Below are 130127 nucleotides of genomic sequence, written 5' to 3' on the forward strand. Positions count from 1 at the left end.
CTCAACTTGTGTGTTTTCCGTTCAGCTTATCCCGCACTAAAATAATATCAATTGTGTCTTTGTCATTAGGAGTTGCAGCTCCGAGAATACAGGTTGTCTTTTCCTGCTAGCAGAAATTACATAAATGTCACTTTCATTATGTTGAAAATAGTCAAAATGTTACTAGGGAGTCTGAGATAATACCAGCATATTAGGTGTTTGTCACTTTACTGATAAAAGGAAATCCAGTGTACAGATCTGTAGAATTAGCAGAAACATGTGTCATAGTAATAGGTGATACACTACCCAGTGACGTACTTAGATGCAGTGCGTATCAACCAGTGCAGATAGCACAAAAAATTGTATGGACCTGCAATTTATCACTGTAATATGGTCACGTGGCTGAATTGCAGCAACAAAATACTGTACCAAAAAACAGCATCAAACTAGGATTTCACTTTGAGAAATAGACTGGGACAATTATTATGCAAACACAAACTGATCAGTATTGATTTAAGAGCAGAGGTCTGGCTCAGGCAATTTAGGAGAAAGTCACAATTTTACATATACAAAATAGTCCCTGCTCTGGTTGCTGAAAATTTTGGTGGATGTTAAGCTGTGTAGTTACGAAATGGTAGTTACCTGCCGTATTGCTATAACAAAAATGTAGACATTCATGTGTGCTGATAAAAGTTGAGTTAAACGTGAACTTTACCTTTTTAATGCATAATATAGTTTATAGCAAAGAGAGGGACAGACAGAGTTGGGAGTGTGTGTGTGTAAATATATATATATATATATATATATATATATGTGTGTGTGTGTTAAAAAAAAATAATATATATATATATATTTCTAAGTATATATGATAGAGGCCAGCAGCATTGTGATATACATTTAAATGATATATTTGACAACAGCTGTTACCATTTACATGCGCTAGTTTGCTTCCACCACTGCATTTGCTGCGGTCTGTTGCCCATGCGACCACCATCTAACTTTTGCTATTCAAGCATGTCCTCCCATGCAACGCGACTGAAGAAATGTACTGTAGATTCATAGGACAATACCATGTCTCTTCTATCCTTGTGTCACATTGTCCTAAAATTACCAATGTCTATTGCTATTTCAGTTCTTTATATATATTATACAAATCAAGGAAATGGTTTTATTTTATATGTATGTAATGCACATATTTCTTTGTCTGAATGTCATATAGTGGATATATAGGCTGCTACGTTGTTATAGATATGATAATATGTTATGATGCATACAGTTACATAGAGTAACATCAGGCACACTGCACGGAGTGATACTTATTATCATATATATATCTCATATTTTGCAGAGCGATAAATACATAAGTAGATGGATTGGAGCATATCTCTCTGTTTCCTTATGTACTTGTAACTGATAAAAATCGATCTTTCCGTTGCACAGTAAATACCTGTATCCATCTTCTTTCTGGTTTGTGTTGTGTTTAGATTAGCCACTGTTGTTTTATACTTCTGCAACTTTGCGTTAATTTATGCATGCATATCTATCCCAGTGTTTCAAATTTGTGTGTAGCATTATCGCTAAATGTATATTTACCTTAATATGTGCCCCAGAAGTTTGCTTGTTAATAAAGCATAATAATGCCAGGTATAGTTTTTGTCTCTTGGCATCCAGAGAAGATATTTTGATGAGAACAATGACACACAAAGGCTGTATACTGTATTTTATTCCACGCAGCATAACTCAAGGTTTGCACAAAGCCCAGCGGTTACCCCTCAATTAACCTTCTCTCTGTTAGGGGACAAGCCCCTCTGGCAGAGAAGGGGTTAACCCGTTAAGTGCTGGCCATCCCCTGCCGGGCATTAGGCAGAGCAGTGTGGCAGTGTGCAGGACTCTCTGTGTTTCTGTCCTTTGTGTGTGTACACGCCGGGGTGATGGGATAAGAAAAGAATTAGACCCCACACAATGGGATGCCTCCCGAAGCCCCTTGCAGAGTGTGCGTCTGTGTGTTAATGATTACTGCTCACCCTCATTGTGTCTGGAGGGACTGCACGCAGCGACTTGTGAAAATTAGTGTTAGGTCATTGTGTGTACACGCACTCACCACGCGCACAGACCCCTCCACAGGTTCCTTTACACGATGCCCGTCTCGGGGTGAAAGGCACATCTTATTTTTGGTCATTTTTATTTTACAAAGTCAATATGACTGGACTGGACATGGGGTGATGAATGAGATGAGACTTCTGTGTCCATCTCTTTCCTTTGCCTCTTTGCATTCAGTTTTACATTTTTTTGTTCTGACTTTTCGCCTTTTACAGGAACGCGTCAACATGCACATGTGTATATAAATATCTGTTCTCTCCAATTCTCTGTACGTGCATATTCGAAGCCATGCAGAATTTGTATCTCCTTCTAGTTATCGACCACAATACTATATATATAATATATAAGATCACGTGGGCGAATAAAATCATACATGCACAAGTATGGATGCTGAAATAAGATAGGTATAAACCTAGATCAGTAATATATACCTACAAAACACTTATAGATAAATGTTATGGAAGAGTGGCTACTAAAACAGAATAACAGTGGTACATAAAAAGTTAAAAAATGCAATATTCAAATGATATGGACATTATTTCACAATCCGAAACATTTAGAGGTACACTAAGGGGCTTGAATTATGCCAGAACGCAAATATGACCATATATATATATACTGATGTATTTAAAACCCAAGCGGTATATACCAGTAATTAACAGTAATTTGTAGCATATAATATAATGCAGACAGCATAGATGGTGCATTTTCATTTATCCCCCTACAGAACCTTATATTCACCCCTCATAACTGACAATTATTTCCTGCCAAACACTGAAATATGTGTCTGGAAATAATATGTACAATATAAACTGTATGTATGTGTGTGTGTTTGGAGATTGATAAAAGCACATATACAAAGACTTGTGTGTATAGTTACGGTTTCATCTGTAGAAGACATTTGTGTATATATATATATATATATATATATATATGTAAACATATAAGTGTGTATATATATATATATATAAACATTATGAATATGTATGTACAGAGGCTAATTGTGGCACATGTAAGGATGTACCTACATGTATTTTTAGATATAATACTTAAACACATACATATTGTGCCGCACCATTTCACGGCTCGGTTAGAAAGGGAGACTAGATAGAAGTGTCCATGTTATTAAAATCTTTTGACACAGAGGTCATCCCCCTCCCCCACTCCTGCTGTCCCTGATGCTTTATATATATCATAAAACCCCTATATATGTGGCTAAGCACAAAAGTAGATACATATATATATTATTTTCCTTACATTGGGCACCTGAGTGCACGTTACATACATTTATAAACCACGAGGGTTACATGGACAATCTATACATTATCTTATGTTCTTTTTTTAGGATCCTGTATTTTATCTATAAAACCATATCCGTTATTTTATTTATATTTACTGATTTTTTTTTCCCTATTCGCTTTCAGTGTCGTTCTCCGGGATACCTTTTTTCTCTTTCTCACTTTCTCACTAATATTCTCTTTTTATGTTTCTTATTGTCCATCTCTGTCACACGTCCATTCTCTAGGCTCTCTGGTTACCTTTATGTTTAACTCCTGTCCACTGTTATCAGAAATGTGTCTTTCTGGTTCACATGTATACCGTAATATCTGTTATCATTATAACCTGTTCTGATATGTAGATAATGTTATGCTAATACAATTATATATATATATATATGTTATCATTATAACCTGTTCTGATATGTAGACTTTGTTATGCTAACAATACAATGATAGATATATATATATATATATATATATATGTATATATAAATATATGTGTGTGTGTGTGTATATTTATATATAGATGGATTCATACATACTTTTTTTTTTTTTTTTACATTTTACCAAATTTAAAAGAGAACTGCTAGTTTCCATGTTATGGGTTAGGGACTTCTTGTTCAACATTTTACCATGATTTTCCAAAGGCGGCTTTTGTTCTCTATAGATTCAAGCAGGTTTCTTTTTATTATAATATAATATCTAACTGGGAAAAGGGATTTTAGGCATTGGAAATAAAACAGTTTTGGTATGAAATGTATAGAGAACACGACCCAAATATTGGATTTGGCACATATAATTTGTTTTTATTGCTTCCTTGAATTAATATTGTTATTTTCTGTGTATGTCTTTCTGCAGTTACATGAATGCAAGATGTTTTATGAGACTTTTCCTTTCAGCGGTGCAGGGCTAATAGTCTGCTCTCATCAGTACCATATTGCCCTGTCCAAGCCTTTTAAGTTTGGAAAATACAATGTATTCTTAGATTGTGGAAATTGGGCTGTGCTAAAAGCAGGAGTGTATTTCAAAGGCTAAAATTCCAAGGGAAAAAAAAGAAGATAAAACAGCAAAGAGAAGCGCAGAATAAAAAGTCGGGGAAGAGAGGAAAAAAAAAAGAGGGGGGGGGGTTTGGAATAGGATTGGGAGAGTGAAGGGAAGGTTTTATGGAGTTATGCTGGAAGGAGGCAGGTGCAGTTATAGAGGCAGGTAAATGACACTACAGAAAAAAACACCATTTATTGGAGATAATGGGAGACTGGTGGGAAAATAAAGGCTAGCAAATAATGACAGGAACAGAGGTGAAATAGGATGGGAAGAGAAATTACTATTATATAGGGAAGGAAGTCGAGATATGAAAAGAGGGGAATGCAAAAAAAAGAGAACTGTACGCTCTTATATAAATCTTTTCTAAGTATACACAGGGAAAGGAAGCAACAGCTGCAGAGAGAGTTTGTGATGAAGCAAAAGAGGGTAATATTTTGGAAAAGAGAGGTATAGCTGCAGACAGGTAAAGTAAAAAGGAGCGAAATAGGGATGGAGAAAGAGACAGAGGGTAAGAGAGAGGCAGAGAGCCGTGTCTGGGGGGAGGGGATGCAATATCGATCCATGCGGCTTCCATCATTTTGTGACACAGAATGTCAGATGTGCTGAGGTCCCTTTAACTCCTTCCCTTCCAGTCCCCCCCCACCCCCGCCCGCGCCCCCTCAATCACTCCGTACCAGCCGCTCAATGAAAGAATTGATTTTCTTTTTAGCAACTCAAATGTACTTTGTAATGAATTAACTCCCGTTCCTGCACGCTGGGGAGCGGAGCGAGGGAACGAGGCAGCGAGAGAGGAGAGCAAGGGAGAGCTAATGAGAGGGAAGCAGAGGGAAAAACAAGGGGGGCAAAAAAAAAAAATCAAGGGGATACGAGAGATGAAGGCAAAAGCCAGGGATTGGGAAATGGCAAGGAGAGGTGTAAAGGGATATAGCAAGGAATAGAACATGGGTTACTGGGGCGAAGACGTAAAATGTTACAGGTGTGTAAGTGTGCTAAACATAGAGCAGTGTTTCCCAAACTGGGTACCGTGGCACCCTGGGGTGCCTCAGAGCACTTGCAGGGGTGCCTCGGGTTGGTGGTCCAGTACTACATAAAATGAATTTTAGTCAGTGTGATAGGCAAAGCCAGTGCTAATGGCTGGCAATTCAAAATATATGTGAAAAAAAGCGGAACCCTGTCAACCACCACATAACTGAGCCTAAGGATGACATACAAGCACAATTTACTACATTTCATTTTTGCTTTAATTTCTCAATAAGAAACTTTTGGCCCAGGGGTGCCTTGGAAACAATGCTGATACTCTAGGGCACCGTGGTTCAAAAAAGTTTGGGAACCAGTGACAGAGGATAAGGAGGGGGAATCAGGAATGTGCTCTGCTGTGGAAATATATGGCATGGTGTCGTGAGAAAAGGGACCTACAAGACCAGGTAGTCATGAAAAGTTCAATGAGGAGAGAGAAAAGAAGGAGGCAAAGTTGCAGAGAGAGAGGGAGAGAATATAGAGTGATAGTGGGAGACTTGAGAGAAAGATAGAGAAAAACGGGGGGATGGGAGAGACAGAGAAATAAACTGAGGAAGATAGAAAGACAGAGTGAGAATGGGAGAGATAGAAGAAAGAGACAGAGAGCATGACAGAAATAGAGACAGAAGGATAGAGAAAAGAGAGAAAGCCATAGAAAGAGAGTGAAGGAGCCAGAGCCAGAGACAAAAAAAAAAGACCAAGGAAGAGAGGATGACAGGAGGGAGGGAGAAAGAGAGATAGAGTCCCAGGTAACTGCAGAAAGGACAGAGTGATATAACAGATAGACACAGTATATAAATGATAATATACAATGTATGACGTGTATTGACTGCAGGAAGGTCTACCACACTTTCTGGGCCCTTCTATCAGGGAGAAAGTCTAAATAAAAGTGAAATGTATTGTAGGTAATGGGGGCAGTAGCTGAGCTGGTGTAGGAACAGGGATTAATATACTTTATCTAGTCATATGCAAAAAGAGAGAGATGAGGGCAAGCAGGAGAAGGCAGGGTTAGAGGGTAAGGGGCAGTGTGAGCCAGGATGGGGCAGTGAGAGGGTATGGGGCAGTGTGAGCCAGGATGGGGCAGGGTGAGAGGGTAAGGGGCAGTGTGAGCCAGGATGGGGCAGGGTGAGAGGGTAAGGGGCAGTGTGAGTCAGGATGGGGCAGGGTGAGAGGGTAAGGGGCAGTGTGAGCCAGGATGGGGCAGGGTGAGAGGGTAAGGGGCAGTGTGAGCCAGGATGGGGCAGGGTGAGAGGGTAAGGGGCAGTGTGAGCCAGGATGGGGCAGGGTGAGAGGGTAAGGGGCAGTGTGAGCCAGGATGGGGCTGGGTGAGAGGGTAAGGGGCAGTGTGAGCCAGGATGGGGCAGGGTGAGAGGGTAAGGGGCAGTGTGAGCCAGGATGGGGCAGGGTGAGAGGGTAAGGGACAGTGTGAGCCAGGGTGGGGCAGGGTGAGAGGGTAAGGGGCAGTGTGAGCCAGGATGGGGCAGGGTGAGAGGGTAAGGAGCAGTGTGAGCCAGGATGGGGCAGGGTGAGAGGGTAAGGGGCAGTGTGAGCCAGGATGGGGCAGGTGCGAGTCAGGATGGGGCAGGGGGAGTCAGGATGGGGCAGTATAAGACAGGATGGGGGCGAGGTGAGACATCATGTGGGTTGGCATGGGACAAGGCGTGGGACAGCATGGGGCAATACGTAGCAGCGTGACACAGTGTGAGACAGCAGGGTACAATGTGAGACAGCAGGACCCAGTGTCAGGCAGCAAGACAGTGTAAGACCCCCAACGAGTGTCACCTGCCACCTTACACCATGTCCCTGTGTGCATGTAGGAGGGGGGTCACATTAACCCTTCCTTACTTTCTCCACTACATCCTTTGGCACTGAATGGGTGCCCAGTAGCTGGGGTAGGGGTGGGGGGGGGGGTGGGGAGGAGTCCCTCCATTTAGCCTGTGTTCTGTCCCTGCTCTCTCCTGGAAATCTCCATTATTCCAAGGGAAATAATTCCTTTTGTGTGCATGGAATGGACCTCAGGAAGGGGGGGGGGCTGTAAGGGGTGTGAGTGGGGGGGTGAAGAGTGGACAGGGTGGAGGGGGTCTAAAGGGGGAGTGAGAGGTGGTCAGAGTAGAGAGGGGGGGACCTGGGCATCAGAGGGGGGGGGGAGGTCTGTGAGGGACGAAGGGGTCGCTTATACAGCTGTCATCAGACAAGGCAGAGGGGAGGGAGAGAGAGGAGGAGATATGGTGAAGTGGAAGATGGAATAGCCGGGACTCGCAGGCAGTGTGTGTGCTGCTGTGCAGGGGGGGGACCCTTGGATGCGTGGGGGCCATATTGTAAAATTAAACCGGCTCCAGAGAGAGGGAGAAAGAGAGAGAGAGGAGCAAAAATCACCAACAACCCCCCCTCAAAAAAAAAAAAAACACCCCCAAAACCAAAAAGACTTTCCCCCCCGTTTATCCGGTGCCTGTTGGAGAAGAGAGCGGTGCCCTGCTACAGAGCATCCTCCCCGGGACTGATGCTCTGCCTGTGACCCCGGGGTATGAGAGCCGCCCGCCCGCCGCTGCTGCTGCTATGTTTGTTCCGCTCTCCGTCCCCTTCCTGTTTCAGCGAGCCGGCTCCGAGCACACATGGCCCTTTAAATCGCCGCCGCCGCTGTCCAGCCTGGCAGGTGCTGACGGTAAGCTGAGCCCGGGCCGCCGGCAGCAGGAGAGGCAGGCAGAGAGTGCCGGCTGCCAGAGCCCGCCGCTGCCTTTTATTCATGTTCGTATTGATCTCTGGCTGTCAGAGCCGCGGATGCAGCCTCTCCTGGTCGATAGACGGGGAGAGGGAGAGAGAAAGGGAGAGAGGGAGAGAGAGTGGGGTGTGAGGGCTGCAGGAGCCCCAAGCTCTCCCCTGCCCTGCTCTCCCCCTTCTGTCACCCCCCTGCCCCCCTATACGGACTGGGCACCAGGAGATGCCATTGGGGGGGCCCACTCTCTTTTTTTTTTTTTTTTTCTTTTTTTTGCTGATGACCCTTGTTAGCATAATTGGGCTGATTAGTGTAATTGGCAGAGACGTGGGTGGGGGCACAGGAGGGGCAGGGGGCTGGGTGTAATCATCTCACGTTAAGTAATGAGGAGAGAGGCTGATATGAGCCATTCTGTGCCGGTTACAGGGTCATCAGAGCCTTTCTCCCCCCTATGCTGCAGATACTTTGCTACATGAAACTTTATGTGCCATTTACTTCCTATGTATCTCAGCCTGTGTGCCATGTTCTGGGGGGCTGTGCCTGCGATTTGGTTGTCATTTATGTAACTCTAGCTGTTGGCATTGGTACATGTACTGTAGGATACCCACTATTGAAGTAATCTGTGCTTGCCATAAGTCATTGTGCATGCATTAAGGTATATGTTGCAGTAATATGACATGTATACAGGTAATACATTTTTGTTCCTCATGCTGAAATGTGACACCTACCTAAACTGGTACCTGGAAGCAGTGTATGTACCTTAACATATGAATAGGAGGGGGGAGCGCAAGTTATGTTTCTTTTTGTGCGTAAGCAGCTACTGGGTTGATTATTATTATTATTACTGTTATTATTATTACTAGAAATAAAATATTAATTAGTAGTGTCCTACAACATTGTAGAAATATTTAATTTGATCTGTACTATAATTGATATTACCAAACATGCACACAGTGAATTTTCTGTTTTATTGGGACCTACCTCATCTACCGAGTGATTCCTATCCTCATCTATCTATCTATCTATCTATCTATCTATCTATCTATCTATCTATCTGCTATTCACATGCTTTCCCTATCTTACATCCATTATTTTATTTGGCATTAATTTTGCCCATGATATGGCGATTCCTTTCTCCTCCATATTAGGCCTCAGGAAGTAGTTATATAGGTAGTAAGGTAGTATGTATATATTTGCATCTATCTATCTATCTATCTATCTATTGATACACACCTATAATTGTCTATATATTTTTAAGAAGCAGTCATTTCTGTTTGTGAAATGTTGGAGTTTGGGCTGGAGCCTGAGTGATTTTGAACGGTGACTTTGACCCTTTGCGGCAGGCTGTCCATCTACACACGAGCATCTTAAAATGGCTTTTTAATAGACTAATTACATTTGATTTTGCAGTGCTTGCTGAATCCGGCCTCCCCATGTAAAGGGGCTTTAGTGAAAAGGCTTGTAAAACCCCTTATACCCAGGTAAAATCTTGATCGCTCACCAGTAATGGGGTGAATAAAATATTTTTGTTGAAAAAAAAGCAAAACAAAGCAGACTTAGAGATCAAAGTTTCCTATTTCGTATCTTGTGTCTGACGACTCTAGTGGTATTGAGTAAGATGGCGGTGTGTGAGTTTACTGTACAGCGATTTAATGTCACTGACAGTAACATAACGTTAAGAAACTAAAAGGTGAGATGTATTAATAGAAAAAAGGTTTAGTTTTGGTATATGGAAATTATCATTTCACTTAGATTGTCAGCTCTTAGGCCTCTACTGCTTACTCCAGTATGTCTAAACTGTTTGGTAAATCTACTCAAATAAAAAAAAATATTAATTGAAGGACTTTTAATTGTGACTGTATATATTGATCACATTTACATATGAAAAATACTAATATCTAAACATCGTTATACAGTTCAGGAGGAAAAACATTGCAAGTCATCGCACAAATACTTAAAATTAAAAAAAATAAAATAAAATTGTGTAAGCCATGCTGTTGCAGTATAAACATACTATGGGATATTCGAAGGTTCAAAGCTGCCGACATAGACTTAACTGGAAAAACCCTTTTAACAACAATGGGGATTTTCAGTCGGAGCGCCATTTCTGAAGCCTTTGGCCATGAAATACAGTGTCTCTAAGACATAAAAAGTTTAGAAATATTTTGTTTCTATATGAAAATAGTTTTTTTTCGTATGAACTGTACTATGACCGTAGTTAACTTGTTTCTTTTTTTTTTTTTGTTCTTCAATTTTTTTCCCCTGCCTATGTTATATTGTATATAGCTTATAGACATTTTCTGAATATTTTATATGCATGCAATTCACTGGCCAGGACAAGCATTTGCCTTCCTTTTTAGGAGCAATTAGTAGTATATGATTATTTTAATATATGTCAAAGAAGAGTTTAATGGGATGAATGGGCTGTGTGTATCACCTATGTTAAAGTGTAGACAATATGAGTGAATTGAAGACAGGATTTTGGGCGGGAAGATAGTTAAATCGGAGGGCGCTATTGTCTTTAAAATGTAAACTTGGGCTGTTACCTCAGGTGAAATTACCAGGCAGGTGTTTTATCTTTGAACTATTTTGGGGGGACGGTTGAGGGGGGAAAGAAGGGCGATTGATCAAGGTAAAAAGAACTGTATGCTCATCGTCTTGTTAGGATTTTACCCCGCGCAGTCAGATAATGGCTTTATATAACATAGGATTGGTACCGCACAGCGGTCCTTGTTAATGTCGTTGAAGTGGGAGAAAGTGACAGAAATCTCTTGGGATGTTGTCAATTTTTGGGGGGGCCCACGGCAAGTGAAAAGACCGTATTCCTTAGTGGCCAAGTTCGCTGTGGTAGAAATTTCCACTCCGAGATGGCTGATCAATAAACACATATGCTCTTATGTGCATCTATGGCGGAAGCTGAGGGACCCAGTTGATTGGTACAGCAATGTCTCTGTCCTCATAATCATACCATGAGATGCAATGAAATGAACATTTCAACACCGTAGGTCGTGAATTGTTATTTTTGTCTGGAGATAAAGTAATTGATACATGACAACAAAATTCCTGCTCTCTCCGCAGTGTGACAATTATTGATTATTAATCCAATCAGTTGACTTACGGCTGCTTTAGTCAATCATATCAACTAACACATGGAACCCACAGTTTATTTTTCCATATTTATTACTTTACACACACACGTATATATATAGAGAGAGATAGATCATTTCATATTTATATATCCATTGCCAATATATAGAACAAAGTTGCAAGTTTGATGCAAGTAATTATATATTTAAATGTTCAGTATCAACAACATGCGGTTGTCGATTGGTAAATATATTCACATAGTTAATTAAGTGGCTTAAGTTATAAATTCTATTAAAGGCATATTAGCCAGGTGGATTGGTGATATTTTGCAGCAGACATTTTACATGGGTTGCATGCTGCACGTATTAGCCTGGTCTACGTCACAGGTGCATTGGTTATACTGGTTCTATTAGCTGTGCAGGGGGGGCCATCAGATTACTTACCTGTGGTCTGGACTGTAGTTATTCATGCGTCACTAAATACTAACCTTCTAATGGCCATACATTAACAAGGTATATTGTATGTTAACTAGGGATTTCATATTCCTATAAAAAGTGGTATTATATATATATTTACTGTGGGGTGATACAATTTTCATAATTCATGGATCTTGCAACTTTTTCTTTCCCCTGAATGATGGCTCAGCAGCGTAGTGTATGAATGAATACATGTGCCAAACAGTCATTATCTAATTAACAATATAGCATTGTAAATATCTATATTTATAGCACATGCATATGTTCTGTTTATTGTTGATCTGTTCATTAAAGAATACCTAGTTCCAAAGGTGCTTTGCACTAGAATTAAATAATCTACAATATATGTGCATTTAGTTCATACTAGATATACAGCATCTATATTAATAATGTTTTTACATCACTGAGCTGATCTTGATCTGTCTATCTATCTATCTATCTATCTATCTATCTATCTATCTATCTATCTATCTATCTATCTATCTATCTATATTCCACATATAGCTACCGTTTTGCTGTGGTTGCACTAGTAATCTCAGCGGCATTGTCGTGGTCATTTTGTAGATAAAAACTCCTGTTGGTATTTTTACAAAACTGAGCTGGACAGAATATATATATATATATATGTATATATATACTTTTTAAAAACAGCAGAATACAGGTTGTTATAATATGCATTGTAGGTTTAGTAAAAGACAAGTAAGGTTTCAGGCCTCCTGTTATGCACATCTAAGATCCAATTATTAATTATAATGTAGTAATACATTTTTCAAGTCAATACAATTGAAAACATTAAAGTCAGTTGCTCTCTTGCACATTAAGGAAATCACTGACAACACGAAGAGTGACTTATTTATGCATATATATATATATATATATATATATATATATAATAAATATATATACACACACTTTGCTTAGACTGTTTATGGGAGTGCCGGACATTATATATATATATATATATATATATATATATATGTGTTGTATCATAGGAAGAGGTAAGACATGCAGTGAAGTCTTCGACCATCACGTACATGCAAATTTGTTAAAACTTCATGGACTTACTGCACATATTTTTTTCCTGATATTGCAACGGGTTCTCTGAATGTACCACTGTATGTACACTTCTCACACTTAGTATGTAGGCATAACCTGCATCAATTACAAACTGCAAACCTGCATTAATGTGTGAAGGTGCTTTAAATGTGGATCAGCTGCGCTTCACCTGTGTAGGTTATGTGCATTGCCCATCAGCAGGGTTACATAGTCATTGGCATATGTTGTCTGTAATCCATTGCTCTCGTCATCCTAACCTGAAAGGGAAGAGGGCTCTACATTAGGACTTGAATGTTACTAGAAATATCGCCAATGTATGTAGGGGTGTCATAATTATTGTATAGTGGAACCCAGGAATTAGAATTTTTATCCACTGTTAGTATTTATTAGACTTTATACAACAACAGCATATTACGCAGTGCTGTACAGCGAATGTCCATTCACTCACATCTTCCCTGTCTCAGCCTACATTCCCTAACATACAAAAACACACACTGTGGTAAATTTCGTCAGAAGCAACTTACAACTAACAGCAGGTTTTTGGAGTGTGGGAGGACACCACGCAAGCACAATGAGAACATACAAACTACACACAGATAATACCCTGGTCTCACTGCTAGTGCTATGACTGTTGCGTCTCTAAATTATAAAAGGGCTATACAAATTATTTGTATTCTCTTTATGCTATTATTTACATATTATTCAATTAACCATCATTTCTGGTCACATAAGATGAGGGTGGGCTTAAATATTAGTGACTTACAAACCTCCGCAATGCAGGTGCACCTATAAACCTATAAACACATTGACAATGGTAGAATTTAATTGAAACAATACAGACACTAGGTATATAGTTTTTATGTAATAGATATGTAAAATATTTGATTATGAATGAATATATATATATATATATATATATATATATAAATATATTTACATCAAAATGTATATAATGGAACAACTATGCAATGTTGTACCACAGCCAAATAAAATTCATTTATTTAGGATGCAAAAATTTCCTTTTTGATACTTAAAAAAATATATTTTTCGATGATTTCCACAGCTCCAAGTTTATAGTTGGTTCTCTATTCTTTTTCATTTGGAATAATTTCCTACTTTATGTTTTATGATGAGTGCTGATTCATTTTGAAAAAATCAAAAAAAAAAAAAAAATCGAAATAACTTGAATTTTATAAAAGTGCCGTTTTGTCGTGGCAGTAACTTAGCCACACCCTTTTTTTTACTCATTATCATAAAAAGAGATAGAATTGTCATCCTAATGACAAGCTAAGGAATCATTCCCATTCCTCATCTTTTTATACGATTTCCCGCAGTGATTAATTGAACCATGCGTCAGTATGGAATTAGATATGTTTACGTAGGGAGAATGTTGATTTTATGTGTCAGACATGGATTATAATAGCAGGCTTTCTAAACATAGCATACATTATGTGACTTTTTCTAGGAAGATAAAGTTGGATGCGGATTGCCATATGTACATACAGAAAGCGGTGCATTTGATAAGTAAAATGCCCGATCTATACCATTTTTATTTTTTTTTTATTCTTTTTTTTTTTATAACACTACTATAATGATTAGCACACAGATTGATTTACAATGCTATAAAAGTCATTAGTTTGCCAGAACAAATTAATGGGACGTGTTTATAACTATACTAACCAAATATATTTCTCTATTTGTTCTAATTGTTTCACGCATCCATTTTTATTTGTTGTATTCAACCACAACGTCTGTCGGGATATAAATATTAAAACTCATGTCACAACTCCTGCCCCCTAATAAATAGAACTTTTGCTGATTTTTCCCAATATGGTGCTCATTCTACCCTAATTAAAGTATTGGATAAGACATGACCATGAGTCTATGTGTCACGTTGATTGATTTTATGTTTTCCTATTACATTGTGTACATAACTGCGTGCTTGCTTTATCTGCTGCGCTCGGTGTTGTTTAGATTAAGATCAGGAGATCTGTGCGCTGCTAAACGGCAAAGGTACCTGCAAAATCCGGTTATGCCTTCCTGGTTGCCCCGTATCCACTAGTTGACATTCACTAGAATCTCAAAGCTCTTTTTTTTGTGGGTGGGGGGGGGGCTTTTAACGCTATTAAAAGGGTTACTCCATACGTTGGTAACAACAAAGCTTTATTTGTAGAACTATGAACTGATGATAAGATGCTGCAGGGAAAAACAGTACAATACAATGCTTCATGGCTAATAGATTCAGGTAGGAAGGGGGCTATCCGGTGGCGGTATTCCGCCTCAATACTGTACAGAGGGGGGGAGGTGCAGCATGTAATGCATGCAGCATTACATGCTGCATGCATAATGCTGTCAGTTTTTTGTGTACATAGCACCAACGTTGAATATCAGTTAGGTAAACCGTGAGAATTGTGTATACTAACAGTATAACTTTATGCATTAAGTAGCCTACGGAGTTACCACCTGGCGGCTATTTTATTGGCTTAGCCAGTACAAGAAGCTTTTTTTTTGCGGCGTTTACCCTGCTAGTCAGATTACATACAAATATATACTGTATATGCGGTCTATATGATATATATTTTGATTTATGCATATTAGTAGCTAGACAAAGTACAACTTGAATACACATTTGCCATGGCAGTTGCAGGTTACTGGCACAGATGACGTTGTATAAACATTATTTAAAGTGTTGCTAATGCAAGCAAAGTGAGCGCAATAGCCGTCCCTTTTATCCGAGCGGAAATAAACATGCACCTGTAGCTATGAAATAGACTCCAGCTGGAGCTATAGGCATACGTTATTAGCCCATCATCTTCCACCTTTGGGTATCGCTTTATCTTCCCTTATGCGCGGCACAATCACTTACATTTACATTACATAAGCAATAAGTTATCCATTGGACTTATTTCAAATAAGTCTGCTACCCCCCGGTTGTAAAACATAACTATACAGATATCTCCTATTTCATGTATAAGTTATTCGCCTGTTTCTCTTCGGTTAATCTTCCTCTCGCTTCCCGTTTGGGTCCCACAAATCTCAGCCATCAGCCCTCTGCTCTTCTTTCAAAATCACCATCCCTTTCTGTAAACTAATAAACCTCTTTAATACAGCTTTTAAAGCCGCTTTCTGTACCACTATAAAATAGAACTGGTACAAAATCATGTGTAAATGTATTGAACTCCTGACAAAACGCATCACATTTTTCAAACGGATTGATTGGACAGCTCCCGACCTTTCTTTAATCACGTCCCAACATTAAGCCATTATGGAAATCAGTCAATATGTTAATAAAAAAAACTTAACGGATGAGGCTGCACCAGAACAACAGAAACCGCAGTGTTCTGTTTACGTTTACCAGGTAATATTCATGTAATTATTTATGACACTGCTTGACATAGTGGCAGAATTCTATCAGTCATCCGCCAGGGTTATCTATTAAGCCTAAAATCTTGGACAATGATGATTTAGCGAAATAGCTGAGATAGATTGTTGGTGAGATTTATTATATGTGATTTTGATGGGTTGCAACGAATGAAACCTAATGAATTAAGCAAACCTACATTGCTCTAATCTTACATAATGCATTTACACTGCTTGACAAACTCTTCAGTGTTTAACAAGCAGGATGCCAGGCTGCATGTTTTATTATGTCAGTATCTGTAAAATCACACGTGCTGTGGTTCCTGTACGTACGGCTGCTGACCCTATGTAAGTTGTATGTACTTCTGACCTCCTGCGTAATAGCTGGGCACAAGAACGTGACTGTTCTTTACTGTGTGAGATAGTGCTAAATTAGCTGCAAATACTGTACAGGGTCTGACCATATGTGTAATATCAAAATTTCTGTGAGAGTCGCCAACTTTACTCTGTTACAATAGTTTGAATCATCACTTGATTTGGGAACCTGGCACTTACACTCTGAACAGAAGTGAACATAGAGCGTGCAAGCAATTGTGAACCTGCGTGTCACTAGCCTAAGCATGCTATACACAATGTGTCAACGGTCCTGACGTTTTAGGGACAGACCCGATTTCTAACAGTCAAAACAATGTGCGACCTACTTTAAAAGGGTGCAGACTTTCCTACAATGGGTGTGGTTTAATTTTTTCGGTGCATGGCTTTGAGCAGGTCAGACAAAACACTGCTCCTTGTACTGCTTACACCACAACAGTCAGACTACTACACAGCTTTACCTACTGCTTACACCACAAGTCAGGCTACTGCACAGCTCTTTCTACTGCTTACACCACAACAGTCAGACCACTACACAGCTCTGTCTATGGCTTACACCACAACAGTCAGACTACTACGCAGCTCTGTCTACGGCTTACACCGCGACAGACAGACCACTACACAGCTCTGTCTATGGCTTACACCACAACAGTCAGACCACTACACAGCTCTGTCTATGGCTTACACCACAACAGTCAGACTACTACGCAGCTCTTTCTACTGCTTACACCACAACAGTCAGACCACTACACAGCTCTGTCTATGTTTACACCCTGTCTATGTTTACAACAGTCAGACTACTACGCAGCTCTGTCTACTGTTTACACCACAACAGTCAGACTACTACACAGCTCTGTCTACGGCCTACACCACAACAGTCAGACTATTACACAGCTCCTTCTACTGCTTACACTGCAACAGTCTGACTACAACACTGTTTTATCTACTGTTTACACCATAACAGTCAGACTACTACACAGCTTTACCTACTGCTTATGCCACAAGTCAGACTGCTATACAGTGTCTTCTACGGCTTACACCACAAAAGACTACTACATAGCTCATTTTACTGCTTACACCACAACAGTCAGACTACTATACAGCTCTTTCTGCTGCTTACACCACAACAGTCAGACTAATCTACAGCTTTACTTACTGCTTACACTACAACAGTCAGACTACACACTGCTCCTTCTGCTGCTTACACTACAACAGTCATACTAATACACTGCAACATTCAGACTAATACACAGCTCATTCAACTACTTACACTGCAACAGTCAGTTAATATACAGCTCTTCCTGCTCCTTACTGCAACAGTCAGACTAATGTACAGCTCCACCTACTGCTTACACTGCAACAGGCTAATATACAGCTTCACCTACTGCTTACACTACAACAGAATAATGCACAGCTCCTTCTACTGCTTATACTGCAACAGTTACCGTAGTTAATATACAGCTCTTCCTGCTCACAACAGTCAGTTAATGTAGCTTACACTGCAACAGTCATACTAAATTACACTCACCTACAGCTTACACTGCAACAGTCATACTAAATTACACTCACCTACAGCTTACACTGCAACAGTCATACTAAATAACACTCGTCTACAGCTTACACTGCAACAGTCATACTAAATTACACTCACCTACAGTTTACACTGCAAGTCATACTAAATTACACTCACCTACAGCTTACACTGCAACAGTCATACTAAATTACACTCACCTACAGTTTACACTGCAACAGTCATACTGAATTACACTCACCTACAGCTTACACCGCAACAGTCATACTAAATTACACTCACCTACAGTTTACACTGCAACATTCATACTAAATTACACTCCTCTACAGGGCAACAGTCATACTAAATCACACTCACCTACAGTTTACACTGCAACATTCATACTAAATTACACTCCTCTACAGGGCAACAGTCATACTAAATAACACTCGCCTACAGCTTACACTGCAACAGTCATACTAAATTACACTCACCTACAGCTTACACTGCAACAGTCATACTAAATTACACTCCTCTACAGGGCAACAGTCATACTAAATAACACTCGCCTACAGCTTACACTGCAACAGTCATACTAAATTACACTCACCTACAGCTTACACTGCAACAGTCATACTAAATTACACTCCTCTACAGGGCAACAGTCATACTAAATCACACTCACCTACAGTTTACACTGCAACATTCATACTAAATTACACTCCTCTACAGGGCAACAGTCATACTAAATTACACTCACCTACAGCTTACAGTTTGCAACAGTCATACTAAATTACACTCACCTACAGCTTACACTGCAACAGTCATACTAAATTACACTCACCTACAATTTACAGTCTGCGACAGACTAATGTAAAACTTCACCTGCTTTCACACTGCAACAGTTTACAGTACAGTACACAGCTGCACTAATTCCACAGACTCCAATGGTAAGATCATTACTCTTTCTAAGCACTATCTTGCTACAATTTGTCTTTTATACTACTCCCCTACGTCTTTGTACTGCTAACATAAGTATCCTACACTGTCCCGTTAATTATTTGCATGGCTGACATTCGTTGCTGTTTCTTGTAGTTCCAGGAAAGCCAGAGAGCCACTGGCTGCCTACCCGTACATTAAAATGTAGCATTTTAGGCAGAGCACCTTCACTATGAAGGTTAGGAGACCGCTGGTAGCAGAGCAGGGCCATGCATCCTTTGGCTGTGAAATACAGTTGCACGCAGTCCCACTTTCTGGCCTCTATTCATTCTCCTGTCAATTGAAGTATTTCTGTTTTGTTGCACATCAATGTTCTCTTCATGCATGAAAGTTCCTTTAAGTTTATACTGCACTCTGTTTAATGTATATTATTACTTTTGTAATCCTCAACTGTACATTGCACTGCCATAAAGATTATTAATAAATAGCAGTATTATCTTAGTCTCTGAGCTTCTTGGCCAGATTGTCCATTAAGCAAGTAACATTGCTGATTTTTATGTTTCAGGATAGTCCTACACAGCAGTCTTTAACAAATCCTTCACAGGCTGGAACATAAGAACAAGTAGCGTATACTAATGTACATTAATAAACACTAAAGCCATTGTGTTACTGCGGGCCTGAATCAGGGGTGAGTGCTAAGGCATGCGTGGCTGCGATTTATTTTGGATTTGCTGCTGCGTTAATATGCAAATGCTAGTCTCAGCCTTCCCCTTGTGTGACTGCGAGCGCCGGGTATTGGAGCCCTGAGACGCCCACTTTCAATGCCCGTGGACAGCGGAATTCTGCAGATGATCTCAAATGCTCCATCTTCGCGATGACCTTCACCACTTCTGATGCCCTATGGCTGGCGCAGTGTCTCCTTCTAAACTGTCTCTAATTATGGCTTCATTAGTGGCGGTTCTGCACTTGAGAACGCTGCCGCGTTCATTGACGCACCTATGACCCCCCCCATGAGACGCCCTTTTTTTGCGTTCACTTCAGGCCACCTCCCAGGAACGCCCATGGCCGTCACCGCCAGCTCTATTACAAGCGACATTGTTTGCAACAGCGGTCACTGCATACCAGTGACATGTGGCTGGGTAAATGGCTGGGGGGGAGCTGGCTAGTATCAGTTAGATTTACAGATACATATATGAACCCGAGGGTTCATGTGGGCATTATACAAAGGTGCAGCAGTATATAGTTCTGGAAATTTGGTGAGTTTTGATCAGGGATGCGCAGAAAAGGTAGAGAGGGGAGGCAGTGCCTCACCTACCATGCACTTATTACTCCAGAGTTTTGATTATAAAAATTATTATAATAATACAAAGAAGATATTTGTAATATATTCTTTACAGGCTTCTTATTTTTATAGTCAAAACTCTGGAGTATACCTAAGTATGACAGGAGAGGCTCTGCCTCACCTGACCGCACATCACTGCTGCGTACACTCAGAGGTACGCAGGGGCAGTAGAGGTTTCCAGGACTTTTTGTGTATCAAAAAAATGCACAACTGTGCAAACATCGACTCTGCATCTAAATCTGATTCAGGCCCTGTGATACGGCTAATAGTATTCATTCCCGAAATAATATATAAATGATTTATACCTACAGTAACTAAATACTGCCTGTTCTGTGTTTGAGATAAAAGAGGTGGGTGGAGCTCCTTTGTCTTGTGTGATTCGCTTTAAAATCTCCTTGGTAGCAGAGATGCTCTGTACAGAATACAGATTGGTTGGTTTACACACAGTGATTAGCCATGATGGAACCACAAGTTGTCTGGCATGCTTTGCTATATCATTTCAGCTTTTTGTCACAGATAAGCATCACTATTGTCAAAATTGATTGTTGGGGGTTAAACTTTGCTGTGTAGAAAAGCTGTGGTACTTATGGCTTTTTGGAGTTTAGTTCTTTAGTATGCTTGTCTTGCTGCTAGTGAGTTAATCTAATTCAGTCATCTTGTTTTTACACTTCAAGATTTGAGCAAATATGATTTAAGACAAGTTATTGCTCAAGCCTATACACCAATCAGCAGCTACTAAAATATAACAGACATTAATGTTCATATGTAGATAGCCACACTGGAAATAAATGTAAATTACCTGGGCCGCCATGAAAAGTTTTGTGCCCCCGCTATACTGCGGTATTTAGACTCTGCCCCCTCTTCATACAATTATGTCCCTTAACTGCCCCCTTCTACAATTTGAATTAGGTCCCAGAATGGCCCCCCTCCTCCCACAATTATAATTATGCCCCACAACTGTTCCTCCTCCTCCATTAATTATGTCAGATAGTTGCCCCATCCTCAAACAATTATGTCCCATAACTGTCCCCCCTACAGCATAAAGGATCCATTCAAAAATCAGACCTTAGATCTATGGGGGCGGCCATCTCCTCGGCTCCTGCTGCGCTGCCCTCTGCTCCACACTTCTCCCACTGTGCATTTGTAGTTTCCTTTCCTTTGATTGGTGGATAGCACCTGCTATCCACCAATCAATGTTTAGATACGCCCACGAAAGTAATTGGTGGATGGCCAGCATCATCCACCAATCAGCTGTCTAGCAGCCAAAACAGTGTACAGACAATGCACTGCTGTGATGTGACAGCCGGCGTGGCTAGGAAGGGCATCACGTCACTGGTGGCCGGGACCGGGGAGTCACTGTCTGGAAGAGAAAGCTGCGGCTGCCCGGCCGCTCTAATCTGATTGTGGCCAGGGAGTATACTCAGCAGACGAGCCACGGGGAACAGCTCCATGGGTTCCCCGATCGGCAGACCACGGGGAACAGCTCCACGGGCCACCCCTGCTCTAATGGGTATATTTACTAAAGTGAGAATTTTTAGTTGCTATGGGCAACATCTCCACTTCTAAAAACTCTCATTTTAGTAAATATACCCCAAAGGGTACCCACTGGTGTTGCATTAAATGATTGCTTGCCCTTGTGGGCAGGGGAGGTAGTGGGAGAGACTGCAATAACCACAGTGTGTGAATGGAGCAGTCATTGTTGGAAAAAACCTTGCTGCAAATAAAAAAAACCCTCTAAATATAGTAAATGCATGCATTTTGGCTCCAGTGGGTACAAGACCTTAATCCAATTGGTTTTAAAAATACCCGCTTCAACAATATATACAAAACAATGCCATTACAATGGACAGTCACATAGTAGCGGACCTAGAAAAGCACAGTGTAGGCGCTTACAGATGTGTCCTTTATACATTTTTGCTGCAGTCGTGCTAAAAGGCCCCTCTCTACTGGCCAGGTCCCGTGGGACTGACATACAGACTGTGCTGATTAATTTGATGTGCAACACTTGTATGTCTGTGTGCTTCTGAGTCCCTTATTCTGTATATGAAGTGCTACAATGTGTAGCAGCCGCAGCGGTTTTTCATTCCAAGTTTCCGTTGTGCTTCATATAGAGACTCAGGTGCACACAGATATACCAGTATCACGTATCACATTAATCAGCGCAGTTTGCTGGTGCGTCCTAGTCGCATCACATGGCAACTTAAGGTGCTTACACACTTGGCGATGTGCTCACGATCCGACAATGTGTCTGATTTCCCCTTGAACTCTCCCCAGCAGCTCCCCGGCAGTCGTGGGCACGATTTGGTGTTAAAAAATGTCCAATGTGACAAACGATCTGAGATTGTCAGATCTGCCCTACAGCACGGCAGATCTGAAGATGCGATGTACGACCTGCAGGGACGCGCATCGTGATCGTGAGTGGACACGATTTCGGCATATTTTACACGATTTGTCATCACGATGTGTCGGAATCGGGCAAATCGTGTAAAATATCGCTGTGTGTAGGCACCTTTAGACACATAAAGACACCCGGCGCTAACAGAGTAGCACGGGACCATGGCGGCTCAATCACGCCACATAAGTTGCACTGGGTGACATATTGAGGCTAGATGTATGAAGACACATCTGTATCTTTAGATGTGATAGTGAACAACCATTGTAAAAGCCAAGCAAACAAAATAAATAATCATCAATTTTTATACTAAAAAGGAAACACAAAAAAATGAAAATACAACAAAAGGCAAAAAATAGTCACAAAATAATTAAAGGATTTTTAATATCTTAAGATATGTAACTCTCCACGTTTTTCAACACTTTCATAACAACCAGAAATCCCCTTCACTAATTCTCTCCATTATTTTACTTAGGATCTGACTAAAATGACTTACTACTTTTTTCTGTCTATTTATAGTAGAAAAAACATATGCTCTATTACTGTATTGATATTTTAATCTCATGGGTTTGCACAAAGGCATCCTTTCAGATTAGACAATACACACTCTTTCAAAATATGATTCTTTACAGTAAGAGCATTGACAATGGAATGACAGAATCAAAAGCACTATATTGTTTAGGAGTGTTGTTTGGTTTTAGTTTTCCTATGTCAGTGCAAGCGCCGTGATGATTGTTAATTACCAAAAAAGGACGACATTGATGCATGTAAGAATTGATTTTATATATATATATATATATATATATATATATATATATATATATATATATATATATAATGAAGAATTTTGTTTCTTGGTTGAGACTAAATTGAAGAAGACTTCAGAATCAAGGTTGCTTGTTTTGGATCAGCACGGAGGTGTTGATAGAATATGATACTATACATACAACACAATACTACAGGAATGATCATTTAGAATTTTGTAATGGAAGATGCACTGCATAGGGCTCAATTTACTTTTGGGATTCCTCCTAGTGGAGTCTCTTCAGGGTCATTTAGGAACTAAAACCAATCCGGGGGCCCAGCGCATTTCTTTTGTGTGTCATTGTGCATTTCTGTCATTTGGTTAGTGACTGGAATGCACATAAAGTAAATATAAAGTCTGAAACATCACCTGAAAGTGATCCCAACTGTAGTAACAACTGAACAACCTTTGCTGTTATTTCCTTCTAAACCTCATTTGTGTCCTAAATAAGTCATCATAGTAAAAAAAAAAAAAAAAACAGGACATGTATTTATCTCATGTTTTTGATTTCCATTAGTTTATCTGTGTATCTGTACTGCTATGAAACACTGTCAATTGCTGCAAAGAGCATCTCAATCAGTTGCTGCAAAAAACAATATCATACATTCTGCAAAAATAATCTCAAAGAGTTGCTGTAGAAGTCATCCCAATTAGTTGCTGCAAATAGCATCCCAAACAGTTTCTGCAAAAGGCATCCTAGTGAGTTGCTGCAAAACACGCATCCCCGTGAGTTGCTACAAAAGGCTTCCAAGTAAAATGCTGCAAACAGCATCTCAAGGAGTTGCTGCAAAAAACAATATCAAAGAGTTTCTGCAAAAATAATCTCAATGAGTTGCTGTAGGAGTCATCCCAAATAGTTGCTGCAAATAACATCCAATGAGCTGCTGCAAAAGACATCCCAAACAGTTTCTGCAAAAGGCATCCTAGTGAGTTGTTGCAAAACACCCATCCCTGTTAGTTGCTGCAAAAGGCATCCAAATGAGTTGCTGCAAAAGGCATCCCAGTGAGTTGCTGCAAAAGGCATCCCAAAGAGTTGCTGCAAAAGGCATCCTAGTGAGTTGCTGCAAAAGGCACCCCAATGAGTTGCTGCAAAAGGCATCCCAAACAATAGCTGCAATAAGCATCCCAGTAAGTAGCTGCAAATTGTATCCCAGTAATTTGCTGCAATAGGCATCCCAGTGAGTTGCTGCAAAAAACATCAGAATGAGTTGTCAAGACAAGCATCAAATTGAGAGTAGCGGTTGATTAATTTTAGTTTGAACAACTGTGCTCCTATCTGTAGGTTTCATATTCTACAAAAATATGGACTGTGTTGTATTTTTGTAAATGATTTTCACTTTACTGAATAGGGATGTCTGTAGGTTCTCTCTTGGGCGTATATATAAGCACTGGTCGAATTGGGTGAACTGGAATTTGCCATTGACTTATTAAGGTGAATAATGTATTGGCATATGACCTTGGATATCCTTAAACCATGGCCTTTCATGAGCACTCATGAAGAAATGCTGGTTTGTGGCTCCGTCTGGTTATTGTTAGTCCACAGTAGTTTATCTTACTTACGGTATATTTTTTAGATCAATGGAAGATGGTCACATTAATTCCTGATTGATATGTGGATGGTTCCATTCGTCATGAGTGTTTTTGTTACCTTTTTTGTGTTACAGATTGTTGTACCTTATATTATAATTATTATTATTATTATCATTAATAATAATAATAATAATAATAATAATAATAAACCTGCCCATGGTGATCTTCTCTGATGTACTGTACAGACAAAAAAATCTAACTGGGAACTTGTTGACATGATACTAATCAGTTTCCTTGTTTGGTAGCTCTCTTATGACAGTGTTCATGTATTGAGTTGTTTTGGTATTGGTTGTAGATGTAGTTGGATTTGGTCCATGTTACTCAGGTTTTGCATTTAACATATGTTCCATGCATAGGCTATACACAATTATGCTACTAGAGAGTAGTCCTCACCTACACACAATTTGGTAGTATTTGTTCACTGAACCAATATTCATGTTTCCTACCAAACCACTTAACACAAGGTCCTTTTCCGACTAAGGGGCCTATTCATCATTACTAAAAATTTGCATGGAGTTCTCCCTAATTACCGATGGATTCATCATTCCTCCTCTCCATAAGTATCTATTCCGAAAAGCTGTCATTTTTGCGATGACAGCTTTTCAGAAAATAGATACTTTTCCCCTTCTACACTACCTTACCGCTGCTGTAATCAGTGCTGCGCATGCACCATTACGTTCACAAAAGCGGCACATGCGCAGCACTGATTATAGCTGCGGTAATTCTGTGTCCGTCCATCCGTCCGCCAACCCCCACCCTTCCCTCCCTCCCCTCCGCTCCCCTCTCCCAACTACCTGGCCGCCGGTCACAGGCTGCAGCCACGGACCCCGACCTCCCTTCTGAAGATTTTAATTTTTTTTTTATAAACTTTACTGTTTTTTTTTTAATTAAACTTTACTGTGTTCTGCCATGCGGCCGGCGGTAAATCATACCGGATCCGCCCCAATGTGATGTCGCACATTCCTGGTGGACTGACACCATGCATTCTTCGTCTGAAAACGTGTCTGCTTCGTAAACTGATGCTACAAACCGATTCACGAGATTGCACTGATTCATTTCATAGGTGACACTTGTATATCTGTGTGCGACTGAGTATACGAAGCGCTGCAATGCCGCGGCCGTGGCTCTTTTCCACGCCAAGACCCATAGTGCTTCGCACACAGATACACATAAGTGTCGCATATGAAATTATTAATCAGTGCAGTGTAGTGAAGCGGTTTGTTGCATCCATTTGTGCCTAAGATGCATTTTCTTTTAGGTGGAAAAGACGCTCGAAAGAGATGGAGTTGAGAAGTTGCCCCTAGCAACCAATCACCTACTAACTGTCATTTTATAGACCGTGCTGCATAATGTTAGCAATCTCTCTGGAAGGTTTGATACATCTCCCCCAGTGTCAGGAGAGCCTTGCTGGCAATACAGCACAATTAGTGAGGGGCTAATAATGATTCTTCTTATTTAGTTTAAGCAATCTGATAGCCCAAGTGATGCACAATGCATTACTTATGTTATGTCTGCAGGACTGTGGCACAGGTGAACTAAATTGAGGGTTTCCTGTATTCTGCTGAGTGTAGGGTTTATAATATATTTTGACTTGTCAGCCTCTTTATTCTTTAATCCATACCTAACTCATCTGTCCCCTTTACCTGTCACTATCCCAGTGTAAGTCTTCTGCTGGCTGCAGCTCTCTCCGTGGTGCTGTGTCTGTTGACATCTTTCCTCTTCCTCCTCCTCCATGGTCCCTCCTTTGTTATCAGTGGAGGGGGGGGGGGGTTCCTTTGACCTGTGACCCCTCCCGAGCTCTCCATGCTGTAAATGACATGTTGTGTCCCAGACTCGCAGCTTGTGTCCCTCTGCCAGACGCCGAGTGACGGACAGCTTCGCCCATCGCTCAAATTGCACAAGGGCGGTGAAGGGGGAGTGAGCAGAGCCCCAGGGGAGGAATGAGGCAAAGGTGGAGGGGAGAAGTCCCAATGGAGGTGACAGGGGAAGAGGTGAAGGGGACAGTTGTAAGTCCGGAATCTTATGAGAAGTCACTGCGTCTTTTCCCGAAGAAAATAGAAAAGTAATATAGCAGATAGAGATATGGATGAAAAGTTATGGTAATGATCAAATAGGACGAGGGCCAGTGAGATAAAGACAGAGGGACATCTAGGGTTAAAGGAGAGACAACCATATGATGAAAGAGATGGTGCACACATGTATTTCCGATATGTGCTACAGGATGGAAGGACAGACATAAACAGATGATCACAGAACACAGAAGCAGGTAGTACACAAATACAGGTTGCTGTATCTGGTTCAGTCTTGAGCCCTATCTACATATCTCCATCACGCCTCTTGCTGGGATGCTAATACTACTGAGGGATGCATTAGTGGGGCAGGCAGGCTCTAAACTAAGGACTCACACAGTGCTAATGGTTTGGTTAGGAACACGCTATAGGAAAGGCTTAACTGATCGGCAGCCCTCAAAGCTAGACAGATGCGTCCCTGGCCAGCATGTAGGTAACGGCCTATTGCAGCTGGGGTACAGTACTTTTCTCGGACATTTTAAAGTTATTTTTATATTCATCCAGCTGCTGGTGCAAGCCAATGGGTAGGATAATAGATGGATAGGTGGGATGGAGCCGCACAAACGCAAATGCTCTCTGCCTAGTAGAGAATGATTTCACTTCACCTGTGTATTAGTAATAGTTCTACTGATTCCCTCATTCTCCTACAGTGTCATCGTACAAAACATCCAGTGCATGTGTGGTGTGATCTAAAGGGAATGCATAGCAATATCTGTGCACATCTGGAGCTGTAACATATTATGAAGGCTGGAGCAGGTGCTTGTGGCCATCAGGAGCAATCAGGTAACACAAGCACCTGCAGGTGTTATAAAGGACACTAGCCTGTGCTGCAGCATATCTCACACGTTCCCCACGGGCGGGTTTAAGTGTTTACTATTGTAATGAAAAAAAGTCAGGCTATCAATATTTGACTATAGCTAGACTATACTGTATACACATACAAACACACACATGTAATATATTTTATGTATATATATAATATACAACAATAAAAAAAAATTGATACTCGGTTATATCAGAAAACAGGACTACAGATATTTGGATCCAACATTTCATTATATTTAATTCATACTACCATCAGGGAGCAATTGTTCCCTAATGAAAGTATGAATTAAATATATTGAAATGCTGGATCTAAGGACTTGTCGTCACATCTTCAGTTATGTCTGACTGCCACCATCCTCTCTATCTATCTATCTATCTATCTATCTATCTATCTATGTCTCAATGCTAAAGTAAAGTTCGGGATTAGCAGACATGGCGGGGAGCAAGCATTCCACTGGAGTCATTGGTGCCATATCTGATTACTAATTAAGCTTTCTCACTAATTAGAATGTTATCATATGATTCGCTGTAAGTTATAAGATGTCCTTTGTTTGGTGAAATGGGGCAGCCATTGTGTGTGAACCATTGGTGGATGAGTCATTGGAAGGCTTTCTAACTGATTACTCCAGAAGCCCATGGAATCCTGCGGAACGTGCTTTAACCATCTTCCAGCTTGGATGTCAGTTGCTACATTAGTGAACATTGCTTTTCAATAGGAAGTAATATATCTCATTGGAATAGAGTTTGTGTTGTTGAGGGCAGGGTCCTGTCGGAAGAGGAGTCTTTGGAAGCCTTCCTCAGTAATTACACTGAGTCTCTCTGGAAGTCACTGTCATCTATTGAGATTGTCTCATTGTTTGAAAAGTAATCTTCATTACTGAAAGTAATTGAATAGAGCAAGGATAAAGGTATGCAACAAGCAACTAACCAGCTGTTTTTAAACTACAACTCCCATCATGCTCTTGGAACTATACTGTTTTATTAGGGAAATCTTCATTGACATGACCTATTTCAGTTAAGTGCCTTAAGTCCTGTTGGAGAAATGCATTATATAAATACAATTATTTTTATTAATAATATTGTATATTTTTAAGTACCATACTTACCGACCTGGCAGAGGAGGGGGCGTGGCAGGTGGGGGAAGTGGGCAGTGCAGGTGGCGTGGCTGCACAATTGCATCATCGTGGCCCCATCCCCGGCTATATTGTGTCGGGAAGACAGGACTGCAAGATGTTGGAGGAGGTTCCGCGGGCGGTGGAGGAAGGTGCTGGAGACTTGCCTACTTTTCCAAGTAGTCGGGAACCTCCTGACCATTCTGGGAGAGTCGGCAAGTGTGTGTACTATCATTGAAGTGACAATAAGGAAATTGGAGTGTCCCTTTTTGGAGTGTAGTCATAATAATTAGGCATTTAGTTTTAAAGGCCATCGATAGTGATGGAAGAAGTCTGTTTCCTTAGATAATCAGAATCAATGGTGGTAATATTTTATTTCAGAGGTCATCCTTTTGTCTTCAGAAAGTATTATGTGTCCATATAAATCATTGGAGAGCAGTCTCTCTCCTTAGAAGTGGTCTCTTTCATTCGGATGCAACCTGTTATCCTTTGTTGGTTGTCTCTTTACATAATAGTTTTTTTTGGCATGAAAGCAGTCTCTGGCTTTCCAATATTGTATTCTGTCCTTGGATGTAATGCCTTCCTTTTGAAAGCGTAGTCTCTCCTTAAAGGCAGTCTCTTTCTCATTTGTAAGCAGTTTCTCGCCTTGAAAAGCAGGCACATGCAGCGATGGAAAAGTGTCTATCATTCTTCAAAGTGAGGAATGTGTTGAGGCTTCCGTGTGCTTGTAATATGTTTGCATCTTACATGGTTACCGCTCAGTGGGAGAAAACCAAACTCTTAGGCTCCTTCTACCTCTCTTCTGCATTTTCTGATTTAGCTCCCAGCCTCTTGATAACCTGTTTCCAAATCTATATCTCTATTTCTCCCTAGCTGACTGCTGTATTCAGCTGTCTCCCAGAATGAGTTCACTTGCATTCACTGAGTGCGTCCCATTGCGATCCTTACAACCAGATTTATGCTAACAACCCCGTGTAATATTGTCCTCAGTCTCCTCGTATCCAGTACACACATCTCCCTTTTACGTCTTCTAATGTGGCCTTCTGCCTGTGTTACATCTACATCCTCATTTCTCTGGAAAGGGATCGGGTAAGCCGGAGAAATCGGCTTGCAATTGAGAAGTCACCCTGCAAACACATGTAACGACTGGCCTAGACATCCTTTGATTTTCCAACAATTGAGGAACTACAAGTCGCAGGATGCCCTGCCAGCCAGGGGGACAGGAGAGCATCCTGGGGCTTGTAGTTCTATAACTTCTAGCAAGCCATCTCTTTTTGAAGTGCATCCCAGGTGTGGCCACTGTCACATTGTGTCGGGTCTCTGCAGCGCGTATAGATTTGGAGTCTCTTAGATTTGGTGGTAATCTGGTTTCATAAGCACACACAGTATTGGTAGTCTCTGGTGTCGGCGTCAGGGTAATCGGATAACTCGGGGAAGAGAGACGGAGAATCAGAAGAGAAGCAGGATAAAGCCTGGGATGCAGGATTAGAACGCATGGAATGGGATCAGGGGATTACGGATAGACAGGACGCTGAGCCGTACAGGTAGAGAGGAGAGGTAACATGCTGGTGATTGGAGGGAGAGTATTTGGTGCGTTCCCCTTAATGAGTGATTAGGAAGCTGTTAAACTGTAAATTGATTCTCCTGAGGAAGAGACAGTGACAGAGAGAGACTCTCCCAAGAGGAGAGAGACATACACACAGATGTTCGCCTTGGCACTAGTGACACATTGGAAAGCCAGAGATAAAATAGGAAGAGGGAGGGAGGACTGAATTTACTTTAATACTGTGATAATAGCATGGAAAGCAAAGCGGGAGAGCCGGCGGAAGAGGGAAAGTCAGGAAGAGAAGAGATGGCAGGAGTGGGGAGAGAGCCTCAGAGTTGGAGTGTGAATGGAGAGGGAAGAGTGTGAATAAAGGAAGAGAGGATGGAAAGCAGGAGCAGCAGGGGCTGTGAGCAGTGAGAGCCGCAGAGGTGTGGGGGGGGGGAGAGGAGGAGGCTCAGGGAAGCAGTAGTGAATTGTGCAGTGCAGTAGAGAACCCCCCCCCCTCCAAGCCCCCTCGTCACCGATCGATACAAGACTAAGCAATAAAGCATTTTCATTGTCAGATGCCCTGCATATAGTGACTGGTGTGAGAGCGGCTATACTCCCCCCTTCCACCTAATCTGAGCTGGAGAGCTCTACAGCTTCAACACCCCCCCTCAAGGCCTAGCCCCCCCCCAGAACTGTACCCCCATCCCCCACCCCTGGAGCCCCCACCTTTCGACTCTTCAATAATTCAGAGCTAGCACCTTTTTATTACACTGTGTAGAGGCTCCTTCCATGTCCCCCCCCATTGTATTTATCTTTTTATACCTTCCTTATCAGATTTCATCTCCCCCACTTGCTCTCCTTATTATGTCCCCCAATTTCTCTGTAGCTGACTTGCTGTTTTATCCTTCTTGTCTAAATGTATCCTAGCTGTATTATCTATTATTTCTCCTAACCCCATGTCTCCTATATATTTTATCTCTCAACGTCTCTCTTTCATTGTCCCCAATTAGCACTGTGCCCCTGTACCCATCGTGTACGCCGCTAACCACTTCCAGACCTTCAAAGGCGAATTTCCATCTCTGGTCAATAAACTGTCAGATGTGAGCAGGTGAGGTTTTAATTCGGTCCTCGGTCTGAGGCCGGTGACATAGAGGGATTGTAGGACCTGAACTGATAATATATGGAGACAAAGTATTCAGTTGTAGAATTACGTCTGACTACAGGGCGGCGTTGTACTGAGGATCACTACCACCTATAGGGAAATAAGGCGCTCTGTAAGGGATAGACACATTTAGACACTAGAGCAGGTATGGTTATAAAATTCTATTATGGATAGTTCTATGGAACAGTAGAAGACAATAAAGGAATTATATGGAACGTAAGTAAGGCTTATGGGAAGCTTGCAGGATTATTTAGGGCACTATGAGTTATATAGAAGAAAAGGAGGAGTTATATAGGGAGAGACGCAGTGCCATCGTGTACGTTGTTGGAACTGGTTATATGGAGTATTGGAAGGTTTTATTGGGCACAATTATACAGAGCAATAGAATGAGGAACGGGCAGCTGTTGTTTGGCACAAATAGATGATTTTATGATATTATTTTATAGCTAGCAAAGGGAAATGATTTATTGAATACTTAGAGGGGGCTACGTTGTAGTAAGATGTTTAATAGGGAAGAGATGGTAGTAGAGAAATTTAAAGATGGAGCTATGGGAAGGGGGCAAAAAAAAAAATTCACCATATAAAGTTCCACATTTTTGTGTAACTGAAAGCACGTGGGAGTGGTGGTACCAAGAGTGTCATGAGGAGCCGTTGTGCAATTACAATTCCCAGAGCAATGATGGCACAATATCCTGGGTGTAGAGGGAGGTTAATTACAGTAACTAGAAAGGGTTGCCCGGGCACGTGTGTGTGGGTATAGCGTTCATTAATTCTATTCCTTTTTATGTGGTACTGGTTGCGCTGTAAATGACCTGTGTTAGATATAACATACCTGATGAATTAGCTAATTAATGGAAGCATTAATCATCTTAATGAGCATCTTATATGGTGTAGCTGCAAGATTTGTCTGTGTGGACAAATGTCAGCGCCTCCGGCCTTCTCTCTCATCGCATCTTAGGGCGCAGCTCGGATTGTATTCCGGCCTTCTGGCTCATTAAGGAGTCCTGTGCCAACCACCTAAACGAGGACATTTTAAGTAGTGAATGAAATAAATATATATGGATACTATTATTATTTATTACAGTGATGTGATTTTCTTTTTGTTTATTTTTGCATCACAATCTTGTCATTCCCGGGTATTTTCCCTGGCGTTAAAGAGAGTAGAACACACCATGACTCTCCCCGCTCTTTCACTCGTAACAGCTGTGCCAGCGCCCAGTCGATCACGGGACCTGTGTACTGCCTGTGCTGTTCAGAATATATAGCTTTATAGGTTATGGCAGATGATTGCAGCGTGTCTTTCACAGCGTTAGAACAAGTAACGAGGTCCTGCGATCAGGAGACTCTGCGCATATCCGAAATCTTGCGCTGCCATTGCGCAAGGTCATGTGATCAGCTTGCAGTTTTCGCGCTGCTGGCTGCAAAGAGCCGCTATGTGTGGTCTTCAAAGGGAGCAGTAAAAATAAAAAAGTCCTGTGATCGTATGACCTAGCAAGGAGGCTACTACAAGTGTCAGCGCTCGCAGCATTTGGGATCGGTCATCCTTCTCTAATGACTGGGCAATGGAAGAGCGAGCCGTCAATAAACGCCAACATTTTAAATTATTGTTAATATTATTATTTCTGTTGATTTGTAAGGTTCCACAGAGCTCTATTTCAAGGAAAGCGGGGCACACATAAAACAGGGAGATATCTGGTAGACAGGGTAATTGCAGAATGAAAGCAGAGGGTAGAATGGCCCCATCCATGGGAGCTAACCGTCTTGTGGTGTTGGTGACAGTAAGGGGGAGCAGTATCAAACCTACGAAAGAGATATAGGGGGTCTATGTACTAAGCATTGGAGAGAGATAAAGCGGATAGAGATAAATTACCACCCAATCAGCTCCTAACTGTCATTTTTCAAACGCAGCCTGTAAAGTGACAGTTAGGAGCTGAATGTTTGGTAATTTATCTCCGTCCACTTTAGGCGCCTCGCTAGCTAGAGTGAAAGGATGAGGCGTTTGTGGGTGGTGACGGGTTGGTCGTTGAAAACGGGGGAGTGGTGGTGCGAACGCAGGCGTGTCTGAGCTTCTTAACGCCGTTTCAGAGGTGTGCATAATTAAGGGGCAGCGTCATAGTACACGTCACATGGCTGAATTACACACTGAAGCACTCGCAGTGCTTGCGGTAGGGTATGGTCAGCCACAAGTGCTGCGTACGCATCTGATGGTTCTCGATGTTACCGATTGTTGCATACACTTCCTGGAGATGACGTGCATAAGTGGGCGTCTAAAGACAGGCTGGTGGGCGTCTAAATACACACTGCGATCGCACGCCAAGACATAGTGGGCGTGCTAAGGCCTTGCTGTGCGATGGCGGGATTTGCATACTTTGGCTGCGTGCGAACGCATCTAGCGAGCGGTTCTGAATCGGGCCCTGAGAGCAGTCCTCTATGTGGTACCATGTTCAGTCCAAGCTGTTTAATGAAAAGCATCAATACTATTCTGTTTCCCATATGACCCCCTGCTAATAATTTATACATATATTGCTTCTTACTTCTTGCACCTATTTTTCTATTATTAAGTCAACAAGTCTTCAGATCTCCTGCCTGTTGTGTGTTATTGTAGCTATAACCTGATGTAAGCGATCAATCATTTTCTGTATAAAACCTTGAATAACGTTCTGACTTATTGTCTGTACATTGCATTGTGATCTCATTTATGTGTACCATCTGTTTTTATCTCTGTTCATTTAACAAGGAGCTTGTCTTCTATACAGCAGTCATAAGTAGTATGTACCGGAGCGTCTGAGAACTAGGGGCCTGTGGCAGATTTGAACGCAATTTGATCGCATACGCTTTCCGTGTATAGTATATAATGAGTATATCTGCCATATGCATTGTTGTACTTGTCTCTAAGGCCAGACCTGTGCGCTGAGCTTCATAGCCATCATCATCCTCATCGGGGCGCACTCGCACAGCCTATACTAGGTGCAATTGATGCGCCTGGAAATATGCAGTAGTCAATCTTCCACCCAACTTACTAAGCAGTGCCTAAGTGAGAACTTCCTGCTACAGCAAAGCTAGTCCTACTTTTAGCCGCAGGTCGGAGATGGGACCAAAACGTTTAGAACCCTGCATTGCCCATACTAGCGAATACTTGAGCTTGCATCAGCCCCTGGGGAACATCTGTTTACCTGTACTCACATTCGTAACAGGGTAGAGACGTAAAATGACCACTTCATTAAGACACTGTAAATGATACGTACTGATTAATGCGCTTTGCTGTACCATAAGAAGACTGGACAGCAGTGCGGAAACATAAAACTGATTGTAGGGGGTGTATTTACTAAAGTGCGAGTTTTTAGAAGTGGAGATGTTGCCCATAGCAACCAATCGGATTCTACTTATTTATCGAGCACCTTGTAGAAGATAATAGCTAGAATCTGATTGGTTGCTATGGGCAACATCTTTACTTCTATAAACCCACACTTTAGTAAATACACCTCATAGGTGCTTAGGGGTTAATTTACTAAGGTGCCGATTTCTATTCTATGTCATCCGAGATCAATCACGGATGACATCGTCCGTATTCATGTGTTTAATTTTTCGAACAGGTTACTGAATTTACTAAATTGCAGATTTGTTGTCATTCGTGTTAATCGATGGTGTATTCATTGGTAACCATTCGTATTTTCATTCGCAGTTTGCGTTCGATTCTGATCATCTTGGCCGAACGTGGCAGGATTTTGCATCCGTTTGTAATGTGCCAATGCATACACAATCACTCTAACTCGGCCGATTTTGCAAGCTCCGAAAGTGACCGTATGCAATTGGGTTAAAGTGTCATACGTGTGGGTGGCACACATTAATGTATGGTGTTAGTTTGCTATTGTGTAATGTAATGGGGTGTAGTAGGTATTACCACCGGACGCATGTCCAGCAGTTCAAATCCCGACTGTGGCAGCCTGGCAAGGGTGAAAATCCTGACCGTCAAAAGGTAAGTATGTTCTAACCTAATTCCCCCTTTCCCGCCGCCTAAATCTAAGTCACCCGGGGGGTGCCTAACCCTAACCCTCCCTTCCCCTAGCCTAACCCTCCCGGGGGGGGGGTGCCTGACCCTAAGTCCTCCCGAGGGTGCCTAGCCCTAACCCTCCCGGTGGGGTGCCTAACCCTAAGTGCCTCCTGGAGCCCTAAACCTAACCCTCCTCCCCCCCCCCCCCTGCCCCACGGCTGTCTGTGCCCGGCATCAGTTCGATTGGGATGCCGGGCGTCGGTCTTCCGGCGTCTGGTTAATGACAGGCGTCTAGATTTAGACGCCGGTCATTAGTACAACGCAGGGATTTGAATGTCTGGAAGCCGGCGGTCGGGATTTAGACCATCGGCTTCCAAACTACATCCCATGTAATGTCTAGTTGTTAAATTAAAATCTATGGGTACTTGCATGTGTCCACATACATCTATCCTCCGCGCACTACACATAAGACGGGAGCTCCGTGTGTCTCGGTTGCACGGAGCATCTTTTCATGTGACTTTTTTTTCCTTCAAATGCGTATTTTTCACACTGTGATGCGACTAGGTAGCACAAGCAGCGTCTGCTGTTTAAAATGCTAGGAACCATGGCCCTCATTCAGAGCCGTTCGCTATTTGCGGTCGTTCGTTCAAAAACAAGGGGTGGCTATTCAAATGATCCGTTCGCAAATTGCAGTCTGTTCACACCTCTAAGTCTGAACGAGCGAGCAAAACATACGCTCGTTTATTTGATAAAAACGCCCCCTGGCCGCTCGCACCATACGTCATGTCCGCTATTTATTTGATTAATCGAGTACATCGTACAGCGTATGAACTGCTCGCTATTCTTGTGGTTGGTTTTTTCAACCGCTATTTTGCGAGCAGTTCTGAGTTTTAAAAAACCAAGTGACGTGGTCAATGACGCTGCTGGATTAATTATGCACACCCTTAAAACGCCCGTTTTGACCTTTAAGCACGCCTGCGTTCGAATTCCACTCCCCCCGTTTTCAAGCACCTTCCCCTGTTACCACCCTCATACGCCTCATTCTGTCACTCAAAATAGCAGGCACTCGCTATATAGCGTACAAACAATTTTCGGCCGCACTGACTGGTTCGCGCATGCATACTAAAAACCGTACGCATGCGCAGATGTGCAAACATCGCTCGGAACGAGCGTACTGCCGCTAACGAGCGGCTCTGAATGAGGGCCCATGTCTACATTCTGTGAGCAACACAAAACATAGGCATGCTGCATATCATTGTAAACAGCAGAAGCATTCGCACCACAGTGCGAATAAGACGCATTTGAAGGAAAAAAAAGTCACACGAAAAGACACTCTGTGCAACCGCGTCACGCCGTGGCATGTATGACTTCACCATCGAGCAAAGCGTTTAGGTTCAATCGCCCCCTAAAGAAATGAGGCTTGCGCAGCCTCCACGGTACCTGCACAACCTGCTGACCATACTCAGTTTCATGACCCTGGTTTCCTCTCGCCTGGTGGCAGAGCCTCAGGTATGTCACAGCGCCCACAAGATCTCCATCCAGCACAGAAAACTCTGCCATGCTTTGTTTCTCTTGGTAACAGGAGAGAGGTGTATGCATGTGCTTAACCCCTTTTAGTGGCCACAGATTTCAGTTGTCAGTAATGGTTAAGTATGTTCAGATGTCAATCTCGGATTGAGAATGATGTTCTACTTGAGATTGCTATTTGGGTTCATTTTAGCGTCTTTTGTGTCCGATTTGCGCTATATTTTGGCCGCGATGACAAATTCGAATCCTTCGTAGATTTCCAGGTCCTACTGATGTCTATGGCAAAAGGCTGCCGAGTTGGATCGATGGTCTATTTGTCCGAAAACATGTTACCATCCGAGTTTCAAGTGTTCTCGACCAATTTTTTCCCTTTAGAATGGGACAAATTCGGCCAATTTTAGCGTTTAGTAAATTGTGCATATGCATTTAACATGCGATTTAGCCGCATTCAAGCTTAGTAAATGTACCCATTAGAGTTGTGATAGTAACTGCAATCTCAGCTATGACCTCCAGAGAGTGACATAACTGTATATGAAGAACTATGGGCTTGATTGAGAGATGGGCCCAGTGCCGATGTTTACGTAGTTGAGCGTTTATGCGACTCTCGTTATCGTTGTCGCACACAGTGGGGATGTATTCGCAACCTGTTTGACAGACAGGGACCCGTTTCTGTGCGGAATTGGGGAGGGGGGGTGTCTTGGAGACTCAATTACAGGCATGTCACAATCATTTTTCGGGCGAGTCTCAGACTGCGATCCCGCATGCAGTAAATATGGCTCCGGAGCGTAATTTCCGGTGGTCATTCTGAGTAATTATACGATACCTGAGAACTCCGATAATCCACTGATTGGTGACCAATGCTGTGTCCTGCTACGTAATCGGTTGGATTTGTAAAGCCACCACTGGGCATCCTGATCCAAATCGCAGTGGCTGCGGCATATTTTTGCATAGCCGCTGCGTACAAATTCGCAGCAGCGGTAGCATTAGTGCGCATTTCTGAATCAGGCCTTATAGGGTTGGGTACGGGATGCCAGCTTTCGGGATGCCAGCTGTTAGAACCCCGACTAGGTTACCATCCCGATGGCTGTAGGTAGGAGTATCCTAACCTAACCCCTAACCCTCCCTCCCTGGTGCCTAAACCTAACTCCACCTCCCTACACCCTAGACCTAATCCTCCCCCCTTAGTGCCTAACCCCTAACCTTAACACCCCCCAACCACGCTACTTACCTTCAGAATTCCAGTGGTCGGGATGAGTGTTGGGATTCCGTTCCGGCATCGGCATTCAGACTGCCGGAATCCCCGCTGTCGGGATATTGAACGTATCCCGGCCCTATGTAGGCTACCCTTTTCTTTTATCTCTTTGATGTAGTGTACAGAATGTACACTCTGCACAGTGAGGGCCTGATTCAGAGGTGAACGTTTTCAGTCTGCGTATGCGTCCCAATGGTAACCTCTGAAAGACGCAGAATGAATTTGGACACAGAGAAAGGCAATTTCAGTGGGGGTTTTCCAGGTGGTAACAGAGGGGAGTGGCTAGCCAGATGCGGACGCGTTGCGTTCAGCGACAGCGTCTTTTGCCGCAAATTGCACTGACACTGGCGGCCATGTTCAGATGGAGATTCTGCACTTTGATAGGGGTGGGGTAATCTCTGATGGTGCGCCTTAATCGGCACAGTGGTGGATTAGTGCCGCAGCTGCTGGGCGTGTCGGCTGTGGCATTAGCATACAGACAGAGTCTCGCCTATAATAGTATTACCTCTAAATCAGGCCCTAACACTACTCTTCACAAGCTTATATTGACTTATATTGTCCGGTAGATGACAGGGGGGAAAGGTAAACTGGTGACAGGGATAGAAATGATAATAAAGAGACTATGGTGGATGTTGGTATTGTCTACTGTTTAGATCATCTCAGATTGAGCAGTTGTAGGACAATGGAAGGACACTAGTGTAGTACAGAATAGCATGAAAAACACAGAGCACACAGGACGGGGGATAGGGTGCAGGCACATATTAATAAAGTGTTACTATTCACAGTAAATAGAGTATATCTAAGCTTAATAGAAATGTTGGTTACGAGGTTAATATGATATGAGTGAACAAGAAGGTACTCAGACAATGTTTATAGCACTGCTGAGAATATCACAGAGGTATGTACTGTGGGTGGTGAGGAACGAGCAGCTATTGTTACAAGGGCCACGGTTTGAGGACGATGACATGATAGAGGGAGACAATAGTTGCTGTAGAAGTCAGGCTCACATTTACCATAAGGTCTACAAGGCCTGGGTATACGGGCGACAGAGACTGATCTGTCCTTTCATGCTGGACCTGCTCTGGTTATCTCATAGTGAAACAACAAAGATTAGTGTAGTGAATTAGAAAAATGTTTAATCAACTGAGTGGACTTATTGAGGACAAAAATATTCCTGAGCTGGTTGGATGGATTGTGACTGTGGGACCACTGTGCACCTGCAGGCAGGGTATGGAAGGTGGGAGCCGGGACCACTGTGCACCTGCAAGCAGGGTATGGAAGGTGGGAGCCGGGACCACTGTGCACATGCAGGCAGGGTATGGAAGGTGGGGGCAATGACCGCTGTGCTCTATTGGCAGGGTATAGAAGATGGGGGCAATGACCGCTGTGCACCAGGAGGCAGGGTATAGAAGATGGGGGCAATGACCGCTGTGCACTAGGAGGCAGGGTATAGAAGATGGGGGCAATGACCGCTGTGCACTAGGAGGCAGGGTATAGAAGATGGGGACATTGACCACTGTGCACCAGGAGGCAGGGTATAGAAGATGGGGGCAATGACCGCTGTGCACCAGGAGTCAGGGTATAGAAGATGGAGGTAATGACCACTGTGCACCAGAAGGCATGGTATAGAAGATGGGGCAATGGCCGCTGTGCACCAGGAGGGTAAGATGGGTGCAATGACCACTGTGCACTAGGAGCCAGGGTAAGATGGGGGCATTGCCCGCTGAGCACCATGAGGCGGGGAATAGAAGATGGGGGCAATGACCGCTGTGCACCAGGAGGCAGGGTAAGATGGGTGCAATGACCGCTGTGCACTAGGAGCCAGGGTAAGATAGGGCAATGCCCGCTGTGCACCAGGAGGTGGGGTATAAAAGATGGAGGCAATGACCGCTGCACACCAGGAGGCAGGGTAAGATGGGTGCAATGACCGCTGTGCACTAGGAGCCAGGGTAAGATGGGGGCATTGCCCGCTGAGCACCATGAGGCGGGGTATAGAAGATTGGGGCAATGACCGCTGTGCACCAGGAGGCAGGATAAGATGGGTGCAATGACCGCTAGGAGCCAGGGTAAGATGTGGGCAATGCCCGCAGGAGTCAGATGAGTTTGTCATGTAGGAACAGAATATCAGGATTTACATAGGGTTAGTTCTAGGATATATTGAAGATGAGAGTGGGCGAGTATACTGAGTGGACAAGAAGCCTGAGACATGCGAGTGATAGAGATGTTATTAGCTGCAAGGGGTGACTGAATAGAGCAGTGATTGTAATATAGTAATGTGAGATTAGAACGGGAAAGACATTGATGTGAAGAGATCTCTTCTCTGTTCTCTTACAATTCAGCCCTAAGAATTGTCACCATGTAAGAGAACATCACTTCTGTATATCCTCAGTGTGACCCGGTAGCAGAGGGTGCGGCTGGCAGATATAACACAATTCTCTGTAAAATTACTAATATAGAATATTTTGCCCCTAGTTAAATTTAGAGGGACCCAGATTAGAAAATTAGACAATTGGCTAAATAATGCCTCTGTGTGAAACATTTCTTCTGAAAAGAGATCTAAAATAACACACGCAATGGGGCCTTGGCGGCGCCGTACGCAGCTCTGCTGCAACATAACGGGGCCTTGGCGGTGCCGTACTCAGCTCTTCCGCAACATAACGGGGCCTTGGCGGTGCTGTACACAGCTCTGCTGCAACATAACGGGGCCTTGGCGGTGCTGTACGCAGCTCTTCCGCAACATAACGGGGCCTTGGCGGCGCCGTACGCAGCTCTGCCGCAACATAACGGGGCCTTGGCGGTGCTGTACGCAGCTCTGCTGCAACATAACGGGGCCTTGGCGGTGCCGTACTCAGCTCTTCCGCAACATAACGGGGCCTTGGCGGTGCTGTTCGCAGCTCTTCCGCAACATAACAGGGCCTTGGCGGTGCTGTACGCAGCTCTGCCGCAACATAATGGGGCCTTGGCTGTACCGTACGCAGCTCTGCCGCAACATAATAAGGTTTTGGCGGTGCCGTACGCAGCTCTGCCGCAACACGATAAGGTTTTGGCGGTGCCGTACGCAGCTCTGCCGCAACATAACGGGGCCTTGGCGGTGCTGTACGCAGCTCTGCTGCAACATAACGGGGCCTTGGCGGTGCTGTTCGCAGCTCTTCCGCAACATAACGGGGCCTTGGCGGCGCCGTACGCAGCTCTGCCGCAACATAACGGGGCCTTGGCGGTGCCGTACTCAGCTCTTCCGCAACATAACGGGGCCTTGGCGGTGCTGTTCGCAGCTCTTCCGCAACATAACGGGGCCTTGGCGGTGCCGTATGCAGCTCTGCCGCAACATAAAGGGGCCTTGGCGATGCTGTTCGCAGCTCTTCCGCAACATAATGGGGCCTTGGCGGTGCTGTACGCAGCTCTGCCGCAACATAATGGGGCCTTGGCTGTACCGTACGCAGCTCTGCCGCAACATAATAAGGTTTTGGCGGTGCCGTACGCAGCTCTGCCACAACATAATGGAGCCATGGCGGTGCTGTACACAGCTCTGCTGCAACATAATGGGGCCTTGGCGGTGCTGTACGCAGCTATGCTGCAACATAACGGGGCCTTGGCCGTGCCGTACGCAGCTCTGCTGCAACATAATGGGGCCTTGGCCGTGCCGTACGCAGCTCTGCCGCAACATAATGGGGCCTTGGCCGTGCCGTACGCAGCTCTGCCGCAACATAATGGGGCCTCGGCCGTTCCGTACGCAGCTCTGCCGCAGATTCTACTGCTTTGCTTACACAGAAACAAAAGTGTATGTTAGCGTCAACATTGTGCGCATCGGCCAACATCCGCACGCTGAGTTTGATGCTAGTCATCATTATCAGGGCACACTTGCACCATACTGTATTTACGCTTTAGCCCAACTCTGCGTAGCCAGCAATATTTTCACCGCGACCTCTGCCTCACCTATGTGAGAATACCCCATTACCACCCAGTTACGCCCCTTCGGTTCTCATTGCCTGTACTTGTGTGCGCTCCATTTTGTTCTGGCCCAACAACGTTTATTTATTAAAAATGTGCTGTATTTCCTAAGGACAGTGCATTATCCTTTCCATTCATTTATACCTGCATTCCCTGTGTATCCTGTGCCCAGATTGTGTATTTAACAAACACTCAAGATGCTAAAGGCCTGCAAAAGCTTACCTGAAACTTTGGTCAGGTAATTAGACAAGTGCTGTAACATTGCCTAATTACATATACTGATTGTCAAAACTAAGGCTCTTCCACTCCAGTGGCTGGCCCATGCCCGCCATGGTAGTACCCGCCCCAACTATGTCTTGGCGCCACTGCTGACTGGTGGTGCTGTATGACAGGTTGTAGTATAAATTGGCCTGTGTCTAGGGGGGGGGGGGGGGGCTTCTGATCAGGGTCATGGAGTTACTGTGGACCTCATTCAGGGTCGGTCGTAGGGGAAAGGGGCCGGATATGCAAATTAAGCGATCACAAGTTGCAGTCCTAACATGAGATCGTTAGCTGAACGACCGAGGGTAAGAACGCCCCCTTCTCGTTCACCACACACGTCATCTCCTGGGATATAAGGATTAATCGCGAGCATCGGGAACCATCGGAACTGGTCGTAGAGCTTACGGTTGACCATACCCTCTCTTAAGCACTACGATCAGGTCAGTGCACAAACCACCCATGTCACGTGTGCCATGACACTACTTTGTTAATTATGCACTCCCATAAAACGCCGTTCGCATAATTAGGCACGCCTGCGTTCGGATCTCCACTCCCCCGTTTTCAAGCACCTTCCCCTGTTACGACCCACAAACGCCTCATCCTGTCACTCAAACTACTGACCTGGCTGTGTTCAAAGAGAGAGAAATTTCTGATCGTAACAGCTAGTTTGCGCACGCGCATTGTGAACTTTACGCATGCGCAGTTTAGCGAACATCGGTGGTGTACGACCGAGCGGCCGCAACGACCGACTCTGAATGAGGTCCTGTATGCTTTCAGTATGATTTTAATTAAATATCAGATTGTTGCAGATTGAAAGAGTTTTACATTAGAACATAGATTTAAAATGTTAATGGCCGGGGCAATTTTGCAGTAAAAATTCTATGAATTGGTTTTAATGCAAAGAATCGCTCGGCTTTGTTACAAAATGCGTTTGTCTTTTGTTACTATGGGTATGTTACAGGTGCGTAATATGTTAATGGCCCAAGAGTGTGGCAGACGCTGCCAAGCGTTATATGTCTAAATCAATGCGATCAATGTACCGCGATGTAAGTGCTAAGCTGTGATCCTGCACGTGGCATTTCTGTGCCAGCGTTTGGCAGTTTGGGGCAGCTCCTCACAGTGTGAGCGAGAGGCATGGAAATGTGGGGCAGTGTGTGGCATTGTGTGGGGGCATCTCACAGCTCTTAGCCCCCTCTGTTGTCTCCATCCTCACCCCCCCCCCCCCCCTTGTGCCTCTCTCCCTCGGGACGTAGTTCTAATAATGTGTGTGATCGACTGGCGGGCGGCGAGCACACGATTATTGTCTTGTAGGGAGTCAAAAGTATTGATCTTACGAGAAATATGAGTGTGTGAAATGGAGTCAGTGTGTCAGTTACAATCAGCGCAGACCCGAGGGAGAGAGCGAGAGAAGGAGAGAGAGAGGGAGAGAGAGAGAGAGAGAGAGAGAGAGAGAGAGCGCAACATAGAGAGAGTCAAACACAGAAAATAAGAGAAAGCAAAGGAGAAGCGGAACAGCCACATTAAGCTGGTCTCTCCTGCTCCACAAACAGACAATAGAGGCTTCATCTGCACTCTCTTCTGTCTTGTTTATAATTTGGGATATCTCTCACTTCTCCTGTGTTTTGCAGTCACTGCCTGTAGTGCTGTCCTGTGAGGTCTCTCGTCTGCGTCCTCTCTGCCTCTGTCTCGTTGTCTCGTATCACTCCTACACTATTTACTTCATGTCTGTTCCTTGCAAGCTTTGTGCTCTGTCTGTCTTTCTTCTTCTAGCCTCCTGAAAATGATTATTCTTTATTCATTTATATGGTGCCACAAGGGTTCCGTAGCAGTGTACAGGGGCACAGGTACACACTAATACAGATCATACATACATGATCGCAGTGCTCACAAGATCGGATACAGAGGGAGAGGGAGTAGCACAGTCTGTGCAGTCCTTTTTGACACTTCTGTCCTGTGACTAAGGGCCCCCATTTATTAATGCGATCTGGGCATGACATTACCGCCCATGATCGCATTGCAAGATGCAATCCTATAGCCGGAACGTAGCGCCTGGCACATGCAGGAACGTCACTGCGATGTGCCTGGGGAGCTGCCAGGGCTACGTCACATGCGCAGCCGCCATTGCCGGGGAGGCTTCCAGGGGAACCCTGTCCTGGCTAATTATGTGCAGTGAAGCCCATAGGCTACAGCGGCTAATGCCATCTTCAGATGGCGTCAGCTGCCAGGGCCAATCCTATGGGGGATGAGGCTGCCAGTGGGAATGGAGGGATCACAGCAGGTATCGGAGATATCTGCTGCGGTTCTTCCTTCATACATCTGGGGAAAACGCAATATTTGCGGTTAACCCCCGAAAACTGGTGTTTTCGGGGATATAGCCGTAAATATACAATGATGAATGGGCCCCTCAATGTTGTACTTCCTAACCTATAAACTGTCTGTCTGTCCTGCAATCCTCCTCCCACTCTACTCTGTTATATCATGCACGTCCACCTAAAGAACAGCAACCCCCATTGTCACCAGCGCTATTACATATTTCCATAGCAGTGCGCGAACTAGCTATTGCGATCGGGACTGTGATCACAGAGGCTACGCAGACCCCATCGAGTGATTGACGGGAAAGTGCCGTTTGTGGGTGGTGATGGGGGTCGGCCGAACGCAGGTGTGCCAGTGCGTTTCAACTGCGTTGCAGGGGCGTACATATATTAGCCACTGCGATACCATACGCAGCCTGAAGCCTCATAGTGTGCGCTGAAGTAAGCAATTCCTGAGTAAGGTCTGACCTGCCTTAACTGTGCGTGAGGCTTCGATGGTACTTGATTGTACCGATGTTTTCGCAGTCTTGCTAAACATTACAGATGTGCGTGTAGCCCACACATGCTTGACAGCTTTGGCCCTGATTCAGACCCACTCGCGAGCGGCTGTCCGCTCGCAAGTGGGTCGATGGTCTGCACTGCGCATGCGCACGGCGGAGGGAGCTCCGTCGTGCATATGCGCGAGACGCGACGAGCGAAGGACTTTCCTTCGCTCGTAGTGTCTGATCAAAGGGGGCGTGCTGTCGATGTAGCCAGCCCCACTACCGTCAGTAGCCAGCCCCATTGACATCACTAGTGATGTGAGTGGGAGTGATTTTGGCTCTGATAGAGCCAAAATCACTCCTGGCCTTGCGGTTGAGAAACTCAACCGCAGGCTTCTGCTCGCAGTGGCGATGGTCGCGATGGTCAAGACCATCGCGACCATCATCCTGCACGCTCGTATATATGCTGTGGGTGGTGACCCACAGCTATACGACCGTCCGGCTCTGAATCAGGGCCTTTATTTTTACACTGCAATTTAGATGTCAGTTTGGACACACCCCTCCCAAATCTAAATCTCTCTGCACATTTTATATCTGCCCCACCTGCACTGCAGCATGGTTTTACCAAGATGCACGGTTAGTTGCTCTTTCTTAAGCAGGTTACACACAGGGCCTGTGTACGGCCGATATATCGCGAGCGTGTCGACCCCTGTTATGTCTGTGAACGATGTTGTTCATAGACATATTGCATCGGCTGTGCAGCACAGCAGATAGCCGATGTATCCGCAGATAAATCAGTGCATCTGCTGTTGTGTACGGGCGGCCTACTGATCGCGGTCGAGGTGAGTGACAGCTCAACTGGGCGAGCAAATTTAAATGCCCACCCAGATGATACATCGGGCGGACAATTGGTAAGTGTATATACACTTACCAATCATCAGATAGGTCGACCTAGTCCTAGTGTGTACCCAGCATTACTCCAAATCTGAATCAGGCCCAGATTGTCACGTAGGCACAGTGGTTGAGTGGACAGCGTCACCAATAAATCCCAGGAGATGCAAAATCGTGCACTTGGGTCTCAAAACATAAGCTCAATATAGTATGAATGACACCAAAATATCAGCTACTGAGGAGTGACGGGATCTACAGTAGTTGTCAGTGTTTCAGGAGACTTAAATATTAGCAAACAATGCAAGAAAACAATTATAGGTACAGAAGGACACCAGGCTGCGTAGGGAGAGGAATTAGTAGCAGAAAGAGAGAGGTGGGGATGCCACAATATGGGTCATTGGTGCGACCTCGCCTACAATACTGTGTACAGTTCTGGAGGCCATATCTTCAGAAGGACATAAATAAATTAGAGGTTGTGCAATGAAGGGCACATAACATGGTGCATGGTCTAAATCACAAAACCGACCAGGAAGGACCAAAGCATCTAAACATATATAGCTTGGAGCGGAGACGGGGGAGGACGGATGTGATAGAAGCGTTTGTGTACAGTAAGCTTATAAATAAGGGAGAGGATAGAAACAGTCTACAGGGGGAGAGACGTATTACAACAAGAGGATGCATACTGAAACTGGATGGTTGTAGTTCTGGGGTAAATGGGAATGGGTATTCGTAATGGTCTCTGGACACTAGTGGCAGAGCTTAAAAAACATCAGGGAGGGAAGTAAAAATCCTGACTCTGAACAGAGGATCAAATAAGGTTTTGAGGATATAAGGGCTGAGAAAGTGGCAAACCAGATGGGCCATCAGCCTGCACGTTTCTTAGTGTGTAAATGAATAAATACATACTCAGTTTTCTGTCTGTATATAAGAAGCTACTACAAGGGTTACTTATATGCGGCCTTGCACTGGTGCTTTAAGTGCCTGGTTTCAGGGAGCGCAATCCCTTCCCAAACCCTAGAACTGTCCATTGTAAATCAATCTGTTCTTAGCTTTGCATGTTTATTTCTTGTTGTTGCTGTTATTGAGCTGATTATGTGGAGTCAAAGATACAGCTATAAATGGTTAACGTAGACTGACAAATAGTGCTAGATCGATTGAGTCAAATAATAATTATTCCTTTCCTGTATGCTCTAGTTATCTTTACCTTTACACAGACAGATTACCAGCAATGCATTGCAAAACAGTGTATATGGCGAAACACAGAGTGCTATCCGGCGACATGCAGAGAGGAATAATAGCATGCAGCGCAGTATAATAACACCAACAGGGACACTGTACAATGCAGGGTAACATAAGAACATACATAGTGATATGACAACATGCAGAAACGCTGAATGGCATGGACAATAATACCATAATAAGACAAGTGATCTAAGGACATGTATAACACAGGTCAATGTATTAACATACAGCAATGTTAGAGCGTTAATCTCATAGTCATTTCATACCGTGCAGGCTGATATAACGGCATGGAAATAGATACATTAAAACAAAGGTTGTAAAGGTTACGGTGCAGAATAGTGGAAGTAATATTCATTTATACATTTTAATGTAAGCAAGTTTTTGCGCAATATGGGCCTGATTCAGGTCCAACCGCCATTGTGGTTATAAACGCAGTTTTCTGATTATCGGAAAACTGCGCATGTGCAGAACGGGTCATGCAATTCGCACACAGGGCCTGATTCAGCACGGATCGCAGCTGCGTATTCGCACGCAATGCAGCTGCAAAAATATGCTAATGTCTGGCACCGCTCAGCCAGCATAGAGACGCCCGCTGCTGCTGCTCTCTCACATCCGTAACAACCTCGCAGTCCTACGTATACATTGGTAACATCGGAGAAAATCGTCCGCGCCACACACAATTACAGCAGGTCTGACCTGTCTCAGAAATTGCACACGCTGCGCAAGCAATCGCAGTAGCTAATTTATGCACGACCATGCAACGGCATTCAAACAAGACGGGCACGTCTGTGTTTCTCTGACCACTCCCCCCATCACCACCCACAAACGCTCACGACCTGTCACTCACTCTGCGATGGATTCCTGTCTGCGTCCGTAATCGCAGTGCGATCGTTGCGCACGCTTAGTGAGGTGCATGTGCAGTACGCAACACCCATCTGCGTATGTGGTTGCAAATACGATCGCGATCCATGCTGCTGAAACATGCCTGGGCATCATTCACCGAAATGGGGGTGTGCCGCGCCCAGTATTTGCGTCTGTGGACGCAGACTTCATGACCTCGCAGATGGCCGCAATGTCGATCCGAGGCAGCATCTATGGGCGATACACTTGGATCGCTATAACTGCCAGGAGATGGCTGCTTCCTATAGACTCCTGCAGTATATGTTGGCGGTATTGTGCAGGTGAATTCTTTCGGCTGTGCAAAACCGTCCACATATAAATCAGGGCCTATGTCACCATGTGATATAAATATTAGTATATTCCTGACTCAAAGCTTTGCAAGTGGACTCGGCAGAATTAAAAATAAAGTACAGGATGATTGTGGATATCTATCTACCTTTGTTTTTGATCATCCCCAACTTGATGTGTTACTATGACCTACATACAGTGTGTGTCACTTATCAAACCTCTGGAAGCGCGGAGAGAAATCTTTTTGGTCTGGCCTGTCATGTATCTCACACAAGGCACTGCACCTAGAATTGTGCTCCGGCAGCACACTGCCACTGGAAGGTGCATACTGCGCCCACTCAAAAACTGCATAGGGAAAAATGGGAACTCAGAGCTGTTGTGGCGTATTAATGGCTGTTTGCCCTTCTGCAAAGCAAATCTTGCCCTTCATGTAGTTTCAGTCTCATTTCAGTTTCACTTTGCAAAATGTAATCTAGTTTTTGAACTGTATTTGTAACCAGGAAGGAATGCTCAGCTTCTCCTATTGGCCACGTCTGCTACAAATGCACATACCGCCATCTTGCTCTTTTGGCGCCAGTGTCGGGCATAGTTCCCAAAATCCTGATTGAAAGGAGTGGGACAGGCGGTTTGGCCACATGGAGAGGGAATTCCTATGCCATGGAGGAGGCGAGGGTACGCCCCACTGACGCGCGCTAGTCTACTCCATATTCCCTTCCGGCCCCCATCAATCACCCTTTCACCAAAGGAAGGCGAATGCTGGATTCATTCACTGCTGCTCTGCTATGCAGGGCAATGGTCAGCGGCACATACTTCCCCTGCTGCCTGGCCAATCGGGACAATGCAGTCCTTATAATGATGGTGGGACAGAACCCTCAGATTGGGGCTGTCATAACTGGGGGCCATGATGATGTTTCAATAATTTAAATGTTTCCTAGTGAATGAACAGTCTGCATTCTCTTAAATTTGTTTAAAATGCAAACAATACACGTATAAATGACTACTGGGCATTATAAGTAGCATTCATTCTACCTAAATGTACAGTGAGCGCACTGTTGTTCTCACCATGTCACGGTGATTACAGAACTAAAGAAACATTTGCATGGCGCTGACACTGTAGGAGGTGACGGCTCAGGGAATTTAGAAACACAGCTGCGTGTTCCCTTCTACCGTTTGGAATTATCTGAAAAAAAATAAAAAGAAATAAAGGCCCTCATTCAGAGCCGTACGCTCTGAGCAGAGCGCACGCTCTGCATGAGGGCCGGGCTCCATTTTCATGGAGCGTCCTCCTGGACGCTCGTATAGCTGTGGGTCACCACCCACAGGCTATACGAGCGTGCATTTTGATGGCCGCGATGGTCGTGACCATCGCGACCATCGAAATTGCGAGCCGGAGCCTTCGGTTGAGGTTTTCAACCGCAAGCTCCGGAGTGATTTTGGCTCTATCAGAGCCAAAATCACTCCCACTGACATCACTAGTGATGTCAGTGGGCCGGCTTCTGACGGGAGGCGTTCCCATGGGAACGCCCCCGTCAGGGAGGCACGCCCCGGCACGCCCACCAAAGGGGGCGTGCTGTCAATCAACATTGACAGCACGCCCCCTTTGATCGGACACAACGAGCGAAGGAAAGTCCTTCGCTCGTCGTGTCTGGCGCATGCGCACGACGGAGCTCCCTCCGTCGTGCGCATGCTCAGTGCAGACCATCGACCCACTTGCGAGCGGACAGCCGCTCGCGAGTGGGTCTGAATCAGGCCCAAAGTTCCAATTCTGCACCTGTAGAGATCATTGATCCCTATGAGCAGTATTGTATGCGAGTATACTCTGCACGGAATGTAGTGGCTGTACTATCTGTTACCTGCTACTATGCCGTGTAATATTGCTGTGGAATTCTCTCCGCTGTCTGTGTGCTTTCCATTCTGCACAGACCTGAGAGACGGGTAATTGGACTATGTTTGCCTGTGTACTCAAATCCTTTCTGTACTTCTAGCCATGCAATCCAATTATGACTTCTGAGACACCGGGTTAAGTAACTGGAAGAGCGAAACAGTTTTTATTTGGTGTCTGGACTGAAACATTATGTAGCATAGATTTCCAAATATGCCTTTCTTCACACGGAAGCAACTATAATAAAAGAATCCCAGACACATTTTGCTGTCCTTTATAGTAAATGTTATATGTACTTCTATACTCTACTCTTACCGTAATAAAGCTCAGGTCAAATGGGAAGAAATTGCAATCTCAAGGTCTATATAAAACGTAGAACATACTGTAAGGAAGTAAAAGGTCCCTTGTTGCACATAGGGTATGGGCAATAATATTGTGGATTATAAAGGTGAAGCCCATATCTGCCATGTCAGGCACCACCTGGTTTTCAAGGGAAGTGCAAGGATTTCTGGGCTAGGACTGTGGCATCTCAGGTGGCAATAGGCGGCATCTCAGAGGTGGCAATAGGTTGCCCCTGATAATGGCAGGATTGGAGATTTTGTTTTGCCAGAAGACATTTAATTAGCTAAAGGCACAGTTAAAAAGGCCAGGTGTGGATCAGCACTTTTCTCCCTTTTAAAGGACTAACATTTTCATGACTCTCCCTATGGATGACCATTGAAGGTTGGCAACTATCAATGTTTTGTCACCGATGGTTGATGGTTTTGCAATGAATGGTGGAGGTCCGATCTTTCCCCACTATCTATGGCAGAGGTGCAATGGTTCATGGTTAAGCGGCAATGATATTTTATTCCGTCGCACAGCACTTATCCTAACCCCTCCATCGCTCCGCACTTAGCCCACCCTTCATATCTGATTGGCCCACCGCATTCACATATCCCACAATAGTGATGCCCATTGAGGTTTCAAATCATAAATGGTTTAACGTTGATGTTTTCCTGCCATCGATGTAAAGTACAGATGGCATCATCGATGGAGAAAATGAATGGTGAAACTCAGGGCCTGATTCAGAGCCGCTCGTAAGCGGCCGCTCGTTCGCTCCGAGCGATGTTCGCACAACTGCGCATGCGTATGGGTTGTAATACGCATGCGCGAACCAGTCTTTGCGGTTGGAAATTGTGTGCTCGCAAAATAGCGAATGCCTGCTAATTTGAGTGACAGAATGAGGCGTTTGTGGGTGGTAACAGGGAAGGTGCTTGAAAACGGGGAGTGGAGAACCGAACGCAGGCGTGCCAAATGGTCAAAACGGGCATTTTAAGGGTGTGCATAATTAACAAAGCAGCGTCATTGACCACCTCACTTGGTTGTCTTTTAGCCTGAACTGCTCGCATGATTGCGGTAGGAAAATGCTACCACAAGCACTGCGAGCAGTTCATACGCCTTTCGATGTACTCGATTAATCTAATAAATAGCGGAGCTGACGTAGGATGCGAGCGGCCAGGGGGCGTTTTAAAAAAAATAGCGAGCGCATGTTTCGTTCGCTCATTCAGACATAGAGGCGTCAACAGACCGCAAAGAGCGAGCGCTCTATTTAAATATCCGGCTCCTTTTTCTGAACGAGCAAGCGCAAATAGCGTCCGGCTCTCAGTTTGTATCTGCCAGGTGCACTTGTGCAGTAATAAGGCACAATCCTGGCTGCACTTCCAGCAATAGATCAAAACCTCTATAACACAGAAAAGGGCTGCATGTAATACTATTAATATGTAATATAGACACCCCCAATGTCCCCTCATTGTTAGGCATTAATGGGGTTAAACCAATATATAGTAAGGGGGAAATCATAGACGTTGGAGTTAATTAAAGGGGGTGGGGGTTCCAAAATGTATATAGGGCCTGATTCAGAGTTGTACGCTGTTACCACCACAGCTGCAATCCTGTACGCAGCTGTTATGCGAATATATGCAAATGTCGCAGACACCGGGATATGTATTGTGATACCTACCGGTGTCTTTGCAAATCCAAGAATCTGAGTAAAAAGACGCACCATCGGTCACATATCATTCCATTTTAGCAGTCCTGAGTAACTCTACTGTGGCGCAGGAACTGATATGCCGGAGTCACTTTCACTGTATACGGGCTCGCAGACGCAGGCTGTGACACGCCCCCAAAAGGGTCGCGACATGCCTACATTTTTAGCTACCACTCCCCGTCACCTCCCCCGAATGCTCCCTAAGGGGTAAATTTAAACAGTGAGCATTTTTAGAAGTGAGTTTTAGAAGAGATGTTGCCCATAGCAACCAATCAGATTCTACTTAATATTTAAGTAGCAACTTCTAGAAGATAATAGCTAGACTCTGATTGGTTGCTATTGGTAACATATCTTCTAAAACTCACTTCTAAAAACTCTAATTTTAGTAAATTTACCCCTAGCTGTCAGTCACAATGCGGGTAAATAGTAACGAGTAACGTACCTTGTCGCATGGACAGACCATATTGTAATGTGAGGGGTGCAAATACATGTATTCATTTTTTGCATGCAGGGTAAATACTGTACTGTCATGCAGCCCACACATAAAGGACGGCTTTAATTTTACAGTGCAATGTAGATTTGTGTTTGGACACGTCCCTCCCACATCTAATGACTGCACCTATTACATCTGCCCCACCTGCAGTGCAGCAATGGACAGGACCTGATTCAGGGGTAGACGGAATGAAAACATCAACTGCAGTCGCCCAGTGTGTTCATTCTGCACAGGCGTCCTGATGGTTATTACCGAGGATGCATGTAGGAGTTGCATAGGAATTTGTGCAATTTCGTAGGTCTACCCTGAGTGGTGACTGGGAGGGTGACATAGGGGCCATAGTATGAATATATTCTTGTACATTACATCATGGGCCTGATTAAGAGTTAGGAGACAATAAAACAATGGAGAAATTTGCACCTTGGTATAACTATGCTGCACCTCACAGGGACAGATGTGGAAAGTGCAGAGAGGTTTATATTTGGGAAGTGGTGTGTCCTAGCTTAATTCTTAATTTCAGTGTAAAAACAAAGCTGTCCAGTATTTGTTCACTACATGCGAGGGATGGCCATCGACCATCGATAGTTAGCAATCAGTGATGGTTAACTGTCGATGGCCGAATCAATGATTCTCTGCCATCGATGGATGAGTGGGAGCCGATGTTTTTTCTCTTGATGGGAGGATAGAGCTTAGACCCGCCCCCATTTTTGATTGGCCCACAGCCTGCGGTGGCCATCGAGGGGTGCAAACCATCGATGGTTCACCGTAGATTGTTTTTGTGTCATCGGTAGTAATGTTGGATGGACTCATTAATGGTAACCATCAATGGACACCCTGCCGATGGCCATCCCTACTACATTCAAAAGCCGATGGTATTTGCACCCGTTGCCCGTTGCACTGCAACTTGGTTTGTCCCAGGAACAAATTGCAACTTTTTTGTTCCTTTTTTGCTTTTTTCCTACCTCTGTGAGTGTTTATAAGTTGAATCTCCCATATCCAAAATGCTTGGGACCAGGGGTATTTTGGATATGGGATTTTTCCGTATGTTGGAATATTTGCATACCCTAAGGAGATATCTTGGGAATGGGAGCCAAATCTATTCACAGAATGCATTTATGCTTCATATACACCGTATACGGAATCGGTATGGAATCCCGGCTGCCGCATGGCCGGCAGTTCGATTCCCGGCAGCGGCAGCTCGACAGATCAACACAGCCCAGCAGCGGAAGCCCGACAGCGCTGGAAATCCCTATCGTCCCTAAGGTAAGTATAAACTAGCCTAACCTCCTAACCCTAACCCTCCTTAGGGGTGCCTAACCCTAACCTCCCCCCCAAGTGCCTAACCCTAATCCCCCATCTAAGTGCCTAACCCTAACCCCCCCCTTCCACGCTGCCTAAACCTAAGTCCCCAGGGGGGTGCCTAACCCTAACCTGCCCCCGGGGGTGCCTAACCCTAACCCCCACTTCCCCTAGCCTAACCCTCCCAGGGGGGGTGCATAACCCTAAGTCCCCCACGGGTGCCCTAAACCTAACCCTCACCCCCGCGGCTGTCCGCTTTCGGTGCCCTGCATCCCTTCGATCGGGATGCCGGGCGCCGGTCTCCCGGCGTCGGGTAAATGACAGGCGTCTAGATATAGACGCTGGTCATTTATCCCACGCCGGGCTAAAGCAGCCAGGAAGCCGGCTGTTGGTATTAAGGCAACCGGTTTGTGTACATTGAACCATCCGAAAGCAAAGGTGTCACTATCTCAGTCATGCTAAAAAAATTCTGTATTTCTGAATATTCTGGATCCAGGATATGTGGATATGGGAGACTCAACCTGTACTTCTATATCTTACATTGTTTATATTGTATTTCTTGCATAGTATAGTGATTATTCTCCGGTGCTAAGCTAGGTAAACACTTGTACAATCATACTTCAGATCTGATTTTTCCAGATGAACATGCAGATTCCTGCGTACACACTATTACAATCTATCATTCCATCTGCGATCCTCACCTCCTGAAACCATCTGCTGGAATGGTGGTAAGTGCAGGAGCAGCAGAGGTATTGGACAGGACGGTCGTAGTGTGTACACACTTCCAGGTGTGTCTGACATTGGTCCTGTTTCAGAGACATACGTTATGCTGTCACAGCTGCAATCCCGCATGCATCAGCCTCGCGACAATATGCTACAGCCGTATCCGGCTGGGAATGTATTGAGACGCCCACCGGTGGCTTTGCAGATCCAAGCAAGAGCTTACACATACGCAGCACCCATTGCAGATCATTAGATTTGCGTAGTTTTATGGCCACTTCAACTGAGACGTCGGAACCACTTTATCTGCATAACTGATACCAGGCGCAGGCTACAACATGCCCCGAATATGTTACTTTATGTCTATGTATCCAATGGTGTATGCATCTGTTATTATATGTTACATTGTGTCTGTATACTCCAATGGTGTATGTATGTAATATGTTACATTGTCTCTATATACTCCAATGGTGTATGTATGTTATATGTTACATTGTGTCTGTGTACTCCAATGGTGTATGTATGTTACATGTTACATTGTGTCTGTGTACTCCAATGGTGTATGTATGTTATATGTTACATTGTGTCTGTATACTCCAATGGTGTATGCATCTGTTATTATATGTTACATTGTGTCTGTATACTCCAATGGTGTATGTATGTAATATGTTACATTGTCTCTATATACTCCAATGGTGTATGTATGTTATATGTTACATTGTGTCTGTGTACTCCAATGGTGTATGTATGTAATGTTACATTGTGTCTGTGTACTCCAATGGTGTATGTATGTTACACTGTGTCTGTGTACTCCAATGGTGTATGTATGTTATATGTTACACTGTGTCTGTGTACTCCAATGTTGTATGTACCTGTTATATGTTACATTGTGTCTGTGTATTCCAATGGTGTATGTATGTTATATGTTACATTGTATCTGTGTACTCCAATGGCGTATGTATATTATTTATTACACTGTGTCTGAATACTCCAATGGTATATGTATGCTATATGTTACATGTTACATTGTGTCTGTGTACTCCAGTGGTGTATGTAATATGTTACATTGTGTATGTGTACTCCAATGGTGTATGTATATGTTACATTGTGTCTGTGTACTCCAATGGTGTATGTATGTTATATGTTACAGTGTGTCTGTGTACTATAATGGTGTATGTATCTGTTATTATATGTTAGTGTGTCTGTGTACTATAATGGTGTATGTATCTGTTATTATATGTTAGTGTGTCTGTATACTATAATGGTGTATGTATCTTATTATATGTTAGTGTGTCTGTGTACTACAATGATGTTTGTATCTGTTATATGTTACAGTGTCTCTGTGTACTATAATGGTGTATGTATCTGGTATTTTATGTTACAGTGTGTCTGTATACTATAATGGTGTATGTATCTGTTATTATATGTTAGTGTGTCTGTGTACTATAATGGTGTATGTATCTGTTATATGTTACAGTGTGTTTGTATACTATAATGGTGTATGTATCTGGTATTATATGTTAGTGTGTCTGTATACTATAATGGTGTATGTATCTGGTATTGTATGTTAGTGTGTCTGTGTACTATAATGGTGTATGTATCCGTTATTATATGTTAGTGTGTCTGTGTACCACAATGGTGTATGTATCTGTTATTATATGTTAGTGTGTCTGTGTACTATAATGGTGTATGTATCTGGTATTATATGTTAGTGTGTCTGTGTACTATAATGGTGTATGTGTCTGTTATTATATGTTACATTGTTTCTGTGTACTCCGATGGTGTATGTTATATGTTACATTGTGTCTGTGTACTATAATGGTATATGTATCTGTTATATGTGGCATTATGTCTATGTGCTAAAGTTGTTGGCTTTTGTCTGCATTCTCTTGGTTGTTACTTCTAACCTCACATTGTGTCTCTCTTGCTGATTGTTACATTGTTACCTATGTCTGTGTGCATCATTGCTGCAGCTCTGTGACCTGCTTGTTAGATTATACTGTACATACAGAGAAAGAAATGTGTGCAGTAAAGTGAATGAATCAGATTCAGAGTCAATAACAAGGAATATAGAATAATAGAGGGAGGGGTACTGAAGACAAACACTGGCACATCCAGTAAGAGAGCCATGTGAGTGGCTGGTGGGTACCAGTCTTCATCCTTTTCTTTTTAAAAAGAACAAAAAATAAAAAAAACATAACAACACTTGTCTGGTCTACTACTGCCATCTGCTGGTCAATACTGGCAGTGCATCTTTTAATTTGAAGATGAATATATCCCATACATAACTAATTACACAGTGCCATCATTGTACACTAAACCAAAATGTTATATGCATCTTTGTATTATTTGTGATTTGTGTGGGTTAGTAAGCGTTTTGTGATTCAGTCTTACATATGATATGTCAGTTTGTTGTATGCATAAGGCGTTATATGTGTGAATGACATATACATTTCCATGTTCCTATGTAACTGTAAGGCTAAATCTCCATATGTGTATATATATATATGGGAATCCGGGTATCACCCAGCATTTGTCACTATATGCTTATATATGAAGGCTCAGCTTCTTTCTCCTGATTGGACCGTCGTGTCTCTATGGTAACCACCAGGATATAGTCACTGGTATGTCTGTAAGGTCTTCAATAAAAGACAACCCTGTGCGGACATCAAGTCGCATGACGCTGCTGCCATACCAGTGAGCCACAATGTAAATTGGCCCATCTGACGGTGCAGAGCGGCTACAGACGTGTTGTATGCTCTGTGGGGACGACTCCTAAATGGACAATTTCTATCAGTTTCACTTGTCTTCTATCCTAAACCATTGTTTCAGTAAAAGGTATGGGATAAGCATTTTAGCAGCGGGTAAAAATAATAAATCACAATCATTCAATAACAAGTCATGATTCACAAAGAGGTGTGACTTGAAGCAATGCACTAGGAACATATTACACATATATGTATTTACACACGCTGGTTGTGTAGTAAGTGGCTGTCTCTGTAGCACACCTGGCTTAATGCCCAATTGCTAACGGTAATTACTAATAATTTTCTCCACAAATATGAATAATTTACCTGAGCTGACCGGATCACAATAGGGGGTATATTTACTAAAGTGCAGGTTTTTAGAAGTGGAGATGTTACCGAGAGCAACCAATCAGATTCTTCTCATCATTTACCTAGCCCCTTCTAGAAGATAATAGCTAGAATCTGGTTGCTATGGGCAACATCTCCACTTCTAAAGACCCCGCACATTAGCAAATGTACCCCCCCCCCCCAAGTGTTTGCAAGTTGCTGCTTATGATTTGCAGGATGAGATATTATATCTGCAAGGTGTGAGGATTGCAGATCAAGGGGTGTACCCAGCTTTGTGGGTGCGGGCAGATACGTTTAAAACAATATGGGTTATGCACATACCAAAAGGCGGCAGTGATCAGGTAACAGACATCAGTTTCAGCTGGGTGGAGGCTCTTGTGCCAGGTTGGCGCGTTTTACACGGGAGAGCACATTTACATGGTCACGTTAACCAATGTGATTCAAAATTAAATGTGACAAATTAATGAAACATCAGGTCATGAGCTCAATTTCCTGTCATGGCCCATCTGTGTGGAGTTTGGGTGTGTTTCCTAAGGGTGTTTCGGTCTTCTCCCACACTCCAAGAACAGACTGGTTCTTTGAAATGACATTCTTGCCTTGGTGGCATGCACATACAGTAAATGAGTTTGGTTGAATCAGCATTCCCCGCGCTGCGTGCACAAAACTGACGGAAGTAAATCTCCTTACCCCCATTCCGCCTGCTGCGTCATTTACCAGCGAGTAAGGAATAGAAAATAAAATAAAGCTTACCATTTATCCTTGCTGTCCTAATCATGCTCAGCTGTTAGCTTTGTCTTACATATCTGCCTGGGAAATACATGGAGTGCGGATTCTGCATTTTAAATCCATAAACAAGAACAAGCAATCATTGTATGGGCAGATCAGATATGTTTGCTTTGTATTTTATTCATCCTATTGATGGGTCTGTTTATTAAAGTTAAAGCCACGTGTAAACGGCTTGGTGTAAGGGTCGGGACAATTTAAGACGAGCCTAATACAGGACATATTAGGCAAACTGTTGCTGTAGACTGCAGTCGCTATTATTCTCAGTGGGCACTGCAGTCTGGGCAAGTTACTGAGCTCCGGAGATTTAGGCCCGGATTTATCAACAAGTGATATTCTTGTTATCACTCGTTACTAATCTTAAATGGTGCTCCAACCAATCAGCTCCTAGCTGTCATTTTTCAAACACTTGAAAGTTATACACATGACAGTTAAGAGCTGATTGGTTGGAGTACCATTTAAGATTAGTAATGAGTGACTGTAAGACTATCACTCGTTGATAAATCTGGGCCTTAGCTTTTTCCAGATAGTTAATTCAATTTTCAGGTGATGTTTGCCACCTTGTCCCTATGGGGAGAGCCTCACTCGAGTCAGACGATCCCTCATTAGGCAGCCTCCTTGCTCCTCCCCTCTTGGTGATTCGCAAATTGACTCTGTGCATGTGGTGCCTTATAGCTGCCCATGCCTTGAATCAGAACGGGCACTAAAGTTTGGGTGGGATGTAGTCAGCATCCCGGCTTACGGGGCGACGCCAGTCTAATTACCGGCGCCGGAATCCCGACAGCGGTCGTGATCCCAACTCCAGTATACTGACCACTGTCATCCCGAAGTTAAGTATCGAGGCGTTAGTAAAAGGTTAGGGGTTAGGCACTAGGGGGAGGGTTAGGCACTAGAGGGAGGGTTAGGGTTAGGCACTAGGCCTAGGGGAGGGTTAGGCACTAGGCCTAGGGGAGGGTTAGGCTCTAGGGGGAGGGTTCGGGAGGTTAGGTTTAGGCACTGGGGGAGGTTAGTTTTAGGCATATGGGAGTGAGGGTTAGGGGTAAGGGTTAGCTGTAAAGTACTTACCTTGTATTGTCGGTATTTTGACAGCCGGGATCCCATACCCAACCCTTTTGGGCAATAGCTATTACTATATGGCAAGCCCCTTGCTGCTGTCTTGGCAAGGATTGATTGATACATAAGCTCACAATATATTTTCTTGTGCAGCATTGAGAGATGATAGACAGTTACGTGGACCCACAAGATAAATAGATCTCGCAGGTACCACAACTGGGTGGCAGAATCAGTAAGAAGGGTGTAGCGCCAGTTCAAGCACCCAAGATATAGATTTACATTTTTGCATGCTCCCTTCCATTTAAATTGACACATGCAGTAATTTAATTGCGAGCAGACTGTAATTAAGTGAACTAATTGGCTTGTTTGTAATGACTAGAACGCTGAGTGCCATGAGTAATGTATACTGTACACACATGCAAGTCTTTATCTTCTTGTGCCAAGAGCTAGAATTATTTCAGGAATAAAGCTCAGGCGTAATATACTTTCTCTCAGATGCTTAGTATGACAAGCAGGTATTATTTACTGCATATTTGTTATACACATGTACAGTATTGTATTGTTTTTTTTATATAACGCCAATCATAGTACACAGCACTGTACAGAGTATATATATCATTCACATAAGTGAGGATATGAATGGGGCATCATGCGGATAAACCTGAAACCTAAAGCTGGGTACACCCTATCCGTACAGCCAGCAAACCACATACCGCTAAGTATATCTGTCCGTGTGTGCAGACGATATGTTTGCAAATGACTTGGTTCACAGACCTACCAGGTCGGCCCCTGCAGCACAGCCGATATAGCTGTACATCTGCCTGTGTGTACGGGCGACCCACCAACCGACCCATACACTGGTCACAGGAATCGCAAGCACTGACATCACAAGTAGGCAGGACAATTGCCCGCCCAGATATGATGGCTGGCCAGACATACGGAGCGGCTGATTGGTAAGTGTGTATAGCTTCCCAAATCGGTTGCTAGGTCGGTTTGACGGCCGGTCAGCCAAGTACATGGAACTTTGACAAGGAAGGTGGTCCCCCCCTCAGCTCTGTGCCCCATAGCAGCTGCACCCCTTGCACCTATGGTAGTTGCACCCATGCCCAGCATTAGGTATGCAAAGTTGGGTGTAGCAGAAGAGGCTATAGGCTCCTGCCTACATTGTTTATATACAAGTGACAGCCAGTCACTGTGGTTGGTTGTATCTGTGGTTTGAGGATACATCACGTAGCTTGCTTTGCTGTCTGTATATTAGTGTCTGTGGTGAGATCCCAGACGTTACACCAGCTGCTGTGAAATGCAGGAATAGTGTTCTTTGCAGAAGATGATAAGTGCTTCAACTAGAACGATGGCTTTCCAAAATTAATTATAGCATTAATAGGATTATGCTGACCGTACTAGGGCCTGGATTGCTTGTAGTAGATTTTCTATTTGTGTGCTATGTATACGACAAAACCTAACACTTCCCAGGAGAGAACATATTGGGGTCCACTATATGCAAATGCCTTACAAATTGGCGTATCATTCTCGCCCTAGGGTGGTGTCCTCCTCGTCACAGCCCCCTTTCTCATGGCTGCAATTAACTGTAGTGAGCATAGCGTGTGTGCCGTTACATTACACCCGCTGCCAGGAGGGCAGAGTACTGGGGGCTGCGGGTTTGTAACGTACATAGTAAAACTATAGGATTTATTTAATTAGTTTCTGTTTTTATTATTAATTTCCATTGTAACAGACTAGAGGACAAAATACAATGAATGTATCATACACATGTAATAATATAATGTGAGTCACATGCTGCATGTATAGCCAGCCTGGGAAATACAAACATTTATATGCACATTGCTCCTCCACACAACATTACCGTAACCCATTTCTTTTCCTTTCAGGGATTATCTGTTTAGTGTACGTACATTCTGTTGTTCACAGCTATACCACATTTTGTTAGTAGGATGCATTATAAGGGATTTGTTCCCGACAATATTTTCAAATTATACCAGGAGTAAGTGGTTTTGGATGAGACTTGTTGCGTCCATAGGGAATAGATACGTATATGTATAGTGATAGGGAATAGATACGTATATGTATAGTGATAGGGAATAGATACGTATATGTATAGTGACAGGTAATGGCTGTATGTATTTAGAATGACAGGTAATGGGTGTGTGTATATGTATAGTGACAGGTAATGGCTGTGTGTATTTAGAGTGACAGGTAATGGGTGTGTGTATATGTATAGTGACAGGTAATGGGTGTGTGTATATGTATAGTGACAGGTAATGGGTGTGTGTATATGTATAGTGACAGGTAATGGGTGTGTGTATATTGTAACACGACCGGATTAGGGGTCCCTCTCCTGGGGTAGATGGACTCCCTCTTCACACACACAGCAACTGGAAAAATAGTACACCAGTCTGGGGTCTCGTACTAGCTGGTCGGTACCAGTCTTTATTGTGCAACATAAAAGGAATACAAAACATAAAAATAAATGCTAGCCCGTCTGGGTGCTAACTAGACAAGAGGTTCCCTCTCTAAGGAAATAGTGGGGCCTACAGGTAGTTTCACCAAGTGTCCCTGAGCCAGCCAGTCTGCTTGCTCTCCCAGGTATGAAACACTAACTTACAATCACACACAACCTATATCAGCCAGTTCTAGGTGCAAACCCTAACAGGCCAAAACCTGAAGTGGCCTGTGGATGGAGCCCTCCCTCTCATCCACACCCCCAGGTCCCAAACCGGCTTTTCAAAAAGCCGACACTCAAATCTGCTTTACTGCAGACTTTTCTCTTGGAGTTTTTTAGAATACATAGGTCAAAAACCTAGGACAAATGTATCTACCACTGACCACTTTATCAGTGTTCCTATCACATATCCCCCCCCCTTTGTTTCGACCTGAGGGGCGGAACAAGTGAAGCCCCCAAGCAATGAATGCGTGACAACGCGTCTGCATTGGCCAGCTGGCTTCCTCTCCTGTGTTCTCCCGAAAATGTAAAGGTTTGTAGCGCCAAGAACCATCTTGTTATTCTTGCGTTACTGTCCTTGTTTTCTGACATCCATTTCAGAGGGGCATGGTCAGTAATCAGTCTGAACTTTCTTCCCACCAAATAGTACCTGAGAGTCTCTAACGCCCATTTTATGGCCAAAGCTTCCTTCTCCACTGTGGCATAGTTTCTCTCATGTATATTCAATTTCCTGCTTAGGTAAAAAATAGGGTGTTCCTCACCCTCTTTGCTTTGGGACAGGATCGCTCCGATGCCTACACCGGTAAAAATCAGAGGTCACCAGAACAGGTTGGGTACATAAGGCCATTTTTAATTATTGGAAAGCTTTCTCCGCTTCCGGACCCCATTCCACCATGATTTTTTGTTTGCCCTTGGTAAGGTCAGTAAGTGGGACCGCAATGGTGGCACAACTGGGTATGAACCTCCTTTAGTATCCAGTGATCCCCAAGAAGGCTCTCACCTGCTTCTTATTGAGGGGTCATGGCCAGTTCTGTACTGCCTCAATCTTATTGAGCTGTGGGTTTATCAAATCTCTGCCAACGGTGTATCCCAGATATTTTACTTCCTCCAGCCCTAGACAACACTTTTTCGGGTTTGCTGTCAAACCTGCCTTAAAGATGGAGTCTAATACTGCTTGTACTCTGGGTAAGTGAGACTGCCAATCTGGACTATGTATGACCACATCAACCAGATAAGCCGCAACATATCGTCTATGGGGTCTTAGAATCCTATCCATCATTCTTTGAAAAGGTAGCAGGTGCCCCATGTAGCCCAAAGGGTAACATCTTGTAATGAAACAACCCTTCTGGTGCAGAAAAAGCTGTTTTTTTCTTTGGCGTTTTTGGTTAATGGCACTTGCCAATACCCTTTGGTTAGGTCCAGAGTGGTTAAATATCTTTCAATTAGTTCATCCACCCTTGGCATCGGGTAGGCATCGAATTTTGAAACACTGTTCAGCTTTCGGAAGTCATTACAAAAACGCACTCCCATCGGGCTTTGGAATCAGCACAATGGGACTTGACCACTCACTATGTGATTCTTCAGTTACCCCCAATTCTAACATTTTTTTAATTTCCTTTGACACAGACTCTCTTTGGGCAATCTATAGGGCTTTAGGTTAACTTTAACCCCCGTTATACTCAGTGACTATATCATGTTTGATGACCGTGATTTTTCCTGGTAGGTCAGAAGACAGTACCCTATTTCTGATCAAAAATTCCTTGACCTCCTGCTGTTGACTAGTTGACAGGGTTTTTGCCACTATCACTTCAGGTACCACGGGTCGTGGTTTACTGGAGGGGCTTGGACGGCTGACAGTGCTGCTCTATCCTTCCAGGGTTTTATCAGGTTCACATGATCTATCTGTTCTGGTTTTCTTTTCCCCGGTTGGTAAACTTTATAGTTGACCTGTCCCACTTTTTCTAAGATCTCAAAGGGCCCTTGCCACCTAGCTAACAGTTTACTTTCTACCGTGGGAACCAACACCAACACTCTGTCCCCAGGAGCAAAGTTTCTTAACTATGCATTGCGGTTATATACCCTCTGCTGTGCTAGTTGGACCAAGTGCTCCTTAACTATAGGCACTACAGCCGCAATTCTCTCTTGCATCTGGGAAACATGTTCAATCACTGTTTTATAAGGACTAGACTGCCCTTCCCAAGTCTCCTTGGCAACGTCTAATAACCCTCTTGGATGCCTCCCATATAACAAGTCTAAAGGTGAAAACCCGGTGGAGGACTGGGGAACCTCTCTTATGGCCAACAGCAGATAAGGCAACAAATAATCTCAATCTTTACCATCTTTGTCGACTACTTTCCTTAACGTATGTTTTAAGATTTTTTGTTAAACCTCTCGACCAAACCATCGGTTTGGGGGTGATAAACCGAGGTCCTTAACTGGTTAATCTTAAACAGGCGGCACAACTCCTTCATAACTTTTGACATGAATGGGTACCTTGGTCAGTTAGTATCTCTTTAGGTATTCCCAACCTGCTAAAAACATGGACCAGCTCTCTAGCAATGGACTTGGTTGATGTATTGCGTAGCTGTATTGCTTCCAGGTATCTGGTAGCGTAGTCCAGAATATATTGATGTCCCCGGGCAGATTTCAACAAGGGTCCAACCAAGTCCATAGCTAATCTTTCAAATGGTACCTCTATAACTGGTAGTGGGACTAGAGGACTTTTGAAATGTGGTCTGGGAGCATGATACTGGCATTCAAGGCAGGAGGCGCAAAAGTCAGATACCTCTTTATGGATACCGGGTCAAAAAAACCTCTGCACGATTCGCTAAGTGGTTTTCTCTACCCCTAGGTGGACTGCCGTTATATGACCATGGGCCAGTTCTAACACCGTTCTCCTGTAAGCTTTGGGGACTATTAATTGTTCCACAATCTCCTCCCCTTTCTTAGTCATCTGATACGACAGATCCTGACATATTACCATGTGAGGATACGTCAAGGGACTATCGGGATCCACGGGTTTACCATTGACCACCTTGACATTCTCCCTGGCTTTCACCAGAGTAGGGTGACATCTCTTCTGACCTCTAAATCCGGCAGACGATCAACGGGCTTTACAACACTTGGCGAGCCACCATCACCTCCGCATTCTCTAGTTCGCCAATCATACTAGAAAATGGGAACATCTCTGACTCTGCCACTACATCAGTTACCCTTTCAGACGAGGCAGGGTGATTTACCACTGTGCAAAACCGGCTTTCCCACAACTTCCAGAAGTGAGCAAAGTCTCTTCCCAATATCACATCATACATTAAACCCGGTACCAAACCCACATAGACTACCGCGGAACCACATGGCGTCTCGATGTTCATTTCGACAGTAATATAATACAGAGTATCCCCATGTATGCATGTCACACCAACAGTTTTTCCCTTATGCTTCAAAGGGTTCACCAGCTCAGTTCTCAAAAGTGTAACCAGGCTACCAGAGTCTAACAGAGCCTCTACTCGGTTGCCTTCCACGGTGAGTACACACATATGTTTATCTGTCTCAACCTGCCGGTCAGCAGTACAGGCTGGCTGTGCAAAGAAAGACCCCCTGCGGTTGACAGAAGCAGTATCACATTGCATGGGCTCAGAGGTAAGTGAACAATTAGCTGCTATGTGGCCGAAGCCACCACATCAGAAACATTGAGTCACATGTCTAGTCTTTTGCGGGGTAGGAACCTTCCTGGCCTGTCAGGCCTGTCTTCAGGTTCCCCACCCTCAGTCTTAGGCACATTCCACCGCCCAGCACCCTTCTCCCCAGTAACAGTCTTACCATTGTTGAGGGGAGTTCGCCGGTGCGCCATCGGGTCTCGGTGGGGCAGACTCATCAGCTCCTCAGCCGCCACATACATCTCCACCAGTTCGACTAACTGGTCTGTGGACTTAGGGACAGCATGGCTCACCCACTTGCGCAAGGATGCAGGTAGGGACCGCAGATACCGGTCCATCATTACTCGTTTGACGATTTGTGGTCCTGTCAGCGTCTCGGGCTGCAGCCAATTGGTGGCTAGATGGACGAGGTCGTGCATCTGTGAGCATGGAGGTCTGTCCATTTGGAATTGGAACTCCCAGCGGTGGACTCGTTGGGCACGAACAAAGGTGGTGACTCCCAAGCGAGTTAGAATCTCCTGTTTTAATTTCACATAGTCCTTAGCATCGGCCAGGCATAAATCGTAATAGGTCTTTTGTGGCTCCCCAGACAGGAAAGGTGCCACCAGACTTGCCCATTGCTCCTTGGGCCAACTCTCCCTTTCGGCTGTTCTCTCAAATGCGGTGAGATATGCTTTCCACATCATCGCCCAAAGTCATCTTTTGTAGGAAGTGTATGGCTCATATGGAGTGAGTGGTGGTGGGAGGACCAGTAGTAGCATCTCCAGGCCGGGCGACCAAGTGCTGTACCACCTCGTTAATAGCCTGGCGGGTTTCCTCAAGGGTGACTTGTTGCTGCCTCTGGCTGCCTCCAAGGCCATCAGTTGTACATTGGTAGCTTCATGCTGAGCCCGGATAGCTTCCTGCTGTATTTTATTAGTCTCCTGCTGAGCTGCCATAGCCTGAAGCAGGGCTTTTACAACGTCCTCCATTTTACCTCCAGGGATTCAATAATCACGTGTCTGCCCGCATTCTCCACCAATTGTAACATGACTGGATTAGGGGTCCCTCTCCTGGGGTAGATGGACTCCCTCTTCACACACACAGCAGCTGGAAAAATAGTACACCAGTCTGGGGTCTCGTACTAGCTGGTCGGTACCAGTCTTTATTGTGCAACATAAAAGGAATACAAAACATAAAAATAAATGCTAGCCCGTCTGGGTGCTAACTAGACAAGAGGTTCCTTCTCTAAAGAAATAGTGGGGCCTACTGCCTCCACCATCAACACAAGCATATGCACAAGACTTACAGGTAGTTTCACCAAGTGTCTCTGAGCCAGCCAGTCTGCTTGCTCTCCCAGGTATGAGACACTAACTTACAATCACACACAGCCTATATCAGCCAGTTCCAGATGCAGACCCTAATGAGCCTGCTAACAGGTCAAAAAGGCCAAAACCTGGAGTGGCTTGTGGATGGAACCCTCCCTCTCCTCACATCCACACCCCCAAGACCCAAACCGGCTTTTCAAAAAGCCGACACTCAAATCTGCTTCAGTGCAGACTTTTCTCCTGGGGTTTTTTAGAACACATAGGTCAAACGCCTAGGACAAATGTATCTACCACTGACCACTTTATCAGTGTTCCTATCACAATATGTATAGTGACTATGTGTATAGTGACAGGTAATGGGTGTATATGTATAGTGACAGGTAATGGGTGTGTATATGTATAATGACAGGTAATGGGTGTGTATATGTATAGTGACAGGTAATGGGTGTGTATATGTACAGTGACAGGTAATGGTGTGTATATGTATAGTGACAGGTAATGGGTGTGTATGTATAGTGACAGTAATGGGTGTGTATGTGTACAGTGACAGGTAATGGGTGTGTATATGTATAGTGACAGGTAATGGGTGTGTATATGTATAGTGACAGGTAATGGGTGTGTATATGTATAGTGACAGGTAATGGTGTATATGTATAGTGACAGGTAATGGGTGTGTATATGTATAGTGACAGTAATGGGTGTGTATGTATAGTGACAGGTAATGGGTGTGTATAAGTATAGTGACAGGTAATGGGTGTGTATGTATAGTGACAGTAATGGGTGTATATGTATAATGACAGGTAATGGGTGTGTATATGTATAGTGACAGTAATGGGTGTGTATGTATAGTGACAGGTAATGGGTGTGTATATGTATAGTGACAGTAATGGGTGTGTATGTACAGTGACAGGTAATGGGTGTGTATATGTATAGTGACAGTAATGGGTGTGTATGTATAGTGACAGTAATGGGTGTATATGTATAGTGACAGGTAATGGGTGTGTATATGTATAGTGACAGGTAATGGTGTATATGTATAGTGACAGGTAATGGGTGTGTATAAGTATAGTGACAGGTAATGGGTGTGTATGTATAGTGACAGTAATGGGTGTGTATGTATAGTGACAGGTAATGGGTGTGTATATGTTAAGTGACAGGTAATGGGTGTGTATAAGTATAGTGACAGGTAATGGGTGTGTATGTATAGTGACAGTAATGGGTGTGTATGTATAGTGACAGGTAATGGGTGTGTATATGTATAGTGACAGGTAATGGGTGTGTATATGTATAGTGACAGGTAATGGGTGTGTATATGTACAGTGACAGGTAATGGGTGTGTATATGTATAATGACAGGTAATGGGTGTGTGTATATGTATAGTGACAGGTAATGGGTGTATATGTATAGTGACAGGTAATGGGTGCGTATATGTATAGTGACAGGTAATGGGTGTGTGTATATGTATAGTGACAGGTAATGGGTGTATATATGTACAGTGACAGGTAATGGTTGTGTGTGTGTATATTTATATTCCCAGGTAATGGGAGCATATATTTATATTGACAGGCAATAGGTGAATATATTTATATTCAGAAGTCATGAAGACGTATATTTATATTCAGAAGTCATGGGGGCGTATATTTATATTCAGACGTCATGGGAGCGTATATTTATATTCATAGGTAATAGGTGTGTATATTTATATTCAGAAGTCGTGGGAGTGTATATTTATATTCAGAAGTCATGGAAGCGTATATTTATATTCAGAAGTCATGGGAGGGTACATTTATATTCAGAAGTCATGGAGGCGTATATTTATATTCATAGGTAATAGGTGTGTATATTTATATTCAGAAGTCATGGGGGCGTATATTTATATTCATAGGTAATGGGAGTGTATATTTATATTCATAGGTAATAGGTGTGTATATTTATATTCAGAAGTCATGGGGGGTGTATATTTATATTCATAGGTAATAGATGAATATATTTATATTCATAGGTAATGGGGCGTATATTTATATTCAGAAGTCATGGGGGCATATATTTATATTCAGAAGTCATGGGGGCGTATATATTTATATTCAGAAGTCATGGGTGCATATATTTATATTCACAGGTAATAGGTGAATATATTTATATTCATATGTAATTTGGGTGTATATTTATATTCAGAAGTCATGGGGGGCGTATATTTATATTCATAGGTAATAGGTGTGTATATTTATATTCAGAAGTCATGGGGGCGTATATATTTATATTCATAGGTAATGGGTGTGTATATTTATATTCATAGGTAATAGGTGTGTATATTTATATTCATAGGTAATGGGGGTGTATATTTATATTCACAGGTAAGGGGTGCATATATTCATAGGTAATGGGTGCGTATATTTATATTCATATTGTAATGATATGGGGTAATTAGCTCGGTAGGGGGGTGTCAGCGGTGCAGTGTTAGGTTCTCGACAGAGGGTCCACTTACAGCTTTCCAAGTAAATGAAAATATGGCTATACTGCATACTTACTGAGTTTACATCCCGGAGCGGAGACTCTGTAAACATCTTCGGGGGGTGGGGATGGACAGTAGACGTCATTAGGCCACGCCCCATCACAGGAAAAGACATAGATTTGTGGGTCTGCAAGGAGGGGGCGGGGCTAAAAGACGCAATTCGCATCATTTTAGCTCCTCCTGACGGACCTGCGAATTCCCTGTAAAATCTCCACATCCTGCCCAGTTCACTAGGAAGTGGGCAGGATGCGGGAGATCTGCCTACACTTTCAGGGGTGCAGGGGGCTACCCGAAAAATCAGGAGCCTCCCACAACATCCGGGAGTGTAGGCAAGTATGCTCTATTGCAGGCATCAGCATGCATCAAACGGAAAACAAAACAACAAACACCTGCTCCTCACTCAGGACATCTATCTCACTTCTTGGGCCCCTACTATCCTTGAGTAGCTAATCTGCAAACATAAAGGCCCTCATTCAGAGCCGTACGCTCTGAGCAGAGCGCACGCTCTGAATGAGGGCCGGGCTCCATTTTCATGGAGCGTCCTCCTGGACGCTCGTATAGCTGTGGGTCACCACCCACAGGCTATACGAGCGTGCTTTTTGATGGCCGTGATGGTCGAGACCATCGCGACCATCGAAATTGCGAGCCGGAGCCTGCGGTTGAGGTTTTCAACCGCAAGCTCCGGAGTGATTTTGGCTCTATCAGAGCCTCCAACATTGACAGCACGCCCCCTTTGATCGGACACAACGAGCGAAGGACTTTCCTTCGCTCGTCGCGTCTGGCGCATGCGCACGACGGAGCTCCCTCCGTCGTGCGCATGCTCAGTGCATAACATCGACCCACTTGCGAGCGGACAGCCGCTCGCGAGTGGGTCTGAATCAGGCCCAAAGTTCCAAAGTCTTTTTGCAGACTGGCGGTTCTCGTCTTGTTTAACAATTACATTTAAATAGGCCATTGCACTAAAAGCAAAACACCCGTTACTACATGATTGTCATTTTCAATTTCAGGGATTAAGCGCGATGAGAAGCCGAGATTTACAAAAGCTGCCGCTCCGTATATTTACCCCCATGTTTCAAAAGCATGTCCTGTCATCAACTAACTGGGATCCTACCTGAGTGATGTGGTGAGATCTTTCTGTGGTGGTATCAGGAATTCTGGTTAAAGAGGAATTAAGAACAAAATCAATGCTCTGCTTGACAAGCTGCTTTGTCAGTAGTACATTGATATGTAAAGTTTCATGTAAGCCAGGGACCCCATCATTGTGTCTGGCCTGTCAGTGTGTCACAACACAAACAATTAGTGAATCACAGTGACGGTGCTTGACCCTCACCCGTGGCTGGAACAGAACCACTGGCAGCACAAGGGAGGGCAAGTTCTCATTTACTGCAGGAATCCCTGACATGAAACCCTCACGGTTTCGCCAATTTAGGTGGAGGATATTGTTGGATAAAAAGTATGTTAGGTACAATACTTTGCAAAGCTTCATGTTCACATTTCAAGTGTCCAGTAACTTGCAGGGTCTTGTGTTGTGCATGTTTGTGAGCAATTTGCCTCCACTGACGTCTGCAGTATAAACACGACTGCCACTTGGTATACGAATCGTAGTGATGTCACAGTGCGTTCTGCAATGAGACACTAAGTTCACTTCACAGTCTGATTTATGTGGTGGTATTTTGGTTTCTGTGGTGGGATTTGAGTTGCTGTGACAGGAAACTGATGTCTGTGGAGAGATTCATTTCTAGTCTCTGCATTGAGATTTGTGTTGTCTTGTTCTCACTCCGGGTTTGGCAGCCTGAGATGGGATGAGGTGTCTAGAAACTGCTCATAGTGACTAGGAAGACATTGGCACAGTTACGGGCACGAGCTTCGAAGTGCAGTGCAAGTCACAGCGGCGATCTTCAGTGAGGCACTGCACGTCTGGGTTGCTGCCAAGAAAGCTACGCTGGGCCTCATTTAGGAGCAACACACAATCCTCTTTTGTGGCGCTGTCACCTTGGATTGTGCATGTGTATGTAGATTTCTACCAAAGCCATGGTTTAGCAGGGAGATGGCCTCATAGACAGTGTATGTGTCTGTTACCTGTCATCCTGACTGAGAAGGACATTTGTATGTGTATGTTACCTGTCACCCTGACTGTGAGGCACAAGCCCCTGGGTCCAGGTGGGCCCACAGACCCTACACCCATGTTTAATACTTGCCTCTCCGGAGCTGCAGCAGCTGCGCAAATCACCGGGAAAATGGCCACCACGCATGCGCTGTAGAGGTGTCTCCGGGACCATGGCGTGGGAGCCATGTTACACACTGCCAGAGTATACCTCACCACAGAGAGGAGGAGGCCAGCACGGGAATGGTCTGCACGCGAGCCCCCTAAACCGCCCCTTGCTGAGCGGGACAGTGTAGGTAACCTGAGATCCTGTATGATGGGAGGATTGTGGGGCTCACTCAGAGGTGTACCATCCATGACTGCATCCTTTGCTGTAGCACGACTGCACCTTTATGCTAATGCCATTGCCAATAGTATTCGCACAGAGACGTCCACCAGCTGTAGTGCTAATCCTCCTCGGTTTATTAAGACACCACCATTGGACGCACCACCTACACATGCACCAACCCTATGGCAGTTTCCCCGTCAGAGTATGGCCTCCTGTGTGAGAGCTATTCACCGTGTTTGGGCGCAGCTGCTTTCAACGACACGCCTGCATCTGTTTAGCCACCCCCGTTACCACCAAAGTATGCTCACTAAAATCCACAGACCCTGCGTCCAATTCTGTACTGTGTCTCTGATCATTAACAATCAGGACGCATGCGAGGTGCGAACATTGGCTGTGTGTGTGCGTCATCGCCACGGCGACCACCTCATAATTAGGCCCATAGGGCTTGATTCAATGGAATGCGAATTAAATAGCGCCGGGAAGGAGCTCCCGGAGCGATTCAATTTTTCACACGTTAGGTCAGAGAATGCCCGTTCTCGCACCTTAAACATGGTGTTTAGTCGCGAAAAAGGGCATTCTCCGACTAAACTGCCTTGCGCGATGCTGTTTCCACGGCGCTAAGGGCAGAAAACAGCATCGTGCCTGTACTTTTGTCGGATTTCTGCTCGCGCCCTTGGAGGGATACGAGAAGAAATCCTTAACAGTGCGCAGAATTGAATAGCTCCTGGCAGCACTATTTAATTCGCGTTCAATTGAATCGAGCCCATAATGTTCTGTAACTACCTCCATAACTCGTAACGGATGGACAGAGGTCCTCAGTGCCTGCCTAACTTGTACTGCATGTAACATGTGTATGCCCAAGGCCAGGTCACAGCATCACTGTCTGTGTCATTGTGCCACCCTCAGCGGGGAGGAGCCTGCTCATAGTCGCTGTTATTGCAGGATGTGGTATAAGGGGCTCCCCCACGCTCCAACGAACACACTGCAACTTTGCCATAGAATGAAAGCTACCAGCCACGGAACGCCCTACTTACATCTTATCACTGAAAACACAGCTTAAGTGTTTATATTACTAAACGTTTGAGAATAATTGTGCTGACTTTTGTAGCAGAAAAGAAATCACCGCATCAGTGAACATCCTTAAGACTCATGATGAATACTCTAAATATTGCAGATATTGTTCAAGTTCATAAATAACTTCAGCTGGTGAAGGTTAGTGCAGTCAGCTGCTGTGGCAAGGGTCACTGGTGTGCGTGGAGGGCTGCAGACTGGCATTGGTGGTATGACTAAGGTGGGATTGGCAGCTGAGGGGGATACTACAGTATGTATAGCCTAGGCAGCTGGTACAGTAAATGTATTAGTACTATACGTCAGTATACTAATGTTTTTATGATAAATCCCAGCAATATGATACAGAATCTTGGGCAATGTGAGTGGCAAATAATGTTAGATAAAGTGGCTGTACAAAGGGTTATCCTATAGGACAATTGAAGCAAATCTACCTTAGACCTGACAGTGAGGTTACCTGCTGTTTCTTTATGCTGGCATAAAAAGGTTAGAAATGATGCATAATTGCCTACTCTCCCTGGCATGGGTACGGGATGCCGGCACTCGGGATCCTGGCGTTCAGAATCCAAACGCCAGCATCCCGACAGGGTTAGGATTCCGACACTTGTTTGTCATATCCTAACCCTCTCCCTAAACCTCCCTACCCGGTGCCTAAACCTAACCCCCCCTAGTGCCTAAACCAAACCTACTCCTCCCCGTACCCTAAACGTAGCCCTCCCCCCTTAGTCCCTAACACTCCCCCTAGTGCTCACCCTAACCCTCCTCCTAGTGCCTGACCCTAACCCTTATTCACAGCGGCGCTGGGCATACTCAGCAATGGATTAGTGACGGCGTCAGCATTTGGGGGAGGCAATGGGGGGGGGGGTTGAAAAAAAACTGCAGGTGTGTCAGGACTGTTTTCTGGCCGTGCTCTAGTGAGGCTCTGCAAATTCGTTCTCAGCTGCAGAGGACTAGGGCGTCTTAGGAGAGCCACTCTGCCTGAGACAGCATGGACTTAAGCTGGGTACACACCGTACGATGTATCGTACGATATATCAGTCCAACACAGATCGGAGCGATATATCATACATATCATATAGTGTGTACGGCCGATCTGTTGTTCATCGCATCGTCCCATCTCCTGTACTGCACGGCAGATGGGATGAAGCAATGAACGACACATGCATTACGTGATGGTACATCATGCAAGATGGTGCAGTGTGTGCAACACGTGCAATGTATCGTAACATAACAATGTTGCATCACTGGATCGCACTGTGTAGCTTTCAGGCGTTGGAGGTGGGCGTCTCAGTGCACAGGACGGCGGCTGAGACTCAAGTCTGCTGCATATGGAATCACCGTAGAGAATCAGGGTCTCACCTGAATCAGGGTCTCCCAGGTCACTTTCACCTCTGCAGTGAAGTGGACAGGGCCATGATTGCACGTTTCACTGTGAAACACATAATTGTGGCCTCAGCCTTGCTGCAAAATGCTGCAAACGCCTGCACAGTTTCCCCCGCAACCTCCCCTCTAGTTATCCCTAAGTCCCACAAGGATAACACCTACACTATGTAGACAAAAGTGATTGGACACTGACAGCAAATATATCAGCGAGATGTTATTGGCGTCAGTACTATGTAGGTGCACCACGTGCAGTGATTACTGCAGATACCCTTCATGGCAAACTGCCCACAAGTTCCTGGACAACAGCAGGCGGTATGTTTTGCCATTCTGCCTTATGTACAGAGACCACCAGTGACACTGAAGAAGGTGGAGTCAGCCTAGAACACACCCGTCACTCCAATTCATCCCTGAGGTTCTCAATGGGGTTAAGATCTGGACTCTGAGCTGGCCAGTCCATCCGGGTTCCCGAATTTCCTATATACCAGTCCAGGGATGCCCTGGAAACATGACTGGTGGCATTGTCGTCCTGATAAACACATTTGTTGTTTCCATAGAACTACAAGTGCATGAGCCTCCCTACCAAATGTTATTGTCGAAACTGCCACATTAGTGGGAATTTGGAACTCGTGCTATGGTATGCATTTCGCTTGCGCGGGGGTGACAAATCACTTTTGCCTACATAGTGAATGAAACAATGTGAATATATATAAGCTTCAGGGGATGCAGGAACGTAGGGGTTTATTTAGTGGATAAGGCTGGGGCTTTCTGTCAAGGTAAACTTGTTAAGGGAGGTCAAGATAAACGTGTTATATCCCCACCAACCCTGTTTTTCTGCCTTTAGAATGTACTTCATTATATTTGTGATTATGATATATATAAATGTTTGAAAAACATTTGGGTACTAGATAATTACATTCCTTAATGCTTGCGGACAGTCTCAAACTTCTTTGTTCTAGCTAAAGAGCCAGATACTATAATAGAACAGCGCCTCCCAGCGGGCACATATTTGGATTACATCCATTAAACAAGAGGTCCAGGTTTTAAAGATATCCATGCTTGACCACAGGTGACTTAATCAGTACCTTAGTCAATTTGGTTTAACAACCTGTGCTCAACCATAGATATCTCTAAAACCTGAACTGTTGGGGTGCCTTGAGGACCGCGTTTGGGAACCTCTGCATTAAGCCATAGCTGTATTCTTTGATGAGAGGAAATGTACTAACTACAGTATTTACCAAGCTCTGTCCTCAAGGCAGCCCAACAGTCCAGGTTTTAAAGATAACCATGCTTAGATGACTTCATTAGTACCTCAGTCAGTTTAAAGGTGCATACACACATAACGAATTTTTGAACAATTTAACTATAACGACATCATTATCGTTAAATCGTTTGTAAAATCGTTCATCTTTTTAAGCTGAACGATGAACGATAATCGTTCATGTGCGTTCACGTTTGTAGTTCATCGTCCATTCTGACAGTAAAACAAGCGATTTTCGTTCAGAAAATCGTTCATGTTGTGCAGGATAAACGATGAACGATTTCCATTCACTGTATGCATGATTAAAAATTTGTTCATCGTTCTTCAAAATCGTTCATTATTTTAGTAATCAACGATTTTTAGTGAACGATTTTCGTTCACTTTTTCAAGGGAAAATCTGAACGAAAATCGTTCACTAAAATCGTTGGTTACTAACATCGTTGTGTGTGTATGCCCCTTTATTTAAACATCTGTGATCAAGCATGGATATCCTTAAAACCTGGACTGCAATGGAGGAGATATGCTCTATCTTTGTCTTTTATCTTTGCTTTAAGATATGGATTTGAAAGAGATTGATTCAAAACCATGAAAAGCTGCATTGAGAATCTGCTGCTCGGTGCAACTCTGTACAATGGATATTTCTCATCAAGTTCAGTAATGCAAAACCTTGCAGAGATTAAGATACTGCTGATTGAGGGTTTTAAGTGCTTCAGTCCTGTAGTAGTGAGAGACGTAGTGCTGGGAACACAGTGATGGAGAGAGGCATAAAACTGTGATAGAAATGAACCAGGTGCAGTAGTATTCTGGAGCTTGTCAATAATAGGTTAATGCAGTGAGCTTGGCAGATTTGGGGTTAACGATGAGTGTGGGAGGGCTAGTTCCTACATGCTGTCTCTGCCTCACTACTCTAGTATCCTCTGTGATCTCTGCTCTCTCACAGCTCCCAGCTCTCATGATGGTGATCTCTAATCATTGGGCAACAGGTGAGCACAGTAGTGCTGGAGAGGTTAATGTGGACCACGCTGTTTGCGGCACAGTTGCAAATTGCTGGGATACAGAGGTAATATAGGGAGTTGGGTGAGGATATCAGTATATGAAACCAAGTGTTACATAAGTCAGGCAACCAATAGCTTTTTGGCTGTAGTGCGGCTATAAGGACATGCTTAGACGTGTGGTTCTACAACAGCTGCAGAGCCGAAGATTGCCTACATCTTAAATAGGAGTTAGGGGGCTAGTTCTGCGTGTGGGGGAACACTACAGAACAATACTGATCATAAAGTGAGAGTGCTGTGATAATGGTTAGCGTGAAATGAAAGTAGAGGTGTATGAGAATACTGTGCAGAGAATATGATAAATCAGCAGTGTGGGAGGTTTCAGGTCTATGTGTTTTGAGAACCAAAGTAAGTGATCTGTCGAGTGGTAATCTAGAGTGCGCCTGCTGTGCATTAGGATCTGCATGTGGACAATGTCATGGACCAGGACAGCGTGTGTATGTTTCATGGCACAGTATCATCCTAGTGAGGACGATGGATAAAAACGCTACCTGACATGTGAATAGAACAGTAATGCCATCGTAGGTGGGGAATCCAAGGCTGCTATCCCTTTCCATCACCAGGGCTGCCTGCTCTTTAAACATTAAAGTTTTACATAACTTAAACTTTTACATAAAATTTAAATGTGGAAAACAAATCTCCTCTAAACTTCATGGTTATCAGATTGTAGTAATTTTGTTAGTTTGTGATCACCATAAAGTTTTTAAAAACTTAATACTTAAAGAGAACATGCAAACTATAAAATGCGAGTGTTTTGCAATTAAGCGCGCCCCCAACGCTCCAACAACTTTGTTTTAATGGAAGGACATTTACACTGATAAATCTGTAACTGCACAGAACAGTCCTCATGGGGTGAAGTTGGTATATTCATGTACAAGTAAAGAGATCACTCGAGTAAAGGATCATCCAAATATTCAATCCTGGAGCACAATTGTAAGCTCTAATGGCATTGTAAGGAGATATTGGAGCTGTATAAAATAACACTCTTCAATGGATATGTCTTACAGCAACTCCACAATGTGTGAATTGGGTGTTAAGCAGATCGGCCTAAGGAATTCTATTATTACTGTGTTCAGATATTAAGCAATTGCATTAAATTCAGTTTATGTCAATTTGTGCATTGAAAAGTGTTACTGTCTGACATTCATTTAATTACATAGATTTTATTTTTTTTTTTAATTATTCCGTTATAGGAATTAACCTAACTTTCTAACTTTGTTAGTCTAGCCGAGTTATAAATACTTATTTTCCTTTTATATTGAACAGTGCGACTAAAACAAGGGGGAAAGTAACCCGGGAAAGTGCAGGGGCCAGAAAAAACCCCATGATGGTTACCCTGGGACAGCAGCTAATAACCGGGGAGAGCTGGGAATGTTGATTTGGAAACTAAAAAATCTCATCAGCTTGTATATTTTTCTTCAAAACACCCCCCCCCCCCCCCCCCTAAATAAACAAACAAACGAATCTGGTTATGAGGACATGACAGGGTAGTTTGTGTGTGTGTGGGCAGTGTCAGTGTGACCAGTACTATATAAGTGGGTCATGTGTATGTAACTCTGTAGTGTTTGTCAGAGGTTGTATTTTTAGTTTATTTCGGTAAATAGTCTGTTTAGCAGGGAAACCAGAAGCAGAAGTGAGAGTTCCCCATCATTAACCTCCTTGACTGGATCAGTAATCCCCCCCCCCAACCTGTGTACTATACTGCACACAGGGTTGTGCATGACGGTATATATAATGGCAGTAATTAAAGTGCTAAGATTTGTCTCCTGGTCCGGACGCAGATGTTGTTTTTCTCTTCCTGCTTTAGCGCTCGTTTTCTACCTGTACTTTGCGCTTTGTTACCTCATAATAGGACAACGCCGTAAAACGGCTTTGTAAAATATACACAAAAGCAAAAGACAATGATGAAACCAATGTACTTTGCAGAGTCAAATGTTCATGGTAGTAAATGTGTGTATTCACCCGTATGCGTAATTACACGTATCTGTGCCCGGACCGACCCTATCTGCACTCTTAGGGCTCGATCCAATTAGGTGCGATGTTCTGTTGCCACGGCGTTAAAACGCCGACAACGGCCCGGCACATCGCTCTCTTCGCAGCCCGACTCGCCACTGAATTTGCCTGAATTTGCTCGTTGCCCTATGGGGCAGAGAGAACTTTCAGGTGAATCCGGGCGGCCGTCAAGCACGGCCACTGTCACGATGACTTGAACACGCGAGTACATCGCACCTAATTAGATCGAGCCCTTGGTTTGATACTCGTCATCCTCATTATCACTTGCACCAAACCCTCTCCGTAGACCAAAAGACACATTTGAAAATGTCTTTACCCACCTGCACAAATCCGTATAGGGGGCAATTTCGTCAACAGGTCCTCTCAGAATTTCGCCTATGTGAGAACGCCCCTTGACAGCCCAGTTTTACCCTTTCAGCTGCAAGTGGAGATGCATTTGGCGCGCATTGCCCGACGTGCCCTTGCTTCTGGCACATGCGCAGAGAGAGAACATGCAATATATGGCCTGCAGATAGGCTTACGTTCAACTGTGCCTCAGCCCCAATATAACAGTAATATGTACACTATGCTATTATAGGGGAAGTACAACAGTGTATTATAGCTTATCTTTTTTTCGCTGTGTATTTATCAGGGGATTTCTGTCTAATCCTTATTATATTTACTAAAGTGCGGGTTTTAGAAGTGGAGATGTTTCCCTTGGCAACCAATCAGATTCTAGCTATTATCTTCTAGAAGGTGCAATATAAATGTTACGTAGAATCTGGTTGCTGTGGGCAACATCTCCACTTCTAAAAACCTGCACTTAATTAAATATACCCCTATGGGTTAAAAATAAACCCTATTGAGGGAAAGAAGCAAGAATAGAAATCCTATTAAAACAAATAATGTAATTTGGGTCTCCTCAGCTGTAGAGTTACGTGTTTCGTGGTCACTAGACCACTTCCTCAGGGTGGAAGTGGTCTGGTGCCAGTGTCCTGGTTTCTCACATGCCCCATCTGGTACTGGTCCACAATCATGCACAGGTAAAGACGTGACAATAATTATCCCACAGGAGGACATTACCTGTTGGTGGGACTCTGGAGATCTTAATGAAGATCAATCCTGGTCTCTATGTATAAGTTGAGAGAATAGGCATCTGTACAGAATTCCGGCTTTCTGTTGTCTTTTTGGGTATTTTAGTTAGTGGCCCACGACGTTCAGTCTGCAGTCACCTGCACTTCTTCCTGCAGCCATGACAATAGTGGTAAAGCGGCGGGACGGGAGGACTGAGGGGAGAGAAGGAAGCTTCCTGTCTCTCCGCTGCAGGAGGAAGCGCAGGTGTATCAGTGATAATGTGCAGACAGTGCTTCCATCATGGTGGTGACAGACATGAGAGGGACGATGTAGGGTCACAGTGATCCAGCAGTCCCTGGAATGGTGTCACATGAGACATCATTCTCAGTCGCTCATGGGAGCTTTGGGTTATGAGTTTTTAGTATTTTTAATTTTTTTTTACTTTAATAAAAGTCCACGAATAAGGTGAGGAAACAATTTGAGACTAAATATAGAAAAAGCATTGCTTCCAGCCGATTACCACGACTGAGAAAGAACACGTATAGTTGGACTCAGAAATATTGAAAATGTTATCACTAATTTAGAGTGTGAGATGGGCTTAACATATGTTACCTACTAAGCTCGCATGAATTGTATTCATTGTGGTCCCTATGAGCACTGAAGCTGAAAGTGACCAGGCAGATATGGTGACGATGTGATCCCAAAGCCGATGAGTGCTATGTATACATTCAACATGCAGTGACTTTTATCTTGTGCCCAATGCATTTCTAATAGGAAATATAACTTGGTCCAGCATAATGACTGTCCATGTAATGACCTATGTTTTGTGTATCTGAGAGTATAAATATAACTATCTGCATTTTTCTACACGGTGTCCTGATTGCTTTTCTCCCTCTCTGTCTACAGAAATAAGAATGTCTAAACCGGGGCATCTCGGCAAATTGCATGCAGAAGGTGGTGTCGCAGGTAATAACAGTTATTTGTGTGTGAGACTGACATATATTGCTTCCTGCAGATGAGGCTGTTGGACTATATATCACTGCATACAGTATGTGCATCCCCAACGCAATTATATTAATTTTAATTACACACATGGAACAATTTAGATTTGGATGGAATTAGGTACAGTATCCTAATTCTGAATATTGTAATCTATCAGAGCCTTGTGCCTACCATGTGACCGAAATGATCTCGCTTTGACGGTCACTCTTCTGATTGATCTTTTGGGTTTAGATTGCATGGTATTCGATTGTTCTTGTCACATTCGCAGTGCCCATTGCAGGATCTGCCCGAAGTCATCTAGTGCTGTTATAACGCAATATAAACAACCTGGGGGGTATTAATGGCTTCTCCGTGAGGCAGTCTATAACCTTCCTTAAGTGGTCGACGCCATCATCCCAGCGATATTTGGGAAGATGGCGCAGATATTTGTAAATGCTATGGGCGAAGTGCCAGATTTTTTGTTACCTCTGGGAAAATGGTGTCGGCCGCAGAGGGACCCAATTTTGGCAATATATGAAATTTGTAAAGGAGTGCAAAAATGGAAAACCCTCAGTAATAAAGTTAAATGTTTGGGGAAAAAAAGTGGTGGTTTCAAGAGTCCAGTAGTTCTTGTGCGGAAGTCTGCACATAGGATAAAGCGGTGGCAATCTCAAAGTATGTGTGAGGTCTACTCGCTTTATATTACTCATAGCTGTCACTTAACACTAAGCTCTTTGCATCAACAGAAACTTAACTGTAAGTGGTTTTATTAGGACGGAACCCCCCGGTAAATTGCCCTAATCACACAGGAGACCCTTAGCTGAGCCTTGTGATTGCCATCTATTTCCTAAATGCATACTTCTCCACTACAGTAATCTTTAATCCACTTTACTCCGCCTCTTCCTCTCTTTATTTTTTTTTTCATTGCATTTTTATTTTATTTTGTATATTTTTTCCATTAATATCTTGTTGTTACAACACCCACAAGCTCTAATATTTGTTGTTGCTTTTTTTCTCCAATAATGCATTCTTTTCAATAGTTCACATTGTTATCCTGTATTACTTCTCTCTGCTTAATTTCATTGTGTTTTTAGCTATTGTTTTAACCACTTACCTGACACAGTTGCATGGGATGCGACCGCAGCCAGGTAGGCTTTAGCTGTCACAGTTGCATCCCATGCGACTATGCCGTCCCCCTTTAGTTATGGAGGATATCCATTCGGCACGTGTAGAACTGATTTCCTCCTGCTGCTCTGGTTTCCCCAGGAGTTATGGAACGGTCTGTGACTGCGGACATCGCTCTAGGAACCGGCCCCCAGAATGCCGTGCGAAAAGTGAGAGTAGAGGAACTTAGTGTGCAACCCCTCCCCTTTAGCAAAAACATATGCGTGTGCAGTGGGTCCCCCTCTGACCCACTCCCCGCTGCACTCTGCATTAGAGGTTGGGTGGGGCAATGGCATGGGGGGGAGAGTAATATTTTGCTAATATGAGGATGGGTGAGAAAACAGATATATTGACCCTTGGTTGGGGGGAAGGTATTATACAGTGACACATGGGTGGGGGTAATAAAACAGTGGGTGGGATGTGCTAATGGGGATCGATCACCTCTAGATGGATGGGGGGGGTATTGCCATTAGAAATCTATTTGCCATTATGTTTTGAATGGTTTCTCTCTCTCTCTCACACACATGTATGTGACTGTAGCTCTGTGTTACAGCCCATGCTCTGTATGTTTGCAGACACATAAAGATTGGAAGGTTGTTGTTTTAACTAAATAGTACAAGAGAATATGCTGGCCCTATATAATATTTATATCCTCAGAAAATGCTGGAAATCTTATTATAGTTTCTTGTTTGAATCCTTATAATCTTGACGTATCTTTTTAATGTGCCATAATATACATAAGGAATAGGAATGTATCTCTGATGGGAACAGGCTGGGAGAACCCTCCCGTGTGACACTAAGGAGGCTGAGTCAGGCCTAGTCCTGGACGGTGTGACAGTACTATAATAAAGGAACCTCCTGTTCACGACTTTGACAGACCGTGGAAACCTGTCTGTGTTGCAGACTGAGGAAGTCTCTTCCTCTTTGCGATAACAACTTATCGGGAACTGGTTTTCGTTTCTACCTATGAAATTATCACTGATGGAAGGCATTCTTGTACAGTGTATTGTGGAAGCTGTTTTTTTGCTATTGAGACCCTGTGCGGGTGGGCGTGTGTGATTACATCCGTTAAGCTCAAACTAAACTAACCAATTAAAATCGGAATGGTATTTATCAAAGTTTTTGCTTGGTTAATTGCACTTAGCCAATGGCTAAAGTTGGGTACACGGTATGATGTGCACCCAGCGATGCGATCCACGATCCGATGGCCGACATATCGGGTGGTCCCCACACACGGAGCGATCGGGTGCCTAACCGCCCCATATGCGCCCCCCTCGCCCTCCATAGATCAGCATGGGATCCTTTGTCCATTCTCCTGATGCAGAAAGATCTGGGGGACCGACAGACGACCCCACAGGAGCACGCAGCGGTAGATCTAATGCCCACACACGGAACAATATAGCTGCAATATCGTTCCAATACATCGGATCGGCTGCTATATCGCTCCATGTGTGGGGGCCTTAAGATTTGCACATAGCTGCTGTCAAACAACAAACCACAGTACGTGGGTACCAGGTGATATTGCGTTCAGCCAACAACTCAGTCTGTGCAATGGGGCCTCTAATGTGTGCGGCCATATTGGCTCCAGATCTGCCTACATGAGAACTCAAGAGGTAGCTCTCTGATAGATAAAGTGACGTACAACCCAGCAGGCCGAGACGGTGCCTGAGCACTTACTAGCCACTATTGTCTGATTTCTGCCTACAGTAATTGTCATTTATGTCATTTTATCGTCTTGTTCGCCCGTCTCTCACCTTCTGTGTAATTGTGTTTTAACCTTTGCATTGTACTTACGCTATGGTTACCTGTTGTATTTTGCACTTGTACTCTATAATGCTTATTATGTTTTAATGTTCACCCCTTGCACGGCACTGCTGACATTGCAGTGCCTTATAAATAACAGATAACAATAAGTTCTGTATCTCCTTACAGACAATGAAAGGAATGGCGCAGACGCTCTTCATGAGGTAAAAGATTATCTTCTATTTCCCTTATGTCACCATTTTACATTATGTTTGTGTGACTCAATCTCTGTGTATTTCAGGTGCAGCAAAACAAGGGATCTCCATTCTCTCTGTCTCCAAAGGTATGTCAGCTGACCAAGAGAGGGCGATGAAACCCCAGATTTGGGCACAGATACAGCAGACTGGGGTATTACCCGTCTGTACAGTAGACTTTGCACTGTGGCACAAACCTTTCCCGCCATTTGAGCGGGCGCATTCACAGCCCAATTACACACACTGAGTAACTAAACTTTTAAGGGGGAGGGGGGGGGTGTCTCTAAGATTTGTTTGTGACTCACTGTGACCGGCAGGGATATGATAGGGGAATCCCCGGACCCGACAGATCGTTGCACTCTCTTCCTGAGTTCTCTGTTACTTCCCCATAAACCCCGTCTTGACTGTATAATTCACTGCAGTCCAATATTCTGCTCAGCCTATCTTCTTTCTCAAGTGAGTCAGCTTCCCAAGCCCTGCTGCTGCTCAATGAGATCAGATTTATAGGAGATGCAATTGTCTAACTAACATATGTATGCGTTGCCGATAGTCCTTTTACTCAAATATGCAAATTTGACGTAAATATCGTTTATTAGGATTGAATGTTCCCGCAGGCAACCTTTTTCTAATGGAATTGTAGTTTAGAAGATCAACGGATTCAACTTATACCTACACCTTTTGTAGGAGCTATCGCACTTCTCCACTTTGGAAAATAGGCCGACTTGCTGAGCCCCTGCAGTAGACTTAACGTGGGCCGGTGCCTCTATTGAGGAAACGTTTTTGTCTCTTCGAGGCGGTTGTTACACGATCATTGGACCCAGGCTGGCACTGAAAACTAACGGGCCCTGACTTAGGGGCCCTTAGAGTCATACTAAATGTAAACCTAGTGCCAGTAACCAGTGGCGGGGAAATGTTGGGTGACCTAATCCTGACATCGTCGGGAATTCCTTGCGCGGTGGGCGCCCCAGTGGCAGTTTAGAGATTGGTCGGGCAGTGCTACTTTGCACGTTTTGTCTCCGTGCATTTTTAGGGAGGAACAGATCAGATCTCTGCTGCCAATAAAACTATTACATCTATGGCCCTATAGCTAATAAAGTTCACATTTATTTATTATTATTATTATTATTTACTTTTATAGTGCAGCATATTCCATTGCACTTTACAATTGGGAACAAAACGGTAATAAAATGGGACTGGGTAATAACAAAGAGGTATGAGGATTGACAAGCTATAGGGAAATAGACATTTGATACATGAGGATAAGTGCTGTATAGTAACTGCTTTCTGCTCTGACCCCCTTCCCTGCACTCAGCATCGCTGAGGCCGCATCAGGCGTTCTGTGTGACATTTACGCATTGTTATACTTACTGCAACCCTAACCTCCCCCATACTTCTAAATGATGCACCAGCTGCAGATGAACTAACATTAAAACTAACATGTCCAGCTTTGTTCCTGTGTGCGATTCCTACAGCACATCTTATGTGTGGGGGCTTATTCAGAGGTGGACGCTATGTAGATTTTTATGCAAATGAATGATTTTGAAAAAAAATATTTTAAACTGGAAACGCGCTGTAGCTGCAGTGCGCACGTCAGGCGATGGTGCAGTGGCTCTAGTCACATTCCCTGGACGCCATAGCCTGATGCACAGGCTGCAGCCTTTTTGGGGTGGCGACGGGGAGTGTTTGACAAAATGTTTCCTATGCCTGCCAAGACCAGTGTATGCGTCTTCTGGCGCAGGTTAATTGGTCTCTGCTGCAGAGTTTCAGCGCCCATTCTGAGTAACCTTTAGGGTTATTCAAGTGGCCAATGGCTGCCAGATGGTCCTCAGACGCAGCAGCGGATCAGAGAAGCCGGGCTGAAGGCGTCTATTTACACAAGACGCCTCCTGCTGCGTTTGCATAATATCACACGGCTGCTGCATACAAAGGCACAGTGACTGATTACCGTCCACTTGTTGTGAATCGGCTCCATGGTGTCCTCGGACTCAGGAGAGCTGGGCAATTACATCTTGTTGTTCACTTCTAGGTTTGCACTGATTGGGAGAAAGGAAATAAACCCTCAATAGAGAACATCAAGTAAAATAATATAGATGCTGATATAAAATCTATTTGTGTAGCCTACGGAATAAAAGTACGTTTTTCCCGGTGAAACCGGCAGAGCACCGAAACCTAAAAATTCACCTGAGTTTGAAAGGGCAAAAAAAACTCTTCTGGATATGAAATGGTTAATGTTACCTGTCTGTCACTTCTCTCATTTATCAATATCACTCTTTCTTCTCTTTCGCAGATTACAGACGAAGAATGTGGGGAACGGTCCCCATCCCTCCCTGGCACTCCAATTCCCCCAACGCCTTCTGCACCACCTACCCCACAGGCTCCGCCCACCCCTCAGCAAGCACCTACCTCCCTCCCTCAAACACAGCTTCTCCTTGCTGGCAGCCAGCTGGCTGGGGTAAGTAGTTGTCACCTTTCATCAATCTGTTCAGTAGAATGTCCCTGTGCTGGTCATTTCCTACAAGTAGTACGTTCTGTGCACAGTCCCTCATAGATTTCTGGCAAAGAGCATGGGTTTGTGGAACAAGATGGCGGCATTTGCAAACGACTAGGAGCTTGTACCGGCTAAGGGGGCAGAGGGAGGGCATTACTGATGTAGTGAGATCATTCTAAGGTGATGAAGGGGTGAAACCTCCGAATTGTACTTTACACCACACAAACCCTTGAATGATCCTCCATCTCAGAGCTGGTAGACTTCCAGGACTGCATTTTGCACCTCTCTGTTGGACTCCTAGCAATGTCCTCAAAGTGTACCCACAGAAGTGCCACATGTAATTAAGGCAAACCGATGTCCTTGAAGTGTGCTTGGAGTAACATTTAGGGTGCACTGGGGCAAAACTAAAGCTCTGCACATCAAGTATACTTACTTAATAGACCCCCCTGTGTTTTCCTTTGTAATAAAATAAATATATATATATATTAATAATAATACATCCTTAAGCTCAGAAAACTGTGCTGGTCCTGAGTTCCAGCCATGAGTCTGTAGATCAGCGATAGGTGTCATGGACGCAGCATCAAATCATCTGCGTGATCCGCTGCCAGCTGAGTGACCATGGGGTAATAATGCAGGCCGGCCATCGCAGATGTCCAAAAGGGCCAGGAAATCTGCCGACGGAGATCCTGGACTCCAACCCCCATCCAACGGTGTTGACACGGCTCAGTTTTCGAAAATCCGAGGCAGTCGCCACCCCCTTCCCACCCCCAAGCAGCAGCAGACTGTCAATCACTGCTGCTCTGCGTCCAAACACTCGGGACCCATTCTGCACATGCGCAGAACGGATCCGGCACACGCAGTTTTCCAACTATCGGGAATCCGCATTCTACATTGCACTTACGAGCTATGCTGAATCGCTACCCTGTGCACGCAAGCACTTCAGTGACACGCTGGTGACACTCCCAGAACATGCCCACAAGACGGTGCATCTAGACGCGTCTGAATAGCCAAGGCCCAGCACATTCACATCACAACTTTGCCTCTGTGCGTACACACTGTGCATCGTACTAGTTTTTAGGGATTTCCTCACATATGCAGTAGCAGGTGCCACTCTGAGTCAGGCCCCGAACTCTATAAGATCCCCACACACGCACATTGCAATTGGTCACCATGGACAAAACATAACATAATATATACACACAATATAAAGTGTGTGTGTGCAGTGTACTGCATTGAAGTGGATGACATAAACTGTGCGTTCTATTCAGTATAGATGGCAAAAAATAGTGTTGCTTACATGGCAATTTAATCCTTGGCAGTGTTTGTATACATTATGCTATTGTCTCTTCTATCAGTTCTGTGTGATTTAGTGAGATAAGATAGTATATGGCCTAAAGAGCCTAAACCAAATGCTGTTTGAGAAGGGACGTTTTGAGACCTGGCACCATTTTTATTGCCTTCTCTAAATGAACTCTCCATCATGCACAGCAGAAACTCTGCCATTCAAGATCCTGATTCCATGTTATCAATACAGATATCCATCTATTACATTGTTGTTTATTGTCTGCAGTGATTACCGCCAACTTAAGGGGTAAAGCAATCATAACGGCCATCATCAACGTCCTCTGGTTTCAAAAGAGCCATTAAAAGTGATAAGAGCCGCTCTGACTAGCTGAGCGTTAGGATGGGGAAGTTTGTCTAGCAACGGATAGCGTACATCGCAGTTCTGTTCTAGTTGTGCAGGGTTCCGTAGCGCAGGGCTCATGTACTAACACTGTATATCAATGCTAAATGAATGAGAACAGCAGCAGCCAATCAGCAATACAGTTTTATCTAGTACAATGCACTTGTCTAGTGCAAATTAAAGCAAGCATCTGGTTGGTCACTACGGTTCAAGATTTCATTATGCAGCATATCCGTATTATATTATTATTAATAAATACTTGTTAATGTATATACTGTATTTGCTGCTTTGCTTCATTCAAAATTGTTCCTATTTTCACTGCCTTTTTCTCCTCGTCCCTCTTTCCTTTCTTTTTTAAATTTGCGTTTCCTTGTTACTATTTCCTCTCCCTTTCTTTTACTTCATATTTGCCCTTTTACGCTTTTTTTTATCCCTTCTGATTTTCCCCTTTCCTGTCTTTTATCTTTCATTCCCTCCTTCTGATTTCTCCTGGCTGCAGCTCACTGCTCTCCTCCCCGCACAGCAGCAGTTGCTTCTCCAGCAAGCTCAGCTTCTTGCAGCTGCTGTGCAGCAATCCAATGCCGCCGCTGCCGCCTCCCAGTCTGGGTCTGACACCCAGACTGCCCCCGCCAACCAACAGCAACCCCCCCAACTTGCTTTGTCCCAACCCATCCACCTCACTGCACAGGTGAGCACTAGCTATGCACACCATGTGGTGTGTGGGTGTGTCTGTATATCGTATATGTATATATATATATATATATGTGTGTGTGTGTATGTGTGTGTATATATATATATATATTTTATATATGTGTGTAGTTTTAATTCAAAAGCATTTTATTGGTGAATCTGCCTAGGACTGGCTTCAATTTATAAATGTAATACAGTAAGTGATACTGCACCTGATATAACAACATAGTTACACTAACCAGTCCACAACACCACTTCTAATGCACTGAGCATTGAGTATGATGGAGGATAAGGATATATCTAGTAAGTGGACTGTAGATGGCAGCACTGTGTCCTTCCCTACATGCAGTTATATTATGGAAGCACCGCTGTATAGAATCACACTGTACACATTGATGCTGTTATATTTTATTTCCAACCCAACATGATACAAACATACATACTGTACATAGAATAGATCATAGTGAATGTGATGTCCTACATCTTACACATTGCTGTGCAATGTACATATTAATGCACCACTGCAACTAAAGTGCAAGTTAACATGCATACAGGAGCTATTGTGTTATGTATGAAAAACCTCCATCCATTGACAGAATATAAGATCTTTGACATTTATATTTGCCATCAGCTTATTGCACGCCTTTGTTCAATTAATTTATGTTAACTGAAATGTTATTCGTTTTAGTGAGTAGGATTACAGCTGGGGGGGAGGCAACCCCTTAAAGATGAACATAGATCAATAGCGGGAGGGGGCATAAGGCATAGAGAGGGTATTCTAAGGGGAAAAAAGTACGTACCAATATACTAACCACATGATGTAATAAGTACAGACCATGGTATGCTATTGTTTTCTTTTATCAGCCATATCAGACTGGGAGGGGCTCCCTGATTGACTCGTTTTATAAGGTATTTGACAGGAAACCTGCTGTGCTAAACAATAAATCCCCTCCGCCCTAATGGTCACAGCTGTTATCTCCAGTATCTCATAGGTCCCAGAATATCTGACACGCATATTGTATTTGACTATAACATTTTGTAGTTGTTTCCCTTTAAAACCACATGGCCGTGTTAAGATGCCGTGGTTAGTTGTAGAACACGCATTTATCGCTGGAAAGGTCACAATATACATTTGAAAATTATTTTTTCCAATATTCATCATACGTTACACAGCAAAAATAACAGAGCTATAAAGGATAGTCTTTAGTTCTTTGCCATTCTTCGTATTTAGGCCAATCCTCCAATCTTCCAAACATTGCATCATGCATTCAGCTAGGAGTCCATTCTCTAACCCACGTTAGAGCTGCATAGTTAAACATTGGGACAATGCAGATCAGTGTCTGAGTAAATGTAATTATCTGCACACCCATAACCCCTGTGGAGAATTTCTATCATGCATTGTTGTAGTACCTGAGGAGCCAAACGTTCACCGTCCTACAGTAAAATAGTTCTGGCCCACATAAGATCACTTCCTACTCCATTTTAAGCTTAATGTTTTTATTTTTTAACTACATACTAAACCTCTTGCTCTAATTACACTGATCTAAAAAGCACTGATGTATTTTGGTAGAGCTTTCATGCTACTGTATATATTGGCAATATAAATAGATATTTTATCGAAATCACACTTAAACGGGCTCACATTGTGCCGCTCATTTATGCACATTGGAGGCAGCCATTTTGTAGACTGAGCGAATATGAATAAGAATAAAAACTATGAATTGGGTCTATTCACATCAATGAGGCACTAGGTCATTAATTCCTGGTGAGCGAATAGGCCAGATTTTGGTTTAGCCCATAAAATGGCTGCCTAGTGTGTTCAGTCACATGGATATCTATTCAGTCTACAAAATGGCTTCCGCCTCTGTGTAAAGGTGAGAGGAATTTCACGTGCAAAATGCTCCCGTTCATCTTGCATCTGCCCAATTCAAAGTTACTTGTGTCTTTTTTTTTTTTTCAAGTATCCACCTCCGCCATTCACCCTCCATGAACCTATGGACTATTATGTAGTATTTCTCATGTCTCTCTATCTTCATATCTTTCATTTAAGGATATCCAGCAGTTATTGCAACTCCAACAACTGGTTCTTGTTCCTGGGCATCCTCTTCAGTCCCATACACAGTTCCTGCTTCCCCAGGCAGGACAAGGGCAACAAGGTAAGAGTGCCTGCAAACGCCACAGTGCTAAATAAACCGCAGGCATGCAAAATACTTCTATGTTATAAATATACTGAATTTTAGTTTTATTACCTGAATCACTATTGTTTAGTCAGTTTGTGGTCATGGTCTGTGAAGGCCCAGTTTTCTAATCTGGAATTTTGGTAGGTACAAATTTGAATATTTAAATTATTTGAATCCTCTTGAACACTTATCAGTTATGTAAAACATACCGCAATCACTGGACACAACGTGTTTCCTTAATAGATTCGGATATATTATACCATGGTGTGCAGCAGATGTGATTTATTTAGCATTTTTAATTTAAAAAAAATAAATAAATCACAAAGGTAGAAGGAAAATGATTGCCTGCCAACATTAAGAGCCACAGTGGTGTCTGCCCAATGATCCTTTGTATGGTTTACAAAAGTTTATAGATACATAAGAGGAGATTTTGAAAAGGGTACGAAAAGCTGCCCAAACACACACACCAATTTGTGAATTTGTACCATTTTATTTTAATCTAACAATTAATACAGACGTGGAAGGATCAACGTACCATACGCTATACATTTAGCGTCCATAGAATATACATTTAGCATATGTACAATTCTAACAGCGGTATCCAATTAGCCCCGAACATTGTTCAGGTGCTAATGGATATCCGCGATTGTTGAAAAACAAGGATTTTTCGCCGATTATCCACTTTTTTTTTTGACAACGTTTTTTTTTTTTTTACCCTATCCTGTTATTTCGGTCTAATTAATAGGATATTTCTCCCGAAAACACGTGTGATCTGCGATATGCTCACGGACCAATGTCTCTTTGCCATTTAGGTGGTGAAAAAAACGGCACTTATTATGTATTATTTTTCAGGACATATCAGGTCCCGGAAAATATCCACGATAAGTGCCGGCGTTGGGCGGCACTTCGGAGCTAATTGGATAGCTCCGCCGCGATCAATTAGCAGCGTTGCTAATTGGATTACCCCAAGAATCCTTAAATTATCAACATCCAAGTAATGGCAGATCACAATGGTAAATCGTGGAATAGACTTTATTTTGGGTCATTCATGAGCCACACACCTAACGCTAACTGTCAGCCCTCATTAAATATGACTGCATTGCAAATACAAATCACAGCACCTGAGATTTTTAGAGCTTGAAAAAGTATAAAGGCATAGAAAGAGCGGGCGAGACGTAAGGGAGACACTTATAGACTCTCTTTCCCTGCCATCTCTGAAAAAGGTGCTAACATTAGTGGTTCTCGGGCGTCCTGTAACAGGTCACAGCATAGACGGCAGGTGGTGATGGCTGCACCTGATCCGTGTCATGTACTGCTGCACTAATGAAGCACTATCATCCAATCTGGGCAAATATTTCAAAATTGTCTGGCTTGGCCAGTGTATGGCCAGCTAATGGTGATTGCGTCTATAGAAGCCAACCAGGGATTTGCTTTTATTTTTGAATCTGTGATCTAAAACAGACTGCGATATACAATAAGCACCTGCTGTACGAGTTACCTGTTTAATGAGTTGTGATAAGTGTCAGGGCAGGAAAGATTGAGCATGTGTCCATTACAAAATGAGTGTCACCTGACCAGACTATATTCTTCAGTTATACAGTATATTGGAGATAAACTAAACACTTTCACAATTGTGAAGAGCACATACTGTACAGAGGGTGTTGGCTGGTTGGAGGGGACTTTTTAATTGGTGCTGCAACATACTGATTCAGAGCCCCTTCCAGTTATGGCATTTTTATCCTTTCCAGCTGCGCCACGCTTGCCCTCAGTTGCTGCCCGGCTGTACAATGCCTGATCTCCTCTGCTTACTAGTGGGTTTTCACAGACCAAAGCTGCATACACACACAACGATTTTTTGAACGATTATCGTTAAACAATATAGTTTAACGATAATCGTTTGAAAAAATCGTTCACTTTCTGAGTCAAAGGATGAACGATTATCGTTCATGCGCGTTCATGTTTGTAGTTCACTCAGACTTGGCAACTGAACAATTTTCATTAAGCATTGTCCGCAATTCCAATCACACTTTAGGAGCCTCTCCTGATGTTTGTCTGGCCAGGCATAAATGCCATCAGAAAGTGCACAGGCTGGCATGGACATAATTTGATGCAGCTGATTGGGTCAACTGTCCTATTAGCTGCAGGAGTGTGTCTTGACCCTTGGGTTTACCAGACATCGTACACCTCATGTTATTTTAGGCAAGCTGTTTCCTCACCTATTATCTTCTGTTTCTCTTTCTTTTCAGGCCTTTTATCAGCACCAAATCTCTTCCAGCTACCTCAACAAAGCCAGGGGAATCTCATACCGGGTCAGCCCAGGCCTGGCCTTCCTACTCAGGTAAAGATGACCAGAAATTGTATACAGCTGAGCAATATAGGCATCTATAAAACCCGGTGTGGCACACACAACGCTCCTATAGGAAGCAGGGAGATCTGTGAGAATATTGTAGTGTGACAGGATAGCTGACACACGGTGAGGAACATTTGGAGTCTACTAGTGAGATCACTATAGGAAGCAGGAAGATCTGGGAGAATAATGTAGTGTGACAGGATAGCTGACACACGGTGAGGCAATAGGGGGGTGGTCTACTAGTGAGATCACTATAGGAAGCAATCCGGCAGAAGGATGTAGTGACCCCCAGTGAGGCACATGGGAGGGGGGTCTACTAGTGAGATCACTATAGGAACCAAGGACATCCAGGAGAATAGTGTAGATCACTATAGGAAGTAGGGAGATGTCCTATGTGTGGGGGTCCCTGGGCAACCACCTCAGCTACCCTGCTGTTAATTCAGCACTAACTATGCAATTACGCAAATCATGTTGTCATGGATGAGGGCATAGTGACCTGAAAGAGAAGCGGGAACTCCTTGTCATTTGGGAGAGTAGGCAAGTACGGCTTTCTCCAACATTTGTAGATAGGGGGGGGGGGGGGGGGGGGGTGTGTGTGTGTGTGTTTTCTTTGCTTTTTAAATGAAAAAGCATTTTGGCAGCACATCTGTAGGGCTGGAAGGTCTTTTGTCTTACATATCTGTGATTACAGGGCCTAATTCAGAGATGTATGCGTTTGCTATGCAAAAATATGCTAATACCTGCATGAGGCGTCTGACGGACAAAGCGTCTCCTGCTGGCATTTCAGATTTGATGGCTGCGACCGAAGATGCAGGACCTTACTCAGAATGGCCACCTCCTGCCCGCGTGCGAGGCCAGTAAATCTGCATTTGAGGACCCAAACCCTGGTCCCGTCACCACCCCCTAATGGCCGCAGCATGTCACTCATGCTGTGGCTTGGGGGCACTGCGTGCAATGTTGCAGGACTCATTCCGCGCAGTCCGCCCACCATCGGAGTTGTGCACAAACCATCGGGTTTGCGTAAAACTTTGAATCGAGCCAATAGTTCATAGTCTAATTCATTAAAGTGGTGCCATGCTGGGCTCTAAATGTAATCTTCCTAATAATTGTTTGGTATGTATGTATATACGTGTGTGTGTATGTGTGTATATATATATAATATACATCTCCATTGTGTGTGTGAATCTGCCGCTATAATGGGCAAATATATTTTCCTTTTTTTACAGAATATTTTTGGATGTAAAAACAAAATGCAATTTTGTAAAGAATGTTTTTTATTGAAAGATAATGCTTAAAATTGTGTTTCAAAAAATTGTAAAAAAGACTTCCATTTATTCATTTATTATTTATTTCCCTATAGCCATACTTGTGTAATAGCCACAGTCCGGAGCTGATGCACACTGTCCTGGCTAGTTATAGCCGTTGAAGCTCTTGACTCCGGTTTATTCATGCCCCCCCCCGCCACATAAATATTTTCTGCAATGGTGTAGTATGATGGTAAAATATGGAATACCCACAGCCATGAACTATGCTTATTACAGGTGTGACTTGTATATTAACATTCATATTCAGAAATCACGTCTCCTTTCTCCAATACTTTGGGTTCTGATGATTATATGACAACGTTATATCACTGTGGCTTTATGTCTTACTCCACACCTAGTATAAAGAAACATGTCTGCAACTTATAATAGGAGTTAAAAATGCTCATTCCGCGTTGTCTTCTCCTCCAGGCCGTGTCACGCCCAGGCCCCCAGGATCCCCAAATATTATCACATACAGAGCCAGCATCTCACCCCGAGGAACCCAGTGACTTGGAGGAGCTGGAGCAGTTTGCCAGAACTTTCAAACAGCGTCGAATTAAACTGGGATTCACTCAGGTGGGAAAGTGTTTCTGTGCTTTGGTGTTAAATGCTTGTTACAGTATGTGCTTGTTTAGCTGTCCTGGGTGTGCATTTAGTGCTCTAGCCTCGCTCTGCTTATGTTGCATTGGTAGGAGCAGGACTTGCTAACAGGGTGGTTGCGACTTGCAGGGATGGGGAATTGTCATGTACAAAAGGACTGTAGACAGGACAAGAATAATTTTTTTTATGGAACAGGCATCTTCAACTCATGCAACCACTTTCCCTTACCTTTGTTTCCTTCAGTGACTACTGATTGCTTGCCCATAGAAAGCTGATGCCTCCCCCTCCCAATGTATGCTCCCCTTAGATACAGCAAGTTACCCTACCCTTTGTTCCCGTCCTGGTCTCTCCCTGTCCGTGGTTTTATTAGAATGTTTTATTTTCTTTCTACATACAGCGGTGTACTGTACTTATGCTTTATTTGATTTATTGCGGGGATCTTCAACCTTGGCCCTCCAGCTGCTGTGGAACTACACATCCCAGCATGCATTGCCATAGTTTTAGCATGCTGTTATATCAAAAAGGTGGCAGTGCATGCTGGGATGTGTAGTTCCACAGCAGCTGGAGGGCCAAGGTTGAAGACCCCTGATTTTAATGTCTCTTGTACAGCGCTGCATACACTGTGTGACCCCCCAAACAACAATAATAATAATTTTAAATAAAAACCACGAGCATCAGAAGGTGGCTTATTGTATAATAACTCTAATTCTGCTGCTTTACAGGGGGATGTTGGCCTGGCTATGGGAAAGCTGTATGGAAATGATTTCTCTCAAACAACTATCTCCCGATTTGAGGCACTTAACCTGAGTTTCAAAAACATGTGCAAGCTAAAACCCTTACTACAGAAGTGGCTGAGTGACGCGGGTAAGATGGCTCTCGTAGATAAAATGAACGCTTGCAGGAAAGGACCACAGCATTGTATCCTCACAGTTCTGCTGTCCTTCTTTCTTTTTTATTGCTGCCCATCTTCCATGTGTTGTCCTGGGGGGCTTCAGGCTTATTAACACCCATTATTTCCTCTACACAGAAACCATGTCTGTGGACAGCACTCTGCCCAGTCCCAACACCTTGAGCAGTCCTGGAGGAGGATATGAAGGTCTCCCTGGCCGTAGACGCAAGAAACGCACCAGCATCGAGACCAATGTGCGCTACGCACTGGAGAAGAGTTTTATTGCGGTGAGATGAAGGGAGGAGGTAGCTGCAGCCTGGTCCAGGTTTTTGGAGCAGGAATTTGCCTAATGTTATTTATAGGTTTAAAGCATGAGCTAGAGATAAGTGTTAGAGCTTGGAGTATAGCCTGGGCTGGTGTTAGGGCTAGGATGATGGAGTTAAGAGCAAGGCGTGATAGACTGATTTCACCTAATGGGAATTCAAAGGATCACATTTATCTAGAAACTTTGGGTGCCTGCTTTGCAAGAGACCTCCCCGTCTTTCAAACATAGATAGGGTCTTCTCCATTCTGGGAAGCCTTGAGACAAGACGGGGACGCCAAGTAGGCGATAGAAATGCCCAGTTAGTAATAAAGAGATGCCGAGCTGTGGAAAGCAGACTTGTGTATATATATCTGTGTATATATATCTGTGTGTATATATCTGAGGAGCACTGCAGAGTGAGCGTGAGATGCAACACAGATGCAATGGTGAGTAGTAACTGTATATGAGCCCAGTGTATGCCTAGTGCCTGGAACTGATAAACGAAGAAGAAGAATGTGGAACGACTGGCACTAACAAGGGGATGCATATATTCTTTGTCATTATCATGACCCAAGTACTGTGCAGGACAGGAGATATTATTAATTTTGCAACCAAGTACTGCACTGGAGGAGTCTATTATTAAAGAGAACCTATTTTGGAATAGAGATGGTATGGTGTATAACCACCACGTAGCATCACCTGTGTCTGCATAAGTGGGGACCCCATAGTCACTAATTGCCCACATTGCCAGGGTAGAGGAATGCATCAGCGAGGAGGTGCACTGCCATCCATCCACCAGTGGGTTACAATAAGACTTTTTTTCTTTAATATGTTTGCAAAACAATGTAACGGAATCAAATTTAGGGTTTTATTGTATTTTAATATAACATGTACATATTGTTTATATGGTTTAAGATTTTTTTATTGACCATCACTAGGTGTTGTCACCAAAATCTTTATCTACGTAATTTCTGTTTACAAGTGGGCTATCGGTAGTGGAGATATTAGCAAACAGGGTGTGATTATTTCATTCATTATATTGTCCTATTAGACTTACATGGGTATTCAATATGGGAGCGATAACATCGTTTTTGCGTTAATATCGGCGGTATGACATCATTATCGCAGGTTTTACTTTTACACCGTATTCAATTTCAAAGACTTATCGCAGTTTTGAAAAGTCTTTGATAAGAAACGGGGATAACTTTTCACCATTGAATAGGTGTTGAAAAAAAGTCCAGAATTGGGGTTTAGGGGTGCAGGCTTAAAAAAAAATAGCCCGCACCCCTGGGAATGACATTTAAAAAAGAACTGTGTCAAAAAAAGTTTAAAAAAAAAATAGGGACACCCCAAAAAATGTATTTAAAAATTGGGGTGAAAAAAAAAAAATGGGAAAAAATTGTTTAACAATAGGGAAATAGGTTCAGGGCTATTCTGCAAGTATGCGGCAGGTGTTTTCTACAATAGAATTATAGCGGCAGGTGTTTTCTAGAATAGAATTATAGCGGCAGGTGTTTTCTACAATAGAATTATAGCGGCAGGTGTTTTCTACAATAGAATTATAGCGGCAGGTGTTTTCTAGAATAGAATTATAGCGGCAGGTGTTTTCTAGAATAGAATTATAGCGGCAGGTGTTTTCTACAATAGAATTATAGCGGCAGGTGTTTTCTAGAATAGAATTATAGCGGCAGGTGTTTTCTAGAATAGAATTATAGCGGCAGGTGCACAATTGCAGAATTTTTAAAAACTTACTTTAGGGACATAAACATATGCTAGTACCCATTTTCATGTACCCCAAATTTGATGGGACCACTTAAAAAAATGAAAAAAATAATCTAAGTGCTCTTCTGCATCACTTCTTCAATGTTGGGAAAAAAACACCTGCTGCGGCTATTTAAATCCCCGACTTTCAATTAAAGGCTAAAACGGGGGTACCCATAGTGATCCCCCATGTTTTTACAACTTTAGGGGGGGTCTTACAATTTTTTTTAAGGAAAAATTCGAAAAAATTGAATACCCCTCTTAGGGATTTCTATTACCTCCACACTCTCTCCTCAGTTTTTGCTGTTTTTATTTGGTTATTTCTTACATTGGCCACACATTGCAAGTGGCAGTTGTTACGTCCAGTCTATAGTTGGGAGCAAAGCAAGAAAGCAAATAACTTTGCACCTTGCCAAAACCATTCTGCAATGTGTGTTCGGAGGGGAGGGGAGGGGGGGGGGTCAGATATAACATATGCTGAGAGAGTTGGATGTGGGAGGGACGTGTTTTAGCTCACATTTACATTGCAGTGCAAAAATATATAGCTGGTCAGTAATTGTGGGCTACATGCAATATCGGCCAGTATTTACCCTGCATGCAAAAAAAAGTAAGTGGATTTGCACTCTTTACAATGCAACATGGTTTGTTCAGGTGCAAAGTTACTGGTTTTTTTTTTAATTTATTTTTCCTTTGCTTCCAACTAAGAATCAGCCCTATAGTGAGCAAACTGGGTGTGATCTGGCTGTTTGGTAGCTCATGCCGCGTAATTGAGTGGGGCTGGTTAGTGCACTCAGATTGCTTCTACCAGTGAGCCTGATAATAAAATCACCCGTTTTTCATCATGCCATGTAGAGTTTGATGGACGATGAGAATCATTTGGGCCATCTAATCTGCCCATTATTTTTTAAAACCCTAATAACACAATGACCTATTTTATCCTTCACTTTTTTTTTCATATTTTGCATAGGTCTATACCACAGGTTCTCAAACTCTGTCCTCAGGACCCCACACAGGGCCTGATTCAGAGCCGGACGCTCTGACCAGAGCGCTCGCTCTGAATCACGGCCCTCCTACATGAAAATGGAGCGGCCTCTTGGACGCTCGCATAGCTGTGGGTGACCTCCCACAGCTATAGCGAGCGTCCATGATGATGGTCGCGATGGTCAAGACCATCGCGACCATCGGGCTTGCGATGGAGACCCTGCGGTAGGGTCTCGCTGCCGCAAGCCCTGGAGTGATTTTGGCTCAGAGCCAAAATCACTCCCACTGACATCACTACTGATGTCAGTGGGGCTGGCTTCAGACTGTAAGCGTTCCCATGGGAACGCCTCCGTCTGGCAGCAACTCCCCCGGCACGCCCACCAAAGGGGGCGTGCTGTCAATCAACATCGACAGCACGCCCCCTTTGGTGCGAGACACGGAGCAACGGCTACCCAGTCGCTAGCTGGGTTTCGCGCATGCGCACGACGGAGCTCCCTCCGTCGTGCGCATGCGCAGTAGGGCACCATCGACCCGCTTGCGAGCGTCCTGCGCTCACGAGCGGGTCTGGATCAGGCCCACAGTGCATATTTTCCAGGTCTCCTCACGGAATCAGTGAAATAATTAGCTCCACCTGTGGATCTTTCAAAATGTGTCAGTGAGTAATGATTACACCTGTGCACCTGCCAGGACCTGCAAAACGTGAACTGTTTGGGGTCCTGAGGACCGAGTTTGAGAACCACTGGTCTATACCATGTAAAAATTCCTCTACCAACTCTGTTTTCAGACTTTTCCACCTATCCACTACCCCTTCTGTGAATTTCCATTAACTTTCTACCCTACAGTATTAGTGCATGCCATCTTGTTCCAGTATTTCTCTTCATCCGCATAGGGATGTAATTAGCGGCCGCCAGGAGGGTTAGGCTACAAAACGGGAGGGTTAGGGGGAGAAAGGGGGAGGGTAAGTATACTTACCCAAACCCTGTGGGGCTAAGAACCATCGGGGTGCCACTATCTGTATTGTGACAGGAGGCATCTCGACAGCCGGCATTACATACCCATTCTATTTGCATAATGCTTACCTTCTTTACCTTGTTAAACCAGTTGATATATTCTAAGTGCTCTATACACCTCTCCCTTCTTTGTTATAGATCCTTTCAGCCTTTTCTGGTACATTTTTAGAAGCTAATTTTTGCACTTTTTTATTAGCCTGTCCCCTTCATAGTTCTCGGGCCACACTGACCTTGGTGGTCGCTCCTTGGGCCACACTGACCTTGGTGGTCGCTCCTCGGGCCACACTGACCTTGATGGTCGCTCCTCGGGCCACACTGACCTTGGTGGTCGCTCCTCGGGCAGTACGTTCTGTGATATTGTAGCAATCGCCCACCGTTCCCCATTTCTCTCATTGCTTGCTATTATACTCTTCTATGTCTCCTCATATTATCTCCTCTTTCCTTCCTTCCTGTATGTAATGATGCTCTACAGAACCAGAAACCTACCTCTGAGGAGATCCTTGTGATTGCTGAGCAGCTGAACATGGAGAAGGAAGTGATCCGCGTGTGGTTCTGTAACCGTCGGCAGAAGGAAAAACGCATCAACCCTTGCAGCAGTATGCCGCTTATGCCCAACCAAGGCAAGGGGCAGCTGTATGCGACACACATGGTAACGACTCATTCATTCACCTCCATTACTTGAGGGAGCTGTATGGGGTCAGGCGTGGAGCACTCAACTGCAGGGTCACTGCAATAAGCTGTATATAACAAGTTAAGCGTGTAAGCATCTGCGTATTTAAGCCATTCGCCATTATATGGTGGTTTTGTAAATTTACTCTAAAGCTAGGTTCACACATTGGCAAATTTGGTAATATCACCTGATGATTGGCTGATCCGGTTATTCGGTGGTTTGCATGCTGTAGGCTTATGGTTGCAGTCATTACTTTACTGGATTTACAAGTCTGTTAAAATCCAGTTGATTATTTTGGGCCCCTTCATTTCCTAACGATCAAATGCCAGTATATGTATGCAGAGCGCCTGGTGTAAGTGTTCCACGTGTCCTGCTCCATACACAGCCTCGGGTTTTTCCTCCTGCCTCACCTCTCTTTCCTCACCCACCCTTCACTGTCTCATGTTTCCTCCTTTCCTTGATCTGCTCCAGGTGTCCCCCGTGGTGTCTGCCCCCACGCTCACTTCCCTGGCTTCCAGTAATCTCAGCACAACAGGTAACCAGTCACCCATTCTCCTCTCACTGGACAATCCTCCATGTATTCTGCACATGACAGCCTTTATGCAATACACAGTAGCACTCGGCATGCCACACTCCCATACACTGCTTACTGTCCTTATTATGCAGTGACTGCACTGGGTTCCTCTCTCTCCATGCAGGTAATGGGAAACAGAATGTTCTATACATGAACCCATTAATTACTCTGTCACCTGCACAGTTATTGTATTGTCCCAGATACAATGATATATCGCCATACACTTCATATAGGTGTGAATATTTTTCATCTTTGTTTTCATGCATTTTAAAAAAAAAAAAAAGAATACTGTATTGTGTTTGTTTTCCTTAATGAAATAGAACAGTTGTTTCCATATAAACTGTACAGGGATTAGGATAAATATCAAGATGCATGTATATAGATTTCACGTATAAGACAAGTGACCCATCCTTACCTTGGCTCTCCGGACCTTGGACTGTTCTCTCCTATAACCCAATCAATGCTTCCCCGCTTCACTCTCTTTTTCTGTATGTTTTAGTGACTACCTTACCTTCCGCAATGGGGTCTCTCATCCACCCTCGTCCACCCTCCAACACAGCACCATCTGCCACTCCTCCCCCAAGCAACAGCACAAGCACCAGTCCCCAGAGCAGCACCCATTCTGGGCTTAGCCTGACCGGACTTAGTCCAAATGCAGGGTAAGTGGTGGAAGACCCACAGGAGATTGCGTAACCTTCAGCAGCGCTATCCAGGCTGACATCTGCTTATGTAGGGATATATTTAGCCCTCCCCGGAGAAAAGTTATAAAAAAATAAAAATGTGAAAAGAAACAAAACCATGTGCATCTACATAATAGAGAGTGGTCCAGAAGCGTTTCCCCAGTATGCTCAATATGTGGCCCTAGGTGTGTGTGTGTGTGTGTATGTATATATATGTGTGTGTGTATATAATATATATATATATGTATATATATATATATATATATATATATATATATATAAAATCTCTCAGCATTGGGTGAGTCTCAATAGGCCCTAATGGTGATTCATAATGGCATTATATATCACCGACGACAGTTACGTATTGCAAATCTGTCAGAAATCATGAAACCGATCTATATCCCTCATATAGATTATTTTCATGTGACTAGAGTGCAGCTTGGCCGTTGGTCCATGAAAGCACGGTCTTGTATGTTGTATGTCCCAATGCTTTGCCTGCAGCGTGACCATTGTAGACCGTATCACGCCAGAAATCTTTAGAAATTTTTTTTTTTTACTCCCTTTATAAAAATGTCCCTACAGGGGCAAACGTGGGAATTAGGGTACAGACACCAAGTACATACACCAGGTTTTTAACACTGTAGAATGTCTTTGTTCTACATTTGTGAAACGCGTGTGGTACAAACCTGAAGTACTGTAGTATGATTGAATATATATATATATTTTTTTTTAAATGCTAGAGGCCATGTTTCTTACAGATACTGTGAACTTGCTGCTTTGGCAATCCATCCAATAATCACATGTGTAAACCTACGTGTCCCTTTGTCATTGGCAGCTTTTCTCTCCCCTTCCTGGAAAGTTCTAATAGTGGTTTTGGTTTATTCAGAATGTAAAGAAAACCCAATTGTCTGTCCCCACATGAAAATGATCATTGCTGGACATGCCACTTTGTGCTGTCTGATGATCACAGAGGGGTTTATGTATCAAGGAGGGGAGAAGTTGCCCATAGCCATCAATCAGCTTTGACGTAGCACTTATCAAGTACAGTCTATAAAATAATAGATAGGAGCTGATTGGTTGCTATGGGCAACTTCTCCATGCTTTTCACTGCTTGATACATAAACCGCAGTATTACTTAATACTAAATATAGCTGTACTTTCCTTAGCTCCTGGAAAGGAGGGAAAAAAAGCATTTTTAAATATACATAGCGATTTTGCTGAATGGCCACAGTGTGCTTCCTGTTACTCTAGTAATAGGGGAATCGATGTAGCAAATACTTACCCTAAATATAAACCGGCAAATACCTTATGGCTTCTTTTGAAGTTGGAAGAATGTTTCGAAAATTCAAGTTAAGAACAGAGAGAGTTTTTTTGGTTCTTTAAAACATAATTCTCTGTTCTATTTCTAAGTTTGTTAATTTTAAATACATTTTCTGCAAAATTGGGAACTTTCTACCGTTGAAGGCAAAGGGTTTGCTTTAAGAAAGGTCAGACATTTTGTCCAAATAGCACATCACTACGCTACATAAAACTTTAGCTGGGTACACACATTGTGACCGTCGTGCTGACTGACTGGGCTGTTAGGTAAGCTATACACACTTGCCAATCTGCCACTTGATATGTCGAGCCAGAAGTCACAACTGGGTGGCCATTTAAGTTTGCCCGTCCAGTTGTGATGTCTGTGTCGACGGCCAGTGCAGGGGCGGTTGGCGGGTCACCCATACACACATGAAGATGCCCAGGTATATCTGCATGATAGATAGGCATTGGCTGTGCTGCAGGGCTGGACCTGATACAGGACTTCGTTCACAGATCTATCGGGTGTACACACCAGCGACGCACTCACGATATATCGATCATTGTTCGATCAAACGATATATCTAGTAATGTGTATCCAGCATTAGAATGCCCAGTTTAACAGATTACAAACACTGAAATTCCAGCAGCTACCCTGGTATTCATAGATAAATGTCCAAAAGGACAAGAAGAGAAAGCAGCTTTTACTTACTAAGCAGGATAAAGGAAGGTCGGGCACCAGGAGAAAGAAATAACAAAATAAATTGCTGCTAGTAAGGAAACTCCTGACAATTCCTTTTGCTCTACGCTTGTGTAACACATCTGAAAGCTTAAATATATTTCGCTAAGTATTCACGTCTCGTAAGCAGGGCTTTAGTGGCAGGACTCTGCCTGTCATTGGTCAAATTCTCCTATCTGTCTTTTAATGTGAACATGTTTGTTGTGAAGATATTCAGGGGGTCATTCAGACCCGGTCGTTAGCGCCGATGCGCTCGGACCGGGTCGATGGCCCCCCACAGAGCATGCGCACGACAGCGCCGGTCGTAGCGGGTCTCGATCCAAAGGGGGCGAGCTGTCGATGTTGATTGACAGCTCGCCCCGTTTGGAAGGCGGGCCGGGGGGGTGGTAGCCCAAACGGAGACAGAGCCGAAAGTTCTCCGGGGCTTACGACAAGGGAGACCCTACCCTAGGGTCTCGTCGTAAGCCCCGATAGTCACGATGGTCTTGACCATCGCGACCATCACCTTAGGCGGTCGTAAGGCTGTGGGTGTTAACCCCCACAGCCTTACCAACGCAAAGAAGGACGTCTTGAAAATTCAAGAGGTCCTCTCCTCATTCAGACCGACCGCACGCTCTGCGCGACCGGCTCTGAATGAGGTCCTCAGTTTCATCTGTACTTTTTCTTCATGATAGTTCAGACCTGGATCTTTAAAGTTCCGATGCTCTTTGATAACCTCTTCACGTAAAGGAGAAGAGCTGCTTCCGTCAAGCTGCTTACATTTTCTAGTGATCTTTTCAACTCTGGCATGTAAACTCCGGTATTCATCTCATTCTGAGTTTAAGTCATCCTGGTAACTTTGGGCCTGATTCAGAGGGGCACATAAATCCTGCTGAAAATATGAACATTGCGCAGCCGAGGGATTAGTACAGAGGCGCCTATCTGCTGTGTCTCTGATCCGCCACTTGCGTACAAAGATACCCTATTGTTTGCAACATCGATCCTCTGAGCCACCCTATGGGTGCTCAGAATGCCTGTCGGTAGTCAGCCGCCAAAGTCATTGCAAGTACGTACGCAAGGTGCAGTCACTGTCCAAGACACAACCCCAAAACGGTCGTGACACACCTTCATTTGATTCGCCAAACCCTCCCCCCCCCCCCGCCAAACGCTCAATCACTATGCATCCAAATCCTCACGGTGACCAAACAAACTTGATGCACGCGCAGTACAAAAAATGATGCTCCAGTCCGCAAACCTCTGCATTGCGCCAACCCATGGATCGGGCCCTTTGTCTCTGCATATTAGACACTATGACAGTGTCATTCCGTTGTCGATGAGGGCTCTGAAGCTACGCGGGTTACTTGAACATCTTTCTTTTTATCTTGACTTGCGCTATCTTCCATCTTGTCTATGGGCCTGATTCAGCGTTGTACCCTAATACCGCCAAAGCTGCTATGCCAAAAGTACCCCTATGGTGTTCTGGTGGCTCTCCAATCGTCTGAAGGTGGTTTTGTTGAGCTTAACGTGAAGCGTGGTGACCTGGTCCTATGTGCCCCTCTAGCAGGGCCCTCCATGCCTCGTTCCTCCATTAAGAGCCGCCATCTTTCTCACTCACTTTTTTTTCTAATCTAACAAAATGGAGAAACCAGAAAAGTCAGACAACCAATTTCAGCTGGCTGTCATTTGGTTAGCAGAGACGGTATCAGTGATTGAAATGCTCTTGTTGAGTACACAAAGGGGAGGTAGCCATTTGTTGAGCTGGGCCATTATTTATGAGAATGCAGAACTGGCGTATCATGCATAGTTGTTAAGGTGTCTAATTTATTAAGCCTTGGATGGAGATAAAGTGAACGGAGATAAAGTCAGAACCAATCAGCTCCTGTCATTCTTCAAACGCAGCCAGTGACATGGCAGTTAGGAGCTGATTGGATGGGAATTTATCTCTGTTCACTTTATCTCCATCCAAGGCTTAGTAAATAGACCCCTAAGTACCTTAACCATGTCACAGTTGATTTTGTCCACGTGGGAGCTAATAATTACACTTAAGCCGATATGTAGACAATATGCCGTCCGATTCGGCGGATTGAGCTGACACATCGTCAACATCAGCCAGTGTGTACGCACTACTTACGACCAAGCGCGATCCCAGTTGGTCGTCGGCTGCATTGTCAGGTCGGCCCTACGTGCAGCTAAATCCGACTGATGACCCCATGCAGACGGATGCGGCTGGTGCCGACATATCGGGCGGTCGGGCACCGGATCGTGTAATGTGTACCGGCTGCCCCATATGCCGGCCCATCGGCGGTGCGGTCGTCCATCGCCCTGCTGGGTACACAAATCGTTCAGTGTGTACCCAGCTGAACACGTTTCTGGCGAGTCCTAGCTTTGTGCCACTTTTAGACTTTGCCTGCAGCTTACAGAAGGATTACCGTTTGGTAAAATACTCTGTAGTTGTCTAGGAACGCTCATTACACTGTGCTGCAGAGAAGCATTGAGAGTCGTCGATGAACAGGCTTCTAAGACGGAGCGAGTAATGATAACATACACCGTCTCTACCTGAGGGTCCAACCAGCGATCGGTCCACGTGAAGTGCTAAAGATCGTTGTGAGAAATACAGTCAGGTGCATAAATATTGGGACATTGACAGAATTTTCATATTTTGGCCTCTATTCACCACCACAATGGCTTTGAAATGAAATAAACAAGATGTGCTTTTAACTGCAGACTTTCAGATTTAATTTGAGGGTAATTACATCCAAATCAGGTGAACGGTGTAGGAATTACAATGGTTTCTATATGTGCCTCCCACTTTTTAAGGGGCCAAAAGTAATGGGACTATCAACTCAAAAGCTATTTCATGGACAAGAGTGGTCTATTCCCTCGTTATTTAATTATCAATTAAGCAGGTCAAAGGTCTGGAGTTGATTCTAGGTGTGACATTTGCATTTGGAATCAGTTGCTGTCGACTCTCAATATGAGATCCAAAGAGCTGTCACAATCAGTGAAGCAAGCAATCATTGGGCTGAAAAATCAAAACAGACCCATCAGAGAGATAGCAAAAACATTAGGTGTGGCCAAATCAACTGTTTGGAACATTCTTAAAAATAAAGAACGCAACGGAGAGCTCAGCAACACCAAAAGACTTTGAAGACCACGGAAAACAACTGTGGTGGATGACAGAAGAATTATTTACCTGGTGAAGAAAAACCCCTTCATAACAGTTGGCCAAATCAAGAACACTCTCCAGGAGGTAGATGTATATGTGTCAAAGTCAACAATGAAGAGAAGACTTCACAAGAGTGAATATAGAGGGTTCACCAGAAGATGTAAACCATTGGTGAGCCTCAAAAACGGGAAGACCAGATTAGAGTTTGCCAAACAACATCTAAAAAAGCCATTACAGTTCTGGAACAACATCCTATGGACAGATGAGACAAAGATCAACTTGTACGAGAGTGATGGGAAGAGAAGAGTATGGAGAAGGAAAGGAACTGCTTATGATCCAAAACATACCACCTCATCAGTGAAGCATGGTGGTGGTAGTGTCATGGCGTGGGCATGTATGGCTACCAATGGAACTGGTTCCCTTGTATTTATTGATGTGACTGCTGACAAAAGCAGCAGAATGAATTCTGAAGTGTTTCGGGCAATATTATATGCTCATATTCAGTCAAATGCTTCAGAACTCATTGGATGGCGCTTCACAGGGCAGATGGACAATGACCCAAAGCATACTGCAAAAGCAACCAAAGAGTTTTTTAAGGCTAAAAAGTGGAATGTTATGCAATGGCCAAGTCAATCCCCTGACCTGAATCTGATTGAGCATGCATTTCACTTGATGAAGACAAAACTGAAGGGAAAATGCCCCAAGAACAAGCAGGAACTGAAGACATTTGCAGTAGAGGCCTGGCAGAGCATCACCAGGGATGAAACCCAGCGTCTGGTGATGTCTATGCGTTCCAGACTTCAGGCTGTAATTGCTTGCAAAGGATTTGCTACAAAGTATTAAAAAGTGAAAGTTAGATTTAGGATTGTTTAGTTTGTCCCATTAATTTTGGCCCCTTAAACAGTCGGAGGTACATATAGAAACCGTTGTAATTCCTACACCGTTCACCTGATTTGGATGTAATTACCCTCAAATTAAATCTGAAAGTCTGCAGTTAAAGCACATCTTGTTTGTTTCATTTCAAAGCCATTGTGGTGGTGAATAGAGGCCAAAATATAAAAATTCTGTCAATGTCCCAAAATTTATGCACCTGACTGTAGCTCCGACAATGGATTACCTAAGTTATCCTGAGAGTTTACCATTGTACAGACCATTAGAGCCCCCCCCCTATTCTTGCTGTAGTAGTTTGGTCACCAAAGGCACAAGCCATGCTTGTATTTGCAGGGGTGTGTAATGCTGAGTTTATTATGTTATATATGTGAAGTTTAGTGCAAAAATATAATTATTGCGCATGATCAAAAAAAATATCCACACGGCTGTGAAAAAAAGATGACAACTTGGTACTTAAAGATTTGTGATTATTCTAAATGTGTTGTTTTTTTTGTTTTTTTTTTTAAACCTGAAACCCCAGTTATACAAATTTTTGGAAAATGCTTCTCCCCCACCTTATCCATGTTCTTGGTCTTGCAGGGGAACAGTGCTCGGGGTCAGCCCAGGGCTCAACTCAGCCCTAATGGCTGGGAACCCACTGGCCACCATACAAGGTTTGTAGGACAGGATGAGTCACATGAACGTTCTCCATGTCACATGACTATCCATGGTATGCTTCATCCCATTAACGCTTGTATTGATGGACTGTTCCGTTTCCATCATTCACATCCCACCCCCCATGCCATATCACCATTTGGGGACATACGCAGGCAGTTCTTTATGATTTGGGGTCCCGTTTTAGGACCGTTAGCGACAGAAGGGATACAACGTTTTTCCAGATGTTGTTCATTCACCGCCCCTCATTTAATTTGTAAGTAAAAACAAGGACTTATAGTGAACCAGAGAGTGTTAATATAACCTGTGGTGCAATTAGTGTTAGGAAGCAAGAATTAGGTCGCATATTACAGATATGTCAAGTATAGCAGGAAGCGTGATAACTGTACACAGCTGTTGGTCCTTACAGTCCTCGCTGACATTGTGGTAGATGTAGTTTATTAACAATTGGAGTATTGAAAATTCCTATTGTGTAACAATAGCCATATTCCAGGACAGCTGACGTGAGTCCATTGTCCTTTATATGTATTATTTTTATTTTACGCACTCACTTTGTTCCTCAAGTATGTTTGTTTCTAATTCTGTATCCCTCAAGATTAGGTTCTGCTCTAATTCCATTCTCTATTTCTAGCTCTGACCAGTGGTGGCTCTCTGCCAATCTCCGGTCTTGATGTCAGCGGTAACCTCATCCTTGCCAGTGGTTGCAGCATTTCCAACACCCCCAGTCTGGTGAGCCCTCCGCTCTTCCTGAATCCTGGAGGTCTCCCTCTCATCGGTTCTGGCCTGGGACGCATCACATCTGCCGGTGGCACCCCGAGTCTCTCTCCAGCCTCCACCACGTCCTCTGGAGAGGCTGCTATTCCCACCCTCCAGCACAGCCCAGGAGGCTCTCAGCACAGTGGGGAGAGTGAGTGAGAGAAAAACAATCCCCCCCCCTTCTCCCTTCAACCTCCACCAGCAACTGCTATGAATCTCTACCTACTTGGAGATCCCTGGAAACATTGGGGGATAGAGGCATGACTGCATTTTAGAAAGCGCTGCCTCTCTCCCCCTCAACCCTCCCAGTGAAGAAGCGAAACGCGTGGAGGGGGGATTGGAACCAAAATGAAGAAAAAAAAAAAGCAAATCCTAAACCAAATAAGAAACCAAAAATCCAAACCTCGGAAATACTTCAGAGAAACCAAAAATATGCTGTGCCCTACTGGGGTGTACAGAGCTCCCCCAACCAAAGGAATTCCTAAAGACTGAACCCCTGCTCTTTTGTTAGTCATGTTGCGATATGTGCCATTTTTAGTTAAGGATGAGTATAAGATACATTCAGGGGTGGTCAGGGAGAGTCTCCATCCTCCTTCCTCTTGCTCTACATTCTCCTATTACAAAGAATGGATTTTAGGAGAATGGGGAGGAGGCTGTAGCAGTAGAGAGTCTGCTTATGGGGTGGGGGTGTTTGAGAGCAATATGGAAGTCAGGCTGAACAGCCATCTTCAGTATAGCGACCACTCCCCACGTCTACACCAAATACCAAAACAACAGCTTTATCCAAAGCCTAACACATCTCTAGAACCTCAGAGTAACTCTGTGTATATGTGTGAAGTCCATATTGAAAGATACACACATAGATTTATTTTATTTTTTTTATAACTTATTTATTTAGAAAATGTCTCCCTCTCAACTCCTATCCTCTTTACAACAGATCTAGAGTTCACAATTCTGTTTACAGAAAAAAGTGAATTATATTATTTGTTCCAGTTCTATGTGTGGTTAGAAAACTGCTATTATTTCTTTGCCGAGCAAATGGAAAATTCTGCACTTATCTTTTTTAACCCCATCCACCCCCTTCCTCAATGTTTTATTTCAGACTTTTTTTTTTTATTTCATAAGTTGATGACGTTTAACATATTAGTTTCCATTTCTGTCGTTTTAATCCTCCCCTCACCACACACACCAAATAGGTGTTTTTTTTTTTACATTTTTGTTTACTTTGCTATTTATATATTTTAGCCCTGATAGTGCACATCAGCTTTTTAGCAATTGTACATTTTTTTTATAACTACTTTGCTTCGTTGGTCCTATGCTATTACTATTAATTTATATTTATTTATTTATAACGCTGCCAAGCTTTAAAGTTTTTTTGGCCTTTTTCTCATGGGATACATTTCCAAGATCACGTTTCCGTGGATGGACAAAAACCAAAACCAAAACAAGCAAACCAAAAATTAAACCAAAATAAACACAAGGGAAATACCAAAAAAACAAACCTAAAAAAACTTAATCTTTGCTGACACTGTGCCAAAGTACAGACTCTGAGTGTTGGCAGAGTGAAGATATATACCAAGAAATAGTGTTACCAAAAATCTCATGTTCCCCCTCCTAAGCCCTTAGACCCATGGACAATAGTAAAAAGGAGTTAAAAGGGTACGGGCTGCAGGGGTGCGTCTTTCTCTGTCTTATATACCTCATCTGAAGAAGCCGATAATATTCAAATAAAGAAACTCAAGGAGGGAATGTTGTTGAAACCAAAAACTTCTAAATTCTGGTGAGGTGCAAGGAGCTCAGATTCTCCCTCCTGCATCTCCATCTACAAAAAGCTTTAACGGCCTCTTTGAAAACCTCTCATTTTATTTTTCCATTTTGTTTTTATTTGTGGGTTTTACAAAGAATTTTTTTTATTTTTACATTTAATTTTCGCTGTGCCAAAGTGTTTAAAAAAATAAAATAAAAAAATTATTGACTAGTAAACTTCAGAGAAAGCGCCATGGAAATGAGGGGGAACAAACCGTATACCAAAAAATTTCCACGTCAGGTGGAGGACATATCTGAGAGATGAATGAAAAAGAAAAAAAGAGAGAAACCAACAAGACCAAAAATGAAACGCTCTCTTCTTTTTCTTTTTTTTCTTATTACATTTTTTTTTCTAGCTGTATGTTCTTTTTTTGGAAATGTGAACTTTGAACTTTCTTAAAGGGACATGGGCCTCATTATAGCTTTAGCTTTAGACGTGATGGATAAAAAAATAAAAACTTTTTTTGGGGAATAAAAAATGTAATCGGGTTAAAGGAAAGATGATACTGTGAAAGGGGATGCTTTACCAAATTATGTCTAAAGTTGCTTAGCCTATTATCTGCTAGTGAGGCTTGCAGTGAAATGTGTTGCAGACCTTCATGCAGGGAAGGGGTTAACCACCTTCTGCTTTAATTAAAGTGGCAGGACTTCAACTGTAGGAAAAATTGGGGCACTAGGAATGGGACTGATCGGTTGGACTAAGAAGAAAATGGAATATGCATGCAGGTTGAGTTGTGGACCTAGCCGACCTCTGCCTTATGGTAGTGACGGGGTAATATATTGAGTGAATGCGGAGCCGTGTACTGTTTGTTGGGGCAGCAGAAGTACCCAGCAAAGGGCCGCAATTACTATATAACCCATAACCTCTTACAGTCAGCACAGTACAGTACATACAGCCTGAGTGGGTGTCCTATGAATGTTGTTAGGAATGTTAGCTCGCTACAGACATTACCAGGATAATTTCAGATGTATTGAATTATAAAGGTATTTTCTAGGTGATTTTTTTTTTTGTTGTTGTCATATCTTACCTGTAAATCTGCATTGAAGATGTTTAACGAAGATGGGGACATTGTGATGTTATAAACTGAACGTCTCATTGCTGTTTATGTGGTTTTATGGGAATAGACGGCTAAAGAGCTAGATAATGTGTTCTAGCCCTGGCATTTCTCCTTGCTGTTAACTGGCATAAAAATCATTGTGAAAATGTCCTTTGTACTCCTAATTAGCAAGACCTAAGAATGCCTGGCTAACGCCAGGATTACCAAGTTTCTGACTTTATCCGGGACGTGTACGGCCGGAGGTGGCACAACACTGTACAGTTCAGGAGCTCAGTATAAGTGCAACCATAAGGCTCTATAACAAGTACCTGTATCTCTATGTACACACCTACACACTCACACATACACAAATATATGCAGGGATGCCGAAATTAACATTCCCCTATTCAGAGCCGACTGTAGCTCAATCTAACAAACAAACTGACACCAAATTTAGTAGGGAGACTAATTTAGGTTTTTTGGAAGCAGGATTGTGCCGGAAAAAAAAAAGTTTGTACAAAAAGTGAAAACTAATGTTCACAATTACTCATCTAAACTAACTTGACACTAAATGTTTTATTGCCAAGTTATCATTCGTGTAACACAATAAAGGTAATCATTCATTACAGTTTAGTCTTGTTTGTTTGTCTGCCCATGTTCATGCTATTTTCGCGTTGTACAGCCTATTGGCAACTTTTTTGCTCTAAGTTTTTTCCCATGTCCTAATTAGTCTCCCTACTGAATGTGGCGGAATGGGTATGTAATGCCGGCTGTCGGGATGCCTCCTGTCAAAATACAGACAGCGGCAACCCGATGGCTGGTATCCCCACAGGGGTCGGGTAAGTATCTTACCCTGCCCCCTTCTCCCCATGACCCTCCTGTTTTGTAGCCTAACCCTCCCCATTAGTGCCTAAACCTAAGTTCCCCCCTTCGTGCCTAAACCTCCAGTGGTGCATAACTCTAACTCTCCCCCCTAGGGGTGCCTAGCCTCCACCCCCCCCCCCAAAAAAAAACAAAAAACTAAATCTGACCGTCCTCTCCTCCCCTTCCCTCCCCTGCGGCTAACACTAAGGTCGCCCCGGCTTACTTTCGTTCGGGCTACCGTCCTTCAGGATTCCAGCGTCAAGTTTCAGAGGCGGAGGTATTTCGACGCCTATCTTAAGTCCCTTGTTGGGATTTAGACCGGCGGCATCGCGGCGCCGGTCTCATAACATCCTGAATGTGGCGACATTCTGTTGGTTAGCTAAAGCTACAGACAGCTCTGAATAGGTGGAAGGGTAATGACGGCCATCTGTATTGTCATATTGTTAGGATATGTATCATTATAAGCATTGCGGTTTTTTTATTTCTTAACATGAAGCCTGCACATTATGTCCTCACACTTGCCACAATGCATCATACATACAGTACACCTCATCAGCTACTTCATATACTATAACAGAAAATAGCATGGTAATGTTCATCGCAGATTTTAGTACATTATTAGATCTTCAAATCATCACAGATAATGGAGCATATCAGCCAAAGAGTGAATAACGTGTATCTGATTCAATTGCTGAACAATGAGGCACCATAAAAAGAAATGGTCCTTTGATTGTTAATGAAATTGGATAATTATAAATAATTAGTTAATTAGAAACTGCAATGTGGTATTTTTAAATCAAAGTGATAATTGTTAGTGATGCGATAGTGGGAATGACCTATTTTTACGGATACTAAATTGCTATGTGAATATATGTAAAATGTTGCATGTTGTTTCAGGCGCTATCCTGTTTCAGCAGTTTGATCATTTTGCTGGTAGACGGTACACCTACAAACCTTTGGGCTATTTACACATTTGCAAAGTGTTTTAGACAGCTTAAAGTGGCAATGTGCATAGTTTTTTTGTTTGTTTTTTCAATTTAAACAGCAAAAGTTGGGTTCAGTTTTTAAGCATGCATTTTCCTAGCGGTCCTTCTACCAATTATTATCTCCTTTTCAAAATCTCCCAGGTGTTTACAATACATGGTTGCCAGTTACAGACAAAGGCTCTCAGAATGTCATGTGATGGTAGAGGGGGAGATATTTACAGCACTCAGACAGAGCTCAGAGGGCCTTTCCCCCCTCTCTCTTATAATGAGCTAACCTGATATGGATGAAAGTAAAAAAAAAGAAAACAATACACATTAACTACAGGATGTACTGGCTGATGTGGTAAAATGATTATTTTATATATCCATTTACATGAACTCACAGTGCATTATAAACCCATCCTAAATGATAACTTTTAACAATTCTAACTCCTGCTCTGTCCCACATGCATGACTAAGGGATTCTCAATGCACAGTACTTACTGGGGAACATGTTACACATTCACATAAACACAAATCAGTGTACCTGCATAATAGTGTAGTAGTTACCAAAAATGATTATTAGAGAACATAGTAGGTATACAATGGAAAACAACTGTTCCACGTAAGTCTGCCCAGAGCTCTACTGTCTGTCTGCCCAGCTTTTAGTTGTCTATTTTTTCAAAGCTTGTCTCTTGTGACCTCTGTCTCTTCAGAAGCCACCTCTCTCTCACCAGAAACACTCACTCTACCTGTCTCACCTCAACCACTCTCTCGCCACAGATCCCATCTTTCAGCTGCTGGGCTCTCCTCTTTCCATGTCTCTAGGTGGCCCAATTCACTTCGCCAGAAAAGACCTCTGGCACCTTGCCAAAATTACATTTTATTACCCTAACCAAATATGGTTCCTACAGTCCGTTTCAAATCACGGCTTTCCTAGAGAGAATTATTATCTCTTCAAAATCTTTCTGGAGGTTTCCAAAATATGGCTGCCAATTACACAGACACAGTCTTTCAGCATATGCTCATTCTAAAGGAGGGTAGCTTTATGATAGACAGTGAAATATATGAAGCACATACAAACACTACAACAATACACTCAGGCAGTGGTTCCCAACCTGGCAGTGGTGCCACCGGTCTGTGGTTCAGTACCCCAAAAACATTATCTGTGGTCAATGTGATAGGAAAATCCAGTGTTGGTGGTTGCCAATCATAAAATATGTGGCCAAAGAGAAGTGCAAACCTGTCCACCACCCCATAACTGAACATATTACAGGTGAGCACAATTTACTTAATTGAATCATTTTTGCAGAGTTTCTCAATACGGAACTTTTGGCCTAGGCGTGCCATGAAAAGTGCTGATTCTCTAGGGTGCCGTGATTCAAAAATGTTTGGGAGACAATGCACTAGTGAATAAATTTACTAACAATGCAAATATTCAGTATCTCAGGGCTGCAAAGCAGGCATTTCCGCTCATTGTCTACATTGTACTTTAACACTCTAGCTAATTGCCTACTTCTAGTGTTTCCACCTAGTGATTACCTGCATTGTATAAAAGAGATATTTCATTGGTTTAGTCCCAGCAATATTACAAACCTATAGTACAATACAAACCCTCACACACTTGTCTAAAACAGTTTTCTAATCATGGGTGTTGTATTTTCCCTTTGCACTGCAGGTTTCTTATATGTCAGTGTTCCCCCAACTCCAGTCCTCAGGGACCCCTAACATGTTTTTCCAGATTTCATCGTTGGTGCACATGTTTACTCATTTCATGCTGAGCAATTTTGAAAGATACACAGGTGTAGCTAACTGTTCCTGTTGTGACACTTAGGAGATCTGTAAACTTGTTAGGGCTCCCTGAGGACTGGTGGTATGTGCATCCAAGCTACGACTGGGGACTAGAATGGATGAGAATGGGGTAGAACAGCTGAAAGTGAGGTACATGAAATAACTTCCTCTCATGGTTTGATCTTTAATATACAGACTTAGCATTGTTACAAACTACATTTTCAACTGGGATTGACCTGTATTTTAGGTTTAGTGGCTTTTATCAGCAGTGGGATGTTAGTAACACGAGGACACTGCGGTCTAGGATAGTAGCGAGATGGACATGCAGCTTAACAGTGTAATACTTTAAAATATATATTTTTTTTTTTAGTAGAAACAGTTGCTGACTTTGATATCTATGTTTTAACTGATACAAAGAAAAAACTATCGAGAACAAGGCAGTAATCCCTTTTTTTTTTTTGTAAGCGCACCACAGACACACACACAGACAGTGAATAACAAACGCTAGCAGCAGTTGCAGTGGCAAGCATCAAGGGCGATGGAAGCACAATGACACAAGATTGTACACACAGTGACATGCTAGATACCCCGGGATAATATGCTGCAGAGCTTTTTCTCCAGAAACCAGTTCTATTAATCTGCTCGTTACCTACGTTGACGAAATATCATTTACTCACTTTGGGGCCAATAAAGAGGGCGAGAGCAGCCTTAATGGTCAATTAGATCTTTCTGATGCTGGAATAGTTTCAAAGCCGCTGCTGCTTGTGACATGAACTCCATTTATATGTATTGTGATCAGAGGTGTATGCACGGCTGTAAAAGGTCAATGCTTTTTAAAATCAAACTTAAAAAGATCTTGTCTCTTGGTAAAGAAAATGTTCTCTACTGTAACTCGCCAGAACAAACAATTGCCAGAGCAAAGAATTAATATCGAAATACCCCAGTGGCCATAGGGGGAGGGGGGGCAGACAGTTGGGTTGCGCGGCTGCTATCCTCCTTATGTAAAAAAAGAACAGTGAGAATACAATGTTATTCACTGCGCGGTGGTGGTGCACATTTGTGTTTGGCACACTTTATTTGTGCAGATGTCGCTGTCTACATCTCTTGTGATGATCAACCAGCCTAAATCCGTGGCTCTAACACTTATTTTGTATTACTAACAAAACTGTATGGGTCCCACCTGCACTGATCTCTACTATATACTACAGGAAACCATATCTGCGGAAATGCTTTACTAATTAGATTGCTTCCCTTTATGGCCGCAAATCCTCAGAGATATAATATGGATTCATTTACTACACTAGAAGATCAACTATTCCTTCTCTTAACGTTTTTATGTATATTCTGGTCCAGGCTCAAAGCTACCATTGTTAGTCTCTGGTCTTAATAATTGAATATTTAATAGCAGCATTGAGTATGCAAATGCATTATATTACAACTAGAGATGAGCGGTTCGGTTTTGGATCGGATCTTCCAGTGAGATTGGATCTCGGAACAAGGCAAAACGTCATATTTCACATCTAAGTCGAGATGTCAGCGAAAGACTAGTTTGCTTCCACCTGAGAACCGAACTTGGCAGGAGGATCCGAACTGAAAACCAAACTGATCATTTCTAATTACAACCTAGTTTATTAAACGTCCTGGAATACTGGACCATATCAGCCACACTTTGTTGTACAGCAGAGACTGTCCCCGGAAACTATTTGTATCTGGCGGCCTTTATGACTTGCACAAAGAATGACTAAACCACTTAAGGCAGTGATACATTCCCACTGACAAATTAGTTATCTCCCAGAGGAACAACTATAACGGCAATGCTAGCGCGCAACAATTTTTTACTTTGATTACCAGCACTTAAATACTCTGCACAAGGTTTTATAAATGGTTCATGCTACCCACACATGCCTACTGTATGAGCCTCTGTGTCATGTAGTGTAGTATCTGCCCAGTATTGCCTTTTCGCTGTCAGTTTGAAGACAAGACTGCATTACATAATTACACAAAACCGCAAATAACGCACCAACTATTGAATGTGATCTTGTTCACTTCTAACTATTCACTTGTATGCATCTTTTTCTGTGCTTATATAGTACATTAATCTTCTATACACTTTTGGGGCTTATTTAATAACCTAGTAAGAAGAGCAATTAGCAAACTAATAATAACGTTTCTAGATTGCATTTTGGAAATGGTCAAACCAAAGGCAGACTTTATAAACTGTCAGTCAAACTTATATGTGCAGAAGTGTGTCCGTGTACCGTATCCGTCCTGCCAGTCCAATGCACTACTGAAGAGTGGGTATACTAAATCTGTATATCGTGACTTTAAGGGGCATATGTATCAAAGCTTGATGTGAGATAAAATTGTGAAATATAGATCACCAACCAATCAGCTCCAAACTATAATTTCTTAAACACAGCCTGCAAAATGTAAGTTACAAGCTGATTGGTTGGTGATCTATATTTCACAATATTATCTCACATCAAGCTTTGATACATATGCCCCTAAGTGTCCGATTCAAGTAGCCATGAAACTCCGTAGTAGCACTGCGTGTTATATTTCTATGAACATTACAGGCAATTCCAGTTATGAACATATTGTTGGGGTTTTTCTACGCACCTCTATGCGGTGCGAGCAAAATTTATACCTACATCACACAGAACCATAATGCACAATGCTACTATGGGGATCTCACCACTAACTGAATCTGAGCCCTTGTATGATACGACTAGTCTTGCGTGGAGCAAACTGCTGTGCAATGTAAAGGTTTTTCAGCTATTAAGGAAAAGAACTTTGAACGTGGAAATAAGGAGGTGCTGAATTTAGAGCCAACAAATGACATACTCTGTATATAATTGGGAAATGAATGGATTACTGCAGAGGGTTGTGGGGAAGCATCATTTAGCTAGATTTCCAGTAGGACTGAGGTGTACTACTGTTCCCAGCTCACCAAATAATGTAGATACTTGCCAAATGACTCTTTATTCTCTGCTATTGAGGCCTGCGGCACAGTGCACTGTACAGCCTTGGTAGCAGAGACCAGGTTATCTGTGCTGTCTGACCTCTGTTTGTCTTTTGTATAAATCACTTCTCTTGACGTAATTGGAAAATGTTGTTTTTCTAGGCTTTAAGGGTAATTCCTGATTTAGAATATCTTACTCCATTTTTTTTATTTTAGGGTGGGGGGAGTTTTAAAAACAAAAACTTGACAATTAGCGGCTTTTATGCTTTTTTTATTTAATAACTCAAGAGCTGCCTGATGTCTTGGCCCTGGTCACCACTAACTGGAATACGTGCAGCAACTGATCCTCAGTGAATGTTCTCGCCCCTGAAGAGAGCAATGTGTATTGTATATTATGTGGTATGTGTCGATGTTCTGTTATGAGTTAGGCCTCTCTGGTCTACATTTGAAAAAAAAAACCTATTAAACATATCTTAAATCATGAAATGAGAGGTCAATCTGAAGCCGCAAGCTGCTTCTTGTATCAAGTCTTTTTATTGTATCTGTCAAAACGGCAATGACTGAGGGATAAGATGTGAAAAATTGGGACTGTGTGACTCAAGATGCCTCAAAGTCGCTAATGGGAATAGAATAGGCCTCCTGATTCAAGAGCTGAGAAACTTCTGTAGTCTCACAAATTGATAAAATGAAATAAAACACTAAGGGGAGAAAACATTAAGATTAAATGATTACATAAGATTCATTTACTCACACTGCATTTAGGTGCAAACTTTACACTAGACCGCCTACCAATCAGGCACTTTATTTTGTTGTGTAACACTAGAAAGATTAAAGCTAACTGCTGATTGGTTGCTGTGGTTCAGGGCACATTCTGCATATTTGTAAAGGAGCCCTCTTAACCATAGTATTGCTGCACTTAAGCTGGGTACACACTGGAGCGATGCCGGGCTGAGTCGTAAAGACAAATTGCCTATATCGCTATAGTGTGAAATCGCCTGGAAAGTCGGTCACTCCAGTGTGTACCCAGCTTTACATAGTAAAAAACAAAACATTTCCCAATGACAAAGCAACTTAAATATCTGACAGATGTTTTTCTCCAAGGTTACAGAAAGTTTGTGTGAAGAGCAATCTGTGTGCAATGTGTTTTTTGTTTCTGCGTTGATGACTTTTATAAATATCCCTAAAATATCTAATAACAGTCTGCGAGTTCCAGCAAGTGGCAAGACTTCATTTAAAGTTTAGTTTTGCCCAGTGGAGGCTCCAGAGGTGGGGCTATAGTTCAGTCCAAAATTAAAATAGGAGAGCCACACCAACTGCCACCCCAAACGCTGCCAAACATCGCCGGCCTGGACTCACTGGCAGTTGGTGTGGCTACTTTTTTTGAATTTTGGACCGCGCTGCAGCCCCACCTCTGGAGCCTCCACTGGTTTTGCCTGTAAAAATGGCGCTTTAAATCTCATGGCTAAATTGATGAAATTTCGACACTAGCTCCGCAACTGGCTGAATATTTTATTTGGACTTACATAGTCATTAGCATATTCACAAAATGTCTCAAAAATTAATAGGATTAACATTATTGAAAATTCACAAATCCGAACCAAAGGTGTCATGGTGACAAATGTCACTATGAGGAAATATTTACAAACTTTATATACGTACTGAGAATGTCTACAAAACTGATGTCGCTCCTAAACCTATTACTGCAGACTTGTGATAGCTGCTAAAGGTGGAGATCGTCATGCTTGTGCTTACAATTTCTGTTGGTTTATAAGACTGTTAGTAATGCATTTGTGTTTCTAGGAATCAGTGACATTAAGGTGTGTTTATGGGCCTGAGTGGTTCTTGGGGACAAATTTATGAAGCAGTGATAACCTCTCATTACAACGGTTATTTAGGGGTTACTACCGCTTCTCCAGAATGTATTAAGTCGGCCCTTGCAATTCGCCTTCAACCGCTATTGTTAATGCCTCTGCTTTTTACAGCTTGCGCAGAAGCTGAGGATGGCGCTATGTGTTACTTACCAGTACCAATGCCGCATCCTGATGTCTTCACAAATGCCCTGCCTGTCCAGGATGAGATTTTTGTGCATGAGCAGTGTGCCCACACTGACTCATTCTGTATAGAACTGGCACAGGCAGGGCAGAGATTGCTGGAGAGGTAAGTTACCGTTCCACCTCTCTGGTGAGTTTGGGGGAGATTTATCAAAGCATAGAGAGAGAGAAAGTACCAACCAATCAGCTCCTAACTTCATTTTTCAAACAGCCTGTAACATGGCAGTTAGGAGCAGTTTGGTTGGTACTTTCTCTCCAAACTTTGATAAATCTCTCCCTTTTTAACACATATCAACGCTAAGACATCCTGCATCGCTGCGCTAAGCGTCAATGCAGGATGTCACTTCGCTCTGAGAAGAGGGACAGGGTAATACATTAGTCCTGTAATGTATTGACTGCCCACATTCTCATGAAACCTGCATCAACACAAAACATTATTCTGTACGGTTTGTATGGCCACTAATAGAGATGTTCCTATGCGTGTTCATTCTGCAATAATGACATGGTATCACTATTCCTACTACTGTCCGTGTAGACATCACTAAGCTCCAAATGCCAAAGTACAAGACAATAAAACACTAAACGTAATCAATCTACTGTATATAAAAATGTCCACAACAAATAAATGAACTGAGCGTTTTATAAACGTGTCATTTGGTGTCTATTGTCCTAAGTAAAATGATACTGAAATAGTTCTCTGTACAATAAATTAGGCTAATATTTTATTAGATATTTACTGAATAATGAAGCAACAAATAACTGTGTATGGGGGTTATTTTGTCTTTTAAATGGATTCTCCCACTTTTTTCCGCTAACTTTAATTCTAATATTGGCATTAGGTCTGTCTTGTAATCACAATACAAGCTAAATGCTATGACTGCAGGTTATACCCCTGTGCCAAAATTGGGCTATGAGGTCTGGGTTCAGGCTTCCTCTGACACTAGCACACTATAATATGAACAGCACTATATAGTACAGCCATGGCCAAAAGTTTTGAGAATGACACAGGTATTGGTTTTCACAAAGTTTGCTGCTTCAGTGTGTTTGTCACCTTTTTGTCAGATATTACTATGATATACTGAAGTAACATTACATAAGTGTCAAAGGCTTTTATTGACAATTACATTAAGTTTATGCAAAGAGTCAATATTTGCAGTGCTGACCCTTCTTTTTCAAGACCTCCGCAATGCGCCCTGGCATGCTGTCACTCAACTTCTGGGCCACATACTGACTGATGCCCGCCCATTCTTGCCTAATCAATGCTTGGAGTTTGTCAGAATTTGTGGGGTTTTTGTTTGTCCACCTGCCTCTTGAGGATTGACCATAAGTTCTCAATGGGATTAAGGTCTGGGGAGTTTCCTGGCCATGGACCCAAAATTTCGATGTTTTGTTCCCCGAGCTACTTCGTGATCACTTTTGCCTTATGGCAAGGTGCTCCATCATGCTGGAAAAGGCATTGTTCATCACCAAACTGTTCTTGGATGGTTGGGAGAAGTTGGAGGATGTTTTGTTACCATTCTTTATTCATAGCTGTGTTCTTAGGCAAAATTGTGAGTGATCCCACTCCCTTGGCTGAGAAGCAACGAAGTTGAGTGACAGCATGCCAGGGTGAATTGCGGAGGTCTTAAAAAAGAAGGGTCAACACTGCAAATATTGACTATTTGCATAAACTTAATGTAATTATCAATGAAAGCATTTGACACTTATGAAATGCTTGTAATGTTACTTCAGTATATCATAGTAACATCTGACAAAAAGGTCTAAACACACTGAAGCAGCCAACTTTGTGATAACCAATACTTGTGTCATTCCCAAAACTTTTGGCCACGGCTGTATATCATTATCTGATGACCTGCAGGAGCCCAGCATAACTGCTTACGGCACAGGCAAAGAACTGGCATTCTGTTCTGGATCGTGGTTATTCGGCAAGAAAGGTCCTTTACATAGGAGAGTGGGATCGGCTGAAAGTAAATGTAAAGAACCAGGTATTCCTAGATTTAAATTATGTTTATTTAAATGCCTCCTTGCTGACATATAACTACAGCCCTCTTCTCACCCGGCAGTTCAGTGATATGCCCTTCACAGGGCAGTTTCCCTACTCAAAGCTATCAGCATGTTCATTTTGGTCTCCAAGAGGTGGCATCCATCACTGCTCATCTCTCTTCCATTCTAGAGACCACAGAGGGGTGAGTTAGGATAGAGAGGCATCGGCACTGGGGCAATCCTGATATACAGGACCGCACAGAGCGTGCGTTCGGTCTGAATGAGGGGAGGACCTCTTGAATTTTCAAGACGTCCTCCTTTGCGGTGGTAAGGCTGTGGGTTAACACCCACAGCCTTACGACCGCCTAAGCCCATCGGGGCTTACGACGAGACCCTAGGGTAGGGTCTTCCTTGTCGTAAGCCCCGGAGAGCTTTCGGCTCTGTCTGAGCCGGACGCTCTCCACTGACACCCACTAGTGATGTCAGTGGGGCCGCCCCCAAACGGTAGGCGTTCCCATGGGAACGCCCCCGTTTGGGCTGCCGGCCCGCCTTCCAAACGGGGCGAGCTGTCAATCAACATCAACAGCTCGCCCCCTTTGGATCGAGACCCGCTATGACCGACGTTGTGGGTCGTAGAGGGTCTCACGCATGTGCAAGATGGCGCTGGCGCCGTCGTGCGCATGCTCTGGGGGGCCATCGACCCGGTCCGAGCGCATCGGCGCTAATGACCGGGTCTGAATGACCCCCACAGTCCTGCAGAGATGTAATGGTGGATGCACATTTTATAAAGTGTATGACTGCTAATTAGAATACTGCAGGAATTCATGGAAACACTGGTTGATTGAAGCTCTCCCAGTTGGGGGTAGTAGAAAGCAGATTGGGACATTTTTTTTAAAAAAAGGGTGCATTTACATAACAATAATTTGTGTTTACTGATTCTTCAAGGATATTGCTTTTACGATCTTCTCCGTCACTCAAAAAGTGTCATGTGAGTACTATTTATGTGGATTACATTCTTGCTGCCATAACCCAAAGGTGCCTATGCTTGCCTTACATCCACGTGAAGGAAACACTGCTTGCTTTTTATTTGACTGATTACAATTACATTATTTCATAAGGTTTTTATATAGACTTTTACAATCCTTTCTTACCCACTAAAGTCCATGTTTAATTCCATTCTAACAAAAGGTGTATGCTACAATACACAAGATGTATTAATATGCGGTATGTGTTAGAATTTACGAGGAAGTTTGAATTGCATTAAAGTAATTATCCTGGTGGGAGCATGTTATTCCTTATTATAGAAAACTGTTCCTGTGATGATCTCGTAAATTGCCATTTATATAAATACTAATGGTGATTTACACTGCGTGCTAAAGTCATGGGATAGCATTAAGTAAAGGTAATGACAGGTGGTGCCACCATACTGTGACATCTTGGAAATGACCAGACCTGCATCAGTTGTAATCTGATATCTCGTGAGTTAGTCTGAACACCGGCTAGACTGCTCATGGCAAAGAGACATGAATTATCGGAGTTGAAACAGGGCATCATAGTGGCTGCCAAACGCATGGGACATTACATTGCCAAAGGTGTGCAGGCAATTAACATTCCTCGATCTATGGTGTCACCTGTGTACTGGGAACACCTCATGGAAGGCATTACCACCTGGACAGTGCAGTGGTGAACTACGGGTGCTTATTGATCATGACCAGCGGCATCTGGCGTAGTAACAGACAAGTGACACTGGCTCAAATCACATCCACATTCAATGCAGGAGGTACCAGACACTGGATGTAGTCAGCATCCCAGCGTGCGGGATGCCGACGGTCTAAATAACGGCGCCGGAATCCCGACAGCGTCGGGATCCCTGCTCCAGTATCCTGACCACCGGCATCCCGAAGGTATGTATCGGGGGTTAGGGGTAGGCACTAAGGGGAAGGGTTAGGTTTAGGCACAAGGGGGGACGTTAGGTTTAGGCACCTGGGAGGGTTAGGGTTAGTTGTAGTATACTTACCGCTGTCTGGATTTTCACTGTCAGGATGTCGCTGTCGGTATTCTGGCCAGCGACATCCCGACCGCCGGGAACTCATACCCAACCCCAGATACATATCCAGCAGGTCAGAGCAGCGTTCTTTGGTTTCCATGGGATGGGAGCAGAAGACCCACCAGAGTGGCCCTGTTAATACTACGACACCAGACACAGCGCCCCACCAGAATGCAAAGCAAAGAGAAATCTGACATTCCCATAGAAACCTGTAGGGATTGTGGCTGTGGTCGGAAATTCAATTCTGGGAAACTAAATAGCGGATTTTCCCCCGAAAACTGGTGTCTTCTGGGAATATGCTGCAAATAGTTCATGATATATGGGCCCCTTAGGGAGGTGCATAATGAAAACCTTGGCAGCAAATTGTGTCTAATCCTGCACTACAGGTCTCAGAACACCTGGGACTTCCCAGAGAAAACTTTTAATAGCAAATGGACACTTTGGTATAATATTCATTGTCACAAATCCAGTAAAGTGTATCCTAAATTCAGTGCTTAGTGATACCACTTCTGTTACACTGTGAGCGTAGTCTGTGACACAATGCGTAGCTATCAGGTAAGGATAAAGCCGCTCATCCAGGCAATCTCTTCTCCACTGACACCTGCGTATTGTAAGATATGAACTATGTTTCACATAGAGATGTGTTACATACATTCACGCATTTAGGGAGCTATGATTGATTTTACAGCCTCTGTTAATACCCCATTCATTATGCTCTAGAGCAGGTGCAGATGACCAAACATGAGCCCTTTACGCATATATATAGCTTTCAAAGGAGCAATGCAATCATTCTCTGTATTCATTTTACTTCACTGGTTTTAAACATGGATTTGATTTATTTAACAGATCTCCAGTAAAATGTGCTGGTTGTACTATGCTGGAGCATTTACTTGTCACTAAACTTTAGATCTCATATGTAATTCCTACTTATGTGTAGTACATATACAATATCCAGACATTAATTTAAATCATGTGGATTTACAACATGGCAATAAATAAGAGTCTTGTCACTTTTCTACAACAGATAAAAATTAAATTAGGGGGAGATTCGATTAAATGTGAGGTTCCACCGGAACGTTGTGTGATGTGCGGCTGTGCACATTTCCAGTCATTATTTGGGTAATTACAACAGGAACACTTTTAATATTTGTGCTCGCAATCGATAGAGGTGCGAGAAAAATGAAAGCGGTTGTCCTCCTCGCATAAGCCACGTTATAGTACCGTGCTAGGTTCAGACAGAACCTTGCAGCTTATTGGGTCTCCCTAAATGTATATTTAAATTTTATGGGTGACCATCTGCATAGTGAACATAATATTTATCAAATATATCTCCAGCATGGAATTTTATTCTAAAAATACCTGTCTTAACAACAGGGGTCGCTACTACAGATAACCCACTGGGCATTCAAGGCATAAAAAAAATGGTATAGATATAGGGGTAAATGTAATAGCCCGCACGATGAAGGAATTGGAAAGTTTACAGTGAGTCTGCCCCATCTTTTAAAGGGGCAATAATTTCTAAGGCAAAACTAACCTGGTTTTGCCATTTAAATGATTGCCCCTTTAAATCAGGGACAATCGCTGGGAACTCGCTGATGACTTCATCACGCAGGCTTTTACTTTTCCCCCATATTGTTTATTACAAATTATGGTCTTCCTACACATTTAAAATCGATTTATTACATCAAGTTACATTACTAATAATAAAAAAAAAAAACCTCCACTACTGCACTGAGGATGTACAGGCACTGTCAGTCCTAGAAGAGTGACAACAATGAAACTGGTCTAACGTCACTGATGAATCTAGGAAGAATAACTGAACAACCTTCAATAAGAAGTCATTCTTTTTTTTTCCTGATTTTTCAATTTGTCCCCAAGGAAGGGGATATGTCAATTTGGTCACTTGAGACTTGGATAACCTCAGATATATAAAATGAAATCAGGCTCAATGGCTAATAGTAATCTTAGTAAGAAGGCTCATAGAGCAATAAAAGAATTCAGAGCTGGAATGACATTATCAAACCATCGGAAAAGGAAAGTAACGTTTTTGTTATGCCCGAAAGATAGATGTCTATTGGAAGTATATAGATGGCAAAGGGATGAGTGCTGCTTTACGTGTCGCATCTTCAATCTTACAACACATCATCTGAACATGTATTAGAATATGATAGATGGTACATTATATAGTATTATAATGAAACTGCCATTGAATTCTCTTTGGGTTCAGATTCCTAGAATTGGAACGTTTAAGGTCCTGCAAGCAATGCCAATTGTTTCTTGTATAAGCAGGCTCAAGGAAAATCTCAGCATGTGTTGATAAACATCTAGGCAAATCTGTGATGTTCTCACCATCCTACATTACAGAGACTTTAGATGTCTTAACCAAAATGCAAGATATAACCTTGGATCCAGAGACGTGGCTGGGTATATGTAATGATGAAGTGTTGTACACAAGCATTAAACATGAAATAGCAGTTAAATCATTTCTAGAAATGAAAAAAAATAAATACTGAAATGTAAATCTTATTAAGATTATTATTAAGGTTATTGGTTTTGTACTTAACGAAAACTACTTCATGTTCAGTTAAATGTTTTCCCTTTCATGGTAGAGGAACAGCAATGGGCACTACTCATACCCCTTGTTATGCCACTGGTGGAATCAAGAAAGAAACATGGCACATTAAATGCATGTGCCAAAAGTTTGAGAAAAACCTATGGCAGAGGTTCCCGAACATTACAGTCCATGTTTTAAGGATATCCATGCTTGAGCCTAGATGGTTAACTCAAATCAAATGAGGTACCAATTAAGTCACCTGTGCTCAAGGGCGGATGTCCTGGACTGTAATGGTGTAATTTGGGAACCTCTGCCCTATGGCACATGTGTACGACTGAGTTTACACAGAGGCCACTGATGCAAACGAAGTCACTTATAATAGAGCTGGACAGCCATAGGGGCATTCCTGGGAGGTGGCCTGAAGTGAACGCAAACAAAGGCTGTCTATGGGCGTGTTATTGGAGTGTCATAGGCGTGTCTATGACCATCGCTGCGTTCTCAAATACAGAGCCGGAGCTAAAGAGGCCATGATTAGAGAAAGTTCAGATGGAGACACTGCACCAGCCTTAGGGTCGTAAGTGTCAGTGGTCATCGCAATGGTGCGCCGATAGTGGAGTGTTTGAGTTCAGCAGCAGATTTCCACTGTCTATGAATATTGAAAGTGGGTGTCTCAGGGCTTGCAATCTCCGGCGCTCGCATTACACAAGGGGAAGTCTGAGACTAGCATTTGCATATTATCGCAGCAGCAAATCCAAAAGAAATCACAGCCGCAACGACATTAGCGCCCACCTCTGAATCATGGCCCAATATCTGTAATATAAGATCAGCTTTTTTGGAGAATTTATTGACATAAATCTCGTCCTTAATCTCAAATAGACTTTGAAAATGAGTCGGAAATAAATTAATTTCTCAGATTTATCCTTTGAGATTTTAGAGGAGGGTAACCTAGTGACAAATATTTTTTTTCACAGAAACATTGCTACTGACAAAGAATATTACCTTAAACAAGTCCACGCCTCACACCCACCCTAAAAAAGTCAAGGAAACAAAAAGAAGCCTTTCACAAAACAGCATTAGCATTGAGTCAAAACTATCCGTGATGGAATTTATTCATGGAGTTATAGGTCAAAGTTACAAAATGTACAAGTCTCAAAGCAGACCTCTCTCACACACAATATACAAGAGAACATACAATAGTATATCTAGGTACATTTTGTAAAGAATGTATGGAAATTAAGAATATTCGGCAGAAACATTGGCATGTTCTATCGTCCAATGAGATTTAGCAGATGTGGTGCGAAGCAGGCTATTCATGGATTGGAGGAGGTCTCAGAAAAGAAAAGACAAACTGGTTCACGGCCATTTGTCTGCTGGAAAAACTATCAATACAAATAAAGTTTTTTCCTAATGTTATTTTTCCCCAAGGACTATATGGAAATAACAATTACTCACTATTATAAAAGCATGAAAGTGACATGATGTAGTTATATTATGAATATTACACTACCATAAATCATTGAACATAATGTGAATACTGTTATTTAATGCTATTACTCATTATGGCATTATTGTGAAGTTACTGTAATGTCTTTTTTTACACAATTTATTTAAATTTGCAATAACAATATTTGCCACTTTTATTAATTTCTATTACATTAGTAACTGAGATTATACACTGATTTTTAATCTGCATTTGTTTATTTTATTTATTAACTGTTATTGATATATTGCACACATAATTTGCATCGTTTTTCAGAGTATTAGTCCATGTCCCAGTGGAACTTACAATCTATGGGCCTGATTCAGATTTGGGAATAGAGTAATCAGAAAATCACATTGAACAATTTCAAGATTTGTTGCCTGATTTTAGGG

General features: G+C 43.3%; 1 protein-coding gene across 6 annotated transcripts; it reads left to right on the top strand.

Moving 5' to 3' along the window:
- Positions 1-7961: 7961 nt before the first annotated feature.
- On the top strand, positions 7962-120478 carry POU2F2 (POU class 2 homeobox 2). Of its 6 annotated transcripts, none has more exons than XM_088453178.1 (17): positions 7977-8082; positions 81314-81373; positions 84485-84519; positions 84597-84638; positions 86837-87001; positions 89221-89409; positions 90276-90320; positions 91462-91567; positions 93838-93929; positions 95675-95821; positions 96568-96709; positions 96873-97021; positions 101263-101439; positions 101932-101995; positions 102534-102693; positions 109365-109438; positions 110071-120478. In XM_088453178.1, the coding sequence occupies exons 1-17, from the start codon at positions 7977-7979 to the stop codon at positions 110352-110354; spliced, it is 2037 nt and encodes a 678-aa protein (XP_088309304.1). In that variant the 3' UTR covers positions 110355-120478. The 6 variants fall into 6 exon arrangements, with proteins under 6 accessions (XP_088309303.1, XP_088309304.1, XP_088309308.1 ...); XM_088453179.1 differs by lacking the exon at positions 7977-8082 and adding an exon at positions 77156-77272; XM_088453180.1 differs by lacking the exon at positions 7977-8082 and adding an exon at positions 77280-77349.
- Positions 120479-130127: the final 9649 nt, after the last annotated feature.

The sequence above is a fragment of the Taudactylus pleione genome, unplaced genomic scaffold, assembly GCF_031769625.1.
Source record: "Taudactylus pleione unplaced genomic scaffold, aTauple2 ptg000572l, whole genome shotgun sequence".
Taxonomy (NCBI): Eukaryota; Metazoa; Chordata; class Amphibia; order Anura; family Myobatrachidae; genus Taudactylus; species Taudactylus pleione.

Coding starts and splice junctions, on each gene's coding strand:
- POU2F2 (XM_088453178.1), top strand. CDS start 7,977: ATGTTTGTTCCGCTCTCCGTCCCCTTCCTGTTTCAGCGAGCCGGCTCC. Junction 81,374..84,484: donor TGCAGAAGGTGGTGTCGCAG/GTAATAACAGTT, acceptor ATCTCCTTACAG/ACAATGAAAGGAATGGCGCA. Junction 90,321..91,461: donor TGATTGACTCGTTTTATAAG/GTATTTGACAGG, acceptor CTTTCATTTAAG/GATATCCAGCAGTTATTGCA.